The sequence below is a fragment of the Arctopsyche grandis genome, chromosome 3 (assembly GCF_051622035.1).
Source record: "Arctopsyche grandis isolate Sample6627 chromosome 3, ASM5162203v2, whole genome shotgun sequence".
Lineage (NCBI taxonomy): Eukaryota > Metazoa > Arthropoda > Insecta > Trichoptera > Hydropsychidae > Arctopsyche > Arctopsyche grandis.
This window is the reverse complement of record NC_135357.1, coordinates 13,387,558-13,531,736: the sequence shown is the minus strand read 5'-3', so window position 1 is coordinate 13,531,736 and position 144,179 is coordinate 13,387,558. Positions and strand designations below refer to the sequence as shown.

Genomic DNA, 144,179 nt, shown 5'->3' with positions numbered 1-144,179 from the left:
TGATAAAGTTACAATCAATAAAAAACTTTACTTTATTTACCTTTTGATAATTGTGACGGGTGTCTTCATACCCTGGTTGAAGTGCTGTTTTGGGAATAATCTCTTGCCAATGCTCTGATGACAGTTGACCGATTTCTATTAAGTCATTGCGGTTGCAACAAGATCCCATTTCTCCTTTTCGTAATGGAATTAGCTTTTCATCTGAAAATTTTATATAAAAGTTTTATAAGTAAGAAATGATTACAGCTACATTAAATGATGATAAGATTGAGGATATTAAAATATAATTTACCTTCTGGAGTGAGACAAGCAGCTTGAATGGAATACTTTGGAGTGAAGTTTCCAGTAAAGAACGCAGTATCGACATCGACACCTAAATTTTATAAAAATAAAACTAAGTTTTATTCTTTGTACTTAAAAATTATTATAAATATAAATATGCTGCATTTATAATTACATACCATGAATTATTGCTTTTGATCCCAGTTTGATTATACACCAATCATGTCCAATACATCTCTTTCTTCTGGTTTCCCATCCGTCCATCCATTTACCGAATTCTGTAAACTTTTCTTGTATGAAAACAGGTTCGTTGTCGAGAATCATATTTTCGGCGGGTGCAAAATAGTCATCTGTTGCAAATAAGACTTCTCCTCCAGCCTGTAATAACAATTTTTATAATAAATTATTAACAAATAAAATATTTATATAAGTGTGCTATCAAAACTTGAAAAAAAAACTAAGAAGAGATAAAGCACTAAATTGAAAAAATGGAGTATAAAAACGCGCATGTGTTAAGAAAATGATGTAAGATCGAGTATATTTTATATCGGTTAACAGGTCAAAAAGTTTCGAGCTGTGGTTTGATAATTCTTAGTGAAAAAAGTTATCATTAAGAAACACGTTTTTAATTAGTAAGTTTTATATTGATAAAATATTTCTTTTTAAATAAAATTACAAATAGATTAACGGCATCATCGTGCCTTTATGTACTCGGCTTTTTTAATTTTCACATAGAATGAAAATTTTAATTAATAATTATTAGGTAAATCTTATAAACTTGCAATGAAGGGAGTTTTAAATTTAGGTTGAAAAAAATGTATAATTTTTTGTGTAAAATCAGGAAATGAAATTGAAAGAATTGTAGTTCATAGTAAAATGATTGAAATGAATAGTTTAATTTTACTTAAGGGAAACTTACAGATTTACTGCAAAGCTCGTTCAGTTCAATAAATTTTGGCAAAGGTAGAATAGAACTCATCTTGAGTTTATACGATTAACAAATTAAGAAAACGAACAATAAGTGCTTAAAGTGGCAAAATGCTTGTGAAACTATGGAGATAGTTGACAAACTGAACTGTATGGATATGATGAATGCCTTATATAGCTAACGTTGATACTCAATACATAAACAGAACATGCTATCATATACGAATGAATTTATCTTACTTAACCAATACTATTATACATACCGAATATTCATAACTAGCATTAAAGAACTTGAAATTTTCATCTAAAATTTGATTTTAATTTGACAATCAAATTTATTGAATGTTAATGTTAAGAAACAAAAAAAAAAAATTCCAAATATTGTATTGTATTTTTAGATTACTCAAAACCAATTATAAATATCAAAAATTTATATACATCTGTAATTGTAAATTGAATTAGTTATTAAAGAAAGATATACTGCATATATAATAGGTATTATATATGCTATGGTTACCTGCAATATGCGTGTGTATGTAATGCTATATTATACGTATATTTAAATTATTCAATGTAAAATCTGATTCAAATTAATAAATACTTTTTGATCGGTTCTACAATTTTAGTCATTTGTGAAAGAAAAATGTATGTCTGATTTTCAATTATCTTTTTTTTTTATATAGAATGGCGATTGTTGAACATTTTTGGATGATATATTTTAATTTGAAATAATCTGAAGTCTGCTCTATAGCTGTAGGGATCAAACGTGGAAATATTTGGTAGTCTTATAAAATTTTTGTTACACATTCCATTATGATTCATTTTTCTAGAAAAATTTGGTTTCACCTTGTAATTTCAATTAAATACGAGATTTAAAGTACCTATAATGTAAATTTCCTATGTCTTTATTAATTTGAACATTTAAAATCAATATATTGATAAATTTCTTATGAAATAAATCGAGTTTCATCTGCATATTATACATGCTTTGTAAAATTGTACATGTCTGCTGATATGTGCAAATTATTGTTTTTAAAAATGTACATAAGCGTGCTCTTTTCCCACACGATCTTCATGTGTATGTCTGATAATATTCTGATCCAATAAAGCAGCCATAACCAGTTATACCCTTATCTAATTATGCTTCAGACCATAGTTCATCACGCCGTTGGTAAAGAATGTTTGATATTGTTTTTTCAGTTTTTATTATCTCAGAAAATATTATTATTTTTATGAATTATATTATATTATGTATAATGATAATAACATAAGTGATCTAAAAATTTTCCACGTTTTTATTGTATGTACATACATATGTATGTGACGTAAAATGTTCGAATAATTAAATAACATTATTTTTTTCATTCATAAAAATATACTACACACACATTTATATATATATATATATATATATATATATATATATATATATATATATATATATATATATATATATATATATATATATATATATATATATATATGTATATATATATATATATATATATATATATATATATATATATATATATATATATATATATATCCAATTTAAGGCATTACATATGTATGTAAGTACATATAATATATAAATTTTATAATAAACTCGTATAAGAAAGAATTTAAGCAATCAATGTCATCCTTATACATTGGTATATGTATACATTTGTATGTATGTATGTAGATATATGTATATGTACATAATTTAAAAGAACGTTTCATTAGTTATAGTTTTGAATGAAGCGTTCCTGTGAACTTAAGCCTGACATGATAGAATGTTTGAGCCTTAACTAAAGATAAATTTGAATTAAAAATAGAACATTTTGTTACCTTATGACATTTCTTATATTTAAGTAAGATAAATGTTTTTGTTATTTTTTGAGAAGTGAATAATATATGTGGAGCATGAAAAGCTAAACTGTTGCTATGTATTCAAATACTAAAATATAATATGATTAAGATGATTTTGGTCGGCTTATATATGTATTTAGATTCAGTTGAAATATACATTCATGTATGTGTACATATATGTATTTACGTATACATACATTAAGAAAAGGTAAAAAATTCTAATTGAATTATATAATTTCAAAGTGTTGACAATATTCGTAAACTGAAAAATACATATGTATTTTAAATTCAAATCTAGAATATTAAGTTTAAAAAAGTTATGATTATGTTATGTGTAGTTTGGCATTACCAGACAAATGTTATCAATATATATGTAGGTATACATAATATGATCTAATTTGTTTATTTGTTTATTTATATTAATATCTACATATGTAATTTGTATATGTTTGTATCTAGGTCATCATCAAATATTACTTTGACTATGTATGTACATACATATGTAGAATGTATGTAACATATGAAGGCAGGTCTTTCATTATTCTATTCAAAACACATTTTTTATTGGAATTTAACTTGTTTAAAATCTTATTAAATCGATTAGATTTCATTTAAATTTAAAAAATACAATATTATTCACATACTATGTATGTGTGTATATAATATATGTGCATATATATGTACCAATGAATATATGTACATATGTATGCACATTTGTACATATTCATATGTATGACATTTGAGGGGTTATCAAAAGCGGATATGTCTTATTTCTGAAATTTTACTAATTATGTAATTCGATTTTAGTGTAATGCCATATATATATATATATATATATATATATATATATATATATATATATATATATATATATATATATATATATATATATATATATGTATATATATATATATATATATACATATATATATACATTATATTTTATATTTAGTTTCACATAAAAATATTAACACTACCAAACTACATATTTATTTACTGTCAAAATTAATTTTTGGATCTCATCCTCACTTTCCTGGTGTATCACAGTGTGAAAATTTCAATATAATTGCATTTATGGGAATTTGTAGTGAATGGAAATGTTTATGAGATAGTTTTACAAATTTCAAACTACGGAAGAGATTTTACGTTTTGCTTCAAATTCATGAAGACAATTTGATATTATAAAATTCATGGGTATGATATTTTGAAAATAGCAAAAATGATGTCACATCTAATGTTTTTTCATACCTGAATACATCATATTTTTACTAAACACAATAAACAACATAAAAGTTTCAAACCAGTTCCAACTGGAACAGCAAATGTTATCTTTGTTGAAACTGGTTCAATGAAAATGATCGAATGTTTATTTATTATTTAGATGCAGATACAATCTAATACATAGATCAATGGTCAGTGGCACTTTCAATATGACGATAAACATACATAAAAGATGGCTCAATTTTTTTTATTATCAAATATAATACATAATATTGTATCTACATACAAACATTGCATTGCATTTTTACCCATTGTAGAATACAGAAAAAAAAATTTGATATTTTGTTCCAAATAGAAATTAAATTCTGATAAATTAAAAAATTTCTTAAGGTAGATATTTTAATTGTGATTATATATAGTATTCTCACTATTTTCAGATTATTTTGTAACAGCATTTAAAATGTTGGGTATTACAAATTACAAATTTGAAATCTCATAAAATTTTGTAATTAAAAATGGGCTGCCATTCGTCGCCGGTAGACCAAGTTTATAGATCTCAGATTTATAAACCGTAGATGTTTAGTCTTAATAATTTATGAGTTAAGAATATTTAAATACAAATAAAAATTTGTGGATTGTAGTTGAAATCACGAGTTGTTCAATTTTATGTACCTTTTATCATTAAATTCCTAAACCTGCCGGTCGGCATCTCAGCAATTATGGCAGTCCTAAATCACATACATATGCAGTGGCGGACTGGCCATACAAGCGTACATGCCCGATGGCATGTGGGCCCCACTATCCGTTAGAAAATATGGGCCCTCAGTAAAATTAAATAGCTTTTTAACTATTTCACGTGTGTAAAAATTTATAGCATATTGCACTTTGGGACCTAGAGTTTGGGTATTTCAACAAAACAAATTTCTTACGATATACACAAACAACTAATACCTGCTTTAACAGCCCAAGGATCGGTTACCTTTTTTTATTAGGCTCGAAATGTAAGTTTCAACATTTGCTTGGGCCCTTTTACCGGGACCATTTCCAACCTCAAGGTTATTTAATATTTCCAACCTATGTAACAACTACCTAATGAAATAAAAATGGGAATAAACAAATTTCCGTGAATAATATAAACTGAATTGCTTAAAACAATTTTGATAGGACGATTCATCATCAACCAGCGATTTAAATTTACTTCATACATACTTTCAAAATAACATTTGATTATACTTCGACGATATAGTAAAATTTAAATACACAATTTTAAACAGTTTCCGAATATAAAATCTATTCCTAATCTAGACACATCCATGTATATAGAAATAAGGATAGGGGCCCCTCCCCAAAATCTCGATTTTCGATTAACATTAATTGAAAATATTATGCATTTTTTGTTTTCAGGGACGTAATTTGGGGGGGGCACTCGCCCCCCTAAATTAAGAAATAGGTGAATTTAGAAAATATTATGAATTTAATGATTAATGAGATACTATGGATCTATGAATGCTGCGTTTATTTCTTATATTATGTTACTTTTGTGTAACTAATAAAATAATCGCTGCTATGTGCTTTGAAAAAAAAAGATTTTATTATTTTGAAGCAAATATATTTTGGTTTTTAAGTGGTATGCCTTGGGTAACATTCTTAGAAACTGTTCATCCCATTAAGCGAATCGTTAGAAAGGTCGCCTTTACTTTATTTTGTCTCAAAAACAGATGTGTATCGTTTATTTTTCCGAAAGTTTGTATATTTTTTTTATATAGTGATACATTTTGATGGTCGACTTTTGTTAACCATTTTGCGACCATGTGTAGATTTTTGGAAAAAAATTTTCGCCTGCGGCGCTTTTTTGGCTTTTTACATAAGATATTTTTATATATACATATATTTTCAAAAATAAGCTTATTTTTTTCATATTGTATATTTTCCATTTTTATTCCGATATAAAAAAGATTTTTTGAAAAAAAATTCAATTTGACCAATCTTTGCCTGCCCCCCCCCCTCCAAGAAAAAGCTGAAATGACGTCCCTGATTGTTTTCTACCGAAAGTAAAAGCCGCTTTTATGCCGCATTCTTTTACGATGCATTCTATTTACCTAGGACAAGGATTAAAACGAAATATACAATGTAATTTATGGATCTATTTTGCTTTTGCCATTTTTCTTGTACCTAAATTTTTTTATTCCCATTTTTGAAAATTTTATTTATTTTTTGCCCTTGATTTTTAGCGTGATGGAAAGAAGAAAATTTTGTTATATGGGGGGGGGGACAAATTTTTTTAACCCTGGGTGGGGCCCCCTTTGACTCCTGGCATGCACTGATTTCAGTCCCAGTCCGCCACTGTACATATGTACATTGATTCATATATAAGACTACCATATTTTATGGGATCTATCTAGGACAATTTTATGGAAATTAGGACAAAAAGATGTGTTTGTTAATACAGGAATAAAATGGGTATACAAAACTTCAAATAACTAAAATTTTAGTATCGAGAACTAAAAGATAATAATTTTTAAATAAATTGAATACGATTATTAAAATCACAATATATGAATTACCTTTTTTATTGACAATCACTTTTATCAAGTAATCGTAATAACTATGAAACTAGAGCAATACTATGTACATACATACTTAGATAATTATAATAACTTTTAATTGGATATATGCATGTATTTTTATGTGTACAATGTGTTGTTATTTAGATTATATATTTTAAAAAATATTTGTAATGATAAATTATCAACACTCGTATTGACCGGTGTGAATTAGTTACTTTAAAATCATTAACCAGTTTGATATTTGCAAATAATGCGTATTTTATCAGATAATTATATATCGTTTAAGATGTCAAGGGTGTTCACTAGGTCGATCATGATGGTCCAGTAGATTTCGTGTAAAAATGAGCATAATTAGACATAACCAATGTTTTGGTAACATTTTTGAAGAGACGGACCAAATTATAAAAAATATAAAATTACAATGATTATTTTAATAAAATCGAAAATTGTTTTTATCGGTATTTATTTAAATTAAATTAATTATTTAATTAGTTATTTAAATACCACTTAAATGAATATTGCAATAGCAAACGTCAACGTTATAGAAAATTACTAGCTACTGCAAGAAAATCTGGGAGAAGGGGTTTTCTATCTCATAAAATTGTAAATGTCAGAACTGGCATGTGTGTTCATATATGTATGTATAAATGTATGTACGTACATACATATATATTATGTAGAACGATTAGGTATAAGACGGTTAGATTTGTTTTTTGGTTGAGCTTCTTATTGACTTTTGTACAAGATATGCTCAATGTGAAATATATGTAGTTCCGGTCTGGTAACGGATATTGGTTTTCCGATAGCGTTTCGATTTATATTATTCACCGTTTTGGTGATAAATCTAGGCTGTTTTCCGTTTGTCCATCGTCAAAAGAAACAGTTATTTTACGTCATAAAAGACTCACTGTAAAAGCTTTGGACACATGAGGTACATATGTACGTACATAGTTACGATTGTCCCAACACGTGTGAAGAAAATTGAATTATTACACACTTAGCTGATTAAGGCACTGATCAACACACGTCTGCTTGCACGTGGAAAAACTCACGTACGAAAGTAATATTATCTTTTATTTTTCCTCGCCCTCTAATGGAATCGTAACGAAAGACAAGCGTAAAAGTTAATATTTTCTTATCCAAGTGTGTCGTTTTCGCCGAAAGCGTTATTCTTCGTACTATCAAATTATTCCATCGAAAATTATTTGTATGGCTGTTATATTTTTTCAAAATAGAATTTGTCACAGACATTGTAGGTATAATTTACGTGTGTTGTTCTTTAAATTATTCATTTCAGAACGTGAAAAATTCAATTTACGCCACTCGCTTCTTACATTACACTCCTTTGTGAAACGTCAAATTTTGTTCATAAATTTCCCAAGGGTATAAAAATGTGGATGAAAATTTTACAGTGATAAAATGGGTAAACAAAAATTCAATTGAAATCGATACCAACATCAAATTTAATTTAGATGTCCATACTATTTAGTAGTTGAAGTTGTATGTAGTTTCATTTAATGTGCAATATATGTATTATATATTAGTAAATATAATATTATTAATTATATATTAAAAATATATCTTTATTATTTTATAGAACATACTACATATCCATAAATAGTCTATTGAGTAATATAAAAACACAAATACCTGATGTTTTGGAAATTTTTTGAATATATTATATGTATGTGCATATGTATTTCCCGCAATCAAGACGATAAGTTGAAGATGACTTTATGTAGATGGTGTTAAAAATACAAATATGTACAAATGTGTAGTATATATATGTTACAGTCGAAGTGTATTTACCAGTTGTTATATATATTGACTAGTTGAAATATATTTCATTTTTCCTACGTAGTTATTTCATATGACAAATGGATTTACAATCTGACTGGTCAGAATCGGTCAATGTGTATTCCGTTTCTTTCATTCACATTTTGAATATGATTTACTATGATTACCAACAAAAATAAAATAAAATTGTAAAATAGAAAATGATCAGTAGATCAGTAGCTATTAAAATATATATAAGATGTGTAGTGAATATAATTTAGTAATAATAAAAAGCATTTAAAAATCAGAAAACAAATCAAGCTTTCAATGCGACCTGATACTGATTTTATTCACGGTACTGCTTTTCGTGAAAACATCATTTAACTAGTAATTTGAGTCGGGAAATCAAATTTTTGTTTTGAACACATTCCTAAGACTATCGTAATATGAGCCGCTATATTTGAAAGTGGCATAAGTTCACTTTTCTTCATTTCGAGAAATATTTCGCAAAACATTAAATATAATGTTTTGCGTTTAACAATATTTAAAAATACCGGTGGCCTGTAATACGTTTATTTTGCTTTTCCAAGATTCTGGACATATCTAATTAAAATAAACGATAACAATTTGTGAATTAAGTTAAACAGAAGTAGTTTTTTTTGGAACTGAAAACTGGACTTCCGCCACTTTCTGATATAACAACTCATATGAAACTGTTTTCCATAATCAGTATTAATAAGTAATATTAGCGTATTATTGAATCCTAAATCATTCTGTAAAAAAATTGAACTGTCAAAGCAAAATATATAATTACTAGCAAGCACCAAAAAAAACTGTGTATCCGCCTACAGAAACATATATCTACTAATTAGTTTTTTATTTGGATATGAATTATCTAAAAAACCAGATCAAATATATTTCAACTGTAAGTATACTTTGACGGTAGCATTTATACCGGTCTCTGTCACGGGCCCGAATGTGAAACGCTCGACAACGCAAATATCGGAAGGCAAAGATCGAAAATCGAACGATCTTAAGTCAAAAGATAAAAAAAGGGTGCATGGTAAACGGTACATACTCACGTACATATTCACTTAGTTTGTGCGAGCAGGATACAACAGAAACAAGAGGAACAGGCTTTTCCTCCCGTATTAATGTGCGCGCGCAGAATACGGGAGGAAAAGCCTGTTCCTCTTGTTCTTGTAGTATCATGCTCGCGCAAATTAAGTGAGTATGTACCGATTACCATGCACCCTTTTTTTGATCTTTCGACTTAAGATCTTTCGATTTTCGATCTTTGCGTTTTCGGGCGTTTCACATTCGGGCCCGTGACGGAGACCCCATTTATACATATATGTAAATATACATGGAAGGGTAGTAAATAACTAAGCGTGGTACGCCACTGACATTTTCATTTCTGGTCTTTTTTTGTGACGAGGAATTTTGTATGAAATGGAAGAACACGTAATATACATTGTATATGTATGTACATATGTAGTACATTCGAGGGGGGTAACCTTACCTTGTAAGTTATTTGAAGCAATATCGACGAAAATATTTCATAGTTTTATCCTACAACTATGTAAGTTATATAATTTAGTTTGTATTTCATTCGAATTTTCGGATCAATAGGTTTAAATAATTTGAAATACCTACTTAAGATGACACACTTTGAAGTTTTTTTTTCAATGGATTGGTTTTGTAGCGTGCTACTGGCTTTACATGGCCAATGCCAAACCGCTCTTCACACTGTCTACGCGATTGATTTTTCAACAAAAGCATGTATTCACATCGGAAATAGTTTCAGCTGGTCGTTGCAAGGTTGCTATATATCAATAATGCACGTTTCAATAATTTTCGATCGATAACTCGCCGTATTGATGCTAAAATAGTGCAAGCGTTTTAAAATAAACTTCTGGCTATTATTATGTTCCACCCACTCGAGATGGATTTCATCCAAATTGAATATATATATTTTTTCAATGAATCAAAACATTTTCAGCGTGGGAGTAGTGTAATATTCGAGTCAAGGATCGGGGTGTATGTAAGCAATTCGTATGTGGGTCTAGGTTTGCATTCGAGCATTATATACGACTGCCATTGAATAAAGGACGCCAACTTGGCTCCATTTTCAAATGTAAAATTTTCTTCATTTCACTGACAATTGATATTACCAAGGACGCGAAATTTTATATACATACATATATATCACCTCGAATGTGACATATTTAAAATAAACTTGTCAATTGTTAATTGATTTTGTCAGGAATTCAATATATAAATCACACACACATATTGTCATATTGATATTGCACTGTATTTAAATCAAAGAAAAAAAAAAAATTTAAACTTTGATGGCAAATTTAAAATGACGTATCACATTTCACGTTGTTTTTAGATTGGAGAGATTTTCGTTGGATTTGATTATTGAGGCAGCCTTTGAATCAAAGAAAATTTAGATGAAAATCTTGACCTTTAACTACATAGATACCTATGTACTTTATATATTCCGTCTAAAAGTAACTAAAAGCGATCGAGTATTCTTATATGAAGATAGCAGGCTCTTTATTCACATATGTACATATGTGTGTATGTACATAGCTGTAAGTGGCTCGTGAAGGCACTTGTATATCGAGAGCTCTTCTTATATGCAAGAGTTATACAAAACTATTCAGAATGATACTTTGTCGTATTACATGTTTGCTTTTAACATGTATATAAAACGCTACATTTTATCATAAGATATGAAATATATTGAATGTATTTTATTACTAATGGATTTATTTCGAAATGTATAAATTGTAAAGAAAATAATAAATAAAATTTATTAAGATTTTTATTTACATAGAATCGTAGTCCAGTCGGATAGTTTTAGTGATTTGATAGCCCTAGTAGTATGTAGTGTTGTATGTATTAATGGAAAACGCGAATTTTGGATTTTCATCGATGAACTAAGTGGAAAGTATTTGTCGTATCAAGAGAACGTTAAATAAAAAAAATCATTCATTTTAAAAAATGTCCTCCAATCAATCGATTTATCTCGACAATATTTCAGAAAAGTAGATTTTTTTCATATACCTCTTGTTTCTGAATAATTAAGATTTTTTTTACAATTTAAAAAATAGACGCTCAATTTTCACCTATTTGAGTTTAATTGGTTCCATTACGATAAGTTTAACACTAGTAATATCTAATATATAATGTAGAAAGAGATTATAAGTTTGTATCTTTGGTTCGTGAACAAAACAAAGTTTCTATGACGACAATTCAATTGGTTGAATATATATTTTTTTCGATTCAAATAAATTTAATAAAAAAACAAATGAATATTTATTATTTGATTTGCCATGTTTACGCTGTTTATATTACAAATACTGAGCGAAGCTGGGTAAAACAACTCGTATATATGATCTAAACGGCGTCTTTAATTCGTTACTGAATGGCCGTCGTCAAAGTCGTTTCTGATTGGCTAGATTGGTCAAAGACGTTTGTGATTGGTCGATCGTTAAATAATATAAACTTATTTCGATTCAAATAAATGAAATAAAAAAAAACAAATGAAGATTTTTTTCACGGTTCGACTGCATTTCCATTTCAAGTTATTTTTATTATATCCGTACTAAAACAGAAGAGATCATGAAAAGTGGAATCGAGTGAAGCCGGATAGCAAAATCATTAGTAACAAAAGAAACTACACCGGGGCGCAAAATGAATGATCACACAAAAACTGAGAATTATCTGGTTCATTTATTGGACTTTAGTAAGTTGAAACAATCTGTAATGATAATTTTTCAATAATAATATGGCATACAAGAACGTACAGAAGTATCGAGAGCAGAGAAATGTAATAATAATAGAAGGGCCCTTACGAATAAATAATTGTTGTCAATATTACGTGGTACGTCTCTATAAATACGCTACAATGGACGGAATACAATCAGATCAATTTACTTATAAAAATGTATCCCATGTTGATCATTGAGTTTTTTGAATGCATTGTGCTATTTTTAACGATGCTTGCCCATCTTGCGAGTAATATAAACAAACAGAGAAGTTTTTATCGGACATACGTCGAGCACCAAGCATCAAATACGACTGATGCTAAAATTATTTAGGAATGTCTGTGGACAATCGTCACTTGACAACAATATAACACCTAAAGTCACTTATATTATTATAAAATTTCTCTGTTATAAGAGGGGTACAATAAATAAATCAAAATCATTCGGGAAAATTTACATATCGAGCCCTGCATCGATAAAAATCCAAAATTCGCATTTTTCGTTTCATATTATTGTACATATTTTCGCTCCATATTAAATTGTACATATTATACAGACACAAATATATGAATTGAAAATAAAATATATAGTACAAAGAAAAAATTTGTATTACATTATTTTTTTAAAAGTGAATTGAAACCATGAAAAGAGTGGAAAACATGATTTATAAGTAAGGGTCACTGAGAAAACCGATAAAAATAAATATTGTCGAGAATAAAGCTTTTGAAACACGTTCCCCTTTTACGACATCGCATTCGTCGATACGCTTTTATAAAAAGAAAATGGCCGATCATTTTTCGACTGCCAAATAGTACCAAGGATTTTTGAAAGTGGAATCCTTGGTCCATTTCGATAGACAAAAATAAGATTTAATTCAACATCTGTAGGTCAACACACACTCTACACATATATGTACATATGTACTTAGATGCTCCAGTGAAAATATGGCATATTTGACTGATAACGGATGCGCTCGGAAACATAATACATACGTATTATTTAATACGGTGAACGCAATCTCGGTGTTTCTTTCACCTCGTTAACGAAGCCAGTTAAAAGTAACGAATGGCAGTTGAAATTTCATTCTAGCTTCAGCTTTTATGTTTTTCTCGCACGCGTAATTTTAAGTGAATTTTCATTTAAAGAGTTTTTCTCACGCAAAAAAAATATATCTAAGCGTGCACACTTTTATATCTAGATCGTCGAATTCAAAAGTAAATCAAGCTTACATGCAACTCTTTAAATAGATCTTTTTGATTATTTTTAACATTCTGACAATTACTGCACTGTAAAACGTTTGTTGCTGTTTAAAAATAAAACGTTATGAATCATCAACATTGCACATGTGTGCGCGAAGTTTTATAACAAGCATACAGGTTATCTTCAATGTCAATCCAATATCTAAATATTATATAAAGGTTGAATTTATGAATATTTTGTATTTTGATTGATTTGCAGAGTCAACCCAGCTCAAGGTAACCAGTTGAGTTGAACTCGGTCATACTTCCTTCATATTGATTTTCGAATTGCATTGAACTTCATGCCTTATCGAGTGTACTTGGATGTCCAATACAGTGAAAATGGCAAAGAAAATAACTAAATTTATTCTACAGCATTCATTTTAAATGTTTCTAATTGACTTTAATGAATTCTTTTCGTCGTTTTCGATAGCTTAATTACTTCTAGCGTTAGTTTTTATTTTTATACACATTTTGGTGGAGTTTTATTGTGGATTTTGTGGAGTCGAATTCACAAGTCATTGATCTCATCAAGCTGGCCCAACAACCCAATCCAATTATTTTGAAACCTCCCCAAACACCACGTAACCAACAAACAGAACAGGTAACGGCTTAATGAAATTTACCCGTCGTTTTCGAGCAACTATGCGTACTTAATTTAGTATAGCTGGTTGGCAAATAAAATTTTCTCAACATGACCATTCCATTTATAATTAAAATAAAATATTTGAAGCCTTCAAAACTATGCGGCTTTCGAGTTTGATTTATAAATTTTCAAATTGTATATTATTTACAGATTTTTTTACAATATTCGTTCCGTTGAACACATCTGTCAAATCAAACGTCAGATTAAAACCAAAAATTTCCTTAAAATATTGTTTCCGTCAATCATAAAACTTTTCCCAGTTTGAGTTTTCCAAGTTGGAGTAACCCTTTGGATGTTGAGTTGACTCGTTTAACATTCAAAATAACTTTTATCTCTGGCCGAATAAAAAACCTTTTTATTCGCTAACGACACATCATTAAGCCAAAAACGAAAAAGTTTTACTATCAAAGTCTGTACAACTCGATTAATGTTGATCTTACATTTGAATACGCAATGACCAGACGTTTGAATTACATATATGTATATGACGCAATACATGTACTATTTTTACAATTTCGTCATAATGACACTACAGAGTAGTTCTTATATGAATAAAATAAACATAAAATGTGAAACAAATACAACCATAGAACACATTTACGATCTCAAATTAAACGATAAGTTTAAATTAACTTAATTAATTTAGTTACCTAGATTAGTCTTCGATCTCAATTAGATCAGCATATTTTAGGTTACACAAATCCAAATTGACATATATCTGGTTGAGGAGCTTGATGCCCCTTGAAACAGGTGTTCAAAAAAATGGTACGTGCCACAGAAGAAGATAACAAACTGCGGCATCGAATGTATCCGAGTTGGCTGGGAACATTGAAGCTTAATTATTCTCAAAGAATTTGAGAATTGCTCACCAAACCAATCAGTAACTTATTATGTATTAAATGAACAGACAATTTACTGAAATCGTGTAAGTGGAAGAGTCTCGGAATATATAATATTTTATAAATAAATTAATCATATAACGCCTTAACGCATAGTTTTAGATAATGAACGAAAAAATTTCACATGAATAAAAAATATATCCATTTATTTGATTTAGTTTTAATATAATATGTACGTAACATCTAATCCAATACTTAGAACTGGCTTATAGAAACGATATAATAGAATGACGGATTTTGGTTTTTCCTCGTGTTATATACATGTGAATGTATATGTAATATGAATAAGCTTACATATGTATAATATGTAGGTTATGTTGTCAAAAATTGTGAATAATTTGTTTTTAATTCAAGTGCAAATGTACTGCGTATGGCTTTATGCTCATTTTTTTATCAGAAATTTGTTTTTATGTACGTATATTTACAATTTAAAATTCGCATGTATGTATATATGTATTTCATCACCTTTTTTAAATTGAAATCCGCCAAATTGAGATATTGTGTACGATAACTATGTACAGTATGAAGGTTTTTGAGAAACAGTTTGAGTAACTCGATATTGTATCTTGGGACGGGGTGTCATTCTCATTTTGGCATATTTAAAATGTTTTCCTTTTTATGGAAATTGTGGCAGGCGATGAAGCGTGACAGACTCCTCCTGTTTCGGATATACAATTTAAAAATAAACATACCGAAAATACACTGAAATTTCGATCGCGTTTCATCATCGTCAAATGTATGAAATATCATGGACTGCCCCCTCCCCCCCGCGACAAGAACGAACTGAAAATAAATAAATATATACATAAATATCTGTATATGAAAAAAATCGGTGATTCTCATACGATACTGAAATTATTTGCGCGAGACGAGGTCATTTACCGATTGATAGATTACCGATGATAGCCGTATCGCGTGCTCTAAGGTCAAACTTCTGGACCCCCAACGTATTGTTGTTCATGCTCATGTCGTGATCGCACTAAAAAGTTTTCCTTTTTTTCCGTTTATTGTCAAAATATCGTTGTACCTATATGTGTAATGGCAATTTCTTAAATGCGCATGTTTTTCCTTGGGGTTTTCCCCTTTCGGAAAAGGCTTTTGTGCGGCGTGGGCGCGTTACGGCTCAACAAACGACCGATAGTTTTCCTTTTGTCGTGGTGCGAGTAAGTGATGGACGCCATATGTCTCGTGGAAAAACTTCTAGCTAGCCAGAGTACTTTCTATATGCGAAAAATCTCATTAATCTTTATTTCAATTATTTTTTGAAAAATATCAAACCACATTTGCGCACTTACGGACTAAATTAAATAAACCTAGCGTCATCACTGGACTCAATAATAGATAGTGTAGTGCGTTTAAACTGTTTAAGTACGTAAATGAATAAAAAAAAAAAAATATGATTAGGTGTCTGAAACATTTAATTTGAATCGTCATCAGAAATGGAAAAAAAAGTATATGTTAATTAAAAAATCACTATATTTCATAAATGCTGGCAATTATATGTAGATATAAGAATATTATAGGCTTGCTTTATACATAATACTTTACTGTTGACACAAAAAAACTTTCGTTTTTCAAAAGCTTATTTCTTAAATTGAAATTAAAACTTGAGCAAAGTTCTTTCAATGTGTTTTATATATAGTGAATGGAGTAGGAGTAAAATATATATTATTATCAAATTGAATTCGTAATTATTATTTGAAAAATATATTCGAAACAATTTTTTTGTACGTTATATTACATTGAATGGATTTGTTTTATTTTTTACGTTACTTTATTACAGGGCTGTCTGTGGAGCTGGTTCAAAATTTACCGACTCTGACTTTATTTTATTATTCACTCCGACTCCGATTCCAACTCCAAATTCCGACTGTAAAATTGATAATAATAAAAATAATAGCGATTTTCAATTAATAAAATCACTAAAAATTGACGTGTGACCCAATTTATTGAATTTTTGGTAATTAAATAGGTATAAATAAAAAGTAAGAACATTAAGAGTATATTTGTATGAATTTCATAAACAAATAAATCAGTGAGAAAAATGAGGCAGAGAAAACAATTGGTTTTGGCCACAACACATTAAAATACGTGCATTCAATGATTTTGAATTTTAATTTGTTAGTGGATTTAAATTGCAGACAAGTTAACACATACCGTAATACAATTAATAAAAAAATATATATATAATAAGGACACCGAATCCGACTCCACAGCACTGCTTTATTATATTAATAACTAGTTGTTTCACCCGGCTTCGCTCGGTGTTTTTAATATAAACAGCTTAAATATGGCGAATGTAATAGTAAATATTCATTTGTTTTTTTATCAAATTTATTTGAATCGAAATAAAAAATAATATCTATACATATCGAATTTGTTTTTCGATTACCAAAAAACCTTAAACATACATATGTATGTATGTACATACAAAGTTTCTTTCGAAATTATATATTAGATTTAATATTTTCGTGTATAATACAATATTTAAAATTTTATTAATTTAATTCATAATATGTTTTTTTTGTGGTTTTAATATTTTTTACTAATTTTTATTTTATTTTTATTATTTTGATTTCCAGCTTCTACGTGGCAATACGTTATGCCCATTGTTGCTGGAACAATTTTTATGTCCTTAATAATTATGTGCGTGGTAGACATCATCATTAGATATGTAGTTGTACCTACTGCCCGCACAATACTTTATCGGATGACTCCAATTTCAAGAGCTATCCGACTTCGTAATTAAATCGTTGGAATATTTGTGTGCGTAAAAACATTTGAAAATCAATTTTTATTTTACATATGTAGTACATGAGTACCTATGTACATACATACTTAAAAAATAAGATTTTATAAATAAATAATTGTTATTAATGTTATTTATATTTAATTATGTACATTAGGAATTACATTCATACAGGATTTATTAGAATAATTACATGCATTTACCCTTTCTTGCTCATTGTATATACATAGAAATATGTAGTTGATGATTGAAATAGAATTTAAGAAAATTAATTTTCATAAATAAATTGAAATATTTTTTTCGAACATGGTTTCTGATTGTCATGTAATCCTCTTACGCTCTAGTGTGGGAAATAAAACAAGCGTTTTGCCACGTAAACATCTTACCATATATTGACTTGTCACGGTGGACAAGTTTTCAAAATGTTCCAAAGGAATATTCCCGAGAGATTTAAACTGCCAAACAAGGAAGTAATACATTTTCCGGGTCACATTTGTTGTATCCACAATCATTTTTCCATGTTACAAAATGATCAGGTGCAAAATGTTATTTCGGTAAAAAAAGTTCGGCTTAACTTTTCCCAGTACATATTTACATATTTATTCATACAACACATTTGCAACGTATTTTCTATTTAATTTCCCAAAATTGAATTTCGGTTTCAATTTAACGTTAATTAAAATTAAATGCACACGCTTCGTGATTGTGTGATACATTACGGTCGTAAGGTATTCAAGAGTATAATGGAAAACCGCACATAATTTTCATTGCTTCACACAAAAGGTTAAATCTGAAATCCGCTATGCATTTCGAAAACGCTGGAATTTAATTTTAATACAAATACATCCATAATAACTAAAAAAAATAGTACGAGGCAAAAATGTAACGAATTTTTGCATGTATGTTTTTATAACTACCGAGATAATATGTACATGTGTACATAAGGAGAAAATTGATTCAATATTAACATGCAATGTAATGCTTTTTGAAGAAGCTTACTTACTAGTAGTTGCCTCATTTAATGCTCAGTAATTAAATGTCACGGGTATGTAGCTTATTTCTCCAGGGATTCTCACTGCTCCATGAAAAGGATAGAAAGGAATCAAAGAACTGAATAGGAAAAACAATAAATACCTAGTATTATATATGTATGAAAACATTTCTATAGCAGTGGATAGTAGTGATGTAAAAGTGGGCATTTGCATAGAGATATATGCAGACAAGTTTATAATTTAAATCAAGACGCTAACTTAGATTCTTAGAATCTTTTGTCGAGCAAAAACTTTACGTGAATGATAACTTTAAGTTTAAGTACATACATATGATTCATAATCAAATTATAATCATACAATGTTTGCCAACAACCAACAAATGCAAACTTGTCACATACAAATGCAAATCATAATTAAATAGAAAAACACAATACACATCACAGATTTTCCGCGTAATGGCAATTATAGGAAATCTTGACAATTAACTAAGATTAACTGGCAAACTCTGATAGAAAAAAATCATCACTATCCAGACCAGTAAACGAATCACTTTATATGTATGTATGTATATCAGTCAGCAGTATAAAGCTCGGTGGTTGCGTTAATGCTAACCACCGAGAGCTTCCCGGGTTCAAGCTATGGGTTAACCTCGATTGAAAATAATTTATTTGGAAGTATTTCTGTAGTGCTGCTGGTCACGCTAGTGGTCAAGTCGATCGCTACCTGTCAGAGTTATCCAATTTATCTGATTTCATTGTTGAAACGGTTCCTCATCAAATTGGCAAAACCATCATACCCATTATAATCTATAAATTTTAAAAGTTTAATACCATAGGTGTCACTCAAGGCAAGCCGTAATGGCATCATGGGAAAATATACATATAAAATAAATAAATATGCATATGCCCATATATAATATATTTTTTACTATTTATTTTTGACAATATATCGACACTTTTGGCGGAACTTATATTTACACATTTATTATGTACTAACTACATATTAACACACGTAATATGTATATATACAAATTTATATATAAATACCGGAAATTAAAAAGGCCCAAGTGCCCAAAAAAAAGTTCCAAATCAGTTTTTATGCCAGAAATACGTTCTATTATATGTATATACCAGCCACAATGTTTTAAAATATGGTGCGAGTGCCGAAAATCGTTTTTTATAGTGTGTGTCAAAAGTTTGTATTGCTCATACAATTGTTGTATGTACAATGCATTGACAAAAACCGATGTATCTCAAAATCTTAAAAATGTCACTTGGATCCTTTTTATTATATTTATTAATCATATTATTATATTTAATTGGAAATTATTATATATTATACAGTGGTGAAAAATAGATGGTAAGTTTTGTGGAGCGATTTTGAGGAACTGTTTCAAAAATGAAATCAGATAATCGGATAACTGTAATAGGAAAAGATCGACTTGAGGTCACAAATATCCAAGTCTGACCAGCTGCAATGAAAAACCACTTCAAATCATACAACGTATGTATTTATTCGTAATTATGATTTTACCGACGCGAAAGTTTGAAGCGCCAGTGTGTAGTCAAGGAAATGAGTTCGTTGGTAACCACGTTACCAGATGGTTTATGACGACACGGCTTTGAAGAGACGTTAGTTGAGCTCCAACCATCACTTGAAACGGAAACGGTAACTGCATGCCGGGTTCAGCTAGTACGATATATGTATATTATATGTTAATCCGTGACGTTAAATTTTATAAAAACAAATAAATTTAAATAAAATAAAACAATTCAAATAAATTTAATAATATATTTACTATTAGATTCGTCATGTTTAAGCGGTTTATATTACAAACACCGAGCGAAGCCGGGTAAAACCACTAGTAGTATATAATTTTTCATATTAGGCCAGAATTTGAACAAGCAAATCCTCTATGGCTTATATTTCCATTCTGTTATACAGCTTGAATAAGCCAAATAGCGTCAAACTCCAAGCTCTATTCAACACTTTCAAGCTTCACAATTCTCATCGAACTTGACTTGGAGTCTACGACAAGTCCTTATGTAGCATATGGGTATATGCATGTGGTCAAAATTTGCAATGAGCCCTCGTGGTGGATAATTAGCTAACCGGGGTGGCGATGCATTAGACGGTCGTAGAGGCGCGGCGTAGAGGCGCATGCGCAGTTGTACGCGACCGCCATTCTGCTACGCGAAAGCTCTACGAAAGCTCAGTACTGGAGATGCTGTTGACCTCACCGTACCGTGGATTAACATCCAAGTACGAACGTCCGCGTTTCAGAAACACTCGCGTCAAGTTTTGCTAAGCCGGTGAACTTTGCCAAGATTAAGCACTGTCGAGATTAAGCTCCCGCGTAGAACTTTGCGCGTCCAGTCGTTGTGTATAGTATTTTTGAAACTTTCGGTGCACAGTGGTCGGTGGTAGTGCGGATTCATCCGAGCGTTCGTACTATTATGAAGACTTTTCCTCTGCGGTGAGTTCATTTCGATGAAGTTTTTGTTTGCGGGTTATAATTATTGCATTGTTTATTTATTTAGATAAGTTTGAAGATAGTAAAAGAATAAATTGCGCTACTTTAAAGCAAAATTGAAAAACTTTCTATTGTATTTGAGTGCATTTATATATGGTAGTACTAGGCGAACTGCCTGGCATTGCTCTTATACCGGGTTTTCCAAACTATGTTTCACGGAACCTGAATGGGAGTTCCGAGAAAATTTGAAATGGTTTTATACGCTGCAACACATTTAAACATCCTAAATGCAACACATTTAAAGGCGAGTGATCCATAGGTCCATCTCCACTTACATAGGTTTAAGAATTAAATTCACCATTATTGTGTCCGATATCAAGAAGATTTGCGATTCATTAAGAGCTTTATTTATTCATATTTTTATGCGATTTCTTTTAAAAATAATTATTAAATACATTATATGTGTTTTAATAACATATTATATTTTTAATTGTACTATTATGCATTACCCAACCTAAAAAACAGTTAAAATTTTAAAATTTCCGGAATTGCGAAGTGTTCCATTGCAGAAAAAGTTTGAGAAACTCTGCTCTAACAGATAAAAGTTGAAAAAAAATGTCTTTGTTAATTATCCAGTAATGGTAATTATAACAGGGTATTATTCTAAATTTTGATATTCAAAATTGAAAACTGACGATTTGCAATTTGGACGAAAAAGCAATCAATTTGTTATTAATATTAAACAAGTGGTACAGAAAAAAATATTTAAATAAAGGTACAATTGTAAATAATACGCTTAATTACCAAATTTTATATGATTTTTTATATTTGATACTTAATCAGGATATTTTTGACCTTGTCAATTCATTATATTTCCATAATTAACAGATATGTTGGTTAATTTTAATAAAAAAATAATATTTAGTTTAAGAATTATATAAACAGTTATTTTCGGAAAGATCCATAGGAATAATTTGCACTTAAATATGTACATATGTATGTAGTCTAATCTATAATTTGGAAAGAGACTTTGTATGTATGTATGTATCCTTGGTCGTCGTCGTCGTCTTCGTCGTCCGTAGATCGGTGACGTCATCGAACACGTGATTCGATTTTTTTTTTTTTTCGATCCATGGGCGCCGATTTTTTTTTTCGTTTCAATGGATTCACCCCCGCGGGGGCGCAAGGCGAGTAGCTTCATGGGGCCCCGCCAGGGGCGCCACAAGGGGCGCAGCCCCGAAGGGGGCCCGGGGGGCGCAGCCCCGTGGGGCCCCAGCCTCATGGGGCGCAGCCCCATGGGGCTCAAAAGGGGGCGCCACAAGGGGCGCAGCCCCGTGGGGCCCCGAAGGGGGCCCGGGAGGCCCAGCCTCATGGGGCGCAGCCCCATGGGGCTCAAAAGGGGGCGCCACAAGGGGCACAGCCCCGTGGGGCCCCAGCCTCATGGGGCGCAGCCCCATGGGGCTCAAAAGGGGGCGCCAACAGGGGCACAGCCCCGTGGGGCCCCGAAGGGGGCCCGGGGGGCCGAGCCTCATGGGGCGCAGCCCCATGGGGCTCAAAAGGGGGCGCCACAAGGGGCGCAGCCCCGTGGGGCCCCGAAGGGGGCCCGGGGGGCCCAGCCTCATGGGGCGCAGCCCCATGAGGCTCAAAAGGGGGCGCCACAAGGGGCGCAGCCCCGTGGGGCCCCGAAGGGGGCCCGGGGGGCCCAGCCTCATGGGGCGCAGCCCCATGGGGCTCAAAAGGGGGCGCCACAAGGGGCGCAGCCCCGTGGGGCCCCGAAGGGGGCCCGGGGGGCCCAGCCTCATGGGGCGCAAGCCCTAATAGGCATTAACTAAGGGGGGCGAAGCCCTAGACGGCAATTAATCATGGGGGCGCGGAGGGGCGAAGCCCTAAAAGGCAACTGATCATGGGGGCGAAGCCTTAGACGGCATTTAATCATGGGGGCGCGGAGGGGCGAAGCCCTAAAAGTTATTAACTAAGGGGGGCGAAGCCCTAAACGGCAATTAATCTTGGGGGCGCGGGGGGCGAAGCCCTAAAAGGCATTTACTTAGGGGGGCGAAGCCCTAGACGGCTTTTAATCATGGGGGCGCGGAGGGGCGAAGCCCTAAAAGGCAACTGATCATGGGGGCGAAGCCCTAAACGGCAATTGCTCATGGGGCGTGGAGGGGCGAAGCCCTAGAAGGCAAAGGCTCAGGGGGGCGCCGAGGGCGAAGCCCTAGAAGGCAAAAAAAAATTTTGATTTTTTTTTTTGATTTTTTTTAATTTTTTTTTTGATTTTTTTTTTGATTTTTTTTTTGATTTTTTTTTATTTTTTTTTTATTTTTTTTTAAATTTTTTTTTTAAATTTTTTTTTTTAATTTTTAATTTTTTTTTTTTTTTTTTAATTAAATTAGCTTAGTCATGTTTAAGCGGTTTATATTATAAACACTGAGCGAAGCCGGGTAATACAGCTAGTATATTATAAATATGGTAAATTATATGGAATAGATAGTAATTTCATTATGTGAATCGAAATGGTAACTTTATCAATGCTCGAAAGTGTTATAAAATCCAATAAACCTTTTTCACTTTAGGGTTTAAGCTAGAGATATCGTAGTAGAACGTTCTGTCATACTTTTTATCTTTTACCGTAGCTGTATATATGTACATACATATGTATATGTACTACATAATCATTGTTAACAGAATACGTATTGTGATTGCGTAAGCTCGTACCCGATTTTCTTACATATTAATAAACGTCTTTTAATGGTAAACGGGTACGAACTTATGCAATAATTTAATACATTTGCTAACTCAATATCGATCGTAAGTACAAAATGCTATATTTTTCATAAAACTATAAGTACATACAAATACCATCTACACAGCGTGTATTTTTAAATTCTTCAACTTCATAAAAAATAAATTATTTAAAAAAAATATTTTCAAACTTCAAACTTTCAAATTCATAGACAACCTTATCAGCATATCTTTATCCAAAATATCGACAAATAAATTAAAAAAATATATAGTTTATAACTCGACTTTATTCCAAGGAATTGATCGATAATATTCCAAAATAAAAGTATTCAGAAAATGTTTCAAATGCCCAGATATTGAAATTGATTGGGTTTTTCTCGCGTAGCATTCATATTTCTCAAATATAAGCTTTCATTCAAATCAAAAGCAAATCACAATGATCCATAAGATATATAACATTTATTGTTACGCAAACACCACAGTTTGAAAAATACTGATCTGATTATTCATACGGTCGAAGAAAACTTTAAAGAAGATGTATTTGTATTTTTAATTTAATTGATAAAAAGGTTTGTGAGTTATATTTAATTTACAAAACCTATAATATTATTTTTACAGCTACTTTGCGAAAATAGAGAGCTTTCGGAAAATGATAGTGGTCCACAACGATTCAATACAAGTCTTAATATGAGGGTATTAAGGATTCATATTTAATTATGAAAAATGTACAATGTATAAACAAACATTATAATCACGTATTTTTTGTAATAGTTCTGTATGAATGAGTAGTTAATAGCTCTTTTACAACGAAATAATAAATTTAGTAAAAATGTATTGTTTTTTATGAAAGTAAATACAAGCTATTTTATTTAAAATCGTCATTGATATATAAAATTTAATTACGATATAAAAATAATGATGTTTTATTATATCAAATTTAAAAATAAATTCAGCGAAATCACTCGAGTGTTTTATTTATATTGGCGAGAACGTACGTTTCGGGAAATGCGTTTTCCGTTGAAGAATAGGAAAATGTAACGCGATAAGACGCACGCTTCGTTAGCTCTCTTAAAGCGAATTATCCTACCTTCCGTTTCACTCGTCCTTTTTTAAATTTGTAAATTTTGAAATGTTTAATTCGTATTTATTCAAATCACAAAGCGAAATTGTCAAATGTCCTTCTTCTGTATGCTAATTAAATTAGGTACTCCATAAAAAAACTCTGACACTTCGTTAAATATAAATAACGAGGAAGTAAACTGGCATTTCTATGAGTGAAAAGGCTCCTTGAGATTTTTTTCCATAATAAATAATATCTGCAGTTAGTGAATAATAATAATATGTAATTAAATCACCCGCGCCGGTGTGAAATATAAAAGAGCACACAAACTAAGAAAAATCCAATTAAAATAAGTTCCATATTAATTTACGGCAGCTTGATTTTAAGTCATGCAATAAAGTTGACGGAGCTGTAATTTCAGTTGAGCGCCTCTGCATACAAAATAACTTTACGATGCTGTGCGCAAACTCTTAAGCTGCCATCGTTCAACGAGCTCTAAATACATATAATACTCAGCACATTTGATTATCTTATTGAGTGGTTACCGAGGAATTCGTCATGATTCCAGACAGGCTTTAAATATAATATACATATATACATACATATACATATTACAGTGAAATTATAGTTTCACTGACGTTTCAGTGAAATCATAACCAGTTACATTTTTACTGGGTAGAGTTTAGTGAAATCATATCCAATTACATTTAACTGTCCCCTATTAGTGAAATAATATTTTTTACAGTTTTATGATAGTGCGTCGCCGACACGAATTGCGCCATCCCAGGTCACAACCCCGCTCCTCTCCATCCCCACTCAGATCCATCCCCATTCACGCCCTCCTCGCTTTCGCACTCTCCTCATGGTCCACTATCTGTTTCGATTTTGCTTTTTTTGATGTCCCATGTGTGGAACTGAATGCGGAAGCAAACACATATCAAATAATATCTTAGCAGCCAACACTTATTTATTTAAGGTTAAGCTAGGTTACGTTAAGTTGGGGTTGGTTTTATTTATTTAAGGTTAGGTTAGGTTAGGGTTGGTTTTATTTATATAATGTTAGGCTGGGTTAGGTTAAGTTAGGGTTGTTTTTCATGTTTAAAATTAGGTTGGGAGGGTTGGTAGTGCGCTGTAATTTAAATTCGTACGTTGTAATGCAAAATTGGTACGTTGTAATTCGAATGCACACGTTGTAATTCGCATTCGTACGTTTAATTCGAATTAAAAATTCACTGACATTGAGAAGTAAATCTGTAATTCTATTATTATATCCGTATGAGTCAGTGAAATTATAATTTCTCTGTCAATAACAGTTTTACTGTAACATGTAACATTTCAAGTGTATATATGTATATATATATATATATATATATATATATATATATATATATATATATACATACATACTTTTATATATATTATAGCCAGCAGCGTGGCTCGGTCGTTAAGCTTCTGCTTAACACTGAGAGGCGCCAAGTTCGATCCCTTGAGCTGACCTCGATTGAAAAAGAATTTTTCTGAGTATATCTGTAATGCTGCTGGTCAGACCAGGATTTGTGACTCCTGGTTGATCGTTTCCTATCAGAGTTTGCCAATTTTCTCTGATTTCATTGTTGAAACGATTCCCGATTAAAAATTGGCTAAAAATCCTTCCTACCTACTATGTCACCACTATTTGAGTATGATTAATGTAAATATTACAATAAAAATGTATGTACAATTCATAGATGTCTCGTTAATTGTCGAGTTTGTCAGTGTCTCGTAATTAAGCGACTTATGTATATAATAAAAAAAAAGCTGTATTGTTTGTAATTTGGCCAGGAAGGCGCATTGGGGTTATATATATATATATATATATATATATATATATATATATATATATATATATATATATATATATATATATATATATATATATATATATATATATATATATATATATATATATATATATATAGTCATATTTTCAATATAAAATACGATGATCCAAGACGATGAACTGTAATATGTATTTTTCATTGTTCAAATGTAGTACATACATACATACATATATTGCGGCCCTCAAGGTAATATTGCTCGGGTATTTGTTAATACGTATTTATGACAAATCTTGAAATATAAATATAAAATCATTGAAGTACCTCAACACAATTAAATTATAGAATGAAATAAAGTATTTTTTAAATCAATCGCTTTTTAAAGTGCACGTCGAGAAAACTCGGTGCTTTATTAATTGAACAAAAGCAATGTGAAAGGTATTAATTGCACGTGAATTAAAAGGTTTTAATCATTTTGAGTGAATATTGAAAGTCACTATTAATCAATGTCTAGGTATTTTCATATGTATGTGTGTGCATATTTATTACTCAAAGTTGAATAAAATTAATCGAAATCAATGTATTTAGAATATTTTCATTAAAAAACGAACACAATTAGATCGATTCATAAATTCCTTTAAAGACACATATTATATCTACATATACATACATACATACATATATCCTATACCTATTACATATATTATAAAATAAAAAAATAGTCTCGACAGACACGTTTTTCGATTTGCGCTCGACATACGAACGAAATTTATATTCACCACGCGTTTTTCATTAAAACAGCGGAAAATGAGAAAATGCAACTCCTCCATTATATATGTGTGTTCGGAGGGTGGCATTATTGCCTTTGTTTTAAATTCAAGCTTGCTTAAATTTTACTGTTAATAAATATGTAAACTGCTTCAAATGGAGAAACTTTACAATCAAAACGGGGTATTTTATGTATATATGTATGTGTAATGGCTGTAATGTATAGGTATAATATGATATATAGGAAATTCGTTTTACCTTTGATACATACAAATATATTATTCTGAGAGTATATTGCATATTTATTTATACACAGGTAGATAAAATATACATATATAGTCACCCATTTCGAAGTTCACACCGTTCCAAACGATGTGTCATCGTGTATATTGCGAGAATATTTAGATTGAGAGTACTATTTGGTATATAATCGTATACTTATATTATAAGAATGGGAAATAAATAGCTTTCGCCATTATATATATTATTATATGTGTATATAGAAACGGAAATGTGTTGACTTATGACTTGAGTGCAGCGTGGTTCAAAATAACGTAGTTGCAGAATGCTTGAGTGACTTAAATACAAATATGTACATATGTATAACTGTACAGGTCTGCTCATACTCGCTAGCACAGATCGTAAATAGCAGTACGAAAAATATTCTTTAGTACATTTTATATGGACACATTAATATGTTCCGTAATATGTACGTGGCGTGGACGTAACAGTAGTAACCGACACTATATATTCATATTATGCAGCTGTCACCGAAACGTACCAAGCAGAACTGGTTTTCTGTAGAAATATTCACGCATGACGTGATGTCATACTGGCGAGTGCACTCGTACTAACGAAAGTGCGCATGCGCATATAAATATTTTTGGAAATGTTATATTGACGCAAGAAATATTGCACCGTGTCGTCGTGCTTTGTAATTTATATGCGGGCCGTTATAATTGAAAGTGGCATATGTCCACTATTCTTCATTTCCAGAAATAATATTTAGAATAGAAAAATACTTGTGGCCTGTAATACGTTTATTCTTCTTTTCCAAGAATCTGGATATACATATTGAATTAAAATAAGTGATGATAAATTGTGAATTAAGTCAAATAGAAATAGTGTTTTTGGAACTGAAAATTTGGACTTCCGCCATTTTCAAATATTACGGCTCATATACATACATATGTATGAAGATTTTGCCTTGCACTCGACCAAAATAAGTCTGAACGCGTCGAAACGTGCGCTGCTGTATAATATGAGTAGAAGTAGTATTTTCCGTGCATTGCTGTGACGGGCGGATGACGTGCAGTGCTATTTTATAAAAATATACCTTAAAGCGTACATGAATTTTTAAATAAATATTTAAATATCAAAGAATAACAATTTTGAATGTTGTTTCGAAGCTAATAAGTATATTTTTCTATATGTTATAGATTTTATAAATCATGTGGATACAAATAAATTGGACTCGGAATGTAGGGAATATTGAAACAATCAAAAATTCAAAATTTTAAGCAATCTATTTGGAAAATGTTTATTTTTTGTGGTGCAATATATAATACAGAAATAGTATCATCATCGTTCACACCCATTTGTCATCTACTAATGGATGAAGGCCTCTCCAACATGTTTCCATTCGTCTTTGTGCAACTCTCATCCAACTCATTCCACACACTTTACTGATTTCATCCATCCATTTTACCGTATTCCGTTTTATCTATCCTCGTTATGCCAAGAGTGTGAATAATGTATAGGTCTTATGCAATTATATTTTTTTAAATAAATTTAGAACGTCAATGAGGTTTCTTTTCACACATGCTGTGATAAAGTGTGAAAAATATAATGAAAATATTCGGAATCCGTGAGAAAAAGCTTATGAAACAGTTCGAACACATTATTTTCATTCCATTTCAGTGAAGCGAGATATTAGATTTTTAACACTCTTATGAGAAAATATTGGTTTCTTTCGGAAAAGAGCACGAGCACTAAATTTTTTTCGTAACATACGACTACATACGTCCTACCGAAACTATCTATGTACATACATACATACATAGTTATTCAATTCAATACAAGCTATATTTTATTTTAGCAATAAATACTGAATTTGTCGATAATTATGTTTTAGTACATTGTACCTAAATAATATTTTACAGTTAGTGGTCAAAGTTATCAGTATCACTAGGTCTATTAACTTTGATTAAATTTAATATCTTTAAGCTATAGCGTCGAAGTTTACGAGAACCCAACGTTGTATCATATCGAAATTAGCATAATATTGATTCAAGCCTAAAGGGACTTCTAAGTGATGTATAATACAAGACGTGGCTAACCTCTAACGGTGTTTCTTGCTAGTAAATATATAAGATGATATTGATTAATTTGATGCTGGGGAAAAGTTTCTCATCCACAAGGGACACTGAAAATTCACAGGACCCTAAAGAGACATTCATTGAACAGCACGAGATAGTCGCGGTAATTCGATTAATCAATTTAAGTAGGCAATTAGAAAGGGGACGAGTGAATGCTCTGAAAGTATAAGTGGACCGTTCCAATTGTTATAATAAAACTGTATAAGGGAAAACAGGGAGACTTATCCTCAAGTTATACGATTTGAATAAATCTAAATAGAATTAACGGCGGATATTTCATTCGTTGGGATGATATTGAATTTAACCCGGGAGGCCTAGGGGTGGGATCAATCAGCTCTGGACGGATTTAAATAACCGAAGACTGAATTTTAATAATGACAGGAACAAAAAGGAGCGAGATCAAAGTTTCTTAATGAGGTGAAATAAAATATCGGTATTGACATCGAACACAAGATTTCATTTCTTGGAGTTTTAATCAACAAAGCGATGCTAAAACAATATAGAAATTGTACAAAAGATGACTTATAATAACTTACATATACCTATCTATTTGCGAATTCTGTTGAAAAGAATAGGAGTTAAAATGAAATATTATTGATTTTATATGACCGTATATGATTCTATATAAACGTATATGTGTGTACATATGTATATAGTATACCACATACAGCTTGCCTCACAAGTAGCAAAAAACCAGACACTATTCGTAAAAATTTTGAATTTGCAATCAAAATAATGAGGGAACACTTCACTAAGTGGAAAATTCAAATTAAACCAAAACAGATGCCATATTCTTTAGTGTTAGAAAGCATAAGCCAAGTTCAGATCTGAAAATCCCTTCTGGAGAAAGTCTGAAATGGCAGTCAGTAATAAAATATTTAGGAGTAACGTTCGATAAAAAATTGAGATGGGCACCTCACATTGAGGCAGCGAAATGCAAGGCGTTGCGGGGTATATCCTCAATTTACCCAATATTTATTCGCCATAGTTCTTTATCAACTCGAAATAAAAGAAAAATGTATCGCATGCTCATATTACCATTATTAACCTATGCTTCACCTGTATGGAATAACGCCTCGAATACTAACCTTTACAAGCTTCAAATAATACAAAATAAATCCCTAAAAATAATTTATAATACACCCATATATGCATACTAATTTGAAAAAACTGCATGCCATAAATAATATTCCGTTAGTTACAGACATTGTTAACAAACTAACCAGTAGGAACAGTTTTATGACATAATCACTAATAACCATACTAACACACTGGTGATTACAACAAAATGTCTATACCCTTCAGGCATAAACACAGATTACCTAAACACAATCTGCTTTAGATCATCGAACTTTAATTAATATTATGTATTAGATTTTTTTTTTGATTTTTAAATGCTTTTTATTTTTACTAAATTATGTTCACAATACATCTTATATATATTTTAATAGCTACTGATCTACTGATCATTTTCTATTTTACAATTTAATTTAATTTAGTTAGTAATCATAGTATTATATTATTCTAATGTTAATCTACAGCATAATAGGAAAAAGAGCTCAAAAACCTATTTACAATCCTTATACGTATTAGATGTATTATGAGCATTTATAAGAATTGGAAATAGGTTTTTGAGCTTTTTTTCCTATTATACAATTGTAAAATAGAAAATGATCAGTGATCAGTAGCTATTAAAATAGATATAAGATGTATTGTGAACATAATTTAGTAATAATAAAAAGCATTTAAAAATCAAAAAATATAGTATACCGCCATCTCTTTTTGACTTAATGGTATTTTTTATAATTGATTCATCGACCTAAGAACGATAAGATAATGAAATAATACGGAAAATTAATTAGTTCACTTAATTTTATTTAAAAAATTCGGATGTCACCAACCCATGACTTTATCTATGTATTTGAGGAATATAATACATACATACATACACATATGTATGTATGTATGTACATATATATACTGGCATTGAGAACATTTTCGAAACAAGTTTGAGCTCTAATGTAGGAAAAATAACACAAGACAAAATTTCTATACTTCTGGTTGTCGGATTTTGTTCAAAATTTTTTTATTTCTTAATATCACCGTCAATATTATAAAAGTAAAATATCAAGAAGATAGAGATAATTTAAAAAGTCAAAATAAAATAATGAAATACGTTTTAAAAAAAAAATAATACTACTTCCGCCTTACGAATTCTACCCGAAACCATATCAACTATAAGATAGTACATAAAGAATACAAATATAAATTTCCAGCTTGATAAGTACAGTAGTGTAGAAAAAATCGTTTTTGACTTTTCTAAGAAGACAAAATCCCACTTCCGGTTTATAAAACTAGTTGATTTTCTTTTATTTACATGACATTGATTCTAGAATTTTATTGGAAATTTCTCGCGAAGAGCACACTTCCATATTTAAAGGGTCGAAAAAAATATTAGAACAAAAATCGAACAGGAGTCACTTGCCACTTTCATTTGACGGATCTTCACAAAATTTTATATACATACATTAATGAAGCTAAAACTTCTTGATATTAAATTTTAGTTTGATCTGTTAATTGTCTTAGGAGATAATTGAATCCAAAAAATAGAGGACAACTATAAGGCGAAATACTACATTCGGTCAAATTAAAAATTTGAAAAAAATTAACATCGTATTGATTAATATTTCAATAACTGAAACTAAGTTTGATTTCGATAGCACTTATGGTGTTCAAAAAATCTCCAAAATACACAGACACACATATTATTTAAAAAAACACACAGAGACACACACCCACATTTTTTCTCAACCATCAAATTTAATTTATTGTTACTACGTACATATGTATTGTATATTAGATAAGGTAAAAATAATTAATATCATTACATATGTACGATTAAACAAAAAAATACACTATTTTCCTTATTTTTCGTTTATAGTTTCCTTGAATATTAATATAAATACATATTTTGGGATTTTGGAATTTTTTTGGAATCTAAAATTGGGTTATCATTAAAATTAGACAGATTAATTAATTTAATTTAATTATAGTAGCATTTTATTTTATTTGAAATATATCTGCTTTTAAAAATCATTCAATATACGAGGATTTTTTTTAGTGAAAATTTTGCGATTGTTGCATACTTTTTTTGCAAGCGTTTTTCAATGACAAGGCAAATTTTCTTGGATGCTATTAGATACTTTGATATACCAAGTTGAATGGGTTTTGAATAAAGTTCCGTTTTACTTTGCTTAGAATAGTTTCCCCGAAAGAGAATTTAGCGCATATTATGCTGAATTGTACGAATAATTCCCGACACGCTTTTACACATACAATATCAAATATTTTGCTTCGAATTAAAAGTCATGAAATATTGCTCTTACGAATAAAATAATAAAACGGCGTGACGAACAAGTTTCGAGTGCCTAATAACCAATTCGGTTCCCAGAAGGGAGAAGTGCGAAATTCGCCTGTCGAAGAAAAAAGTTTCACCAAATTGGGGGAGTGCGGGTGGATGAGTGAAATGGGATTTTCCAGTTTCCCTGGGCGACGAATTGTCTTTTGAACGCCCAAGGAACGTTTTATGATAATGAAAATCTCCTTCAGTTGAAGCGTTTTAAGTGATGGCAGATAAAAAGTTTCCAGTAGAAATACATGGCCGGTCATAAATTTTTGGCACTTCACCTACAATACGCGAGCGAAGGTAAGCTGTAAGCCGGGGGGGCTACATTTTCCACTGCGAATACAAACGAATCCGAATCCTTAATCGCTATCATCTCGAATGCCACATCGGAATCTTCGAATCAAATTTGAAATTCTTTTCGGGGTCGAAAAATTTCGGTTTGAAAGTATTTTGTAATGGTACCAACCAGTTGATGCGGCGCATTTATCGATTTGCTAGAGCCCGTGACCCTAAAGCGAGCTGGCAATTTTAAACGTACAAAGCGCATAATATCGCGCTTTGTAAATTGTTATAGCGCATTACATACATATAATGCATACATATGTATTCATTGTAAAAGTTCAAATTTTCAGTTATTCATTAAACCTATATGTGTATAATACAATAATTAAGGATTACATAACCTTATTTGAATATCACTATACATTCAATTTCATTATGAATTAATCAAATATAAATATTTATCTGGTAAGCTGTGCTCATCATTATTTGAATGTGATGTATGAGAGGAATATTAATCTACTCTCTTCCATTTGGGCCTTGCAGGGATGTTTTGTATTTGTAGCTTGTTCTTATTTATCGGAACAGGCTGCCATTCCATTCTTTGTATTTTTACTACTTATTAAATTATCTTTGTATTTTATTACTCATTTATCCGCTATTTCATTACTTAACTGTTTTTTTATGATTGTGTTTAAATGTTGTTTTTTTATCTTATTTTTTTGCTTTTGCTTTTTGTTCTATCTATTTATTTTTTTGTTTTTCTCCCCCTCTTGTTTTATAATCTAGGCCATTGTGTTCTTCCTGTAATGCCACAATGGTACAAAACTTTAAAATAAATAAATAAATAATTTCGAAAGAGACTTTGTATGTATGTTTGTAAGTATTTTTGGATGCGAAACAACCACAGGTTTGTTTCTTCACCTTAGCCCTAAAAGTACTGATAGAGTTAGAGAATAAATAAGGGAAATCACCTGTATGTAAAGACGATATATCCGTGCAATTGTATTATTTTAAACGACGTATTATTATAAAAATTTGGTGGATAGAAAAAATTGAACATCTGGTGAATCGAGTATTGATGTTAAAATTAATGTCTGCCAAAACACCATTAAATCCAATAATAAATTGAAATTTAATAATTTTTTTTAAATCATTAATTTTGAAGCTTTGTGGCCAAAGCCGATTGTTTTCTCCGTCTCATTTTATTTTATTTTATTTTATATACGGCCGCAAGGACCATTGAACAATAATAATAACTTATTTTTTTATTAAATTGATTTGTTTCTTACATAAATTATAAATATACTTATATTTTATTTATACCTATTTCATTATTAATAATTCAATAAATTGGGTTACATGTCAATTTTTAGTATTTTTTTTAATTCCTTCAATTTTTTTATATTTTGAATATCGCTATTATTTTCATTATTAATTACTAGTAATTTTATACTTTGGAAAGAAAAATCGATGTTTCTAAAATCGTTAAAGTTGGAGTCAGAGTTAAAATATAACAAAAGGTCAGAGTTGGAGTTGGTAAATTTTGAACCGACTCACAGTTCTGCTGAAAATATAATCCGATTTGACATTAAATCATTTCTATATTATATCATATATGTACTTTACATGTAAATAGTTCACATATTTGATAATGAGGCAACGGGAAATATTGAGATGATGATTTTAATTATTAAATACGTAATTAGAGATACACTAGTAATCAAATACTTTACATAACAATGGAAACAATTCTATGACAATACTCAATATAATATTATATAATTGAGTATTATTTATTTTTATGACACCAATATTGTTGTAAATATTAAAATTATTCGGCAAATAGAAACCATTATGATATTAACCATATCATTCTATGCTTGAACGATCATAATATGTAGGATACTTTAGTTTAATAGGATAATTTTTCATCAAATAGCTACCATACGGATTTTTAAAATAGTTACATTATATTGAATAAATTTAATACGAGGAAAAAAGTGTCACTCATTTGTTTTTTGTTAATTTGAACATTTTATCCATTCTATCGTTGTTTGTTATGTGAGAATATTACTCTTTGTAAAGCTATAAAATATTTAAACTGCTTAAAATTTCAAATATCTAACTCTGGAACCTATTGTGTGTGCAAATAATGCAATTAAAGCTCGTTGAATATAATATAATAATAGTTTATTTGGGAGTTACATAGAATGTACTAGAGTAAAGTCAGTAATATCCTATTTATATGATAGCTGCCGCTTTTGAAGCTAAAAGTGCTGCATAAAATTCACGCTATGTAATTTTCCGACAAAGGAATACATTTTTAATTTGTTTCGGAGTGGAATTTCGTCTGGAGACACACAGAAGTGGGAATTGAGCGCTTTCGCCGCATACAGAGTGGATTTCGCGAAACGTTGAACAAACAGGTAAAGACAATAGGTACTTACTAGAGCATTGAGTGCATTGTCGCTAGAAAGATCCGCTTCGGCTAAATCTCTACACACTTAACATACACGTGTATTAACAAGTGGCGTGGGTACCACTAACGTGGGTTACTCAGGACCCATGTCACTTTTCGATTTCCTTTTCGAGTGCACTTGTAACACGCCCCACTTGCTATGGTCGAAAAATGCCAATGGGCGTATGTGCGAATGGGCTCGTATGTTTTAGGAGAGTTCTTTGTGCGTTGGATTCCGAGATTCGCAATTTCCCGTCTCGGGGTAAAAAAATCAACACCCTTCTTCATCATTTTTAGGGGTTGGTTTGCGTACGTCGAAACCGTAAATCATCGTAAATTTCGCTCTCGAGGTTCGCCTGTAAATCCTATTATCGGAGCAGCTACACTGTCGCGGGAAAATAATGCTGGAAAATCTTCACCGTAAATGAGACGCTCGCTTTGCTTTGAAGGAGCATTCTCTGCATCCGTTCTTTCTCTAAGGAAAAAAATTAGATCGCGTTTCAAACGAATTATTCATTCTTTAAGAAGTGACTGACTGGTCGTTATGAGTTTTGTGTCGGATTTGTAAATGAGAGTTGTTTCGTGAATTCCCTCAAAGAAATTTCCATCGCGTTTTGTATGAAATTAAACGAAATTTATAATATATTTATAGCTTTAGTCTAAAATTGAACAATACATTTAAAGTTTAAACGATACATAATTAATTAAAATTGAACATAAGCACATTTGTATGTAATATTTAATTTGATAACTTGACTTTATAGCAGGGCTGTGGAGTTGAAGTCAGAGTCGTGGAGTCGAAGCATTATAAGCGGAGTCGGAGTCGTAAAAAATCAACCAACTACGACTCCTTTTTATTATTATCTTTAATTAATAGTTTTGCGGTGAATTATGAATTCAAATTACATTATAAATAAAATCGTTGAATTGTACATATTTTGATGTATTGTGGTCAAAACCGATTGTTTCCTCCGTCTCATATTTTTAGATTTTTTCATTGATTTATTTGTGTATGAAATTCATATAAATATACTCTTAATGAACTTACTATAAATTGGGTTACTTGTCAATTTTTAGTGATTTTTTAATTCTTAAAATTTTTTTTATTTTAAAAATCGCTATTATTTATATTACTAACAATTCTATACGTTGGCAAGAAAAGTCGATCTTACTGAAATCGTTCAAGTTAGAGTCGGAGTTTTGAGTTGGAGTCGAATTATAAAATAAAGTCGAAGTCGGAGTTGTTAAATTCTGACTCCACAGCCCTGCTTTATACATATACTATTAAAATTTATAAAATTGGCTTATAGAAATAAAAAGTAGATAAGCATTAAAAATACAATATATTAAAAAAAAGGTTGGTTTGAATTAATATAAATGTTTTAACTAATTTAATGCTACCCCATCATAAAAAATATATAATTTTTAAAATAAAATAATAATATAATTTGTATATTTTGATCGAAAGAAATTTTTATTCAATAGATTTGTTGAAAATTTGAGTCAATGTCGTTTGTTATTGGCATGTTGATATTTATAGAAATTTATTTGGAAAAACCTTCGTAAACCTGAAGGGTCAGGTGGTTCAAGGTTATATCGTGCCGTTAAATTATCATCGTAAACTATCATAAATTACAATAATAGTTTGGGGGTAGGCTGTAAATATGGCTACGTTATAAATAATTGATTTATACTTGAAAATCTTCATCACACACGTCGCCTTCACGAGTAGGAGTGGCTCAAAATAAGGTTATTAAAGAGTAATGAAATTACCTATTTTTTCCTATTGGACCATTATTTTTATTTTTTGTATAATATATCATTGTATTTTAAGCGAGGAGTATGTTTACTTTTAAGCTATGATTTACTGAGCTTAATATTGGATGACTAGGTTTGATTGAAATTCTCATACATGTACATAGACGTTTGATAGTCAACACTGACAGCTTACACAAATAATGCATAACGGTCGATATGGCTTTCATACCGTGCTAAACTCAGTTTAAAACCGATTAATCAGTTTAATAACTCATAAATCATTTTCCTTTATTAGCACTTCTTTACAAAATGATTTTATTTTTTTTTAAATTAAAATCTAGTAGTTTAAAAATTATTGGAAAATAAGTATATTTTTGACTAAATACATTGTTCGACACGAAAATGGTTCAGAAACGAGATATGATATGTATAGATCTATGCCCAGTAAACACGAATCTGGTAATAAAAAATGTTGATTAGCTCGAGATTCGGAGATATGTATGTGTTTTTTAAATCGTGCTATTTTTCTATTTCTTGGTATCGTTCGGTCGATGTCTCAAAATCTGTCAATTTCCTGTTCAAAATGAATATTGGAATCTATAGTCGGGTATTTTATCTTTAATTTGTAGTACTTTTCAGCTTTCAAATCTCTCTAAGTAGTCGTCCAGTTCAAATCAAAAGTCAAAAGTACGTATTTTTATTTGGGATTTTTTCCCACTGAGTATTTTCTATTGAAATATATTTATTGGAATAGTGTTCTGGCCAAATTATTTTTTGTTTTTGTTTAAAATGGTTAATTGGAAGTGTGCTGAATTTTAAATCGGTAAAATTGCGAGTTAAAAGCTCGTACTAGTATTTACTCGCATTTACGAATCTGAATTGAATTAATAGGGATAATATATTAAATTATCTTTATATGAGAATTAAATGAAATTCCGGTAGGTAAGCCAGTTATCAATAGAATTGTTGAAATTGAAATACATATGTATGCACAAATTGTACATAGGTATGTATTTTAGGATAAATTTTTGATCATACATACACATACACATACATATATGCGTTTATTTAAAAACATTTATAATCACTGCTTTGTATAGATATTACTAAAGCAACTAAAATAACTTTTTGAATGGTTGTGTATTGGATTATATTTATAAGTATTGTATTGGTGGTTGCGTTAATGCTAATCATCGAGAGGTTCCCAGGTTCAAACCCTAGGTTGATCTTGATTGAAAATAATTTATTCGTATTTCTGTAGTACTGTCGTAATTTATTTATTTATTAATAGTTTTGGACCATTGTGGCATTACAGGAAGAACCTAATGCGCCACAATGGCCTACATTTGATAAAGAACAAGTAAAATTAGTAAAAAGCAGTTATGTAGCAGTTAAAAAGCAGTTAGTTATAAAAAGCAATTAGTAATGCTGGTCAGACTTGGATATTTGTCATTCCAAGTCAATCGTTTTCTGCCAGAGTGTGCCAATTTATCTGATTTAATTGTTGAAACGGTTCCTCATCAAATTGGCAAAATCATCCTACCCACTATGTCACCACTATTTGAATATGATCTCAAAATGTATAATCCATAAATGTATATAGGTTAAAAAGTTTAATACCATATGTAGTTGCTCAGGGGCAAACCATAATGGCTTAATGGGAAAATATTTATTTGAAAAAGTGTATTTACCAGTTGTAATTTATTTTTACTAGTTACGTAAAATACGTTTAATCTATCCTACGTAGTTATTGCATATGACACAATGGATTTACAATCTGACTAGTGAAAATCAGTATATTCTGTTCTTCGTTGTATTTCGTTTCTTTCATACACTTTTTAACAAATTTGATTTTATTTATTCAATTAATTATGTATACTTGTCTTATAGATCGCTCCAATGCGAAGAGTGTACTATACAGATCAAGAAACTAACCAAATTATATAGTAATACGTAATTATTATATATTTTTACATTACACATGACATCTATGGAGAGACATTTATGCAGCATATACAAGGCGATTGGGACGCTAAATAGCTCAAGGCTTGCGAGAGAATGCTGATTTTTGCAGGTACCGTTTCAATGAAAATGAAAAATATTGGCAAACTCTGGTAGGAAACGATCGACCTGGAGTCACAAATCAAGTTCTGGCCAGCAGTAACTAGTGGGACTCGAATCCGTAACCACACTGTTCATAGCAATATATGCTAACCACTATTCCATGCTGCTGGTTGAATATGATTGACAGAACCCAGTCTTTCAATACGACCTGATTTCGATGTATTTTATTCACAGTACTGCTTTTCGTGAAATCGTCACTTGACTAGTAATTAAAATTGGAAAGTCACATTTTTGTTTTAAATACATTACATATATGAAACCTTCTTTCCATAATTCGTAATAGTAAGAAGTATTAACGTAAATAGATGTATATACCAGAAAGGCTTGACAGGAAGACCCCAATGCGCCTTCCTGGACAATTAATTACAAACAATGCAGCATTTTTATTACATAAATCACTGTATTTCGAGAAGCCGAAGGCACGAAATTAAAAATTAATTAATTAATCCATTGAAACATCTATGGATTTTTAGACTTGTACATAAATTTTTACAAATTGTACATAATACAGAATATTTATGACAGTGGGTAGGATGATTTTTTTGCCAATTTTAAGGAACCGTTTCAACAATGATCAGATAAAATTGGCAAACTCTGATAAGAAACGATCGAGTTGGACTTACAAACATCCAAGTCTAACCAGCAGTATATTAAAAAAATTAGCCCGGGATTGAACCCAATAATCTCTTGGTAGTAAAGATAAACGAAACCACTGAACTATACTGCTGGCTAATCCTAAAGCATACTATAAAATAATCTATATAATAACTGTCAAAGCCAGTATATGTATGTACAATGTACATATATAGGTAATTACTGGCGAGCACCAGTGGAACTGTATTTTCGGCTATAGAAATAGTTTGTATTTGAATATGAATCATCTAAAACGCTAGACAAAAAAATATATGTACATACATACATACATAAGATATTCGTGATCACAAGTACGCTACAAATTAATCGCTGACGTAAGAAATTCCACATACATTTATAAATAATATATGTGGAATTTATAAATAATAAGTATTTCTTTAATTAAATTATTTACATGTGTGTGCTGTAGTATAATAAAACATATTTTTCTGCACGTGTCATAAATAAGAATATTCACGTGTCACCCTGCCGTTACTTTGGGAAATCCCCCGACGGAATGAGTGGCTGTAGAAATACGCGACATTTATCCTTTCGAGTGGGATATATAGGTATCTACATACATATGTATTTTACTGTAGAGTTGTGTGTTTGAAATTTCAAGAGTAACCCTTTTGGCGTGTAATGTTGCGATTTTTCGCGTGAACGCCTTTCTCTCTTTCTTATGTAAATTAGAACGTCGACACGTCAATCTACGCGCATCGTTCATTATCCTATCAAAGGGGGGAAATCTCGAGTAAATTGTACCATTAAAATAATCTAACGATGGAAAAACAGAAATAAAGTGTTTCACAGTCGGAATGAAAGGCGCGACGCGCTGCGATCGATTTTCTTTCAAATCTTTCAATGTAAAGGACAACTCTCTAAAGTGACGGAACAAAAGTGGATTCAACTTCGAATCAACTTCGTGGTCAACGTACTGTGTTCAAATGCAGAAAGAAAAACGTGCTTTTATTTTCTTTGAACGATTTTATCTTATCCTTCGTCTTTTCAACGATAGGTTCCCCTTTACGAAGATGGTTCAAACGAAAAACAATAAAGATTCGCTGGCACGTGAATCGTTCCTTTTGAATCTTTTATCATCGTTAATCGATCTAAGCCTATAATTTTATATACATACATACATAGTTAGATATTAACTAGTGCCTATTGTGTAATATAAATCCCAATAAAGACACATACATGTAGTATGTTATAACATATTATATATTCTATATGTAGGTACATATCCACGGATGTAGGAATATATGTAGGTACATATCTACGGCAACAAATTAAATGGTCAGTTTTTTCAATTTATAGTCAGTAACATTTACGAAAATTTTGTGATAATAGTGCAGTGGTAGATAATAGTGCATAATATATGGATTAAGATGAACCGTCAATAAACCTCCTATTTACAAGTATTTTTGACAAATTGAAAATAATATAGCAGTCAGGGATCGATAATATAGCTTACTGATCATCTATTTACTGACTGAATCAAATGAAGTTACTAACCAAATAAACACAGACACATATCTACTTATACGAAATATGTACATATGTACTTTTGAATTTCCTTGTTTACTAAAAAAAATACATAAATAATTCAATTAGAGTGCTTTTCATTGAAACCCGTAGTATTATGAATTGAAGCTTCGATAAAACAACAATAAATTTAATGGGTATACGAAAATTGGGTTCAATATTTACTGACATTCAATGATACGAATGTAGTTACATATGTAGGGTTAATGTCGATGTTTCGGATTTAACAAATTTCTGATCTGTGTGTGTACCATATTTTATTCTTAATTGTGGAGATATTTCAGCGATAGACAGGTTCTCAAGAGGGATTCTCAAATTAATGCGAAGGTTACCCGAAATGCGTTGGCTAAATGAATTTATTATATGTACATATGAACATATATGTTTGATATATATGTATATATATATATATATATATATATATATATATATATATATATATATATATATATATATATATATATATATATATATATATATATATATATATATATATATATATATATATATATATATATATATATATATATATATATATATATATATATATATATATATATATATATATATATATATATATATATATATATATATATATATATATATATATATATATATATATATATATATATATATATGTAAGTAATGGATAAAAACATATGGCTTATTTCATTAGCTAAGAGATTTCATGAAATTAAATAAAGGATCTCAAATAACATTTTTTATACTAATTATCACTAATTGTATGTAATTTACTCTTACATATATTAGACATATAAATAATTAAATTTTGTTACTACTCATGTCATTAAAGCATTTAATATCTAATACTACATAATTTCACAATCAATACATATTGAATACTTTTCAATGCTTAAAAGTCGATTTAAATTTTATATGGTAGTTGTGGGAGGTTTTGAAAAATGTTTTTTTCTCAAATATATGTACATATATATGTAAATTAAAAATTGTATATTTATATATGTACATATGTATGTAAATTAAAAAAGTCTCATGGGATTGACCGGTTTTTTGTTATTGGAGTTTCAATATTTTTGTTCAACTCATGAAAGGGGATGGTGTACAAATGTATGTTTGTCGATCCATAAAAACAAAATTGATGACTTTCCGTGATTCATAGGTACTATTATGGGATTGAATTGGGTGAAAATATGGCGATATTCAAAAATAATACAACGTTATTTATATTCACCTTATTTCACATGTATGTAAACTACATAAATATATGTACGATAGAATAGTTTCGGTCTAAAATCCCTTTTGTGACTCTAAAGAAGTACTTAAAGCCACCGTAGAAACGAAAAATCGTAAAAAAAGCTGTAGACTACCCGTGTGACACGCTCTTAACACCACAAAAGGGAACTGAGATTTCCCGACTAGAGGTTTTTGAAAGGTTTTTCCCAACGAGGAAATGTTAAAATACACGTACAAACTAAACCAGACACGAATTTAATCAACCGATTTCGAATAAATATTTATGAGAAAACGTTCAGCGAACTGTGACCAAGTGGAAGAACGCGTCAAACCGTGATTTTGGGACTTTGAAAATTCTAAATACAATGAAATCAAATACGATTGTGTTCCAGGGCCGTTGATTTGACAACATCGAAACTGTTTCAATTCAACAATGTGAAACTTTGCCGTCTCCATTTGCTTTGTCGTTCTTAATTTTGAATTCGAATTCAATCAATATTTACTTCGTAATTAAACGTAAGTACATACTTACATATGTATCTGCGAGTATTATGGCAATCGAAATTTGTAATTGGAATATTAACTTTTACATAGAAACGACATGAGTATGAAGTTTTCAGAAGTTTAAAAAATTTACGTATTAATTGACGTATTTAAAGAATTTTATATTATATTCTAATATGAACATTCATATTGGAGATTTTTCAATATCACATATCGAATGGTTGATGAGATAATTATTAATTTCAAAAAATGGTGTCCAGTTTAATTTTTAAATTAACTTAGAGTGTTAACGTGTTATAAAATTGGAGGCGAAAAGGAAATTCGTAAAATACGACTCACACCAGGAAAGGTGTGAGTCGTATTTTGGTTTATAAAGTAAATTTGTAAAAAGCGTGATCAGAACATAAATCAGCACACAAATTTCCGAAAAATTCTAAATTATATCTATACTTAACAATTTATATAATACACAGTGAGCGATACTCGAGCAATGTAATTTGTAATATTGAATATTTTTGGGATGTATAAGGCTAAGGAATGGTATAATTAATTTATTAATATGTGTGTGAGAATTCTAGGAATGACAGTCCGAATTTATATGCAAATTTTAAGGAAATTTTTGTGTATAATTTCTGAATTAAGCTTACTTTTCCCCTTGAAAATTTAAATTTTGCGATCTTTATTTGTGTATTTAGACCCTTGTCATCGGAGACCGCTTTCTATTATAGTACCTCACATATATATGTATGTACATATATATATATATATATATATATATATATATATATATATATATATATATATATATATATATATATATATATATATATATATATATATATATATATATATATATATATATATATATATATATATATATATATATATATACATATGTATGGGTAGTTGTAAATTGTTTGCGATATTTATATATTATACCTAGATATACCGATGTATGTATATCTATAAATATTCATTTTTTATAAAGGGTCTAATTTTTTTATATAAAATATTATACATGCAATATAAAAAAAATATTGTATTGAATATGAAAAGAATTCTTTAAAAACAAGGTCTTTTCAAAGTTTAATCGGATAAATTTAAAAATTTATTTCAGCGCGAAAAATTTAAGTAAACCCGTAAAAATGAGGCGAAATATATTTTTGAATTCCATTAAGAATAAGAAAAGAAATTAAACATGATAATATATAAGGCTTTGAATTTGAAATACTACGACGGGGCAATGTAAATCATCGAAGAAAACATTTTCCCGTGTACGTGCCCAAATACGATTTTGTAATGTTGTATTGCGGCCGATGTAAAAGTGCGGGAAAATTTCAAGGAAAATGAGATAACGCTCGATTTTCCTCGATTCAGAGCACGTAGAGAAATCCCTATACACATTTGTATCTTGCAAAGCAGATAAGCGTACGCTACTCCAAGAAGAACAAGCTGTTTGAAGCTGGAAATCAATTATAGTGAACTACGATAAATAGCAATGTTTTTTTCTCAATGGCGTAGAGTTTAAATATACCTCAACGTCAAACTAAAATACAATTACATAAATGTCTACTAGTATACGTAGTATATCTTTAGGAACAACTATAAATTGTTTGCGGAAATGATCATTTTTGTAGTTATTAATGACGCTAATTTATCCTGGCCTTTTCAATGGGATGTTTATACTTGATATTTTCTGAGAAATGATTTTGTTACATTTGAAAGAATATAATTTCATGGTCAAGTATTGTATTGCGCATGAATGAAAATGGATGCTAAAATTATACCAAATTTATAGCTCAATTTGATGTTGACGATAACGAATCGTTGGAAAAAACACTACATACATACAATATATGATTGTTTAATTCGTTATATTTATTATTTTAGTGATTTTGGAATGGCCGAGAAAATAAAGTATACAGATTCACTATTTCGATTAAAGAAAAATTTGTATCGAAGGAAGTTAGGGTACTTGAGAGTTGTTGTGGCGATTATTCCTTTAATACTTTGCTGTGAGAAAAGTTTTAAGTAGTTTTCCGAGTAAATGAAAAGGAAAAACGTGTACTTGCAAGAAAAGTCCAGTTTCGAATTGGATTACATCAACGAAAATTAAGAATAAGTTTATTTACTATAAGTACATACATATATGTACTTATATACATACATATGTATGTATGTATGTATATGTTAATATATTATACTATTACGTGTATGTAGTATAATTTGGTAATCATAAATTTTTGTTGAAGAATTTTATTTTAAAATTCAAAAATTTGTAATAGAGTCTCATGGAATTATAATATTATCAAATATTTAAATTGCTAACCTTGATCCCTGAAAATAATGTAATGTTCATATTATAATGTAATATTATACTTTCATATAGCGGTTGGTGGGCTAGTGATATAATTTATATAGTTACATGTTGATATGTAGACAGATAAACATACTATAAGTGTGGTAATTAACTATATTTAAATGTATTAATTATACATCTTATATCGAACTAGTGGTGTGCCCGATGAAATATCATCGCATGAGTTATGGAATATTAAGTCATTAAATCAAAAAATAAAATAAAAGAAATGTGTCTGTTCTTATTTCGATTCGCATCGCCGTTGTTTATTTTTTTTGAAATACCTTTAAAATATAATTAATTTAATATTTATATTTAATTGTATAATATGACAAAAATTGTTCAAAACCGCACTAAATCAAATTACCGTATATATTTATTTATTTATTTTTATAAATGTATTTTTTATATGGCGTGACGTAAGCAATTTCTAGCCTGTAAAAGACCTTTAATATAGTGATAGACCCGATGAAAATTTAATCGGGTGTATTATAAATAAAAACTGCCTACCTACCTATGTACATACATATATATATACAATATAAAATAGCAATAGAAAAATTAATTTTCAATAAATGGTGTTAAATGCTCTGACACTATTTTCCTAGAGGAATCGTTGGAAGCAAACAGTATATATATAAGTTTTTTCTTTCGATATTATATTACATTTTGTTGGCAGAATTTTACATATGTCAAATCTGTAACGTACATACATACGTCAAATCGAATCACCTATTATAGTACGGCGAGCGCTATCGCAGACAGACATATGTACATACACACAGAATAGCGCTATTATAAATATGATTTAAATATTGTAATGGAATGTAATTTTTGTATGTTTTATTAATCACACTTACACAATTATTTACCACTCGAATTAGTACATATTAAATACAAAAACCAATATTTAAAAAATAGTGGTATAAAAACAGGCTAAACACAACTTATAATTTGTAAGTAAATAAAAATGTGTAAAAAAGTTATATGTTTGACTTTTAAAATTATATGTTTGCTAATAAATTATAAGTATTTTAAAGCGAAATAAAAAAAAATCACAATCAATGGAAAAAACACCCAACCATTGATTTCAATATTAACTTTTAGCACATCAATAATAGATTTTAAAGTGAAGACGGCAAAATCCAAAAAAACTGTAAAATTGCGCATTTAAAAAAAATGGTTTATCTCATAATCGAGAGCGAATCAACAAAAAGTCATTATCATATTCGAATTCAGTGGATCTAACTTAATTTAGATCTGCTCTGGTATTTCTTTTATTGCTCAGTGTCATAATAATCAACTGCTAGATGAAGTCCTCTTCAATAAGCTTCCATTCCAATCTTACCCAACCATCTCTGCTACCATTTATTTGCAAAATATTTTTTTTACATTAAAAAAAAATAATTTAGCAATATTGTTAAGTTCACACCCCAATTTTTAAAATCTTGAATATAAAAAAATGTGGGCCGTTATATTTGAAAGAGGCGGAAGTCCAATTTTCAGTTCCAAAAACACTATTTCTCTTCAAAAGCACTTCTCTTTTTTTAATTCAATATGTCCAGAATATCGGAAAAGCAGAATAGACGTATTAAAGGTCACCATTGTTTTTAAATATTGTTAAATGCAAAACATTATATTTCATTTTTTTCAAAATATTTATCGAAGAAAACGGGACGTATCAAATATAACTGCTCATATGTATGTATGTATAAATGAAAATATTAAGAAAATATAGGTATTATATTCCAACATAAAATTAGCAATTTATTTATAGCTTACTTTTGTTTAGCAATTTATTTATGGAAAATTATTATCAATGTTACAATGTGGCATAGATTTTTTTATTTTGAAAATTATTATCACAGTTAGTTTTAGTTACCAAAAATTCACCGACTTACATATAATACTTTTGCGAAAATTCACTAACTACATATAAATGCCTACTTGAGTTAAACTCTTAAAAGAAATACAGAAAATGAAATAAAAAAAAATAAAAACGGGTAAGTTCTTCAGCGAACTTACGCTGAAATTACAATCACGGTTCGTCGAATAAATGACTAGGGTACGGAAAAAAATTGGCAAAGTCCTGCGAACGAGCGAAACGGGTTGCGTGTGAAAAACAATAGGCTTTTCCGAGCGGCCAGTTTTCCGTTCGACAATGTTTTCCAGCTGTGTTCACTTTCGTGTACGTGATTTCGCACACGTACACGTGCACGTTCACGTGTAATCGTTTCACCTTCATACATACATACGTTGGACACGCGACCATCACACTTCTACAATATTATGGCCATACCAATACCACCTAGTCGTATATTTATATTATATATATATATATGTATATAGGGATATATTGTGTATTATATAACGTGCCATCCTATTGCAAAAATCACTACCTATAATATATGAATGTCAATGAAACATTTATTTGCGGTATGAAAGCACTTTCGCTGACTCGTTAAAGCTTTTATATTAAACTATTTCTATACACTGTGTGAATATTTGATATATCATAACCAGCAACATCGCTCAGTGGATAGCGTATAATGGTAACAACTGCGGAGTCACGGATTCCATCACTGATCTAGTGTCGATGGTCAGACCTTTTAATATATATGTAGGTATATGACTCTATGTCGATGTTTTTCTACCAGAGTTTGCCAATTTATCTGATTTCATTTTGAAACTACTATATTAGGTATTGTATTATATTTAAAAATATTTTATTGGTGGTTTGTTGCGTTAATGCAAATCATCGAGAGGTTCCCGGGTTCAAATCCTGGGCTGACCTCGATTGAAAAGAATTTATTCGTGTTTCTGTAGTACTGCTAGTCAGACTTGTATAAGTGTTACTCCATTCTTATCAGAGTTTGGCAATTTATCTGATTTTATTTTTGAAACGGTTCCTCCATCGAATTGACAAAAACTATTCTATACCCAATATGTCACCACTATTTGAATATGATTTTAAAATTTATATTCTATACATTTATTTACATATTGGGGCAGTATCATGGGGGACATATACATTTATTATTAAAACGTATAATACTATATAGGTAGTTTCGATATTTTTTGTCGCATAGAAATAATACTTTGTATAATTGACTTGGATCTGAAGAGAAGGAATCCGCAGAAGAATATTGTAACTTAGAGATTGGGTGATCGGTGCTTGACAATCATTGGTTTACTAGCACTGATCACCTGATCTCGCGTTCACGCCAAAAAGGCCTCGTGAATAAGCTGTATACAACAACCAATAAGGTGTTGTGACCCATCGACCAATGATCTCTCGCGTTGAGAGAATACGCCATGTATAAATATTCGGTGAATCTGTTCCGTGCATTCATTCGGAGCTGAATCGTCGACGGAACAACAATAAACTACCTATACTATTACTCGCTGCGTCTTTCACTTTGATATTGGAAACCCCTTTAAACATCCTCTCTATAATATGAATGGCGAAAACATCGTTGATCGATTTGAAAAAGATATGGAAAAGTCTTTATATAGTGAGAAAACGAAAATCTGTCTGGTGATCAATATCTCATTATACGGAGTTGGGAAGTGGACGCTAAAAAAGAAAGGTTTTTTGGTTTGAAATTTGGTGCTTGAGGTGAATGTTAAGATATGGACCGCAAGATGCACAAACGTCGTCATCCTCAAAGAGTTGGTAGTTTCAGAGAGACTTTCCACAACATGTAGAAAAATTATTATTTTATATTTTGGCCATATTGCCAGGAACAATGTCGATAGTTTCAAGAATATGGTAATCACTTGAACACTAGAGGGAAGACGAGCCCGAGGACGGTCTCCCACAGGATGATTAGATCAAATCAAAGAACTAAAAGGATTTTCCCTAAACACTACCTTTAGCAAAATCGGGAGGAGTAGAAGCGGATCTTCCACCGGATTCCAGATGAAAGGAAATGAAACGACTCTCAGAATTGAACAGAACGTGAAAGATGACTTAAATTCAGTCGATGGTATTATAATAAAGTTATTCGTTAAAATTTATGAAATGCTTGTAATAAACGAACTTACTATAATTTTATTCCAATGATGCTCACAAAACACATGTACAACATAAACAACGATGAAATATAAAACACAGCGAGTGAATCTAATTTTTTTTATTATCTAAAAATAAAACAATGAAAATGTGTATACTGAATACAAATAATGGATACTGAATACAAATCAGTCAAAATATTGAGGTCGAACTTTCTCACGATCACAAAACTTCTGATTTTTTTCCCTATCATGATACTTCGTATATACATACATTGGTAGATAATGTAAAAAAATCTTATTAAAAACTTGCCATTGGTGGGGTTCTCTTTCAATGTCTTTCACATGTACCTATACAGGTACTTGTATTAATATAATATAAAGAAGGAACTGAATTATCTTAAAATAATATTTCTTTAAAAAAATATATAAAAGTCATCCTAGTTTGCGTTGAAATTTTGTCGTAGTCCTCTTTGACAGAAAGATCTTTATCGAAATATCGAATATGCGTTGAATTGTATCGGTGCTTTATAAAGAAAAGTGTGAGATCTCTAAGAAATGATACTTGGGGTGATCCAGCGTTTATTGGATGACGGAAAGAGCGATGATTTCAGATAGGATAAACATTTTTTATTGGGAAATGAACTCGAAAATCGATAAAGTTAATACAGATGTATGTATGCATGTAAAAAGTTAAACATATGTACATATATACTACATTTACAAATATAATAATGCTGCAAAGTCAATTTCAAAGTCATTGATGAAATCAAATAAATATGTGACTTTTCTGTCTACATATCCATCGCGAGATGTTGAGGCGTGACTTTATTTTTAAGAAAGTCAAACTAAATTAGATTAAACGAAAGTTTTAATCTAATTTGAAAATATATTACGAATTTATGAAAATACCAAAGTTTATTTTTGTTTGCCTTCTTTGATATCATGTATATAATATTAAATGACATCGCACATAAAGTATATTATATTTTTAGAACGAATATAAATTGAAGGTAACTTTAATGAAAGTTCACATGAGCCCGTGGCGTTCTTTTATAATTAAAAAAACAGGTTAATTTGTTGATTAAATTTTATTAAAAACGTCTATTTTTGGAACTAAAGGCCAAGAGGCGCCGATAAAACCATTGAATTCAAACTAAGCTGCGATACAAAACTTCTTATTGACGTTTTTATATGTGATTCGTGCGATTATAAAATTTTAATTTAATATTTCAAGGGTGTAAATTAAATTGTAGAGGTGGCGTTTTTCTCATCGGGTGCCAGAAGTTTTCCACGTCGACCACCATTATCAATCAAGTGTCTCAAATGAAAAGTCAAGCGATGAAAGCCGCAATATCCGTTTTCGCGATTTTCCGACGATAAAAACGGCGAAACGCTCTCCGAGTTTTTCTTTTGGGGGACGTTAAGGAAGCGAAAGAATTTTCGCTTTGAATATGAGATCCCTTCGGAAGCTCATTTTGTATCAATTTTTACATGTGACACGTTTGAGAAATGAACAAAAATACAATAAAACACACGCTCGTGCTCACATGAATATTTAAAGCGCAAAAATATAAATTTCAGAAGGCAAAAACCAAATTGATTTACAGTATAATGTTATACAGTATATAACTTTTATATGAAATCGATGAAATTTTTTTCCCCGTTATTTGAAAATATTATATGTATATTTCGTCAGGCATTTTACCCCATTTTACTTTGGAGATTGCCACTTCTGATAGTCCATTATTCATCATGTTCTGACCATTAAAATCTCTATCAATCAGTGTTATTGAAATTCAAATGAATTCAGCTGGAAAAAATGCGAGTGGAAACACTGATAATGAAATAAAAATTTAACATTCACCATAACTCATCGAGATAGTATCGAAAATAATTATTCAAAACATGTCTTATAACGAGTGCTATCGCGTTGATAAATATTCTTATTGTATAATACTAAAATATGTACATATGAACATAATATATGTATATATTTTGAAATAGAATCAACCTCAGATACGTCAACCGCAGTAAAACGAACCAAATCCAATTTTAAGGTCAAGTAAATTTCACAACGGACCAAGGTACATATCTCCCTTTTTCCTCCCAGTTATGTACTTGTGATAGTAACTTGGAGGAAAGCACCCTTCGTAATATTTTTCAAACAAGCCTCTGAATTTATTAGATTAACGTCCGAATCGAAGCTAGATTAAATGTCAACGAACATAACACGTGATAAGTAACATCAATTTACGTGATAATCACAAAATCGTCCCTTATTACCCAAGAGATAAGAAAATGTCAAAGTGGCACATCCCAACGTTCGGTTTACGAGATTAACCTAAGATATCAGAGTAAGTTACTTTATGATTTATACTATAATATGGTAAATATAAACAATATATGTGTATATATATATATATATATATATATATATATATATATATATATATATATATACATATATATATATATATATATATATATATATATATATATATATATATATATATATATATATATATATATCTATATATATATATATATATATATATATATATATATATATATATATATAATATATATATATATATATATATATATATATATATATATATATATATATATATCGTAGTTCAGGCTCTAAATATTTTATCTCATTTAATGGAAGACTATATGCATATATGAAACTTAAAATATTATTACATCATATAATATGTACGTTTTAAGCTTAGGCATTGAACGCCGGCATTCTAGATAGTCCAATGTACTCAAAGAAGTATGGAGCACTGTATTTTCAGCATAACGAGTAGAGATAGGAAATAGAAATCATGGGTGAGATGTACCACAAAGGTAATTGATATAATGGAGAGATGTGAATGGATGAATCACGTAGCTAGAAGAATAGACGATAGATGGACAAAATAAATGCTCGAACGCTACCAGAAATTGTGCATAGCTCTAGAGCGGGGTTGACACTGAATGTAAAAAAACCCAAATGGATGATATTCAGCAAGTCGACGCACAATACGGTTAACTCTAATTTAAAAATTAGCAACAATGTGGTGGAAAGAGTAGATAGTTTCATATATCTTGGATGCTATCTGGGTGAAACGTGTCAAAGTAAAGAGGAAATTCGCGTTAGAGTGGAGCAAGCAAGAGCTGTATTCTTAAAATTGAAAAATGTCCTAACCACACTTGATCTCAGTATAGTACTCCGACTTAGACTTCTACGATGCTACGTTTTCAATATCCTTCTGTATGGGACAGAAGCATGGACCCTGACACATGCCACGTGCAAAAAACTACAGGCCTTTGAGATGTGGACATACAGAAGGATGCTGAGAATCTCATGGATGGCGCGTCGTACCAATGCCGAGGTGCTAGCCCCGATGGGAAAGCATGTCGAAGTGCTCAAAAGTGTGAAAAGGTGGAAATTGGAGTACTTTGGACATGTGATGCGGAACGAGAAATACGATCTCCTGCGCCTAATAATCCAGGGGAAAATCGTAGGCTAACGCAGTCGGGGCAGGCGGAAAACATCTTGGCTAAAGAATCTTCGGCAGTGGTACGGGCTCAGCACCTGAGCACTATTCGAAGAAGAAGTACCAGAAAGGATGTAAAAGGGTGCAAGGAAAGTCACATGGGATATGGAGATGAAATTGAAGCACGTTGGAGAGACTTTCATTCAGCAGTAAACGGTGAATAGCAGTAGACGACGATGAGTTCTTAGTATGTACATACATATGTATGTACATAAAGGTGATGTAATTTTATTTGTTCATTTAGAAAAACTACAGTTTTCAATTCAGAACTAGCAAATATAATATACTATCTCACTTTTATGAAAGGGGTCGAAATCTGAGGTCAAGAGGCCCCCCCCATATAAAAACGTCTGATCAACGCCAAGCCATTCGACGATGTAAATTCAATTAAGACTTCTTAATCTTCAAATTCAATTATGTCTCCTTAATCTTCTATAATTGCATCTATCTAATCCCGTTATTACTAATGCCTTAAACTATTGAAATTATTTTGAATAAAATATAGTAAAAAAACAATGAAAATCGCTCAGTTAATTCAGAAATACAAAGTTTTATAGTATTATAATTTTTTTTCAATTGATTATAATATCATTAATAAATTTGAAATCGGCAATAATGATTGCATTCATATAAAAATAAATAATAATATTTAAATTTGTTTTTTATTACTTAAATTTAACTTAATTAGTTCGGGAGATAAAATATTTCAGATACGTTTTACTGTTTTTTCTCTCGAGTATATGTAAATCTGTTAATTTAGCATCGTCCTTTATTTTAATTAGAAACGTGTTACTCCAGAACAATTTGATGTGACCAAATATATATGTATAATATATATACATACGTATATAATATACAAATATATGCATTTCGAATAGTATGTCCGTGAACTACATATGAAATTTGATATTCATTCATTAATGCGCGTAATTTTGATTCAATATAGGGGCAATAAATAATTAACGTCACCTTTGAATAATTGCGCTTTGTCGAGTGCAAATGCCGAAATGTGTCGTTGATAATTCAGCCCGAATCATGCTCCCCAAATTTCGTATAACGTAAACTACGTGACTAAAATATTAGTCGTGACAATAATATACCCCCGTAAATAAATGTTGAGCAACGTGGAAATTTACGGCGTTAGCGATTTTCCTTTGGGAATCGTTATTTTTGAATTTATTCATAATTGTAGTATGAGAATGTCCTAATTGAAAAACATCACATATACCATATACATTATTACAGTTCTTACATTATATATGTATGTATGTACGTATGTGTGACCAAGGGAAAATTTTTATAATTATAAACTAAATTTGAACAAACCGCCTTATTAGACTGAGCAAGAAAAATCGTTGCTGACTTATCAATGAAATCGTTGCTGCTGAGCCTGAATGTGATATTTTACACTTTAGTGAGCGTAGATTATTATAATCTATCTGTCTGGTTGCCTGCGCTCATCCTTATTTTTATCATTGTATGTGATGTATGAGTGGAATTTCCATATTCTCTCTTTTCCATTTGGTTCTCGCAGGGATGTTTTGTCTGGCTGTAAATGAAAGACATTCCATACTACATTCTGTTTATTTGATATTTTTTTTCTACATACTATTATTAATGGTATTGTTTAAATGATTATTTTTTATGTATTTTTGTCTGTATTATGTAATTCTTTTTCCTCTTCTCAATTATATTTTCGACCATTGTGGTGAATGCGCCACAATGGTCTAAATTCGAAAAAAGGGATTCCTGTAATGCCACAATGGTCCAAAATTAACTAAATAAATATTAACTACCAATTAATTATCTATTATTATCGAATTTTTTTAGTCAAAAATATACTTTTTTTTACACATTTTTTTGCACAAAAACCAATCTTTATAAACGTGGTGAAGTGAAAAATTAGCCGGCTCATAATATTACGGAAAATTAATATAATTAATTGTAAGTATTTTAAAACAATAAAAAATCACAATCAATATAAAAAACATTCGACCATTGACTCCAATACTCACTTTTAGCACAGTATAACTATATTTTGAGTTAAAAAGAAAAGTATAACTATATTTTGAGTTATAAAGACTGTAAAATCCAAAAATCTGTAAAATTATACATGTTTTTGAAAATACTCGTATCTCATTAATGAGTACAAACCAACAAAAATCATTGTCATATTCAAATTCAGTGGGTCAAATTTACTAAAGATGAATAGTCTCCGCTCCGTTTTTTTTGTTGCTCAGTGTTATTGTACGTTTGATTCGACTGGTTAGTAACAGTTCTGTTATCAGATGTTGTTTCAACATTTTTAATAAAATAATCAAACCGTTCTAATTTTACATGGCGCCTGTCATTGCCTGACAATTTTTGGATATCTAATGTGAAATTGGTCATTGGCGAAGTGTCCAGGTCACACAGATTAGCACGCGTCAACCGAAAGGTGTCAGATGAATACTGAGCATAATTTGATGAAGGTTGACTATGATACGTTATACGGGATATGGCGTTTGACTCTTTGTAAATGTCATACATATATGTATATGTATGTTTATTTGTGCATAGGAATGAATTTATAAAATGAGGTTTCATTTTAAGGGCCCATAAACGTCAGACAATCAGTTGGAAAATGTGTCCTATCGACAAACTACACAAATTTTTAAATACAAATATTAAACAATTTATGCTAATTGTACATAAATCTTGTATCGATTGCAGTCTATCATTATTCAAAATTAAATTTCGCAAAAAATGGTACAATTCACAATTTATCCGAAACGAATTGCCAAGTCAAAGTTGAGCGATTTGTTGTACTAAAATCTACTATAAATGATATATATACATACATACATATGTAGTATGTATTTATATTGTATGCAGCGAACTGTACGACAGACAAGTCGAGCGACAAATTGCTTCGCCAAATTGTGGCATATTAGGCCATTTCAGAACAATACATATTAGATAAATCCGTCTAGGAGGTTCATCAACATTGAAAACTAATTTGAAATTACACTCAGTATTAATTTTTCAACAATTAAATCAGAAAAATTGGCAAACTCTGATTGAAAACGATCGACTTGGAGTCACAAATATCCAAGTCTGACCAGCAGCTTTATAATATACTCGGAATAAATTCTTTTCAATCGAGGTCAACTCACGGGATCTAACCCGGTGACCTCTCATTGCTAGGCAAAAGCCCAATCACCGACCCATGCTGCATCAAATATCGATAATTTTATATTATATGTGCCATTTATTTTGAATGTCAGATGTGTCTTTTGGGTGAAAGAATGGAATAGAAAAATTGTCTGAACGATGGAAGAATGTTCTGGAAAATGATTGAAGCTATCATAAAAAAGTATTTTGTTTCAAGTAAATGACTTATTCCACTTCATAATAACTAGCGCAAACATATTTCCATAAATATCGTATTGTAATTATTAAGGTTCGTTTATATCAATACAGCTCAAGTCGGCAACTGCACATAAATAGCAATACGAAAAATATTCTTTATTACATTCTACATGGATACATTCCTGTGCTTCCTAATGTGTCTGTGACATATCCAAAAATACAGTAATCGACACGATCTATTCATATTGCACAGAAATACATGTCACAACACGCATATGGTTTTCTTTGGCCACTGTAGAAATGTTCATGCATGACGTGACGTCATAGTAGCGAGTGCACCCATACTAACAAGAGTTATATTGTATATACATATATAACGTCAAATTGAAAAAAATATTGACTCGATTATACATCACATTCTTACATTCACTATACATATATAATGGTTGGAATTTTTGAACATTTTAACCTCGTGTCTTAATGTACATATGTATATGTAAGACAATTTTGCCTTGCACTCTATTGCACATTCTACATGGACCGTGTCCAGACATTTCATAACATGATCATTTCATCGCGGTGGCTTTTTATCGCGGGGAAAACTGACTGACAAATTTCATATAAATATCTTTTATCCACAATATTAATCTTTAATTTTTATGTTGACTGTACTTTTTGATATTTTGTATCATACATACATACATACATATGTAGTTTCTCTTTCTAAATAAAAGTAATTAAAAACTTCCTAGCTTTCTTTTATCAACAAAAAATATATTATTTATTTTGTTAAAATTTTTTGTATGAAATCTATCGGCGAGTTGTCCCTGTGATGAAATGTTCAAGAATCATTCATAACGTATAATCATATAGTATAATCATATAGTACAACATATAGTATAATCGTACCGAAAACGGGCGGTGCTGTATAGTATAAATAGAATTAGTTTTTTCCGTGCAGTGTTGTGCCGAGGTGTTGACGTTTTTGATTTTTAAATGCTTTTTATTATTACTAAATTATGTTCAAAATACATCTTATATCTATTGTAATAAGGTAGCTACTGATCTCCTGATCATTTTATATTTTGAAATTTTATTTCATTTTTGCTAGTAATTATAGTATTATATTATTTCAATGTTAATGTGCAGCACCCTTGGAAAAATAGTTCAAAAACCTACATACATATGTACAATTCATATAAATGTTCATACTACATTTTATACTAAAGTTGATGATCTAAAGCAGATGATGTTGAGGTAATCTGTGTTTATTTCCTGAAGGTGTACCCTTCAGGAAATAAACAGGACATTTTGTTGCAATTACCGAGACTCTTCATAAGTGTGTTGGATAATATAAACGGACCTTTATATACGATAACGAGCAATATTATTTTATATATTATATATATATTTGGCCTTAGAAACCTGTAGATGTATGTATAATTGATATCGCTTGAGCCCATGAACTTTCATTTGTAAACCACCATATCTGATTCACCATTGTTAATAAAACAAATCTATACCTTTTAAAGAATTTTTGGAAACAATTTTTAACTGGGGATACTACATATATGATGTATGTTTTTCTGAGTATGACAAAAAAGCAAAAGCGTCCTTTGTATTCAACTGTTGAAAAATTCAAAATTATAATTGAAATAGTGGAATACAATTGCTTTGAGGTTGATTTGCCGCGAAATTTCCAGCTGAATGCACAAAAGCAATTTGTAAACACGTCACGTGCATACAACGTTGACAAACCGAAGCGGATGTGCAAATTGGTACACGGATAACGTTTTGTTAATTTGTTTGCAGGCGCAGTCCTCGACTCGGCGCATCATCAATATTGTCAATTGGCATCATTGCGAATGAAGATCGAATCCATCATGACAATTTGCCCAGACCACAGCATGAAAATTGAATTGCGAGTGTGACGGACCACCGAACAACTAAAATGGTGCTTCACTTCAACATTAAGTTCACGCCACACAGATAAGCGCGTGTCGACATGTTGGTCAATCTGCTGACGCAGTTTCAGACGTCGGCAACCTTTCTGGCCGATCTTACAACGACACCGACCTCGAACTACGCCTATGGAAATTTCAGCACCCAGAACATTCTGAGTCCTTCGAGCGCTTACGAATTCCGCTCAACCAAGAACACAACTAATCCAGCCCACTTCGATCCACAGCATAGTCATAGCAATTCGCTATTGAACGCCACGAGCGTAGAAGCTCTGAACCCTAGCTGGACCGACTTCTTAGCTCTCGTCTTGAAGGGTTTCATCTTCGGTACGATTATAGTCGGCGCCGTCCTCGGCAACGCCTTAGTCATTATATCAGTGCAGAGGCATAGGAAGCTGAGAGTGATCACTAATTACTACGTGGTGAGCCTGGCTATGGCTGACATGCTCGTGGCACTCTGTGCCATGACTTTCAACGCCAGTGTTGAATTGACCGGAAAGTGGTTGTTCGGTTACTTTATGTGCGATGTGTGGAACTCACTTGACGTTTACTTCTCAACAGCGTCCATACTTCACTTGTGTTGTATATCCGTTGACAGGTACTACGCCATCGTGAGACCCTTAGAGTATCCTATAACCATGACGCACAAGACTGTCTGTTTCATGTTGGCTAACGTTTGGTTGTTGCCTGCTTTGATCAGCTTCACTCCTATATTCTTGGGCTGGTACACGACTGACGAGCATCAAGCGGCTAGAAGTGAGCACCCAGACATGTGCACATTCGAAGTCAACAAACTGTACGCCATTATATCATCGTCAGTGTCGTTTTGGATACCAGGAATAGTCATGATCACTATGTACTATAGGATTTATAAGGAAGCCATACGACAGAGGAAAGCATTGTCGCGCACGTCTTCGAATATACTGTTGAATGCGGTCCATCTGCAGCACACGTCCCATGCGATGCATCACTCTCACCACTACTTGCATCCGAGTGATGGAGATATCGGCTTGACGATCCAGCAAATAGGCAGGCACTCGAGTGTGGGAAACGTCAGTCCTAATTACAGCACTTTCACGGAGGCTATAGGAGAGGAGAGGGTTGAAGATGCCGTTGCTAGTGAGCCTGTTGTGAATTTCAGCGATAATCTCAACATCGTCGGCGAGAGCAACAAAGAGGCTAGTCCTCATAAAACGGTGAATATCAGTACGGATACGACTTCCAGTGGTTACTATTCGAGTGGGTCCAGCAATAAGAGGAATTCTAGCGTGGGAGTGGTCGGAGCTCATCGGAACAGCAGGCAGAGTACCAGCTCTGCTAGCACCACTGCAGGGGCTACTTTGCAGTACAGGGACTATTGCAAAGCAGCTACTGAGCTCAATACGAATGGTGAGTATACATACTTCTGTTCCATTTAAATAGATACGAACAACTTTTTATGTTCCATTTAAATAGATACGAACAAAATATACTCAAAATGGCATTCAAAGTATGACAGTACAAAGTACGCATCACGATAGAGATATGTTAACAATAGTCAATGAAGAATCCTTTCAGCGAATTGTATAAAATTGGAATGTAGGATCAAAATGTATTTTTTTTATTTCGTATGGTAGATTTTTTTCATTCACAAGCCTTAACAATACCCAGCTCTCATTCTACGTACTGAAGGCAATCCGAAATTTCAATTTAAGTTTCCAAAGCAACCGTTTTCCGTATTATCCATTTATATCTGTAAAATGTCGTTAAACATGGAAATATTCCCCACAAGTTATATATTTTGATGGTTTAAGGCATGTTTTTTATTATCCGGCACTGCGCGTGAACTGCTCGGAACAACACTGCACGGAATAGACCATTTCTATTCGTACTATACAGCGCCACCCATTATCGGCACGTGCATGCTTGTTTTGGACGAGTGCTATTGCAAAATCGGCTTATATACATATGTATACATTACAAAGATCAAAGATACGATGAAATATTGGTTGCGTCCTATCTTTGAGCCAATATTGTCAAAATATGACCTTTCCGAAAATATTCATATGCACCAATTTCATTAGTACGGGTTAACTATTATTCGTACTGCTGTTAACGTGGAGTTTCCGGCTTAAGCTGTACTGGAATAAACGAACATAACTAAACAGTAAATCAATAGACATCTATCCAACCTAATATATAGATGTTGTCATCTACATACATATGCATGTCATCAACAATGACCAATGGGTCTGCTCCTCCAACGCATTACTCACATGCAATTACTACTAGCAAAATATGTAGGTCATAATAAATATTATGTTTACGTGATTGAATGAATGTATATAGTTCGAGGCATGTATTTTTATTTTTAAATGGTCGTGTTTTTAATCATTTTTGTCATTGATCGATTCTTCATTACTGCATAATTGAAGGATGAGTTCTATGCATATATATATATATATATATATATATATATATATATATATATATATATATATATATATATATATATATATATATATGTACAAAGTACATATGTATGTATAATACAAGTGTGATAGAATAGCGTACCGTGTTACGTAAATCCCAGTAGAGGATTCTGTCAACTAATCACGCGGATAGGCTAAATTAAATTCATGTTCGAATGAACAAGGCGAACATGTGAAGTAGCTGCAAATAAAAAACCAAAAATGCAACGTAACCGTAGCCAGCTGGTGAGATTTTAATTAATTTTTGGGTTAATTAAATTCCATGTAATCTATTTTATCGGAACTATGTGAAAATATTTCGAAATTTTATATTTTTTCGGTAGTACGTCGGCAGGCTATAATTTTCTATCTGTAATATTGTACATAGTATGATAATCCAAAGTTTAAACTCGATGCCCCTATTTTTAAAAGCCGAGAGAAAAAAATCTAATCTATAATTTGGAAAGAGACTTTGTATGTATCCTTGGTCGTCGTTTTCGTCGTTTTCGTCGTCGTCGTCGTCGTCGTCCGTAGATCGGTGACGTCATCGAACACGTGATTCGATTTTTTTTTTTTCGATCCATGGGCGCCGATTTGTTTTTTTCGTTTCAATGGATTCACCCCCGCGGGGGCGCAAGGCGAGTAGCTTCATGGGGCCCCGCCAGGGGCGCCACAAGGGGCGCAGCCCCGTGGGGCCCCAGCCTCATGGGGCGCAGCCCCATGGGGCTCAAAAGGGGGCGCCACAAGGGGCGCAGCCCCGTGGGGCCCCGAAGGGGGCCCGGGGGGCCCAGCCTCATGGGGCGCAGCCCCATGGGGCTCAAAAGGGGGCGCCACAAGGGGCGCAGCCCCGTGGGGCCCCGTGGGGCCCCGAAGGGGGCCCGGGGGGCCCAGCCTCATGGGGCGCAGCCCCATGGGGCTCAAAAGGGGGCGCCACAAGGGGCGCAGCCCCTTGTGGGGCCCCGAAGGGGGCCCGGGGGGCCCAGCCTCATGGGGCGCAGCCCCATGGGGCTCAAAAGGGGGCGCCACAAGGGGCGCAGCCCCGTGGGGCCCCGGGGGGGCCCAGCCTCATGGGGCTCAAAAGGGGGCGCCACAAGGGGCGCAGCCCCGTGGGGGCCCGGGGGGCCCAGCCTCATGGGGCGCAGCCCCATGGGGCTCAAAAGGGGGCGCCACAAGGGGCGCAGCCCCGTGGGGCCCCGAAGGGGGCCCGGGGGGCCCAGCCTCATGGGGCGCAAGCCCTAATAGGCATTAACTAAGGGGGGCGAAGCCCTAGACGGCAATTAATCATGGGGGCGCGGAGGGGCGAAGCCCTAAAAGGCAACTGATCATGGGGGCGAAGCCTTAGACGGCATTTAATCATGGGGGCGCGGAGGGGCGAAGCCCTAAAAGGCATTAACTAAGGGGGGCGAAGCCCTAAACGGCAATTAATCTTGGGGGCGCGGGGGGCGAAGCCCTAAAAGGCATTAACTAGGGGGGGCGAAGCCCTAGACGGCATTTAATCATGGGGGTGCGGAGGGGCGAAGCCCTAAAAGGCATTAACTAAGGGGGGCGAAGCCCGAAACGGCAATTAATCTTGGGGGCGCGGGGGGCGAAGCCCTAAAAGGCATTAACTAAGGGGGGCGAAGCCCTAGACGGCTTTGAATCATGGGGGCGCGGAGGGGCGAAGCCCTAAAAGGCAACTGATCATGGGGGCGAAGCCCTAAACGGCAATTGCTCATGGGGCGTGGAGGGGCGAAGCCCTAGAAGGCAAAGGCTCAGGGGGGTGCCGAGGGCGAAGCCCTAGAAGGCAAAAAAAAAAATTTGATTTTTTTTTTTGATTTTTTTAAAATTTTTTTTTGATTTTTTTTTATTTTTTTTTTGATTTTTTTTTTTATTTTTTTTTAATTTTTTTTTAAATTTTTTTTTTAAATTTTTAAATTTTTTTTTTTTTTTAATTAAATTAGCTTAGTCATGTTTAAGCGGTTTATATTATAAACACTGAGCGAAGCCTAAATACAGCTAGTACTTTATATAAAGAAGGTTAAAAAATTCATCATATAAAAAGAAGGTAAAAAAAACAATCTAATTTGTTATTATAACGATATTGCGTGTCGTTACAAAATATTTCTATTATTATGGTAGCTTTAAGTTAACAAAACAATAAAATTGAGTAATTTCATTCATGAACATTCAACATTCAACATTCATATACAAAACCCTACAACGCTTTGTTAAATTATAATCAGCTTATTGTTAATGTATATTTACACAGTATTTGATCATATCTTACAGTGATATAAAAAAAACAAGGGGCGCAGCCCCGTGGGGCCCCGAAGGGGGCCCGGGGGGCCCAGCCTCATGGGGCGCAGCCCCATGGGGCTCAAAAGGGGGCGCCACAAGGGGCGCAGCCCCGTGGGGCCCCGTGGGGCCCCGAAGGGGGCCCGGGGGGCCCAGCCTCATGGGGCGCAGCCCCATGGGGCTCAAAAGGGGGCGCCACAAGGGGCGCAGCCCCTTGTGGGGCCCCGAAGGGGGCCCGGGGGGCCCAGCCTCATGGGGCGCAGCCCCATGGGGCTCAAAAGGGGGCGCCACAAGGGGCGCAGCCCCGTGGGGCCCCGGGGGGGCCCAGCCTCATGGGGCTCAAAAGGGGGCGCCACAAGGGGCGCAGCCCCGTGGGGGCCCGGGGGGCCCAGCCTCATGGGGCGCAGCCCCATGGGGCTCAAAAGGGGGCGCCACAAGGGGCGCAGCCCCGTGGGGCCCCGAAGGGGGCCCGGGGGGCCCAGCCTCATAAGGCGCAAGCCCTAATAGGCATTAACTAAGGGGGGCGAAGCCCTAGACGGCAATTAATCATGGGGGCGCGGAGGGGCGAAGCCCTAAAAGGCAACTGATCATGGGGGCGAAGCCTTAGACGGCATTTAATCATGGGGGCGCGGAGGGGCGAAGCCCTAAAAGGCATTAACTAAGGGGGGCGAAGCCCTAAACGGCAATTAATCATGGGGGCGCGGAGGGGCGAAGCCCTAAAAGGCAACTGATCATGGGGGCGAAGCCTTAGACGGCATTTAATCATGGGGGTGCGGAGGGGCGAAGCCCTAAAAGGCATTAACTAGGGGGGGCGAAGCCCTAGACGGCATTTAATCATGGGGGTGCGGAGGGGCGAAGCCCTAAAAGGCATTAACTAAGGGGGGCGAAGCCCGAAACGGCAATTAATCTTGGGGGCGCGGGGGGCGAAGCCCTAAAAGGCATTAACTAAGGGGGGCGAAGCCCTAGACGGCTTTGAATCATGGGGGCGCGGAGGGGCGAAGCCCTAAAAGGCAACTGATCATGGGGGCGAAGCCCTAAACGGCAATTGCTCATGGGGCGTGGAGGGGCGAAGCCCTAGAAGGCAAAGGCTCAGGGGGGTGCCGAGGGCGAAGCCCTAGAAGGCAAAAAAAAAAATTTGATTTTTTTTTTTGATTTTTTTAAAATTTTTTTTTGATTTTTTTTTATTTTTTTTTTGATTTTTTTTTTTATTTTTTTTTAATTTTTTTTTAAATTTTTTTTTTAAATTTTTAAATTTTTTTTTTTTTTTTAATTAAATTAGCTTAGTCATGTTTAAGCGGTTTATATTATAAACACTGAGCGAAGCCTAAATACAGCTAGTACTTTATATAAAGAAGGTTAAAAAATTCATCATATAAAAAGAAGGTAAAAAAAACAATCTAATTTGTTATTATAACGATATTGCGTGTCGTTACAAAATATTTCTATTATTATGGTAGCTTTAAGTTAACAAAACAATAAAATTGAGTAATTTCATTCATGAACATTCAACATTCAACATTCATATACAAAACCCTACAACGCTTTGTTAAATTATAATCAGCTTATTGTTAATGTATATTTACACAGTATTTGATCATATCTTACAGTGATATAAAAAAAACAACAACAATAACACTAAATAAAAATTAAATTTCGAAAGCGAAACCAAATACAACACGGAAAAGATTTTTTAAAATGTAAACGCTTAAAAGCTAACAATAATTTAATTGAACCGACCAAAAATGAAATTTTCCTCTTTCAAAAGTAAACAAGAAAAAAAAGCAACAATAAAGAGTAAATTAAATTTCTGTTCACGCATTGTAAAAGGGTTTACTGCATTTATTGTCTGCGATTAAAATGTTTCGTATCATTTATTCCGAATAATGGATTCAGTTCGATTAAATTGACGGATGGTATTGTAATCGCCATAATTTCTGCAAAGCTTTTCATCGTTCAAAAAATCCGAATTGGACTGTACAATTAATAACGAACCTAAGCTCTCGTAATGACGCTGACTCCAATGACAGAAAACAAGCGAGATACGAAAAGGTACATATGTATGTATGTACATACATATACAAGGGATGTAGTTGCCCAAAGGGTATTGCGTGATTCTCGTAGCCTGAGCGTGATCCGATCAATTGGATTCTACTATTTTTGGATACACTTGGGTACTTGTGGCTTTCTTAACGAGCCTATTCGTTTATTCGGCATCGTATATATGTATGTAAGTACTAAATATAGTTTGGAACTTGTTTCTAAATATTTCGAATCGAACCTGTTTCTAAATATTTCGAATGCAAATTTGTTATTCGGTGTTGCCACTTGGGTAATATTTAAATCTGTCTGTAAGCGTTTGCAAATTTTATGCGGACCATACTTTTGCTTTATTAGCCCGGTCATAAATATGCAAAGAGTTTATTCAAGAATGTATACCGTTTAAATCCAATTTAAATATTATGTAATGCTGGGCGAAAATAGACAGCACCTTCATATGTGAATAAACATTCATGTTAAATCAATAAAAGCCTCGGTGGTAGAGGTTGTGATTTCTCGACTTTTTTTGATTCTCGAGATACGAGAATCTCATTTTCTCGGAATATTTGAATCTCGAGATTTGAGAATCTTATTTTCTCAAAACATTGGAATCTCGAGAATTCGAGATTTTCTTGTTTGTTTTTCGAGATTCTCGAGAATTCTCGAAAGTATAATTTTTTTTTTAATATAGTGAATTGATTTTTTTAGCATATAAAATCGACAACATACAAAAATCAAAAGGACACAAACACTACATATTTATATTATATCTGGGGTTTATGACTTTATTAAAGACATGATGAAAGAAAGATATAGAGAGATACAATAGAACATTGAATAGAAAAAAAAAATATTTAAAAAAAATATAGATAAAAGAAGGCATGAAAAGAAAATAAAAATATACAAAAGTAATTTAAAATAGTAAAAATAATAATATGTAACAAAGAATCTTATAAAATTCCCAGTATTGCTATCCGGCTTTTCCCGTGTTTTTGTGACCGGAAAAATAATAAAAATACTGAACATTTACGCATATTAAAATACTGACTATAAATTGATTAATATATAAGGAGCAAATAGACGAATAAATAAATAATAAATCAAAAATATTTGTTTTATGTTTTACAGTGGGATATTATCAGTAAAAATATATTTTCACTAGCGTTTTAGTGATATCATAACCGAATACTTTCCCACTAGTGACTAGTACCTACATGCACATATATGTAATTTAAAAATGATGCGATTTCGTTGTAACATGTGTACATATATATGTACTTATATGATGACCGAATAATAACTTACCGGACAAATAATAAAAATACTGACCATCTATACATATTACAATACTTATTATTTACATACATACTAATTAATACAAAATTATTTACGAGTTAATAAGTATACAAATCAGTCAGTTTATTGAACAAAAACATGTAGTGATAAATAAAAAATATTCTCGATATTTTCGAGATTCTAATAAACGATTTCTCGAGAAACGAGAATCTCGAATTTTCATAATAAAATATTCTCGAGAAATGAGAATCTCGAAATTTCACAATAAAATTTTATTCGCAGTATTTTTGCAGACTTGAGTATTTATGACTCCAAGTCAATATGTTTCTATTAGAGTTTGTCAATTTATCCGATTTAATTATTGAAACGGTCACTACTATTTGAATATGATTTAAAATTTAAAATCTATGAATTTTTATACGTACAAGTTTAATACCATACATGTAGCTCAGAGGCAGCCCGTGATTGCATCATGGGAAAATATAATTTAAAAATCTTGGTAAGCACGTATAGTCTTTTTGAAATATATTTTATATAACATACCTATACATGGATTGTACTGAGATCTTTTCTTTTATAATTTTTGATTTACTTTTTTTTTATTTATTGTGTTTGTGACTTTTTCGTGGGCAAAGTTTACGATCGTTTTAAATTGAATTTGTTTCATTTATTCTTAAAAATGAATGGTGGATTTGCTTTGGGTTTTTTTTTTAATTTTACGTCTCTCAAGTTTCGCCCAGAAAGTTTAAGAACAAAAGTCTATCGAATGAAATTACCTTGCGGTCTTGGACGAGCATTTCTTTTTACCTCCAGTCGAGTTTCAAAACTCAAGTCAATTTTGGAAATACTTTGAGAGAATGCCCGATAGTTAAACGGCAGAGGTTTTTAGAAAGTTGAAGCGGTTTTGTGTCGCACAAAAACGGATTGCGAAATTTAATTCAATGAAAGACATCGTAGAATTTTCCTTTGCCGCTCAAAATCAATATTGTGTTTGGAAAATTTTCAATTTTGTCCAACAAGAGCTAGACTGAGGATAATGATCGAAATTTTAATTCGATTCCAAAGTGTTTAGATCCGTTGAAAGTTTCGATAATAATACGTAACGTTGGCGTAGCGAACCTTTCGCATTTTTCCCATTAATTTCGCGTCGGCGAATTTTGCACCTTCATAAATCATACATTGTTCGCTACTCATTCGCCACGTAGTATCAAAGGTTCAAATTTAACGAAATAACGGAAATAATGGATGCTGGTTGGAGGTAATGTAAGTTAAATTATAAATTATTCAATTAAACGTGAGAAGTTAACCTGCTACGCGGCCCGGCCCGGTTACCTTTCCCTAATTGACACAAGTTAAGCGAAGTGTCACATCTCGCATACAACTATTACACGCATGATACATACATTCAAAGTTTTAAATATCGATTACATGAGAAGGCTAAATTAAGGTCGGAATTACTTAAATAACTTTTTGTACCCATTTAAAAAAGTATTTATAAGAATATGTTTAGCATTACTTTATTTGATCCAATCGAGCCGGCGCTCTATGTATGTTCTATTTAATATAATCTATTACATTTAACTGCGTGATGAAGCTATACGGAAAACTTATTAAAACATCTCAACGGCAGTCGTTTTCGAATTCTTCCTTGAATAAATTGCTTCTCACGAGAATTTCCATTTACTCGGTACGTATAAAAGGGAGTCGCTCTCACGAATGCTCACGAAATGCTACTTCATTATGCAAATAAGTGCCAATATCAATTTTTACATGCACGTGTTCCTAATCTAGTGGTAAATTACGCTGCGAAAATGTAAATGTAAATATTAAAATAAAAATATATTTGCTCTAAATAAATTTAATACGCAATAAGGATGATAAAGCGAAAGCATGAAAACGATAAGGAGGAGAATATTCCGTTGAATGTACTCAACAATGTAAATGCGGGGAGAAATCCTTTTCTTAAATGCTAGTGAAATTATTTTCTCAATTTTCTAAAGGAAGGATATTTCGGAAAATCCGGAAAGCGAAAGGGTTCATTTTTCTGGAGGAAATGGAATTTTATGGATATTAATTGCGTCATTATAAAATTTTACTCTGTGCCACACAAAATTATATAATATTATTATGTAAACAATGTTTGCTATGGATTTGAAGGAGCATCAAAAATAATCTCTCAAATTAAATTACAAATAACACTGAATATATATTTTTTATAAAAAAATTTTCATCACGGTTAGTTACTTGTCTGATAAATTTTTTATAAGCTTTGTTTTTGTCTACAATGTTTTTTCTACAATATACTATGTATGTAATATTTTATCTATGAACGCACTAATGTTTTTGAGACGTCACTTAAACATATTTAAAATATGTACATACATATTTTAAATATGTTTATGATGTTAACTTTTCATATTAAATTAAAATTGTATATATAAGTATACATATGTTCATAAAAAAAAATATATATATATATATATATATATATATATATATATATATATATATATATATATATATATATATATATATATATATATATATATATATATATATATATATATATATATATATATATATATATATATATATATATATATATATATATATATGAAACAAAAATGAAAAGTATTTTAATAGAAATTACATCACAATTGACTTTTCTTTTAAAAATCATTTGAAACCACCTTGACCTACATGGGGAGAAGTCACGCAATTTCAGCGTTTTGTCGAAGCTTTGAAGGTTTACTATTTCATTGATTTTTTCCTCTCTGAAACTCAGGATGCTAGTTCATATTGCTATTCGGAAGAATACGATACAAAACAAACAATTTTAATTAAATCACAGACAAAATACCAAAAGAATTTAATCTTTTTTCAAGTACATACTACATATATACCCTCATTCAATATAAAAATATTTACTTTGAATAAAAATTCAATAAAATGTGAAGAACAAAGCATAGAGAATATCAAATTTTATGAAACTCTATATAATGATCTCGGATTGTACAAATATAAAGCACGTTCTTGGATAGGTTGAATATTATTTTAGAAAAGGCACGCAATTTCGTGCAAACATTTTTTTACGAGTCGCAATGTACCGATATAAAAGATTAAGAGCATCTCGTTCGAAATACACTTAAGCCTACTGACAGCGGTCATCTAATATATTGTCCATAAGATTTTCAGCCTGTTTTTCAGTGAATTCTTCTTGGACGTATGTAAGAAAACGCTGTAGCCTTCTCGAAACCGAAATATCTACTTATGTATATCTAATATATAATTTCGAAAGAGAATTTGTATGTATGTATGTTTGTCTGGTTCGTAGAGTCCGTGACGTTCAATTTAATAAAAAAAACAAATGAATATTCAAATAAATTTAAATAAAATAAAACTATACAAATAAATTTCATAAAATGTTTACTATTAGATTGGCCATTATTAAGCGGTTTATATTACAAATACCGATCGACGCTGGGTAAAACCACTAGTATTATTATACTCGTATTTATGAAAAAATTCGGATGTGACCAACCCATGACTTTATCTATGTATTTGAGCAATATAGTAATTATAAAAAACGAAATTCAACAATGACGCAATCATACAAATTCACACATACCGGGCATGAGTACATTTTGGATACAATTTTGAGTGTTAATGAAGGGAAACTCACACAAGACAATAGTTCTACTTCAAGTTGTCAGATTTTGTTTAAATGTATTACTTACCATCACTATAAATATTATATTATAAACATAAAATAACAAGAAGAAAGAAATAATTTAAATCACCTAAATCCTATCAACTCTTATTTAGTACATAAAGTATACATATATGTATGTATATGTTAATTTTTTAGCTTAATACGTTCGGTGACTTTTCTAAGAGGAAAAATCCCACTTACAGTTTATTATTACTACGTACTACTTAATTTATTATTAATACGTACATATGTACATATATTAAGTAAAAATCGTATAAACAAAACTGAGACGGCGTCTGTAATTCGTTTCTGATTTGCTCTCGTCAAAGTCGTAAGTCTTTTCTGATTGGCTGGATTGATCAAAGTCGTTTGTGATTTTTTTTCGATTCAAATAAAAAAACATAGATAGGATAAAAAAACAAATGAATATTTTTTCCATGGTTAGACGGTATTCTCACTACTAGACTGCATTTCCATTTCCAGTTACTTTTATTATATCCGTGCTAAAAAGGAAGAGATCGTCAAAAGTGGAACCGAGTGGAGCCGGTCAGCACTACTAGTATATGTATATGTACCCAAACCTAGCCAGCAGTTTGGCTTAATGGTAGCGTATATATTTAGCACCACTGAGGTCAAAGGTTTCAGTCCTCGTCAAACTGCTGGTTAGGTTTGGGGGTTTTGTGACTCCAAATCGATCGTTTCTCTATCAGAGTTTGCCAATTTTATCTGATAATTGTTGAAACGGTTCCTGAAAATTGGTATTAGATCATTTCCTGTTGTCACAAAATCTGTGGGTATAATTTGTAAAAATTATGCACAGTAATCTGAAATCTATAGATATCTCTATAATTTCATGTTGATAATATGTATAAAAATTGAAATAATAATTGTACACAAAAATCTAAAAATAATCCATAGATGTCTCTATGATTATTATTTCTGTACTGATTAATTGTTATATACTATGTATTCTGATTGTTTATGTATTTTTGTATTTCTGACCGTTATCGTACACTCGTCGCATTGGAGCGATCTGTAATGACGAGTGTATATTGATTGTAACAATAAAATAAAATAAAATAAAATATTTAATATAAACCATTCCCGATAAGATATGATTCTAGTCACACATACGAGTGTATATAAATCTTAAAAAATATATAATTCGCTTGTATATATGTATGTGACGTTCGCTCGGAACAAAGGACACTTTTGAAATTAAACTTATGTAATACATATGTACATATGTATGCAAGATGAATAGACCAGTGGCGCACTAGTTCAGTAGTGGTTCGTGGATCACATCCGTTTTACGATATTGTACAACAATCTTACAATGGAAATGATCAAACTTTGAGATAGTTGAGTGAGTTATCTGAACTTAGGATAATATTAGTCGCAAAATGTATACATAGATGGGTAGATAAGTATCATACTAGCGTGATGACTGCGAACAACATTGTTTTGTACATGTAATAAAGCATAACATGTACAATATGTTCATATGCATACATAGTGTGCATGTCGTAAATAATTAATTCGTCCGGTCAAAAACGATATAATACAATTTTAATTGTGACTTAATTGCTTGAAATCTGAGATAGAAAGTCATGCATAACATTTCGGAATTTTTAACACAGGGTCACGATAGTTAATGCTTAAAATAGCACTACTTTGATTTTATCTATTACTATTTTTGAAAAAAAGCTTTACGTAGCTTAAATAGCAGAACATTATATAGTTTTATTTTAGGATTGTTAAAATACGGCGTAGTAAGTCGTATGTAATATTTATTGATTTTTACAACTTATGAATAATTACGAGAATGATTTCGGTTGGATAATTTATTGGCTTTGAATATAGCTTGTTTCAGTATAATTATGATTAATGATATTCAATAAGTCAAAAAAAAATACTTTCATATTTATTGAGTAAAAGATCTTTTCGAGAATTAATTCGGGGATTATAAATAGTGCTGTTGATATTATTATTACTGCCTCCTCCCCTTGATGTACACTTATTAATCTCGAGATTGCCACTTATAAATTTTATAAGAAAAAAGTTATATTAGGTCCACAAGATTTATGCATATTTATATGAATTGATATTGTCAATATATATATATATATATATATATATATATATATATATATATATATATATATATATATATATATATATCGACAAAGCGTCGATCCAATGCTTTCCCATACTATGTACACACATAAACTAATAGTAGTGTAGTTCGGTCATATTTATTACTTATTGTAGACGTAATAAATATGGCCAAATCCTTTCATATATGGCTTGCCATATATTACATATTATGTATAAAAAGTGTAATATCAAAACCATTTAATATTTTTTTTCCATTCTAAGGAATATGCACGGATATTACATTATATTGAAAGTAACTATTTATTTAGATATATCACATGTATATTGTGTATTATGATTATTTATTATTGACGCAGTAATAAATAATCATTAATTTTATTAAAAATTACTTATTAGGCAGTGATACGTAATAAAGTAGCAAAAAATGCGAGGCATTCGGTGTATTAAGCTTCGCGTTTTGCTGTTTCTTTCAACCATAAATTTGCACCGAACGCAAAGCCAGTTTTACGACTATGCTCGCGCACAGTTTTATATATATTTTATTCGATGCGTGGAATTCAGATATCGTATATACATACATATTTATATTGCAATTTCACATAAAAGGACCCGAAGTATTTTTTTTTGATTTTTAAATGCTTTTTATTGTTCACAACTAAGGTCTACTATAATATATGTATATGTATGTACATAGTAGTCCGCTGATCTTTTAAGTATTTACATATACCTATATTTATATATATATATATATATATATATATATATATATATATATATACATATACATATATGTATATATATAATATTATTTTAATACTACTGTACATATACATACATATGTTACAGTTCAAGTGTTCACTCCGGTTCGTTCACGAACATACTAGTTTATTTATAGACGAACTATAGGTTTTAACTTGAGTGAAGTGAAAAAAAAGTATCTTCAAATACATGTACCTATAGACTCCCAACTGGTATCGTGTGGAAGTTTTAGATGTCAGAACACCAAGTATTTAAAATTGGAAATCCTGTGGAAACATTGGTATTATTCCCACTTCCGATAATTTTTAAAATATAAAAAATATAAAATCCATGGTACGTATACATTGAAGACAGAGAGTGGAAGGTGGAGCAAACGATTGAGAATATTTAAAATTATACATATAAGTTTGTACATAAACAAACTAGTTCGTTTGTCAATTTGTTCTTTTGTGTACATTTTAACTGGCTAGATTGGTTTGTTTATGAAGAAACTAGCATATTCATGAACGAACGAAATGCACACTTGGACTGTGACACATACAGAATAATAGGAAAAAAGCCAATAAAAAACCTATTAACAATTCTTATACATATGTAAATGTACTTAATATAAGTTATTTTTGACTATATCTCTTTAAAGTCAACGATCTAAATCAAATTGTGTTTAGATAATCTGTGTTAATACTTGAAGGGTATATACATCTTTAATAATAAATAAAAACATAAGTAGAGAATTTTCGAGCCATTATATTTGAAAGTGGCGAGGACTAGTGGTTAGCATATTATGCTTTTGAGCAGAGTGGTCACTGTTCGATTACCACTAGGCCAGACCTTGGTTTGTGAGTCGAAGTCGATCGTTTTCTATCAGAGTTTGCCAATTTCTGCCAAGTTTCTGTAAAATTGGCATCTCCTTTTCTATCTCTCTTGCAATTCTGAAGTTATTCACCGATTTGTATAATTAAATGCTGCAAAAATTTCTCCATAGATGTCTCTGGGGATGATATTTGTATGAATTCACATTGTATTGATTGTATTGACGTATTGTACATATCTGTATTAGCACACTCGTAAATTTGGAGCGATCTGTAAAGGCGAATGTACATGTTTGATTGAAATAAAATAAAAGTCTAATTTTCTGCATTTTGAGAAATATTTAGCAAATCATTAAACAATATTTAAAGTAAATATTGGTAGCCTGTAATACGTCCATCCGAGATTCTGGACATATCGAATTAAAAGAAGCGATAGCAATTTGTGAATTAAGTCAAACTTGGACTTAATAAAATTGGACTTCCGTCACTTACATAGGTACTATAACGGCTCATATGTACATAGATGTACGAGTACATGCAAATATTTCCAAGTATATACGTACATTAAAATTATGAAAATGTAAAATTTAAAATGACTTTTTTTGTGCAACCTTCCAAATAGTTACATAAATAATTTTCAAATATGCACAAAATTTGTACTAAATAATTCGTTTATGAATGATGGAAAAACTTGCTCAGGCGAACAATTGGGCGAATATGAATGGCGGACGTCTCTACGGTGTTTTTCACGTCGAAATATAAAACTTATCTGGCAAAGTGGTTAATAAATTTCATTGGTCGTTTTATAACCTTCAAAATTCTTATTCACCAACTGAAATCGATAAACGCCAAAGCAGCCGGAATGGTAAGATGTTGGCGTAGTTTCTCCCGTATTCAGCCAGACTAGACATGACAAATGTGGGTGTGGCGAGGCGCCCGCCGTATTGGCGACCAACTCTGTTTTGTTGGCCACGACCCTCAAAACCGTATTATCCGGCCTTCAAACCCGTATTATCCGGCCTTCAAAGCTCGGTTTGGGTTATGGGGATCCACCCCATTGTTGAGCCAAAAGTGCCACTTACATTTTCCACCAGTTTTCCCGCGCCGAATCGTTCTGGTCGCTGCCTCCGGAAGGTCACCGAGCTACATCGCATATTACTCTCGGCTATCTTCATTAATATAATATACAAATTAAACTATTTATCATATGTGGACGTTGGATGGTCGGATATATTATATATACATACATACATATGTATATTATATTCTCTCTCTCTCTCTCTCTCTCTCTCTCTCTCTCTCTCTCTCTCTCTCTCTTTTCCATCGACCTAAACAATTTCATTGCCGCTATAGTTTATTGTTTTCAGTTGTGATTAATTCGCGTCTGTATCGTTGCGAATGAATCCAAGGACTAGCTTGTAACTTCAAATAGGGAATATATTTTTTATCGAAAAATAAAAGAATATCTATAAATAGTATGAAAGAAAATAGGCAGTTTGATTCTGTGAAGGTGAATTTTCACATTTATTAAATTAAGAAAGCTGTGGTAGATTTGAATAAATAAATAACATATATAAACGATGCGGTTATTTATTTTATTTTAAAATTTTGATTTAATTACGGGATTGTCCCAAGGCAACACCATGGCCAATTTTGTACACATGTAATGTACATATATAAAATTATATTATTATTTAAAAAAATTAAATTAAATTAAAATAATGATGATAAATTGGTAGGAACCGTTTCAACACTGAAATCAGATCAATTGGCAAACTGATAGGAATTAATAGACCTTGAGTCACATTCATCCAAGGTCTGCCCAGCAATACTGGATCGGGGTTCGAATCCGCGACCCCGTTTTGCTGGTTATATGTTATTTCCCAAAATACTTCAGTTTTTTTTTTTAATAATAGAATTTGTGTTTATTTAAATGTCTTAATGATTTATTATCGTGAAAATAATTCGGACCAGTTGTTTTTATTCTTACGATAATTTTTCTGATTAATTGAAAAAAAAAGAAAAATCTCAGCTAATGTATAATATTTAAATCATAATTTAAATACAGTAACTAAAGTATGTCATTTTTGTTAACTGGATTTGTACTTTCAAAAAGAACTGTAATATAATAAATTATACGTGGAAACTCTTATATAATATAATACAATTAAAATGTATATTATATGTATGTATGTATATACATTTTTATAAATTAATCGATTAAGGCAAATTTTCAACTAATTTCATTTTATGGAAATGAAGTATTTATTTCGCATTTTTTAGCCTGAATGTTTTTTTCGCCGTGAAGATTTTCAGAGGCTTTGACGTGAGCTTGGCCGAAAAAAAAGAAAGGAAATTCGTGGCCTTAATTTCATTTTGGGTTAATTATTCTGCATTTTTCCTTGTCTGCATAAAAACCAACCGGAGCTTAAGCGTTGTTATAAATAAATTTAATGGAACGTAAAACAAGACTTTATTATTAATCGTTTACAATTGTTTCATATGTACGTATGTATGTATTATACATATGTACAAACATATATTTCATTTGTTGTATCATATTTTCTAGTGAAAAGAAAAAAGGAAAAACAAGACGCCTATAAATTATATCTCCTTTATTCAAGCTTACATAATCTGATTGCTCTACCTTGACTTGAATGGAGAAAAACTTTCAGTATAATTTATATCTGCTTTCACCTTTACATGCTGAATCTAAAAGTTTTTCGAAACCGTAATAAATAACAACAAAAAACTGATGATGACAATATGTAAAGTGACATGCATAAATTTTCACAACGAGTAGTCACTCTGTTTTACAATAAATATTATATAATTTTAAATTGAAACGCTGTAATTTTTTTTGCTTAGAATAATGAAGATAAATAAAGCGTTAAAGAGATATTGTAATAATATATTTCATAATTATTCATATCTGAAAAAAACACGGGGATGCGAATCCTGTTTTTTCATTTTGGGAATAATTACAATTTAAATTAACAAAAGTCGAAACGTTGTACAAATGCCGTCGCAGTATTTGTGCGTTCCAACTTAAAATCCAAACACTTTAACTGAACAAAAGCCCTTGATTTATAGGATTGTTAAGGCTTTCGTTGTTGATCCAGGGGACAATGGCTACATCGAAATGAACGTAGCTTTCCCGAGCGAAAGATAAAGTTTTTTCCCCCCCTTCTATACATCGGACATTAAAAAAGGCATACCCGGCAGGTTTCAATTCATTCACCTGAGGATAAGCAAGATAAACGTTATTAAATTCACGAATGTATATTTACTTTTATTTCAACGTATTCAATAAAAATAAGCCGATTACAGAAGGATTTATCGAGTCAAATGATGCCAACAAATAATCCGATTGAACGAAATGAAATAAATCAAATAGTATGATATTTTTTAATCGAATCATAACATTTGATTAGGTTGCTTATCTTCATATATATGTATGTACATACATATTATACATGAAATGTTTTATTTTTATCGTATTCATTTAGGCTATCTGTACAATACTACCTCGACTATTTTATATAGCACCAATGAAACTACAAACACGATTAAAAGCTTTGGTTTTCTATATTAAATTGTTTGCAACCAGATGCGATCATTTTGAATAATATAATCGTTTCAATGTATTTTATAACATTAACTTTAACCTCAATGCGTCTAAATATTATACATACATACATCTACAGTTAAAATGTGAACACCGAAATGAATGTATAGGTAATTTTAAAATTTAAATCAATTAGATTTTGAATTAATTTTCACCTCCATATAATTTATTCTATTTAATAAAATATATGTATAGCAATTCGACGATTAACTAAATTATTTATATCGTTATATTCGTATTTACATATATGTTAAGGTGACAAATTGACAAAATCTACCGATTTGACTTTCCTAATATCATTAAATAATGGAGTAGACAGCATACATATGTATGTATGTACGTATATAAGGGAGATCAAATATAATAGCTTGGTAAATTATTATAATTATAATAAATAAAACGGTAGACGAACTATTTCGCACATTGCGATCGCGCACACGACAATCGTTTCCACGAAAATTGCGAATACAGAATATCTGGTACTCGAGTATGTGCGTGTAACTCTCGATGGATGATAGTTTGCGTCTAGAATTCTCGATGGATGATAGTTTGCGCCTAGAACTCTCGATGGATGGAATTTTCCGGTGCCAGATGTTCCGTGATCGAGATTTTAGTGACGTGTGCTAGATTTTTTTTGCAGAATAATCATCGAACCAAACAAAGCACATATATATTTATATGTAGATACGTTGCGTTTTATTACATTATTCTTATTTATTTTCTCTTCTGACAACACTGGTCTAACCCAGTGCTACATCCAGGAAATCTATCTTTTATTAGAAATAAAACTGAATTTGGTTTGCCAAATGAACCCACTCAGAAGAATAGCAACAAATAAATTATGAGAAAGGAAAGATATATATTTTAAATGGCTCTTAATCAGAAAGAGCATTCTAAATTTCTGGGTGATTTTGCACAAAAATTAGATCACAACTATCGGATGAAAGTTTTAATACACTATCATACTTCGTCCTGATTTTCTTAAACGACCCAAAATATATTTTTTCCTTATTTTGCATTACCATTAGTACCTTATTTGTGCAATATACATATCTCAGGTACGAGATATACATACATATATCTTCTATCTAATATATCTCGTATGTATAGGTATAAAAAAAATAATGTTTATTAGCGTTTGGTTAAAAATGTATATGTATTTAATACAAAAAAGTTTAGCTTTGATTTTGAAAAATCCAGTGATATACCGGTAAACCAATATTGGCTAAAAAATTTCACATTAGTGGTAAACGGACTTAACACTAAATTTGAATTCCCTAATGTACACTAAATTTGAATTCCCTAATGTAATATAACCACTACAATATTTTATATTTGTGATATGAAAATGCATGTAACGACGAAGTTTAGTTTTGTAAGCATCATAAAATAGCATTTGTAATTTTTTTTTTAAACAGATTCTCAGAAATTAAGTCGAGAGATTTGTCTGTGTTTCTAAAAGAGTCTGTCCCTAGCTACGACAAATGTTGTGGCCGGAGATTTTACGGGGATTTGTTTGCAGACAAATATCTACATATAATATGTAAGTGGATGATCACCTTTATACAGACGTCCGTATGATAAAATTTAGTGAGCATTCTAAATGTAGTAGGCAATGGCGTGCCGTGACTTTAAAACAGAGGACTAGGTATGGTCAAAAATAAATATTTTTAATTTTTTGTTATTTATATTTTCATTTTGTGCTTACATTCTTTATGAAAGTTCCATAAATGCTTGAAGAGGCGAGTAAATTAAAAAATGTTTTGTCTTCGATGGAACGTCTATACATAAAAATTTGCCCCCTCCCCCAGGATGCCTAATAGTGAAAAATTATAATTTTTTTAAATACAAATATGAACACACTGTGATAAGGTGATAAGGTATTTTTGGATAGTGGACAATTCTTATCTTTATTGAATTTTTTTTAATGAAAATGAACACATCAAAACACAATAAAATTCTTACCTAAAATAATAAATTCTGTTAATGAGAGGGATGAACCTGATGCTCCGATATCAATTGGTCAATATTTGGGTTCAAATTCGTAAGGTACGGTCGTAAATCTCCACGTTCAGTGATTTGCAACTGATTTCTTTTTTTCGTAAGAAAATTGGTAACTGCATTAAAACCTCTTTCCACGAGGTACGAAGAAGGAAATGCTATCAAAAACTTCCTTGTCCACAATACAGGATAAGCAACAGGGATATATTTCTGCAGCCAGAACTGCTGGTAACCCTTTCTAAACTGTACCTTTCTTCGTTTGTGCTTAATCCAATCAATTCTTCTTGTACAATATATTTCGTCACATAAATTTAAGAGATAGTTTACTTTGACCTATTTTGATTAAATTTGATTCCGTTGATTCCGGTCCGTGGATCCCCATTTTTTTTCTTCCTGTCAGGGACCCCCTGGCAGTCCTCACGGACCACTTTAGGAACCTCTGCTCTAGGGCCTAGTCCAATGATGGCACGCCACTGGTACTACATAGGTACTATTTATTTTAATATACATATGTACATACATATATAAACAGCCAATATCACAAAAGACAGATGTTAATCTATGCTCATTTCAAGGTATCAAGAAATTAAACGCATTTGTAATTTAATTGTAGCTAGTAACCATTCCAGAAAATCAACACAAATAATCTTCGACTTGTGAACTGCAATATCTCGGCGTATTAACTACTCGTTAAATATAATCTTGAGGCAGCAATCGTCGTACGCGTCACGCGTAAGGACTCCCATCGCTGGGGAGTTATTATTGTAAATTCGAACAAAGGACTACGAGGATTATGAAAATGTTGTTGTTATACAAGGGAAGCGTACCGAGCGTCACTTTCTCAGGCACTTTCGCTCACGTAAAGCCATTACGAACCCCCCACAAAAGGCACAGGCGGCGAACGAAGCAACGATAACGGCCCCAACCGAATGCTCTCTCCCCAAAAGATAATATTGAATTGGTAAAAGTGACTGAAAATCTTCGAGGACAATATACCTAAATTGGTGCGCCAACCCTAGAAATTTCTCCGAGTTTGGATTGCTGTGGAAAAAAAAAATAATAATACAAACCCACCCCATTTCGATCGACGTGGCTGCTTATTAAAAATGTCGAGCGTTTAAACACACTCCAAATTTGCCCTGCCTCGATCCTTCGACGACTCTGTTGATTTTTCTGATCATTCGGTGAATTGATAATGCTCTCTCTCACTCGGTGCGAGATTCGGTTTTCTCTTATAATGAAAACGATATTTGACGTGAAATTGGTACTGCCGTGATTGAACGTCGATATAAATACGATTTTAGAACGAAAATTTGCGACACTTCGATATATAGATTATGATTTATATCGATGAGATAAATAATGTTAAATCATTTTCAGAAATCGTGTGAAACTTGTGGCGAAAATTATTCGCTTAGATCAGGGGTCTCCCCAATCGGTGGGGAATTTCAGAGTTATAGAGGGTGAATTTGCCGAGTTGCTTGGATTCTTTTTTTCTTCTCATAAAACTGTATATTTTTTATACGTCATGTGGAATGTTCTCAAAAAAGGCCGCTGGATTCAAGATTCAACAGTGAATTTTCAAGAAAAAGAAAACCAAAATTTTATTGAAGCATCTTATGTTTTATTTTATTTCATTTCATAGAATATCCACCTTTACAAATCGCTCCAAAGAAACGAGTGCACTTAGACAGTTACAATACAATCAATCAATACGATGTACATAAGAATTTTATACAATGCGAATTGATACAGATGTTTTTATTTTATTTTATTTCAATCGAACATGTACACTTGCCTTTACAGATCGCTCCAAAGCGACGAGTGTACTAATACAGATACAATACGATCAATACAATCAATACAATGCGAATTCATACAAACACCATCCACAGAGACATCTATGGAGAAGTTTTTGCAGCATTTTATGATCAAATTGGCGAACGGCAAGACGCTGAATAACTTGAGATTCGCAAGAGAGATAGGAAAGGATATGTCAATTTTTACAGGAACCGTTTCAATGAAAATCAGAAAAATTGGCAAACTTCAATCGACCTGGAGTCACAAACCAAGGTCTGGACAGCAGCGAGATTCTAGTGGGACTCAAATCCGTGACCACTGTGCTCGGCCGCGTAGTAGTTTCAAACCCCCGCGCACTCCCAAAATCAATAATTTTTTATTTTATTTTATTTAAAAATATTTTTTCTTATAAAAAATAAATATATCTGTGGCAGCTTTAAAGTAAGGCCGTCTCAGATGGTACTGTTGCGTAGGGGTGGGTGGAGGATCCAAGTAAAAGGCCAACAGTCGTTTCACAGCATTTATTGATGATTAAGGAGATACACGCAGTTTCACTGCTAAGTCCAGAATGAATTATATCGCCTACGTACCGCCTTATAAAGGGTAGATCTCTCAGGACGCCTAATCTGTTTACCTGTTGTATAGTCACGTATTCGGATATGTATTTCCCAGACATTGGGTCTTCCCGTACCGATTCTGAGAAATAACTAATAACGGTCATTGTTTAGCCTAAATGCACTTAGAGTCCAGATATAATATTTGGAAGTAAGTACATGCATTTAGTTATTCCGATAACAGATATCCGTTGGTCTAAGTGCAATTCACTCAATCCGCGGCGTACGTAACAGTACATTATGTGAAGAACAACGGACCACTTGACACGCAGAGTGCTGGAAATGGTTAAACATCCAAGAAGACGCGGTAGGATGAGGCTCGTAATGAAGGATGTCAAATACGCAAAAATACAACCTGAGACAACTCAAAACAGACGATTTTGGAGATGCGACACAAGGAGAGCCAACCCCAAATGAAATGGGATAAAGCTAAAAGTAGAGAGACGGAGAGATATACAAATATATTTTTAGTCAATTTGGCACCTAAATAGAATCTTATAGATTTGTTTCGAAATTGAATGTACGTTTTCGTATTTACTTTCTATAGTGAGAGAGATAAAAAAGTCTTATGGCAAAAATTACATAGAGATTTTCCAACATAAGAATTTTAAGTTATTTTGAATATAATAACAATATTATGTTTTGATAAATTATTGAACAGGGCAAGTAAAAGCATATAATAACTTAATTGAAATACCAAAAAGATTCATAATATCGAGTGGCCTGTGTGATTCTTTATGTATTTGGGGGGATTGCTAGCGTTAAACAAAATTTTGCAAAAAACAAATTTAACATCTTAAAAACTCCAATTTTAAGGTTCAGATCATTTTTGAAAATAAAAAAAATCTGCACATTGGCTATAATGCTACATATAACAAAGTAGAATAAACCACATGCAACTTAGAAAACTATGATAAAATCCTGTCTGTGCTCTCGAAATGGTGGAAATTGTATTGAGAAATGGATTGGAAAAAAAATATGGGAATTATATTCTAAATAATGGTGGAAATGGGAATGGAGTAAGAAAGGCTTAGAGCAATTGTACTTAGCTTAGATCATAATAGGGATTAAACAAATTGTGTATAGATTTTTCTTCCCTACAGTATTTGAAAGCCGTTGCTGTCTTCAATTTAATATCCATAATAAAATTCGATAGTTCATTTTTCAAGTAAAAAAAAAAAACAATATTTTTTCCTTACTCATATGATAAAATATGCACATATTATATTGCAAAGCATCGTAATTTTATTATAAGGGTGGCTTTCAAATTATGGAATAACAAAATAAATATCAAGAAAGTTATATGTACGTAATATATTGGATGCGAAGTGTGTGGAGTTATTTTCACAAGTTCAACATTTGAAAGTACACTGGTATTGGAACATTAGGTAAATAATATTGAATGCTTTAAATGGTAACGATCCATTAAATTTCCGCATGATGTACATACATATGTACGTACTATACATATATCACGAGTCATCCTTCTTTAATGTACATATGTATACTTATGTATGTATAATAATACTGTCGAAGAAAAAAAATCAGTTAATATGATAAATGAAATACACATATATGTATGTAGTACATATTATACATATATGCAATGTACTACATATTTTGTCATGCCTTTATTCTTTACTTTTTAATTTGTTTTCCTTATATTTATCTTTTTCATTTTTGTAAAAATCTATTATTGGACTCGGGTGTTACATATATTATTTATTTATTTTTTGTGTTTTTTATACCTATCTCTGTACATCCTGTCTGTTGATTTTTCAATTAATAAAATAAAATAAAATAAAATAAATAAAATATTATCGTTATTGTATTATACATATGAATTACTTATATAAATTTTTGTGTAAGGTCAAAAGCTGGAGATAAATTGGCGCCAGTGTGGCTAGCGTCTGGTTATGGGGATGCTTGAGGGGTGGTTTTCATCTCCCCCATTGGACCTTGCCACACGCCCCACCCACGCATCCCGGGTTCAAGAACACGTTTGTTATTTGCCAGAAAATTCGCGGTCACATTTGTTTCACCCTCTATCTACTCTCCCACCCACCCCCTTGGCGATGTGGGCTTATTTTTTGAGCCCGCAATGACAGCAAGATTTATCGCTTTATAGATTAGTTATTGTGCTTGAACACGTAGGCTGTGGTTAGTTTACCATTCATCTACCATGTTCGAACGACCTCCCGATTTATGCTTTTTCGGTACGTGAGGTATTATTATGTTGTTGATAATACGATGCGGCCGTATCTATCTGAAAATTATGACTTATGAAACTGATACAATATTAAGTTTACTTCCTATTGATGAAAAATACATTTACACTCATTTATATTGTTACGTATACTAAAATAAGAGGTTAGTAAAGAGCCGCCGGTTAAGTGTAATCGGATTAAGCCGAGGCGCATACCTGACACCGTCGCCAAAAACTTGCACAAACGCTTCTGTTATACGCATACGGGAACTGAACGAGTTTTCTTACGCAAAAACCGCGTACATTTAGATAAAAAAAAAATATTGGAATAGAAAATCAATCCTTATCAACGTGATGAAATAAAAAAGTGGGCTAATAAACGCAAAATAGCACGGAGAAAAAATCCGTAAAAAAAAATATATTTTTGACTTTTAAAATTCGCTAGACAATTAATTATAAGTTTTTTAAAACAATCAATAGAGAAAACATCCGACTATTGATTCCAACTTTGAGCACAACTATACTAGATTTTGAGTTAAAAACCGCAAAAGCCAAAAAAAGTGTAAAAACCGCGCATTTTTTTAAACGCTCTGTTATATCTACATAAGTCTTTATTTGTTTTATGTTAGCTGTATTCTACTCCCACGACCTTTAAATCAATCTGCGAGACGAATTATGTTTCCCCCAAAAATATCAAAGCCCTTCTTAAGCCTGCACAACAAATTGCGTGCATCTACTCATCCATTTCTCGATACATTCAAGACACATATGTTAACACTAAAAATATCGTTTTTCAATTAACTTTATCGCTTTTCTGCATTATTCTCACGACTCTTAATCCGCACAACGAATTGCGTGAAATCTACCCTCAAGGGATACATATGCAAACACTAAAAATATTATCTTTAATTAGTTTACCAGCATTTTTCACACGACTCGACTCGAATCGTATTCCCTCAAAAACCCTTTTAAAGCTGCGTAACTAATTGTGTGAAAACCATTTCTCGATACACTCAAGGGTCAAAGTATTAAAGTCTTAAGATATTGTTTTACTTAACTCGAGTTCCCCCCTATTTTATCACGAACTATGATTGGTCCAAATTGTTACGTCTATTAAATATATACTGATGTTAAACATATGGAAGGCCACTTGCGATCGAACCGTCTGACTTACAACCGAACCGTCTCTTACTAATCACTGACTTACAATTGAACCGTCTAACTAGTGACTCGCGATTAGACGACTTAACTAGTAAACTACTAACTAGTAACGTGTAATACTAACTAATCTCGTGTATACTTACTACTATTAAAGAAGATAATCATCTTATAAAATAAAGTGAGTTTTATTTACGGAGTAGCGTTCCGCAAAAACGCTTGGTGGCAGCGGAAATATTAATAACAACAAAATACACATCACCCACGAATGTAACAGCTCATATCTCGTAAACAATCATCAACCAACAAATATCATTAACATATTCGAATTTAGTGGGTCAAACTTAGTAAAGATTGGTTAGTATCCGCTCGGGTAACTCAAAAACGTGATTTTTTGTTGCTCAGTGTTATTAATATGTGTTAATTGTTATGACTCACAAGAGAGGAGCGCCAAAAGATAAGTTAAGTTCAAACGTTGTTTCTGGATTGCGTCTTCGTCTGACTGAATCAGTTAACCTTCTTAGCTTTAGGTACATACACTGATTTCTTAGGAATTTGAACAAAAGCCAATTATGGGTCATATTTAATGATATACATATATTATATAGCTGCACCAGACAAATTTCGCGGTAGCTGCACGTTCAAAATTCGCGGTACAGAAAGCTGTATATATATAGAAATTCCAATGAGGCGTGCAGCCGCTCGAGGACCGTCATACAGGAATATGTCGAATTATCATTTTTCAATTTGAATAATTTGGTGTCACCCCAAAAATGGTTACCCGCATACCGCACTCCCCGCACGGGCCTAGCGAAAATACTGGCTGTATTGGAAAGAAAAGCCAGTTCAAACAAATTTAATAATATTTAACCAAAAGTTTTGTTACAAAATATTATATATATTTTTTTCAAAGTTTTGTTTCAAAATAATTTCAAAAAATTCACCGAATTCATATTCAAAATCAAAATATTCATGCATACACACTAAAAGTATTTCAGCAAAAACACACCATCATTATTATTTTTTTCCACATAAAATGTTTTAAATCATGAGACCTTCCGATTGTTGATTTTATCACGGATGTTTTAAATTTCACATGTTTTGTGATTGAAGGTATTATACATATACTGCGTATGTAATACGAAAAGCTAACGATAATAATAATTGACAATTTAATGCGATCGCGTACTTTTAATCGCAGTTAAAATAAACCGAGACGATAATTCACAGAGTTTATCTTCCTTCCTAAAATCATATATCAATTTTGCAATATATTCGTGGGCGTAGCGACCGAGGACGAACGAACAATAAATCATCATGTTTGCTCCCTTTGCCTAAAGTCTACTTACATATACATACATACATACATACATACATACACGTAAATTATATTCAATATACATACATACATCCATCGTTAAAAGCCAACTAGATTTTAAAATCGTCCTCGACAGAATAGCCCCATAGCTAACCAAATCAGTTGTATTAATAGTTGAACTTGAAGTCAGAAGTGTGTTATATTATTCGTGTACATATTTAAAAATATGAATTCCTTTAAAATATGTACATCTAATAACATAAAAACAGTAATAGACTATATGTATGTTAATATTTTCATAAAAGTGTAATATTGGTGTTTTGATAATATTTTTGTGTGCTCAATATACATATGTACACTAAATATATGTGCATACGTACGTACATATGTATATATGTACATATAAACATTTACCTTGAAAACGAGTGGAATGCCTATTATTTGACGTATGAAGGGAATATAAATTTTGACGTAAAGTAAACAAAAATGTGACATCGTTTATTTTCTTTTCAAATATAAATCGGAAACGTCAACGTCTCAAAGAAAGAATGATTCAAATATTAGGAAAACAACAGTGTAAAGATGAAACAATGCCGCGGCGAAACCGACACTCGGAAAATATGAAAATCCCTGAAAAAAGTATATCTACACTCTAGTAGAACGACACTCGTGGGATGATTTTCGTATAGTGGTTTTCGCGAATAAGCTGAAAAAACTTCAGCGTCAGGACCATACACAAACGCCTAATAAAATTCATCGTTTTATATAAGATAAAAAAATGCCGATCTCTGACTACTGTTCCAAATATACATATATTATATCTTGAAAATTTTCCATGTAAACGACCTGCATTTGTACAAACTCATACAACCTCGAATATACAAATTATTCCACTCTTCAATCCAATTCAAAATTAAAAAAAGGATTTTTCTTTCATAAAAGCCACATGTATACAAACATATATTGAAAATATAATTTGATCGTGTCTGTCGTGTTTGCATGATGTGGGGTGCTTTGATGTTGCTATATTGGTATGATGTGATCTTGCGGAATATCTCATTCGAGCTTAATTCGCTAAAACAAATGCTTAATCTGCCATTTCAGACGGAGAGATCGGAGCAAATACAAATTGTATCCTACTTCAGTGATTAGCAAAAACGAGTCACACGAACCGGTTAATTTAAAATAAAGCAAATCGGAAACGAGTCAAAGTGAGGCAAATATTAGCATAGCGTACATGAATGGTTTTAACGTACGAATTTGCCAAAGTGCATAACAATTTTTTATTTGTTTTACTTGGTTAGTTATGTACGTGAAATTTCTAACCTTCTGAAATTTGTGAGCTGATTTGAAACCGCTTTCACAATTTCGATTGTTTTGCCATTATACTGACCTTTCATTAAAATATACGAATGTCTCCGATATGAAGCTAGAGAAATTTAATTATCAAATAAATAATTAAAAATTACACCGGAATCAACTGTTAGATCGACGTGATGACAGCTAGTTATCCACTCGCGTCTTTCTACCATCTCCGTGTAACTTGGCTGAATACTATTGGTCGAATGGACATTTGGCCGATGGACACTATGCCGATGGACGCTTGGCCGAACGGACATTTGACCAACGGAAATTTGGCCAAACGGATACCTTATAACCGTTTTAACAGTTACAATGGTTAATTTTTTCACTCATATAAACTTAATATTGTAGCTTAGACGCGAATAGCGGTTTCCGAGATCGGAGTGAAAGACGCAGTGAGTGAGTTGTCGATTCGTCGAGCAGCCAGCTCCGAATGAATTACGGAACAAATCCGCCGAATATTTATACACGGCGAAAACTCTCAACACAGAGAGATGTGAAAAGCACATTGGCCGATGGGTCGCGAGACCTTATTGGCTATTGTATGTACGTATAAACATAATATATGTTACAGTCGAAATGTATTTTTAATTGTAATATATTCCAACTGGCGTTTTAGGTCATTCATATTCGAATACAATTCAAATAGTTAAGTATAACTCTACCAGTGCAAATGCACTTTTGACAATGTGTGCTAGTTGTAATATAACAGTTGAGTTTTGATAGCTCTGATGTTTTTACGAATGCATTAGAATTCAATAATACGTTAATATTTGCTAGGTATTACGAATAAAGAAGTACCGTATTACGATAGCTCTAAGAATGTGTTCAAAACAAAAATATGACTTTCCAACTCAATTTACTAGTCGAGTGACGTTTTCACGAAAACCTAACCTAACGATTTAGCCTGGTACCAACTTATACATAGTTAACCGTCTTTTCAGTTGTAATATATTTAGACCAGTTGGAATTTAATTCGCCATATGAATTAACTTACGTGTGTTAACTAATATCTACATTACAAAACTATTATTTATAAATCTTTACTTATTTAAATGAAAACACATGCACGAAATAAACAATATTTTAAATTTATTTTTAAGCAATGAAGGACTTTGTTTTTAACTATGCCAGTATCCCTATATATGTATGTATATACATATGTATATCCGGTCTGGAATTTGACAACGTCTGACTTTGATGTAAAATTAAAATGACCATCAAAGAAACTAATTTTAAATTGTTTCCGGACGATAAAGTCGGCGATTGATTTATAATTGCCTGCCCAAATAAGGACATAAAGCACGAATAGATAAAGAACGTACAAAACTAATTCCAGAATAGCGTTTTGTTATTTCTATTTGAACAGAAGTAACTTCACGTTACAACTTTTTATTCAAATAAACCAAATCGATACGAAAGTATGGAAATAATGATGTAACTCCCGGAAAGAAAAACATCTGAACGCCCTCAAGCATCTAGCTATTTATATTATTCATGGATTACTTTTGAAAGTGTCTCAGATAAGTTTGACTCCAATTAAAATGGATTGTTACCTGGCCAATTTTTGTTAAAGCACCATTCTTACTCTACATAAATTGGATTCATAGCTATTTTTAACGTTCGCTTTGCTACTATTGCTAATATGTACATACATATGTATGGATCCTCATGAATAGACACAATTTAACATATATGTATTTCGATATCATATATCAGACAATTTCAGAGATAAACTGATAATATTCGTAATTGAAATACGTAATATAATATACATATATTTTACAATATACATACATACATACATATATATGTTTCAGACAAAACGTTGACTGAATCAGATAGCTTGAAATGTTGGGAAATTCAGAATATTCATATGGTGTGTGGGTACCGTCGTACATTGGAGGTTCACGTGGGTGATTTGACGCAAACTTCTCAGATATTTTCCGATGATAATATTCCTAGGATTCGGCGAAACGTGAGTTTCGATAATAAAGTTCTGATTAGACGAATGTCGCAGTGTCCTCACATACATATGTATGTACCTTTATATGTACATATATTCAGAAGTCCGTCGTATTCGGTGGTCGAAATTTTATTACTTTATTTACGCATCCCTTGTTGTTGTGTATCAGAATAAAAGAGCACCGCGTTATTAAATTCCCGTTCCAAAATTACAAAAAAAAGGGTCCACATTATGATAAAAAAAACCCCGGCAAACAAGCATATCACTGAAAATGAATCTTCATTCATACGTGTGTCCACCGTTCGTACGTACTTCTAATGATGGGTGTGTGAGTTTGGCAATCATGTATACAAATCAGGTTATGTTTTAGGTTTATTTGAATTTTTCACGTTTTCCTGGCTCGACTACGTTTTCCTGGAAAATTATATTCGGTGACAGTAGTGTAGTACACTTGGCACTTTTCCAATATCCCGTTCCAAATCCAGACTACCTTTAACATTGAACTGCACACGTGCATTGGCACTGCGAAATCAGTTTATACTGGAATAAGTTCACGGCCAACGCTGTTTGAAACTGTGCTAAATTTACAAGCGCAAACACCAAAGTTTGCCTTAAGTGTTGGATGAGTTATATAATAAATAAAACAAAGATGAGTAAATTCCATTAACATAGTAAGCTATTGCAATATACAGGTGTATATTCAAGTAACGAGAGTGTGTGTTCGAAGGCTTTTACAGTTTTGAGATGTTTGGGATATTCCACGCCATGAGAAGTACCAATTTATCGTTTGTAATTATAATATAATATGAAACGTATTATGATACCTACGTAGGTTTCGTATTTAAACTCGTGAAATTTAATTGAAAATTTTCCTACGGCTTTCCTGATGTTAAAAAGAAGTATGTTTGACTTTATATAATACTTACGAATTCGTGTGCGCGATAAAATTTGTTTTTCACGGATCGTTTGCTCTGATTTCTTACTTGTTTGTATTCTCAAGGATTTGCTTCAAAACATTGAAGAATTTATGTGTTTGCATAAACGACCAGAAGGGCATTGAAAAAGTTTGCGAAACAGTCGCCATGATTGCTGTCCTTGCACCGCGTCGCAAATATATATGTACATATACTACATACATATATACATATATAATATGTTTTTACAAAATATTTATTTATGTAAATGTACTTCTATTAAAATGTGTCACATAAATCGGTCCATATTACTATTATTATAGATAATAAGTTTAACACTGTTCAATTAATAATTCATGGGCGTGGCTCAATTTTTCTGTTTTGACATTTTTTCCTAAAGTAATAAAGTAGCACTCAGTACGTAAATAGTGTGCGATTAGTTTGATTAATGTCTAATTTTAAATATCCATTTTTTTATCTTATCGGCAATCAAATTCTCCATATGTGGTGAATTTGAATCTATCAAATTTTCATATATTTTTTTAAATAACATATTTAAAAGCTACTCTGTACATACATATAGTGTTTCTTTTAATTTTAATGAAAATTTATTCTATTTTGTAAATAGCTTTCAAATTATTTCTTATACATTTAAATGTATGTATGTACATACATATACATATTGTCCGCTATACAAATTTACAGATTTAACGTAAGACCGCCAAACTTAGGGTAAGTACTATCCCTTGGTACTCTAGCTTAGAGCCTTGACGGGCTTAGGCAGGGTATCTAAACCAAATCTGGGGATCGAAGGATTCGCATTCAAAAATTTCCAGGCAACGCCGTCAAATGTTTATATGAAATATCTACTAAACGGCATCGCTCGGGCGCTCGAATAATTTTTTTTAATTTCATATGTATGACAATTTGTTGAAAAGTTGAAGCGGGAAAATAAACACAATAAAATTATTAATTAATATACATAAAAATACAATTATTATCATCATAATTTACAGCTATTTGTCTGCTGGGTGAAGGTCTTTCCTTTCGCCTATAGACGCTTCCGTTCGCCTATATTCTCGGCAACTCTCATCCATAAAATCTCAGTCATTTTTTGAATTTCATCCATCCATCTTCCATGTGGTCCACTTCCACGATTACATGATTCACCCACTTCCATTTAAATCTCTATTATATATCAATTTACCTACATACTATATGTATATGAGTAGTATACACATATTTAGGTATATGTATACCTACATCTGTATATACTACTCATATGTATACATATAGTAAATAATAGACATGTCCGTAGTAAAAAAGAAGGAATAAAGAGATGCATGAAATTACGATGGAGTGATTTTGGACGAATGAATGCCATTTTAAAATTAAAAATACCACTTTTCCCGGAAAAAAAGATCTTGTTTTGCTAGTGATGACGTACATACATATGTATGTATTTGAAACTAGGACATTGTACGCCAATATGCTATATAGAGTACAATGCATTTAAAAAAGTATGTAACGTTGCATATTTGGCATAACGGGAAACAGAATACGTGGGTGAGAAGTATGACAAGGGTAGTGGATATAGTGGATAGAGTGGAGAGATTGAAATGGCAATGGGCGGGCCACGTGGCTAGAAGAATGGACGAAAGGTGGACAAAAGAAGTGCTAGAATGGTATTCGAGAAAATTCAAAAGGGTGAAAAGAAGACCGCAGGGAAGATATGTGGAAAATGTGTGGTATGGGATGGATGAGAGTTGCCCAATACAGCGACGAGTGAAAGCATGTTGGAGAGGCCTTCACCCAGTTGGGTGAAGGGTAAGATGGTTAATGGCTGCAGATGATGAAGATGATGATGAGTATATACTGCTTATAGTTTTTTGTAGAAAAAAAGAGTGTTACTTTTGATTTTTTGGAATTTAAGGTAGTAATTAAGAAAAAAAATCTTTGAGCTACATATGTACAACCAGAGTGCTCCATATTAAAAAAAAAAAAAACTTTAGATGTATGTTCGAAATCTGTAAAAAATGTCGCTTACGTAAATTTTCGCAGAGCCGGGGGTCTTGCGTTTTCCATACAAGAAAACACTTTTAGTGGAAGAGATGTAAATCGACGTAACGCATATATGGAGCGACGCCAAACGAAAACTTTTCCTTCAGGGGTGGCAACTGAGAAGGGTGTAAGAAAAATCTTATGAAACGTGACATATTTATCGAGCAGTATATGTGCGAACGAAACGACATTTAACCCGGTAATGGGCGAGAAGGGTCCGCATTTTACGTGGCACCGAAACAAATAAAAAACCGGATCTGTCGGCCAGAGCCGTAAAGCGGGGAAATTTCGCCTTATTTCAGGGGCGAGTAACCTTTTTATAGACTAGCGAGGATCGCACACACATCGAGTTATACGGGTAATTTGAATACGATTCGTTCCCCCGGAGGATCCCGACGGGGGTAGGCGGCTGAGAAAACCCTCCCCGCCGTTCGCTATGTGCGTGCGTAATGTTAATTTTTACAAGTCCTGCGAGAAAATTGTTTATTTTTTCCCCGAGGTTAAATAAAGGATGCGATTTCGGTTCGGATGTTGTGATTTTTATCTCACACGGAGGGTGAGCTTTGTTCGAGCTTTCGGGTGTGGCTGGGGGAGTCCCTTCTGCATACTTTGCGTCTCTCATCACACGTTTAAATGAAAAAAGGGTGGATGGGGGATGGCATTTCGGTTTGAACAACCACTCGTTTGCGGTTGGTTTTAATTCACGTGGAAACACATTTCCCCATTTTGAGGGTATGGCGTTTGATATTTCGATGTTTTTTAATTAAAATATTTTTTGATAATAAAAAGCGGAGATTTTTTTATATTATACCTTTACATATGTACGTATACATAAAATGAAAGGAAAAATGAAAAAGCAACCGATGATGAGTCTTGGATGTAATGAAGGGCTATGTACTGTACCATAAAGCGTTAGGGCACCCTAGCTAGTAGTTAAATATTATAATTTGCCAGGACACATCCGTTAAATCACGCCAGCGAGAACTATAACGGGAAGTCTATAGGGCAGAGTCAAAGAGGAGGATATTAGAAATTCGTTGAATATTTCAGAAGGATAGTTTACATATGGTATTCTCAAGATATTTACATATATGTTGCATATCATGCATTTATAAATTTGAAATTGTATTTATATGTATGTAAGTATGTATAATCAGCAGTGTGGACTAGTGGTAGGCATATACATACATACATATGCTTTCGAACATTATGGTCACGGGTTTGAGTCCCACTGGTTGCTGCTGGCCTGGCCTTGGTTTATGATTTCAGATCTTTCGTTTCCTACCAGAGTTTGCCAATTTATCTAATTTTCATTGAAACGGTTCCAAAAAATTGGCAACTTTTACCCATTTCTTGCAATTTTCGAGTTTTTAGCATTTCGAATTTCGCTGATTCGTATAATATGCTGCAAATTTGTCCATACATTTCAGATCTCGGAATTTATATAATAAATGCTCTGAAAAGATTAGTTTATCAAAAATTTATCCATAGATTTATGTATGTTGCTCTGCTAAAATTATTCTAAAAATTGTATATCGACGTTTGTAATTGACCAGGAATGCGCATTGGGGTTTACCTGCTAGGCCTTCCTGGTATATATGTATGTATATAGTATTAGCTCAAATTACTATCGAATGACAAAAGTCGTATAATATTTTAAGATAGCTTCTTTTCCCGATTGTAATGAAAATATGCTATTTATAGTTTATGCCAATACGTTGAAATATGTTGAAGAATTTAAATTCGTTCCGATGTTATTATTATAAATAATATCGAAATACATGTCTCATATTTACACACAGTAGCATTTGACTCAATATTATTAGAACTTAATATAAAGTTAAACCATATATTTTACGCTTGAATGGGTATTAAGTGAAGTGAAAGCAAAAATGAAAAAAAGGTTCTAACATAATAATAAAACACATGCACGCGCACAAATTTACCTTTGATTTTCATAATATTTCGTATAAAATCAGCTTCTGTAACTAACACTGAATATGACTGATCGAACCTTTTGTAAGCTAAATTGAACAATTTCATCAAATGAATAAAAGCAGATCGACTAATTATTTTTGAAAAACTTTCATAGTGACTCAGTCACAATCATGTGTTCAAACTGGAACGCATTCATGTATGTATATTATTTAAATAATGATAAAACTACAAATACTAGAATATACTATTTCCGGGGTTATAATTACAACCAATCAACAATCAATTATTCATTCTACCATCAAATCAACCTTCTTTCATTTGATTATTATCCACTCCAGCACAGGCAGAGCTGGATACTCAACTGTTCTCAATAAACTCGATGTTCCATTTCCAAGAAACTTCCATTTCACGATATACAATGGTATCCCTCAAAATCTAGTGGTCCTACCAGACAGATTTTCCAGATTTTCTCAACACCATCAAGAATTTAAGAATTTGAATGTTATCAATGCAAAATAGGTCTCTTATGTGACATTAAAGCGACTTTATTTTGCCTGACCCAAAAAAATTTAATTCTTTTATTTTATGTATTTTTTAGCACAATGAAAAGAGTTTTGGTGTCATTCGAATTTCGTAACAATGGATTTACAATAAAAAAATCTTTCAAAATAGATTTTTTTCATTTTCGCACCGGTCATGAAATTAACTTATTTTGACGAATGTAACCTGAACATATTTGGCACACCATTGTAGTATTCGTTGTGCCGATGTATCAGATAAATGTTTGATGTATCAGATAGATATAGAAAAACACGACACTAAAATTTACGTCATGTTTTGGCTCTACGTATTTGGCTGAATCCGCATTTTCTGACATGAACATTCGAATATACGAAATTCTTTGATTGATATTCTTTATTATATTATTTATATATTATTTGGCGAAAATCTTGACCAATATTCATGATTATCTTTTTAATCGTAGATACATACATATAATCCCAACTCCAAATATTTCCAAATTTGACAAATAACTAATTGATAATATTTTATCTAATAGAGTATTTACTATTTTCCTATTTTTATTTTATCTATGTATGTTGTAACAATAGATTAAGTTTTGTGACCATGCGAAAATTCAAATTCGAGATTTTTGACTGATTCGAACTCTGGATGGATCACTAATGCGTTTTCATGATCTAAAAAAAATGTGTGTCTATGTATTAGTATGTGTCTATGTAATTTGGGGATTTTTTCCACACTACTAAACTAAACAATCTGACAATTTATTTATATTTAAATTTTTTTATATTCTTTATATACTAACTTAGAGTTGATAAGGTTTTGTTTAGAATTCGTAAATTGGAAGTAGTGATATCTTTTGAAACAATATCCAATTACTTTATTTTCACCTTTTTAATCTTGTTGATATTTTATGCTTATAATACTCATGTTGATATTAAGTAATGAAAAAATTTGAACAAAATCTGACAAAAGGGAGTAGAACTTTTGTCTTGTGTATTTTTCCCTACATTTGCCATTAATCCATAGAGACATCTATGGATTTATACTAATACATACATTTTTACATATTCTACACAAATCAAATTCAGATATTTGTGACATAGGGGGTAGGATGGTTTTTTGCCAATTTCATGGAGGAACAGTTTCAACAATGAAATCAGATTAACTGGCCCAAGTCCAAAATCCAAGTCTAACCAGCAGCATTAAAGATAATCACTGGATCGAACCCGGTAACCTCTCGGTGCTAAACATAAACGCAACCACCGAGCCATATTGCTGGCTACATACATATGTATGTATGTTTCATTATCGAATTTTGATTTTTGTACTTCTTATATTCCTTAAATACATAAATATGGTCGTAGGTTGATCAAATCCACATTATTTTGTATGATTTTATATATTTCAAATTGTATTTTTTTCACTGAAATATTTAATAGCCGTTATATAGTGGTAAAATTTTTATCCAATAATTAAAAAGCACTACATCGATAAGCGAAAGTTTATTAATTTTAGTTTGTAACACCAGGTATTTGGAAATTTAAATTTCAAATAAATTGTTTCTGAAAACCCTCAGAAACATATTGGATGACAGCATTGAATATGATAAATTTTCTACGCATTGAAATAATCACTACGCCGATACAAAAGTGGTTCACGCACATACATACAATAGTATGGATTGAATTGTATACGCGTCAACAATTACACAAATTCTGACCGATTTAACACGCGATTTTCCATGTCCATTGAAAGCACATACAATAGCTTAGCTGGAGATATAAATAGTTGTACCTACATACATACATACATATAATACAAACTGTTGTCGACCAGTGTGCTACGACGTCGTAGCGCATACGACGTGCACGAGAGGCTTGTCTGAGCAAACGGCACCTGCCCTAATGGCGTAGGCACATCTCCCACGTTTAATGTAGCTTGTCGAGCACTCCTGAAAACCATTCAGGTTTCAGGCATTATAAATAATTAGGCCATCCCCGGAGGAAACGGGGGGAAAAAATTTCCCTCGTCTCGGCGCCGCTGAAGCAAACGTTAATTATGCACACAGATTATGGTGGAACTGTAGCTCGCATCTTCCTTCCGCCTACGATCCAATTCAGACCAAATCTGGTTTCAGGCCAAACCAGAACCCCCTCTCCACAACCGCTAAAATTCCTCCGGTTATAATTAAATTAAGCTATTATTATACATATCTACGGCACTATCATTATTCGGAATATTTCAGGCATAGCTATGTACGTAGACTAGTGGATTAATTTGATTCATATCATGTCTATGTACATACAAACATACGTCCAACTTAATGGTTTTTGATATTTTGAGAGTCGAATTAAAAGTAACAGTTGCATGAAAATACGATAAAATGTAAGTATTAAATATAGATCACAGATTCGTAGTATCAGTTTGAAATGTGTTTCAAATGATGAATGTTTCATTTCAACGTAGAATTTTTGCATATGTATATTAATGAACAGGGATATTTTTTATAAGATTACGAAATAATTTTGCCAAATAATATAAAGTTTACTTGAGATAGTGTGAAAAAAGAACATGTTATATGTTACTGTGTAGCTTGTGAAGTAAAATGGGAGTGGTGAGAAGGCGCATCTCTCGAGCTAGCTGTCATCACGTCGATCTGACAGTCGACTCCGATGATTTTGTAAACGATTACATTCCTCTAGTGTTAAGTCGAAGATATTTGCTTACTTTAATGACAGCTAGCCCCCTTATGTCGGTAAAATTTATTTAATATAAAAATAAACCACTGTGGCATTACAGGAATAACCTACTACGCCACAATGGTCTACATTTGATAAAGAAAAAATAAGATAAAACAAGTAAAATATAAAATAAAAAGAAAAAAGCAAAAGCAGAAAAACATGATACAATAAAATAAAAAAAAGTAACAAAAGAAAAATAATACACCAGAAAAATAAATGAACAAAAGTGTATAAATCAAAAATAAAATCCATAAATCCCATTCTTAGTTTCACATTGAACAAAATTAAAATAGTACATAGAAATGTACATAAGGAGAAAGAAAAAGAAAAAGTAAAATAAAATAAAACAAAATGTAATTATAAAAATAAAATCACAGTGAGACCCGAATGGAAGAGAGTAGATTAAGATTCCACTCATACATCACATTCAAATTGAAAATAATGATGAGCGCAGCTTACCAGATAAATTAGATATGTTAACACAATATCCGATAATTTACGCTCACCTAGGTGGAAAATATCGCATTCAGACACAGCAGCAACGATTTCATTGAGAAGTCGAATAGCTCTTGATATGGGAGCCATTCGAAAAAGAACTACCACGCACATAGTTATTAGGGACATAAATTCCCAACTGTTCCAGCAACAACGGGCATGACGTATTACCACTTAGTATCTGGAGAACGAAACGAATTAATGAGAAGTTTCTCCGAAGTTCAAGGGAATTATACCCAAGCATGCCCAAAAGGAAATGCTTATTGCATTTTTTCGATAATAAGAGAGTAGTTTGCTTCATGCGGATTCCACACAATCACATTATACTCTAACTTACTTCTAATAAGCGAGTTGAAAAGCAAGCGAGAAGACAAGGGGTTGGAGAATAACCTAGCATATCTCAAGACAAATCCAAGTCGACGAAAGGAAACATCTGCGTCTGTCTTGATGTGGTTGTGAAAGGTAAATTGAGGATCAAAAGTGATACCCAAGTCGACCACACGCTTCAACAACACGGATCCAATGGAATATCCATGACAATAGAGCTATGTAATTCGCACGTCCATAACTCATAATAAATATAAAAGTGATCGGAAGAGTGGAAGTGGTTCAAAATCGGGTCACAAATTTTGTACCACGAACATACAGTTAGGGCGAAAACACACTGAGTGGTACGTGGTACGTGTTTTTTTTAGATACTTTTAAACATGCGAAAAAAACGTAGCACCCCTAGCTCATGTACATGGTACACAGTCCAAAAATCACCACCTTGAGTGTTTTCGGTGATACTTTATCCTTGTATTTATCCTTGCTTGACAGTGATCGATAACGGTGAATCCAATATTTGAAGAAGTGTAGGAGATACTTGTCGGTTGCATATGGGTATGCATACACGTGCGACCTCCCAAGCATATGCATTCTGCACGTGCAACTACACCCGAATTCGGTTTGGGGAACACCCACCGTTTACGATCAGGAAAAATAACGTCCCATACCACTCAGTGTGCTTTCGCCATTAGTGAAACTAATAAAAAGCTTGTAAAAATAAATAAAATCTAAAATGAAATGAATAATATCCACACAAGTTGTAATTGCAGTTTAGTATTAATATGTGTAGGAATAATTCTTTATATTACAAAAAGTAGTGTATACATATGTAATTAAGTATGTATAGTATTGTTTCCTAAAGCCTTCCTACTTAGCGCCATGTTCTTACTTTTTTCGTTATCCGTTTACTTTGACCGAAGCCTTTTCCGTTTTCCCTAATTGCTATAAATTGATGTCAACATAATTCCTAGTCTGACTTCGCGTCTTAATAAAATTTGTTGGCGTGGTAATTAATTATTTACTATAATATATTTAGGATTGAAAATTTAATCCGATTAATTTAAGTTTACACCGCAGGGCTAACTTTTATTTAATTTATAATCAATCATAGCAATTTTGATACAGATTAAATTAAAAATAATTACACTTTAATAAATTATAATTTATGAATTAAATACAAGATGGATACGAGAGAGAGAGAGAATTTCGTTTAGGAATTAAACTTTCAAGGGATTTTTTGTTAAGATTGAAACATAAATCGTAATTTATTCACATCCACACAGCGGTAGATTGATTGTGAGCACATTCGAAGAAAATGTACGCAACATCATTCAGAAATAAATTATAAATCCCGGGTCTGGCTTCGGTGCTTTTTTTTGTGCAGTTTTAATGGAAAATATTTTCACAGGAGCTCGAAGAAAAATAAAGTAAAAAAAATCGATACAGGCACATTTACAGTTCGGTAATGGAAAATTTGCCAAAAATTCATTATGTGTCAACATTTTATCAACTTCGAGCGTTTCGCGTAAACGCGTTGAATAATTTTGTATTTTGTTAAGGCGCTTGTAATTGAATTTCGATAGCCGAGTTCGAGAAATTGGATATTTGAAAGAAGTTTTCGGAAACTCGTCTGAGAAAACATATTGATGGTTTATAACAACTTCGGGTGGTCCACTTCCATACAAATTTGAAAAAATATTTCACTTCAGTAAATGAATACTATATTCATACTTTGTTTACCCTTAATATAAAAAAATAATATTTACACATGTACTCACAATATTTTTTATATAAGTTTTATTTCAATCATATTATTTTAAGTTCTTATGATTTTTTTTTAAATCTTGAAAAGATATTTAAATATTTGAAAATATTGAATTAGATATTTCCTTATAATATGTAATTTTTATTGGAAACACAACATTAATATATGTACAGTATGTTTTAAATTATTAATTAAACAAATTAAATTATTTAAATATTTGGTATGGTTTTATAAGTCTCTATAATTACTTTAATTAAATATAATGTTCGTATTTACAATTGAATTTTAACTTTAATCAATCTAATCGTGCCCAATGTGTGATAAGTTAACCACCAATTAGAGGAGATTTTCAAAAGAAGATTAATATATTAAATTAATTAAAACAATTAAGTATTTAATGACAAAGTAGACAAATACATGAATTTAATATATAAATACTGTGATATTATATTCATAATTGAAAAACAAAAACGTCTACAAATAATAGCAGGCTTTGGAAAATTTTTCAATTTTGCTATACTTTTTATTCCGAAACTTTGTGATTTGGAATAATAATGAAATGATTTTTTTTGTTATTATATATAAAGTAAATGAACCTCTTTCATTTAAGTGTGTATGTACATCTAAATGATGTACAATTTCGGACAATGAAGAGAGGTTGCGTATTTATTCCCCAGACTCTCACTGAATAGATGTGGGCAATTTTAATAACAATACATTTTGTGTAAAATGTTCACCATGATGCTCCCTTAGGAGTGAGTAGGAACAAATATTAGTGAGCTAAGGTCAAAATTTTGCTAACAGCTTTAGGTCTTCACACCTGTTAAAGTAAAAAGCTTTTATCGCCGTAGGCTTGATTCGCGCGTAGCAAATTGCTGCCCAAGTACTGTGTATATTAAAATGGAAAATATAAAGAGCACTGAAATATATTTTAAAATTAAGCAAATTAATTAAAAAAAGACACCGCGAAATCACTTTAAAGATACGCTGAATTCTAAAATAGAATAACGGAAATTATATGTAGTGATTATACATACATATGTACATATATTTGTAAATATGTATATGTATTATATAAATATATTATTGCATACAACCGCTATAAAGTAAATTATGCCATTTGTAATGAATAATATGTACCTATATGTATGTATTTATGTAATACAACAATTTTCAATTAAAACACATATGAATGTATTAAAATCAGTAGGAACTATTTTAAATCGATTCAATACACGTACATACGTATTATATATGTACGTTGTATAATATATTCGATCGTTTCACGACCCTTATATCCTTTCTATAACGAGGTGTCAGAAGGTTGTATTGAAGACAAAGAAGTTCTTGTTTAAAGGCCCCCCACGAAAGGGTCACTGGAAGATTATTAGGAGCGGGCGAAAGAAAGCCTTTGAAAGCTCTTTTGAGCTTTTTATCCTCGTTAAATATTCAAATTTCACCTTTTATGTGCATACATTGATAAAATTATATTAACGGACAATCAAAATTCCGCCAACCGCTAATTTACTAATTTGCGAATAGCTTTTTACATAAAATTTCCACTCGACGACGTCGATTAAATTAACCCGTTTTAAACTTAACTCGTACACCGATGGCAACATTAGTCGATAGCAATACTGGAATAGGGGCAAACCTTGACCTTACCCCGTTCGTGAAAAATAGAATTGAAGTCTCGGTATCTTTCTGAGCTCGACAGACGTGGCGTTCGCGAGAAAATTGCCCGGAAAAGTGCAGTTTAAGTAATCGACATCGCCGTGGAGAGACAATAGAAAGCACTTCGTATAAGCTTTCACGAGGATGTGCTTTTAAGGAAGAAAGCTTCTTGAAAATGTTTATCATTATATTAAAAAAGATTTCGCAATGATGTGCTCACCACCCTGATATAAGAACAAAATTGACACTACGTATTTATTTATTAAAAAATAAAAATAAAAACAAAGAAGAAAAGCATTGAATAATGGTATGAATGTAGATATAGGATATATGTATGTACATATGTACAAATATTCCATATCTACCAGCAGCGTGGACTAGTGGTTAGCATATTAAGCTTTCGAGCAGAATGGTCACGGGTTGGATGTTTGTGTATGAATTCGCATTGTATAAAAAAATGCTTATCTAATATACATATAATTTCAAAAGACACTTTTTATGTATGTAAATATGTAAGATTTGGTTCTTAGAATCCGTGACGTTAAATGTATTAATTAAGAAAAATGATCAATAGAAATTCAAAACAAGAAAAGGAACAGCAAAAAGGATGAATACGAGGGGAATATTGTTAAAATAAAAGCAAGATCTATGTATATAAAAAAGAATTACAGGAATAGTTGGTAGAATAGAGATAGTTATGAAATAATGATGAAATGTGAAATATGTTACATACATATGTATATGTAATCGTAAAATGTCAAAAATATCACTGCGTTCGAATTCTAAATTCATTTATATGTAATTGAAAAACTCTTCATACGAATCGTTCATCAAAAATACATATTACAAAGCTTTAACGTTAGAAGTTGAATACATTAATGCCAATGAACAAGAATATCTTTTATTTTTCGTACGACTCGAATCAAGCATTAGATGAATAATTTCAAATTCAAATTTAACGAGGACGAAATACACAAGTATTGATTCGCATAAAATTCTTTTGCACACGAATCTTATGAAAAATTCCCCGAAAGCGACTGACAAAGGAAACTTTTTCTTAGATTTATGCTTTGGGTATGGCAATTTGTACGAAATTCAAAAACGAAACTGCGTCATCAACAATAATGTGAGCGAAGTTCAATATTTTAAAAATAACACGTGGCTATAATATTTTCCATCGAGTAACATAATTTAAATTCGAATGAGTGTCGCTCTAGTGGGCGAAAATTTTAGAACGCTATCGTCAGGATGCAATCGGGGCAACAATTATGAACCCTTGGCATTTATTTACGGAAATTTCGTTGCCTTGACGTGTTGGCGGTTCCAGTGTTGAATGAATGGCACTTGACCTACGTTTGTGGGTACAAAAAATAGCGTGACCAAACGTGGAATGAGGGCCTGGACTCAGGTCAATGGCGAGATTATGAATGACCTCAAAGTGGTCAATGTCAATCGAATTATTCGAAGCTGCTCCAGAAGCCAAGGGGCTGAAAAAGAAACATACAAATCGCGGGGGAGTGAGTTGTTTACTTAATTCTTTCACCAGAAATAAACACCGAGTGACGTTTGACGTGTACTTTGTGAACGAAAGTCCTCGAATGAACGATCGTCGTTTTGTTTGCGGAATCAATCAACGTAATACATAAAACTCTTTATTTATTAATCCAAAAATTTACGAATGTTTCTCCTCTGTAGCGAAATAGAATAAGCTGAAAGGTCAAGTGGAAAAGTCAATGCAAGGTCCATTTGCCCATTATTTGACAAAGTTAATGCTTCTGGGCGAACGATAAAACTTTGAAAAGGAAATTGCTAAAATATCATATCTCTCATCCTAGATCTTCCGATCTCGAGACTTTACCTACACACACATAATATCATATTATATAATATAACTGATTCACATTTTTCAACTTTTCTCTATATATACATTCGTAATATACATACATTCGTTTATTATATTTATTCTGAGTTTAAATCTGTCAATATGCCGAAGTTGAATTTTCCCATTACAAAACTTCATCTATGCACATATTGTTACTACATAAATACATAGATATAGTGAAAATAGATATAGATATAGGGTAAAATTTTTCAAATCATCAATATATACAGCCATTCACCAGCCACTTTTGGATGAAGGTCTCTCCATCACTTTTCCACTCGTCTCTGTTTTGTGCAACTCTCATCCATCTCACCCAACACATTTTCCTAATTTCGTCAACCCATCTTACCTGCGGTCTTACTCTTTTACATACTCTCGGGTACCATTCTAGCAATTATACTGTCCATCTTTCGTCCATTCTTCTAGCCACGTGGCCCGCACATTATAATTTCTATCTCTTCATTCTATTCTATATATTCACTACCCTTGTTATACTTCTGACTCACGTATTCCATGTCCTGTCTTTCCTAGCCTATGCCAAGCATACAATGTTCCATGCTTTTGAGTGCATTGGATTTTGGGTAGCAACTTGGCGTTCAATATCCAAGTTTCACATCCATTAGCCATCACTGGTAAAACACATTGATCGAAGGTCTTTTTCTTCAGGAAAAATGGCATTTTTTATTTAAAAACAGCATTTATTCGTCCAAATGCAATGTATCCTAATTTTATAAATAAACAAACATAAAGATAAAATACGAAACAAGTAATCAATATATAAAAGTTCAAAAATAGACCACATTAACGACCTCAACCAGATAAAATATTTTAGATTAAAAATTTCAAGTTAACAGAAATCTGGTTGAGGAGCTTGATGCCCCTCGCAAGAAGCGGCGAAACCATCAAATTGGTACGTGCCACAAGAAAATAGAACAAACCACGACATCTAATGTACCTGAGTTGGCTGGAAACATTGAAGCTGGTTTTGAAGATTGCTCACCAAACCAACCAGGAACTTATAGAAATGGTTCCCTAAATATACTCTACGTCGTGACTCGAGTAAATTATAACCTAGTGCTCCCATCAGGCACTGAATAGTGCCAAAGATAGCGACCGTAAGCCATCATGTAATTATATGTATGTATACATATCTGAGAAACTTCCTCTGCACTCTCTCAATTTTCAAGCAATAGACTCTAACACTAGGGCTCCATATAATATTTAGAAGAAAACTCAAGAATGCTTCGCACTAGCGAATCATATATGATTCGAAGTAATAACGCACTCCGGAAAGGTTTACACGCAGTATGAAATCTAAAATTTTGTAGCCTTGAGCAAGTATGTGGATAAGTTTGTTATTATGAACAAACATACATACATACGTACATACATATATACATTTTACGTGAATGGAATGATAACGTTTATACGTAGATGGTTAAAGTTAACGTAAATATATATGTATATACATACATACATATGTATAATACTTTGTAAGAATTCATTTTTTAATCTCGCATGTTGTGTAAATGTACACTTTAATATTACAAAATCAGCTGATAAGTAAAAATAAAACTATCACTGTTTGATCTGTGTACATATGTACATATGTAACTTGTATCGGTTAGAAAGTTTGTTTTGGAGGATTAAACAATTAAATTTGAGGTTATGAGTTGCAGCCGGAAATACAGATGTATACTCATTTATGTAGTTAAGAATAGGTTATTAATACTAAGATTGCTTTAATGATTTGATTTAAGAATAGATTATCAATGAGTGATTGTCCATAAATGAGTTTATGTATTTACAGAAATGAACTTTTCAATCATCAGATAAATTAAATCAGCTGATAACTAAAAATAATGAAAAATAATAACATGAAGCTAGACGCCAAATTTGAAATTTATATATACATATGAGAGTTAAAACTATAAATATTTAAATATTAGAGATAACGAGAACCTATACAGCAAATTTTATAAAATATAGAGTGAATTATAGGCGTTTAAACAATTAAAATCTGAAATAGCATATCAAGGCGATAAGGTTGAAGATAGATTATGGTAGCCTTACGTACCGTCATAAACGTCACCGTATCCGAGATTCTGGATATTTGTTACGCATTGTATACGATATTTTATCCTCAACGTAATGGCAGACGATACATTTACGTATATTGATGACCGAAATAAGCAATATGGCAAAGTATGAAAACGATCGGATAAGAGATAAAAATGACCACTGACACGAAAGCCATGTGAAACGTAAAGGAGGTATGTAAAAATGCATATAATTTATGTATATATTTAGTTATATTCGTGACGGAAAATTAATCCAAAGGTTTAATTTTTCCACTTCAGTGCAAGCGAATAAAAGTATTTATTCCAGAGCGAGGAGCAGGAAAATAGTTTGAAAATGGAAAACGTTTGAAAACCACCACTTCAGCTTATTCAAATAATCTTGGCGAGGAAATAGACTACAAAGCCTCCAGTAATTGATTCGAAACGACGAAAAAATGATGTTAAAAAACCCATCTCCAATGCAATGACTGCACACTTGAACGTTTCGAATATTGATCACTTTTTATATTGAATAAAAAAAATGCAGCATGCGCTTGCGCTGTATGAATTATTCACGCTTAAAATATATTTAAAATGTATTATTAAGAGCAGGCTAACACACTTTTAATCCATATTGTACTTCACAACGGGCGAGATCGTGTATTCGAGAATGGCACCATTCAAATACATACACGTCGCGTGGCGTTGTACGCATAAAAGCAATGAAATATTCGCGCATTTCAAAACCGCGACACTTCGTTCGAAACTTTCTTTGATTTTGTGAATATTTAACTAGATAAATGTTTTGAACGCCAACTTTGAATAACAAATCGAATAAGATGCTCCGCCGTGACTATTATTTTATACATACATATTTGTCAGTCAAAAATACTACATATGTATGTGAGATATTTTACTATTAGTTTTTTGAATAACGCTGTGATCGTTTGCAATCAATCTGAAAATAATATTGAATATGTGAAACTAGCGATATATTCAAATCATTTAGGGAAGCGAATGAAACGATAACACGTTAAGGTTTTTCTTGGGTCTATCGGGTACACTGTGAGATTGCGCCGATAAATTCAATAAAAAACCTATTTTTGTTTAGCGAAAGAAATCATTCTAGCCCGATAGAGACATCCTCGAGCTCACATTTCTCTTGTGGAATTTTTTTTTTTTTTTTTTGGTTCGTCCCCTCTTCCTTTTCGGCGGAAAGAACAAATAACAAAGAAAGTTTATCTTAGCTACATACACTGTACGGGTGACTTTCACAATAGTAGACCAATAACTTGTTCTCATCCAGAAGAGTGCTTGCCCTATCCCAGAGATTTCATTCTATACACACTACCTAGAATTAACGTCTTCGGCAAATAAAAATGACGATCGCAACTACTAAAACTTGATCCGCGACCTTTGGCGACTTTTGTTTTAATGAACAATTTAAGCGAGGATAAGACTTTTCTTTTCTTTTTCTTTTCGAAATACCTTTCATTCATTTAATATCCAGATAAATAAAAAGTTATAAAATAAATACATATATATGAAGAGTTAAATTTAATGAATACCGCTATGTAATTCCTATCATGAACATTGATATACACATATTTTTTTATTTTAATTTACATTATCTATCGGAATTTCAACGTGAGCGGACTTAATCGAGTTTGGCTGTTCTTACTTAGTTCAATCAATATCAGCTGCAATTACGTTAGTCTTCTGATTAACTACAAGTCCCCGTTGAGATAGTTACCTAATACAGTTAAACTAACCACCGCAACGCTAAATTGAAAGATTTGAAATTACCAGGCGTGCTTAAATTTCAATCACAAGTAACAAATTGATTTTTTATTTACGTTTAAGTATATCAAGTTTCAAATTTCACGAATAATAGATTAATATGTAACATGCAAATGCAATATCAGCGTGTTTAATACTATCCGCGGTTAAAGCCGGGCTAAAATCATTTTAACGATTAACAGCAACTGTTTTAACCAGCTCATGAAACATTAAACCTAACTGTCGAACTTGAGACCGCGCATTAAGTTTTACATTAGGCTCTCCGTTAGACTTGAGAAGGTACTCGAGCATTATGACAACATTCCTAATATGAAACTACATACACTATAGCATTCTCGATATATGGGTATATTAATGAAAGTACGAGAATATCCACTCTCAAAACACGACGCCGGTCTTGAATATTACAAGTTGCTAATTTTAAAACGTGTAATCGTAACAATTTCGAATCAATCCGGTGCGATATATGACTCCTGTTTTACACGGTGGGCGAACAATAATTTAAATCTCCATATTTATTTTCGTCGGTGGTGTTCTTTTGTGTGCAGATTGGGGTCTCTTGCGGTAGACACGGAGATACGGAAACGGTCCAAATTAATGTCTGAATAAATGGAGATTCCAGAGGGTGGGTTTCGCAACCCCTGAGCAAGACGAATGGCCCATATTAGTGACGACTGACTCTCTCCACCCACATCTCCAAATGGATTGGTGAATTTTGGAATTATTCTGAAAGAACAACTTTTTATTACGCGCTCGGTCAATGTTATCAAATTCAAACACAATGGAAATTTAAATAAAAATTAAAAGCGGAAAATTTAATCAAAATCGACAGATTGCCTTTTTATGATTTATTAGTTCATTAAATGCGATTAATTTTATTTTGAAATGATTTGGGGCAAATCGATTTAATTTTTCACCGAAACGCCTACACGAAAGTACGTATGTACATACATATGTATTCGATGAAATTTTCCTCTCAAATTAAAACTTGAGAGTGGTTTTTCGTAATGTAAATCAATATTGAATGATTTGAATAAATTGTGTATGAAATCCTAACGCCCTAATGGCTTTTAAATTTGCGGTTATATTTGATTATATATGTATATATATATATATATATATATATATATATATATATATATATATATATATATATATATATATATTTCCAGTGGGAAAACCGAAAGTATTTCACTTTTGATGACTTGTAGCCGAGCCATTGTAATTAAATAAAGACGAAGTGACGTTAACCCTTTTGTCACTCCCAATTAAAATTGATATAGCAAATAGATTTATTTATTTTAAACAGACCATTGTGGCATAACAGGAATTCCTAAAGCGCCACAATGGTCAAAAAATATAACACAAAAAAGAAAAAAAACAAAATAACAATTAAACATAAACATAAATACATCCATACATACATAAAAAATAGCATTTAATAATAACAGATAAAGTAAAAATATCAAATAAAATATAGCATAAGGAATGCCTTGCACCTACAGCCAGTTTCAATAAATATGTAAGAAACAACTACAAATACAAAACATCCCTGTAAGGCCCAAATGGAAGAGAGTTAATCAAAATTTCACTCATAAATCACAATCAATCATGAAAACAATGATGAGCGCAGACTACCAGATAAATGGGTTAGAGTAATTTCCGACAATTTACGCTCACTAAGGTGGAAAATATCACATTCAGTCTCGGCAGCAACGATTTCATTAAGAAGTCGGATAGCTCTTGGAATAGGAGCCATTCGAAAAAGGACTGTGCGGGCAGGAGGTACAGCCAGCAAATGATGATGTCTACCACGCACATAGTGATTAGGGACATAAAGCCCCAACTGCTCCAGCAACAACGGGCATGACGTATTACCACGTAAGAGCAGGAGAACGAAACGAATTAATGAGAAGTTTCTCCGAAGTTCAAGGGAATTATACCCAAGCATGCCCAAAAGGAAAGGAGTGGGGTAGAGATATGGGTAATACCCATATTCTTTCCTATATAGGAAACGAAGAAATGCTTTTTGCACTTTCTCAATCATCAGAGAGTAATTTGCTTCATGCGTATATATTCAACGAAAAACTTCAAGTGTGGGTAGTAAAAAATTAGAGATTAAGTATGGCCTTACATTAATGAAACGTAAACATTATGTACAAAGTGAACCACTTTACTGTCACAAATTTATTTCAAAAGTTAATGAATGTTTTTGTACATATTGTTAACATAAAAAAATCCAATAAGATTTTATTAATTTTCATATTTTATTTTTATTTTACATATATACCAGGAAGGCCTTACAGGTAAATCCCAATGCGCCTTCCTGGCCAATTACAAATACAAATGCAGCATTTTTTTATTATAAGTCGTTGAATTGCGAGACACTGAAAAAACTCGCAAATTAACGAGACATCTATGAATTGTACATAATTTTTTATTGTACATCCATCAAATTTCAAATAGTGGTGACATAGTAGGTAGGAAGGATTTTCAGCCAATTTTTTTTTCCGGGAACCGTTTCAACAATGAAATCAGAGAAAATTGGCAAACTCTGATAGGAAACGATCAACCTGGAGTCACAAATCCAGGTCTGACCGACAGCATACTCTGAAAAATTCATTTTCATTCAGGGATAGAACCCGGCACCTTCTTGACGGTAAGCAGAAGCTTAACGTCCGAGCTATGCTGCTGGCTATATTTCTTTTCTTTAGTTTATATTTCCCCATGAAGCTTTCACGGGTTGCCCCTGAGCAACAACTATGGTATTTAACTTGTACATATATACATTTATCTAATATATAATTTCGAAAGAGACTTTTTATGTAAGGTTTGTTGGGAGCATCGAAAACAAATGAAAGTTTCTATGACGATGATATCGACATCGTTGAATGTTATTTTTTTTCGATTCAAATAAATTTAATAAAAAAACAAATGAATGTTTACCATTAGATTGTTTTGCCATGTTTATATTACAAATACAAGTATCAGTATATAAATACTTACTAGTACAGTAATGCAGTACTATGTAGTATATAAATACTTACGAATAAATTATTTTCAATTGAGTTCAACTCAGGGCTTGAACCCGAAAACCTTTAGGTGGTTAGTATTAACGCAACCACCGAGCCCTACCGCTAACTTAGAAGATGGAAAGCCATAGAAATATAATTAAAATATAGTTGGATGATCGTCAAAGGGTTTTGAATTCAATTATTATAAATGTGTCATGTACAGTATATGTATGTAGTAGATCATAAGCAAGCCTAACCAACTATTATTAATATGTACATACACGCAGTTAACAAAGTTCGTTACCGTACATATTTGAAAAGGTGGTACGTATCTTCTTAATTAGTTCGTACAAATTTCAAAATAATTCTAAAATAATAGGGCTAGCCGGTTCGGTCCGTAAACGCGCTACAGGATAAATAAATAAAGTCTGTAACTAAATTTCTCTCTGAACAACCCTAACGGCTCTTGGCAAACATGGCGTGTGTTAGCGCTCAGGTCACTCTTTACGGCTGAATTTCGATTTATAAATTCATAGAAATTTATTCCCTGCGAGACAAAGCCCAGAATTAAATTAAAGTGAACAAGTTTGTGCATATTGCGGAAAACGAACGCAGAAAAAGTAAATGAAAAATTCGCATTACAAATGAAGTCGTAAAAACGCCATAGAGAGTTTTTAAAGGAACGAGAAGCTATTATTTTATGTTCACAATTTGTTTTACAAGTATTATTGTACAATATTATATACTTCTTCATAATGATGTCTTAGTATTCATAATTTTTTTGGAGAATATAATTCGTTTTGCTATCCAGCTTCTAAGTGATAATATATCATAGCTTTCATTCTTTTCCTTTTCATTTGTTTATTTTGTATTTACCTTTTTCCTTTTTTTTTTTTTTTGTAAATTTCAATTTCTTCTTATATTCTATTTTATAACCTTTTCCAAATATTTTAATACTATAGTTTAATTATGCATTGTTCTACATATTTTGTCATGCCTTTATTATTTACTTTTTAATTTGTTTTCCTTATATTTATCTTTTTCATTTATGTAAAAATCTATTATTGGACTCGGATGTTACATATATTATTTATTTACTATTTGTTTTTTTATACATATCTATGTTTTTTTATACATATCCTGTCTGTTGATTTTTCAATTAATAAAATAAAAAAAAATAAAATATCATGCCCGTCGTTGCTGGAACAGTTGGGACTTTGTATCCCTAATATTTAAGGGCGTGGTAGACATCATCATTTGATGGTTGTACCTGCTGTTCGCACAGTTCTTTATCGAATGGCTCCTATTTCAAGAGCTATCCAACTTCTCAATGAAATCGTTGCTGCTGAGCCTGAATGTGATGTTTTCCACCTCAGTGAGCGTAGATTGTCATAGATTATTTTAACCCATCTTTCTGGTAGCCTGCGATCACCCTCATGTTCATAATTGAATGTGATGTATGAGTGGAATTTTGATCTTTTATCTTCCATTTGGGCCTCGCAGGGATGTTTTGTATTTGCGGCTGATTTTTATATATTGATGCTGGCTGCCTATTTTGTATTTTATTATTTGATATTTTTACTTTATCTGCTATTATTATAATGTTTTTTATGATTATGTATAAGTGTATTTTTTGTCTGTGTATATATATATGTATGCACATATATACTTTTATTTTTCTCATCTCTCTGTATTTTTTCGACCTATGTGACGCATTAGGAACTCCAGTAAAGCCACAATGGTCCAAATTTAAAATTAAATAAATAATAAAAAAATATATAAAAAACAACTATTACGGCAACTATTCAAGTTGATTTGCATTGTATTTGTTTATACGTAGTTTTATACAATTTTATTGCTCAAGGGGATTCAAACGCGTATATACTATACAATTTAATGATACACTGTATCGTTGATAAATGTATGACGATTTGATTACAATTGACGATTGTGTCATAAAATCTATTAGTGGTGATAATGGAAATTGACGGCAGGCGAACGCCTACGCCCGTTCGCCTAGGCCCTAACGATCCGAGTTCGATTTGACGAAATAGGCTTCATTAGGTTAAAGAAAAGCTTAGTGCAAAAGCTGCCTACGCCAGAACGAGCATGCCATATTTGACTAATTATAAATGTTTGGTCGGAGCGTTGCAGCATCTGTATCCGAAGTGAGGTTTATTGATTTTGGTAGGTTCTCTGTTCCGTACTGCGGGTTGCGCAGAGCTGGTCACACTACACAGGTAGAGAGATGGAAAAAAATGTTTCTGCTTACAATGCTAAGTCTAGATATTCCGGAAAATGTATCGTAAGGTAACGAGGCGTGCTTTCTATTTTTGTACGGTGAGCTACGGATAAAGTTAAGGGATGTACGAAATATGTGATAGGTACAACGAGGCATTTGTTATTTTTCACGTATCGATTTTCAATGTCTCGGTGGAGTCAAAATACGAACATGCTAATCTATTTATATTGTATTGCACATATACATACATACTTACGAATATAAAAGGTATTGTCAAGCTGTTCCATATATGTACACTTCCACGCCGTTAGACTAATCGGAGCAGAAGTCTGCAATCTCTATCATCCATCGGGTGCATGTATCAAACCATAACATTACATAATCTCTTAATATATACTCGTATTTTACAGCCAACCTGTAGTACTACTAGTATAGATATACATATATTTTTATCTTGGCGATTCCTCTTATTCATTTGTGAGGGGTAATTTAAATTTAATAAGGGTATATATTACAGCTGAGCGAATTTAAAGTATCGTGTGGTATATTAAGTATGGATTCAGGTAGAGTTTCATTGATATAATAAAGCACAAGTAAGACTGAAAAAGAAAATGAGTATTAAGAGGTCTCAATTGACCTCATAAAACCAGATAGTAACGATTTAGAAATGCTGAACATTCAACTGGTTCATATTTTAGAGGTATATTAGACAAGTTTTCTAAGTTTTCTTGAAAGTAAGATAAGGAGAAGTATGAAACATAATGGACGAAATTACTATGAAAGAAGAGAAGAAAATATAAGACGCTTTCGAATCAGAGCTTGGTGATTCATTCACATATGTATATGTATGTATAGGTACATACATACATACATATGTATGTGTGTTGTGAACAAATTTTGCAACACTGAGCAACAAAAATATCGAAAAAAAAAATTATTTACCGGAGCGGAAACTAAGCAAAATTTTCTAATTTTGATCCACTAAATTCTAATATGATAATATTTTTTGTTGGCTTGCTTTTATTTATTTTTTAGAAGGATTTAAAAATTGTGCAATTTTTGGCTTTTGCTGTCGAAATCCAGTATTGCTGTGCCAAAAGTATGTAAGTATTGGAATCAATAGTTGAATGTTTATTCTGTTGATTGTAATTTTTTATTGCTTTAAATACTTTTAAAAGTCCAAAGGATATACATATATTTTTTTAACACATTTTTTTCCGTTTGAGAAAATTTCGATTATTTTTCACTGTACCACGTTTATAAAGGTTGGTTTTCAATCACAGTTAGTATGTTTAGATAGTAAATAAGTATTGAAATAAATTTATAAATATTTCGAAGCAATAAAAAATGAGAATAAATATTTAAAAAAATCTGACTATTGATTTCAATACTCAATTTTGGCACAGTAATACTAGTTTTTTTTAATTAAAGACTGCAGAAGTTGATTTGTGAAAATTGCACATTTTTTTAAACACTCATATCTCTTAAACGAGAGCAAGTCAACAAAAATCATTATTATATTCGAATTTAGTGAGTCAAACTTAATAACGATTGATTAGTCTCCACTCTGGTAATATTTTTTGTTGCCGATTGTAATTTATTTGTTTTTTAAAATTAAATAAAAAAGTTCCAACATATTATGAATACAATGAATTCTTAACCAAACGATCTTACTTTGAATGAATTCTGGTAGCCTTGAATTTGCGTCTAACCTCTCATCCTTCAAGGTTTGCATTGAAGACTGTTGACAATATTTCTTCAATGTTGATTTTGCACTCAATATTAATTTTTCACGACACAATCACGGGCACTAATTAAATGTTTTATACACCGAATGATCAAATGAAACGAAAATTAAAACAAAATGTAATATGCACAAGAAAAACAAAGGAAAATTATTTATAAAAAATTGTAGTGGAAATTCCGTTATTAATTTTGGGTACTAATTTACAACACTGAACATGTTATACACTGAAGTAAAATATATGTGTGTGTATTGTAATATAAAACTCAAAATTTTGTAGTAAATTTAGACACTTTTAGACGAATAGAATATCGAAAATTAAACGAAAGTCTTTTATATCAACTAGCTTGTATCGACTGACGTAGCAACTTCTACAATAATGAAAAACAAAATCACGATTGAATATCGATTAATTATTTTTAGATAATATCATCATCGAAAGTCAAATATGTACTTGATTGTGTTTATACAAATAGGAGTGTATTGAATATTGTCGTAATTGATATAAATAAGGAGATTGTAAGCTTTGAATTTAAATTTAAAACTTGACTTGACGAAAAAAAACAAATGACTTTTATTTATTTGAATAAAAAAATTATACAATTTTCTTTATATATGTATAATACGTATGAAGTCGAGTGGGACGTAAAATTGTAAACGGTCCTCCTCGTTTTAATGTCAATTAAGGTTCGTCCGCCGCTTTTCCTCGTGAGCGAAATATGGAAATTATCATCTGATTCAGACGCGGATAATTAACACAAATGACACTTAAGCTTTCCAATTATTTTTGTATAAACAAATTGGAACTTCAAAAACGCCGATGAAACGTTTCGCTTTGCAAATGTAACGAGGTTAGCCTCGCTCGAATTTTCTTTGTAATTCAATTTTCGAACGTATAATATGAAATGTATGTGTGTATAATCACAAGTATGAACTATTTAGGTTTTTATATTTCGAATTAAATAAATTCAGAGGAATATATTATTCATAAATGTAACTCCTAAGTACACACTCGTAAATAAATGGTTTTGCGAACGAACTTTAATAGACTTTTATCGATTAAAATAATGGCCCTAGTATTTTAATAAAACACATTAAATTTATAAAGCTATGAGTATGTATTTACGTTTAACGATGAATAGCTGAACATGCTTCGAAAAATTTTTTCAACTATAAATTTGAAAATGGAAATGTTTTTCTTGTGCATACATTTTGTAATAAAAAATTCCATTGACAATAGAAATTTCTTAAGGGAAGTTTCGTGGGCTAGGCACTAAAAATATATATTATAATATTATAAATTGCGAGACACATGGCGAAGGAGAGAGGCTGTATTTTCATATCCGTCATGATAAATGATACGGTTTAGTTGTTTTTCGTATACGCAGCATCCGAAAGGAATGTGGGCGTTATGATATTTTGTTACCGTTACTTACAATAGCCATCTTCGTGACAGGGCAGGATAGTTTTTGGATTTTTTACGACGTATCGTATAGCACTCGCAACGGGACTCTATATTATCGTTTTAAAAAGTGTGTCAGAAAAATTACGCATTTCCGGAAACCCTTTCCGCTTACGTTTATGTCGAAGTTGGGAAATTCAACTATTTTGGCTTATTCCCAAGATACAATGTTCTTCACTTTTTACTGTCCACCCACGTGAATGTTTCCAGGTCGATGTAGCAAATCGTCACAATTTGACTTAATTTCACGTTGAAAAATATAAGAAAATGAAATTGTAGTGAATGTTTCCGCGTCGCAAAACACCGGTTCACTTTGTGAAAATATTCATCATATATTACAAACTCTTGGAAAAAAATGGAGACTAGGCGAAACTGGAAATTCGAAATTTTCATACAAATGTGACTCGGTGTATGATAAAGAATTATATTATTCGGACGATAAAAAATAATACATTCGTACAAATGGCTTTATAAATATTAAACGAAACTGGTATTTCAGTGAGTGTTTTCACTTTTTCCCCCTAAATTTACAATATTACTACTCGACCATGTAAAAATCTTTTTATTTTGCATTTTCAAACTAAATGAAATAATTTTTTATTCACGATCAAAGCGTATATACATACCTACTGAAAACGATTTTATAAATAAATAATGAAAAAGAACCGAAAGCACCATAAAGCGTTTTCCAATAATCAACGTCAAAAAATGACTCAAAATGAAGACTCTCAATTACAAAAAGGTCAATTACGAGATGAATTATGTCAGTAACTGAAAAATAATTTGTGCAATATATATTCTTTAAAAAAATATATTTCCTATTTTACACGCGATTCAATCAAGATCGAGGAGCTAATTGAGTTTTGTATAATTATTTTTGAAAAAGAGTTATTATACGACAATTGACAGTTATATACCACTGTACAAAGTTGAGAGAGTATAATATTAACCAACAGAACCTTGAAAACTTTAAGCGGTTGATTGATTGAAAATTTACTAATAAATTATGTAAGGATATAGGAAAAACAAACTTCTTAGTCAACACAATAATTATATTAGGCAGGACTTGTTAATTGAATTAAATATATTATAATCGATGTATAATCTTCGAATTTTTTTTTATTTAAATCTAAGAAATAGATCAAGATTGAAACATTTCTATTGTACAAAAGTAATGTAAATTTGTTTATAAATGTGTTTTTTTAAACAATATAAAAAAGGTTTGCTAGTGATTTTAAATTTCAACCTAAATTCAAGTGAATAAAAATTACATAAAATATGAATTGAAATAATATATTGCATATTTACATATGAGCCGTTATATACACATTCTTCAATTAGAAAAATATTTCACAAACTATTAAATATATGTAATATTTTGCGTTTAACACTATTTAAAATACTGGTTACCTGTTAATTTAATACGTTTATTCTGCTTTTCCGAGATTCTGGACATATCGAATGAATTTAAGTCATGACAATTTATGTATAAAGTCAAATAGAAATGTGTTTTTGTAACTGAAATTTTACTTCCGCCACTTTCAAATATAATGATATAAAATATGATAAAATGTTTGTACGAATTTTTTTATAACATTTTTATAAGTGGAAATGTCGGGATTCGAAAATAAACTCATATGGGATTCAGAAAATTTATGAGATCGGTGTATGTATGTAGTTTAAAAACGCTGCTTTTTGCCAAGCTTAAACTTTTCACATAAAGTCTCCACATTGTTTTATATGGAAGTTATTTAATCGCACCATACATACATATGTACGTAAGTATGTATATGTATCTTTCAGCAAGCCGTGCGAGGCTTAAATTGTCCCTTTATTTTAGATAAAGCCGTAACGTCAAAGATAAACTTTCTAAGTAAGTTGTCGTGTAAATTCAAATGGCATATCCTCCTATACATCTATACATACATACGTGCATCCGCATATAAAGTACATGATGAATTAATCCAATTAAGTGATTCGATATCGTGCAAGCGTTTGTAGCTTTTACGGCCACAATAAATAACCGCGGTGACCGTTAAAGCTCCATTTGTCATACGACTCCAGTGGCCACTTTTAATTTATCTGTTTAATGATAAATATGGCGTTTTTATTTGCGATTTGGAATTTAAATCGGTCGATTTTACAAAAGTATATGCAAGCTATGTCCAGTCAATTTATGTCAGGTGAAATAACGACCGAATGTCGATTTAGAAATTTCACGCTCTTCAGCGTTTGAAAGCTTTGCGCTGGTATTTTTTACGCGCGGTAAAATTCGAATACTTTTCATGTACAATAAATTGTATATAGACGAAAAAGAGGAATGGACTGTGTTTCTATTTATTTCACATTTATAAATTTGTACTTATATTGTTTGTTTGTTTGTTACAGGTACCAGTATAAGACAACAAGCGAAAAGTTGGCGTGCTGAACACAAGGCGGCCAGAACCTTAGGGATAATCATGGGGGTCTTTCTTATATGTTGGCTTCCTTTCTTCTTATGGTAATTCGAAATATAATAATTTTTTGTAAAAATATAAGATATGAGATTTGTCGGATGGTAAGTTTTTCATAGGAATAGATCCTATTATGTATACCGTAGGTAAGATATATCGAAAAAAAGTTTTCAAACTAATCTTTTTTACATACCTCCTTTACGTTTCACATGGCTTTTTCAAATTGAAAATATTGACATCATATTGAAAAAATACTAAAAATCGTTGCTTCAAACTAAACCTATTATATATTTAAAAAATCATTGTGATTATAATGATCATAAAGACAACACAAACAGTATCATTCGATTGATTAAGGTGACCAGACATCCTCCTTTGAGGATGATTGTTTTTATTGTTGTTGGAGGGTTGTCTTCAAAAACCTTGTTCCCCTCAAAAATTGCATCTTCTTTTGTCTTAGTCTAGGGAAATTTATCCTCCTTTATTCTTCTTTGGTTAAATTTGGTAAAATGTAGAGTACACCTTTGACATAACACCTTTGCTATTTGATGAAGTTCACAGAATTAAAAAGTGACTGGACTGAGGATGTTATTGATTAGAAATTAATGACTACTTTTGATTTTTTGAAAAGACAAAATACTCTATGATACTATAAAATTTTTGATTAAAATGGCAATGTGTTTAGCGTACGTTTTTTTAAATAAAAAATCCAAACTAGCGGTTGAAAAATTAGCACTAATCATTCTATTTACTAAATTACATGTAGTTCCTGAATGTGATGAATAAAAATAAGGATTTACTAAAAAAAGAAAAAAAATTATGAAAAGACGATAAATATCATTTGGAATTTTAATTAGTTAGTTACATTAAGTAATTAAATAAAATTTCAGTAGTTTTCAGTAGTAATTTAAGGTTTTTGAATGTGTTTTTTTTTTGGAAAAGTAAAATCATTTACGTAATGTGTTTTTGTGATAAATCGATGATATGATCTCCATTTTGACAAAATATTAAAAATCTGGACACCCTAAATTGATCGTGTTGTTCAAAAAAGCCTTATCTACTGGCAGATAAGTTTTTGATTTCAATAAACAGCTATGATAGAATATTTTCTAGATATTTGTTAGTGGATAAAATTCTGAATGGCTACCCTATTAGCTCGAAAGTTGCCCGAGGCAACTTTCGCTGTACTTTTTTAGCGAATTTGTAAGTCGAGTTTCAACCATAAATATATATTGTAAGATTTATTGAAGTGACCAAATATGTCAATAAGTATTTTGTTTACAGTGTGAGTTACGGAATTCTCGCTACTTTCATTTTACGCATGACTTATATAGCGTTCATCCACGGGCAATAGGTTAAAAAAAATGTTGATCAACTATAACACATTCTTATTTAAAATTCAGCATTGTCTACTGGAGGAATTTTAATTTAAATATACATTAAAGTGTCTATTATATAAAAATAATTTAAATGTGAGGCTTAATTTTGATATTTTATGAGTAAATTATATGAGCAAGGGTGCAAAAAGGAGAGGCGTTCGCTTATTTACGAGAGTTTGTTCATCGGCTTTCCCTTTTTTTTCCCCCGTGAAAACCCGTAAAATAACGAGGTTGTTTCTGCGTAATTTGAACGGAGGCCGGTCTTTTGACGGATTTTTAGGCTTAACTTTTGCGGTTTAACAAGACTAGTGAGAAAATTGATCGGTTTGTTTTTGACACGTTCGCGTGAGAAAAATTGGCAAATGTAAAAAAAATATAAACACCGCTTCTCAACTTTCAGATATATGTATGTATATTCAGCTATTTTTAACAAGAGCTTTTAAAGTGTGTTGTGTTTGAATTTGACATGTCATTTGAAATTTCAGGTACGTCATAACATCGCTGTGCGGCAGTGCCTGTTGGTGTCCTGACACTGTGGTTGGTGTTGTATTTTGGATTGGATACTTTAATTCAGCACTGAATCCCTTGATCTACGCTTATTTCAATAGAGATTTTAGAGAAGCCTTCAAGAATACGTTGCAATGTGCTTTTCCCTGTTTTCCGTGTTGGAAGAATACGAGCACGTCCCAATATGTCTAATATAATATTATTATTTTACCTGTCCAAAAAAAAAGTTTAAGTATACTCTTTGCAATAAAAAGCTTCACTTCTTAAATATGTACATATAAAAACTTTATTCTTCGAATCCTTATTTAGACTTTTCGTCTATAATCTAGCCATTGCTCAATGTAAAGACTATATTGTATATCTATAATATGATATTATACATGTTGAATTTTCAAATTTAATCAAAAACAAGACGTAATAATTGTTAGAGATTAACATTATTAAGTTATATTTTCGTATAAACTGATTTGTTTCTTTTGATGGCTTAGTATTACATACATATTATAGAAGCATTCGACGATAAAATTTTCACGTAACTTAAGCTTGTATGACGCATTAAATTTGATCAAATCAAAATAATATATAATTTTTCGGGTGAATTTGAATAAAGCTGATATTACCACTCAGAAAACTGTGTTCCAGAAATGATAATATGAAATTTGCATATTTTGATTAAACGTTGTAATTAATGCAAGGACGTCAAATCTAAATATAAGTATAGGCTTTAAATTGATTTTTCTACATTGCGTCCTATACAAATATATTTCTTTTTTAATCTCTAAAAATTTGATCCCTTTTGGTAAAAGACGTATACCTACGATGAATTTCGTGTAATTAAAATGATAATAATTTAATAATCAGCTTTATTGCCATACTATCTTTTAAAGGTGCTACATTTGTACGTCACAATTCTTTATAACTAAAAAAAATAATTGGAATATAAATAACACTAAGCAATACTCATTGAGACTTTGTATTTATGTAAAAATTTGTGTATTAAAATAAAAAAGGTTTTATTAATGTATGTATGTATGTATGTAAAAAGTGTATAAAATAAAACATATGTAAATACTAAATTTTATCTATACATACTTCATTTAAATATTATATATAGTATTTTGACAAAAGTAAGAATATATAATATATGTATATATATATATATATATATATATATATATATATATATATATATATATATATATATATATATATATATATATATATATATATATATATATATATATATATATGTATATATATATATATATATATATATATATATATATATATATATATATATATATATATATATATATATATATATATATATATATATATATATTATGTAGATCAAATATGTACAAACGTTCATACAATGAATAAATTTGGTAGCACTCTGTTGTAATAAAAGTATGCTGTATATTTATTATGTAATATCTTTATTATTGCCTACATATTGGCCTATTACTTAATCGAATGTATACATATTTTCGCATATTGTATAATATTGACATGAAGTTTCCTACCGTTTATGTTAAGTATAAGCTAAAATTAATGTGCATTTAACTGTGATGATTGTTGGAATTTATTTGTAAATGTAATTATTATATAATAGTAATGCGATTATAATAAATGGCTTTGTATATTATACGTTTTACTTTATGTTTTGATTACTGTACATGGACGGATTTTATTATTCATTGTTAAAACAAATACGTAATGAAACATTCACAAATGTTAAATAATTATCTGTAAATAGCAATAATAGAATAAGATGAAAATTCGTACGACGACTTGAGCTTGAAATTATACCAGAGTTCAGCGATTTATATTGGGCTTTTATGAATATTTATTTTTAATCAAATACAAAAGATTTATTTACATACAAAGCTGATTAAAATAATAATTGAAATCAAAATTTGAAGCTCGAGTAGGTAAGGTGTGACTGTTGTATAGAGAAAAATAAACTGTGACATTATATAAATAAATCTATTATTTTTAAATCACACGCATGACTTTTATTCTACTATAAGAAATGTTTTTGAAATATAAACATATTGATAGTTTTGCACATGTAAAAAAACCCTCGCATGCCTAATCTGTACTGTCGCGATCTAGAAAAAACCCGGAAGAGGGTTTTCGGTGATATTTTATCATTTTATTGACATACAATGGTTTGTAATCAATCGTAATCAACCTGCTGCTAAATTTATTCCATAATTCTATCCATAAGTTTTTGATAATAAAACTCACTATTAGATGAATGGAATAAATTGATGATCGAATATCTTTGGTTATACAATATTATCGTTTATTTTATCCCAAAGATCTGGAATAGTAATAATTTTGTATTTTTTTCCTCATTTACATTTACTATTAGTGTCATGAAATTTAATAAAATGAATTAGAAGTTTGAAACTGCATAATCTTAACAAACAGCCTTGGTGGGTTCAATGGACCCTAGTATCCGGATACGTTGCAAAAAATTATTTTATTTTTTCTGACGAACAAGTCTTGAAATGTTGTTTTTCGTAATAAAGAAATAAGCCAATGAATAAAGTAGAAGGCTATTAGCCTATTTTTTATAATTAAGTCATTGAAATATTAAGAGGCGAGCGGGTTGGCCTTTTTGAGATGAGATGATATTATTTTTTAATAAAATTCAAATAAAGTTTCATGGAAAAAAATATGTACATAAATATATAAAATGCTTGGAAAAAACAAACGAAAGAAATTTTTTTTTCATATTAATATTTGAATTTCATACTATAAGATGGTTAAAACACCTAATTTGATTGAAAATTGCAAATTCACATTTAAATCACTTTCGATTAAACAAACAATCATGTTTATATAGCATGTACATATATGTCTGTACATATTACATATATGTATGTATATGTATAATAGATACCTAAAGTGACTGTGATTCAAATGAACTTGATATTGAAGGGAGGCTTGACGTTGAAAGGTATGTACATATGTACATGTATATGTACATATATGTATGTATGTTTATTTTTATGTACACATGTTTGATCTTAAATAATGAAAAAAATAAGAATAAAGATTTTTATGAAAAATAGTACACAAAGCTACAGGTTTGTGTATGTTGGAGATATGAACTGGTCAAGTATTGATGAATCATCAACGCATCATGATGCTTAAGATATTAGTATTGCTTACAGAAATGGACTAAGCGGAAGTTACAAGATCGATAGGCGTATGTGGGTCATATTGACCTATTTATATACCTTCCCGGGAAGTAGGTTGTTGAAGCCGAATGAAAGGACGAATGCAACTGCACTGTACACTAAAATAAGTGCATATCACATAATACATCAACTAAGATTTTTTTAATGAATTTTAATCCGAAGATCAACGTGATGAAATACCACCATACAAATAATTGTATTCAGATGCAATGTTGTACTACTATCAGTAAACAATTATACGTTAAGTGATATTATCCTTCGTTTTGACAGCTTTGAAAAATTTAATTTCGCTCAAGTTTCAGGTTTCATTAAAATTAATTTCGTATTCTGTCAAGAGCAAAAAGTGTATCTTGTGTTTATCTTAATGCTTTATAAATATTCGGCTAAAAATAATCATTGGAGACAATATTTTGTTGAATATTATATATGTAAGATGATATTGATGTGAAAAATATTATATAAGATAATTCTCAAATGTAACAATAGGCAGTAAAAATTCAGCTATCATAAGACCACCGTCTGTTCTTAATACACATATTATTATAGTTTCATTCGGATAAAAAAAAAGTTTTTTAAAAACATACCTCTTCTATAATTTGTATATAAAATTATTATTTTGAGTAAAAATAATAATTTTATTTTACTACCGCCATCTATGTTTAAAACTAATAAACAAACGATGGATAAACGTCAACGACTATCTCGCCGGGCAGATATCAAACGCGTCTTACACGATATTTTTGCACCATCGTAATGGCGGAGGATCCATTTACTTATATTGATGACCAAAATGAGCAATATGGAAAAGTATGAAAACGATTGGATAAGAGGCAAACTTTTTCCTGAATTTTAATCGTAAGTGAAACGTAAAGGAGGTATGTAAAAAAGGATAATAATGCATTATACAGTACGCGGTAGAAAGGAGAGAGATCACGTTTTAGCTTCCGAATAGAAATAGAGAATCTAAACTCAAGCATCTCATTATACTAAAAGCTAGAGTGAATGCTGAGTACATAAGCTCTTACCTTATTTATTGAATAAAGCTGAAGAATTGATGTTTGAATGAAATTAATTTTTAATTGGATCTTGCGACGAAAAAATTATGAAAGAAATCTACATTTATAGTTATGTATACATATGTTTATTTTATATAAATCAGTCATTATAATATTATGCATATACAAAAAAATAGTGAAGGCATATTTTACCGAATGTACATTTAAAAAAAAAAAAAACTACGTAGGGGAGAGATTTTCAACAACAATATTTTAATCTTCAATAAAAATAATAACACACTGATCCTACAGAAATAGATTTAAATACATCAGTGTCACTGAAAATAATATACATACTTTAGATATTTTACTTATGAAGAGAAATACTTTTTCAACAAGGTGGAAAGGTACGTACGTTTTGTCAAAAAATATTTATTATTATTGACATGAAAAGCGTCAATGTGTGTGAAAAATATCAATCATTCACCTTTTTCTAGACGTCTTATATTATAGAGGTTTATTTGAGCATAATGGATTGGGAAAAAATTGACAGCAAAGTGCCAAATCTAATCCCAATATACATACATACATATGTGTATACATATACGTAATATAATGAAAACTATGTAGATGTATGATATGTAATAATTTCGGTCGATGTTATCTGTGACTGCTAACTACACAACTCGGGAAATGGCTGTATTTATTAGCGGACGTCAAATCAAAATTCCGAATATATTAAATTGTACAAGAGCGTGTTTAAATCTAAAGATTTCGTATACAACGACCGCAGGGCTAGATTTGATCAACCCTAATTTATGCAGGCGTTAAGGTCCACGTAGGGGATGCGACGCTTATTTCATTTACGTACAGTACTTCTAAGGTTTTGAATATTCCACGCGGAAAATTCTATCATGAAATTTATAGTATCCATTTTTTTTTATAAATTTATGGTAATGAATAAGGTCAATTCGATTAAAATCACTGTCATTTACATTATAAATTTATGTTCTCGACCTTAATTTTTGATGCTTTTGGGAACTGGTATGTAAATGGGCGGTCTCCGTCACGGGCCCGAATGTGAAACGCTCGAAAACGCAAATATCAGAAGGCAAAGATCGAAAATCGAAAGATCTTAATTCGAAAGATCAAAAAAAAGGGTGCATGGTAAACGGTACATATAAAAGAACCGGAACTGAAAAAATAATCCTGATCCGGAACTGAAAAAGGAATCGTGATCCGGAACTGAAACAGGAATCTGGATCTGGAACTGAGTAAAGAATTGGAATCCGGAAATGAAAAAAGAATCCGGAACTGGAACATAATAAAGAATCCGGAATAGGAAATGAAAAAGGAATCGTGATCTGGAACAGAATAAAGAGTCCGGAATAGGAAATGAAAAAGGAATCGGGATCTGGAACTGCAACGGAATCACACCTTTTTGATGAACTTATGAAGTACAGTTATATGATGTTATTTTTACTTTATCTTTACTTGATCATGTGAAAATTTGAACTCGAAATTTTGACTGATTGAATCTATCACTGATCACGTTTTCATGATCTAGAAAAAATGTGTGTGTGTGGGTGCCTGTGTGTCTGCTAGTATGTTACTGTGAATTTTGGGGATTTTTCGAACACCGCTAGTCTTATAAAACTGAAAGTATCCGTTTTAATTTTTTTCAAATTTTCAAGTTGACTGGAAATGGTACCTTCCTTTAACTTTCTCCCAAACCTCTCTACAGTCAGACTAATTTTTTCACAAGTAATAGATTATATACTATATATACTAAAAATATTTTTACCTTAACCGGAAGTTATACTTTTACTAGGTTTTTTATTCTCAGAAATCTTTTAGTGTATTGAACTGAAATTTCATATGTAGAAGTTTAAACTTAATATCAAGTTATATATAAAATTTGGTGAACACCCATCAACCGAAAGTGGCAGTTTACTCTTGTTCGATTTTTTTACAATGTAATATTATTTATATGAAATTATTGTATTTATTAGTGCATTGAGTAGTTGAATTCCAGTCTGATGGCTTTGTTTCTTCTGAATTACATTGAATCCAAATGGATGCCTTTTAAGATTGTTTTGATTCAATTAAAAAGTGTTTTCGTTGAAATATTTATCTTACAAATCAAAGGATTATACAATCCTTTATTCCAAACCAATCCCATAAAGTTGACGCCAGAGACCGGCTGGAAAAATTATCCATTTTGGAAATGCTTTTAGGAAAGTGCTAAAAAACGGGATGTTACAGATTGCATGGCCATATTTTCATATTAGTGAATCTATTTTTACCCAGTGATATTTCTTTCGGAACGCATCTGACACCGCAGATTCAGAATCCGTTGTATTGTTATGAATTTCTCATCGCCGTGTAGCAGTAAAGTGGATTTTCCACCCGCACGTGTACGGTTAACCCCCCACCCCCACCCTACAGCCGCCTATCCGGTCATAAATCTCTCGCGAAAGTTAATCTTTCGAAATTGCGGACGAGACCGTTTGAAACTTTCTCAGATTTACGTACCAGATTAATTTTACAAGGAATCGCCACACGGATCTGAGGATGATAAACGCCGAGCCATTCGAAACGCCAGAAGCCTCACATTAACGCCTTGCGGTCCGATGACGAAAACGCAGAATTGCCCCGCGAGACATTAGTCCACTTCACTTTTGGTCATTTGTTATCGGGAGATGTTTGAGGCTACGATCAAAGTTGAAGAAGAAACTATCCAGGCGACATTGAACTTGTGGCTTAACGATCGCGCCAGAATAACCGTTGAAATAATATTCGGCGAACACAATTAAGGCACGGCCAAGTTCTATAATTCATTCGATACGAATAACACGGCCCATATTGAAAGCGGTTCACCTCCCTTCATATCTTTATTATTCCAAGAATGTAACCCCGTCGAAGATTATGAGAGTGTTATTTGGAACCCCAATTTTACCCTAGGATTATCGGATTAAAACTTGCGAGTTACGACACGCGTCGTGAAACCATTATATTTGGAAGAAAAAAATACAATATAATACATCTAATATTTTTATTAGAATCTTCATTTAGATTATACTCAGACTTCAACTTTTGCGATTTTATACATACATATGTATATTATATTCAGCTTGCTTTTGTATGGGTCATCAGCAAGGACCCTGACAGATGCCACGTGTAAAAAAAGCTGTGTGCCTTTGAGATGTGGACATTTTATATGGACATTTATGTATTTTTGTATAATAATAAATTTTTTTCAAACGCAACAGTACATATAGTACAATAAAGACATCTATGGACAATCAACTTGTTTTGATACACAAAAAATTTGCGAGAAATACGCAATGTAGGTATACCTACATAGGTACCATTTTATAAGATTCAACAAATTCGAGATGCCAATAATTTGAATTTTCAGGAAACTGAGGGGATACTGATTTATTGGATCCGTCACAACAATTAAACAAGAAAAATCAGAAAATTCTAATTGGAGAAGGTTTAAATTGTACATATGTAATATAGATAGTAAGTAGCCTATTTGGTGAAGAACAGTTTCAACAATGGAATCAGATGAATTTACAAACGATTGACCTCAAGTAACGTACATTGATTTATTTATACAGGTATACACCCATTTTATTTACAAGACATCTATTGTCAACATTGTATGTACATTCAAGTATCATTCAAGGCCAATTGCAAACATTGAGCATCATAGAAACATCTATTGACAATTTTTTGCATCATTTTAAATATCAACAAATCATGAGATGCTATGAACTCAAATTTTGTGAGATATAAGAAAGGATTGCCAATTTGTTGGAACCGTTTCCAATGAAATCAGATGAATTGGCAAACTCTGAAAGAAAACAAGCGACCTTGGAGTCACATATCCAAGGTCTGGCCTGCAACAAAGCCAGGGATAGAACCCGTGATCACACAATCGAAAGCATTACACGCTAACCACTGATCTACATATGTATGTTGCTGGTTGAAGACATCATGGTTGATGAATATTCAACAGTGGTGTGTTCTCAGCATCCAAGTACTATTTAGAGCAGCCGTCAATAAAATACGGTTGGTGTTTTTTTTTTGATATTTGAAAATGCTTTTTATTATTACTAAATTATGTTCATAAAACATCCGATAGTGATCATTTTCTATTTGATTTTTATTTTTTTTACTATTAATATTATATTATTTCAATGTTTAATGTTCAGCATAAAAGGAAAAAGAGCTCAACGTATTTACAAGTTTTATAAATGCTAAAATATAAAACTAAAGCAGGTTGTGTTTAGGTAATTAAGCAGATTGTGTTTGGGAATATATGTACATACATAATTGCCAATGTTCTTGGAGTACATGACAAGATTTTTTTTTTAAAATATCCTAGATATTATATTAAGATTAAAATCTGTTGATATGTACATAAATACGGATAAATGTGAAATAAAATACATACATACATATATAACAGAGTTGACTCAACAAGTCGACTACATTGATTGAGACATCGCTGGATAACTTGAATGGAAGTTAATTAATGAAAACCTTTTGCAAATTTAATTGGATCCCAATTTCGCAAGCTGACAACTAATATTCGATGAATTTTTATTTTATTTATGTTTAAAAATAAGCTCGATGAAAACAATATTTTTTTTGATTGAATAGTTATTCATTGGTATTTTACGTATCTACCTCACGGGACCGAAAGTGAAAAGGTCGAAAAAGCAAATATCGGAAGGCAAAGATCGAAAATCGAAAGATCTTAAGTTGAAAGATCAAAAAAAAAAGGGTGCATGGTAAACGGTACTATGTATATATGTATATTTATTTATTTATTTATTTTAATATACAAGTATACCACAGAGTCTTTACAGGTCACCCCAATATGACACTGTGGCCAGACAATACATAAAAGATCAAATACATAAGAAAAAATAAAACAACAATAATAGAAAAACAAATAAAATAAAACATTTAAAAAATTGTACATAAAAATTAAAAATTGAAAAATTGAGAATTAATAAATTGAAAAATCAAAAATTAAAAAAAAAAAAAAATGAAAAATGAAAAATTGAAAATAATACACAAAAAAAAACACATATATAAATAGTTTAAATTGAATTAAAAGTAAAAAACAGTAAAAATACGGATAGATTATCTGGTGAAATATTGAAAATATCAATGTGATTGCTGACCAAATTCAAGCAGCGTAAGACTCGAGCGATTGGTGAAAAAGCAAGAACATTAGTTCTTGCTTTAATAGTTTGGAACAATGGACGCAATCGATAATCAATGAGGCGAGATGGAACCCAAAATTTCATTTCTTCCAATATAGTTGGGTTGTAAATATCACCTCTTAATAATTTGAAGAAATGACACACAAGATGCATATCCCGCCGATGAGATAGGGAACTATAGCCAACAGAACCTTGTACAAAAGCACTAGGAAACAGTTGAGGGTAGTATCCAAACTCCCTTATATATAGATAGCGGAGGAACTTCCTTTGAACTCTTTCAATTTTTAGAGAGTGAGTTAATTCACTGGGACTACATATAATGGCATCAGATTCCAAAATGCTTCGGACCAATGCGTTATAAAGAAGACGCAAAACTCTTAAATTATTGACATTGTGAGCATTGCGTAAAACGAAACCCAGCATCTTTGAAGCTTTATTGCACATATTGGAAATATGGATACCAAACTTCCATCTGCTCTCAAACGTAACGCCAAGGTCTTTTTTGGATAATGTTCTACACAGTGGAGTTCCACCAAGATTATACTGATATAAGGTGGGGTTAGAAGACCGAGAAAAAGACATAATATTGCATTTACTAACGCTAAGAGGTAAATGATTATTAGTCGCCCAGCACCATAAAGAGTTCAAATTACTCTGAAGGACCTCACAGTCAGAAACACTATCAATTTTCATGAATAACTTGAGGTCATCAGCATATAGTAAAAAATTTGAATCTGAAAGTACCGAGCCAATATCATTCACATATATTAGAAACAGTAAAGGTCCCAAATTAGAGCCTTGGGGCACGCCAGAAGATGTGAGGTATACTTCAGAGAAATGGCCATCAAAACAAACAAACTGACGACGATTACTTAAATAAGAAGTAAAAAAATCAGTAAGATTATCCGATAGACCAAAATTGGCCAATTTCTTAATAAGTATTGAATGATCAACCTTATCAAAAGCTTTAGCAAAATCGGTATAGATCACATCAACTTGATGCTCTGCATCTAGCGATTTAGTAATGAAGTTTGAGAAAGACAAAAGATTAGTAGTCGTAGAGCGTGCTGAACGAAAACCATGCTGTTGGTCTATGATAAACCGACTGCAATGGTTATAAAGTAATCTCTGCAAAATTATTTCGAATAATTTGGCTGGAGCCGAAACAATGGCTATTGGTCTGTAATTATTAATAAAAGATTTATCGTCATTTTTGTGAATTGGAGTGACTTTGGTGCATTTCCAAGAGTCAGGGAACAGAGAAGATTTCAGTGATAAATTATAGATATGAAGCAAAGGATATAACAAACTGGACTTGCATCCCTTTAAAACAAAATCGGGAATAAAGTCAGGACCAAAAGATCTATATATATATATATATATATATATATATATATATATATATATATATATATATATATATACATATATACATCAGTGGCATGCGGTGAAATTATCTCTCTTTTTTTCATACAGCCTTGTTTAATGTATTTTACGTATCACTGACAGAGTTTTACGACCGTATTTTCCTTTATCATGCTTTCTATTGAGAGGCGATGTATTGCAACTGCTATTATTATTGACTTTGATAGTTTGTTTAGCTCGTTTTATGAACGAATTCACATATCGGAGATATGACAAGTCTGCAAATATTCTCAGTATATAATGTTGAACGTGAATACCAGTGTATAAATATATTATTTTTCTTGTTTATTATATTTGCATGTCTGTATCGATTTAAATACAAACATGAAAATCGATATAGCATGAAATTGTTTATTTTTATTTGAAAATTGCGTGTGTCTTTTGTTTAGTTTGCTATGAAAAATCGTTGTAAGCATTGCTGAAATTGAATTCAAAGAAAAAACAATTGAATCCAATAAATTATTTTATTCAGTAAATAACAATCTGTCTTTTTTCGGAGTCCATTTGAGTGGCTTTAAACGATCTCATTTATTAACCTCTAAAATTTAAAGGTTAAAAATGATGTATCGTTAGCGTTAAGTGGTCCATACACATACATAAACGCCGACATTTTTTAAATTGTCAGTTAGTCTCACGGTTGCCAGCGCGTGGTTGTCAATTTTCAAATGTTGTTAATCACCAATCAGTGTCAGTGTTAAATTAATATTTGTGATCAGCATTTGATGAAATTCAAATCAGCAACACCGGAGCATATATCATCAGCTGTCAGATGGAAGCCACTTAGCACACGTTAAACAGGTATGTAAGCATGATTAGTGTATTCCGTATTTTGTGATATAACTTGGGTTAAAATATCTGTACTCTATTGGTCGCCACGCGGGCTTTTTTGGGCCTAGTTCATTTTTCCATTGGGCTATTTTTTTCTATATATGTAGTTGATAGGGGTTTTCGTAATAATTTCGTAATAATAGTGAGCGTAGATTATCGGAGATTATTTTAACCTATCTTTCTGGTAGCCTGCGATCATCCTTATTTTCATAATTGAATGTGGACGTATGAGTGTAATTTTGATCTTCTCTCTTCCATTTGGGCCTCGCAGGGATGTTTTGTATTTGCAGCTGGTTCTTATGTATTGGTATTGACTGTAGGTGCAAGACATTCCCTACTTTGTATTTTATTACTTGAAATTTTTATTTTATCTGCTACGTTTATAATTGTTTAGTTTTTTTTAGCAGGTATAAATTTATTTTTGTTTGGGTATATTTATATATTTTTATTTTTCTCATTTCTCTGTATTTTTTTTTCGACCATTTTGGTGCATTAGGGATTCATGTACTGCCACAATGGTTCAAATTTAAATAAATAAATGGTATTTTATTTATAAAATACCATTAATTTATTTAACCATTTATTATTTATTTAAAAAAAGGTATTTAAATAAAATAAATAACAATAAAATAAATAAACAAGTACTATGTATTGTAATAAAATAAATCAATAACAATGTTAATATTTTCGTGTTAATTATTTTAGATAAGATCATTCGTTTCCTTTTTATCTTTGTCGGGGAGGTTTTTATATCTAATTTTGTATTTAGGCGTGCACTTAAATTTAACGACATCGGTCCGTCTGTCCATAATAAACATTATTTCCTGTTTTAACTATTAGGTTCCTTTGAGAGTATTACATTAAAATAAAATGTCTTGCTTAGAAAATAAAGTATTTAGTTAACCCTTTGAATGCTGATTTTTTTCATCGTATTAGCTGTGTACTACTTGTATGCCGAAATCGTAGGGTTATCGATGAAAATCCGTGGGAACGATATCAATCAAATGCTGACTGAAAGTATGTATGGAATATGAATAGGCACTCCATTTTCTCCGGAAAATTTCTATTCAGACGAGAAAAGCCTAACAACGCACACGCCCAAACCGAAATATAATTTTGGTATATTAAAAAAAAGCTTTCCCGTACCGAGTGTGTGTATATGTATTTCTTATCGAGAATCGAAGGTCGAGAAAATTAGTTTTCCGTATTTGTATTCATTTCGAAGATGAGTTTTTTTGTCTGTAATGTATTTTTTTAATTATATAAATTCGACGACTTAATAATCTAATGTAAATTTATGTACGATTTAAGGTCTATTTATATTATCCAGCACTGCGCGTCAACAGTTTGGCACAACAATGCACGGAAAAGACAACTTCTATTCATACCATACAGCACTGCTCGTTTTAAGCACGTTCATGCTTGTTTTGAACGATTGCAAGGCAAAATTGGCTTTCGTATACATTACAGAGTGCGACAATACGGCGCAATTTGCTATTGTCGAGTAAATATTGTCACAAAGTTTCTGAAAATATTCATATTATATGGCAGCATAACCGGTTCTGTTTGATACATTTTGGTGACATCTACTGCTGTTATAGTATGAATAGGTCGTGCTGGTTGCTGTTGGTACATATACATACACGTTACGGAACATATGAATGGGTAGGTCCATATTGAATGAATCTGAGTACGACTCGAGAGTTCATATTAAATAATATTTCCACTTCAAATAATGACAATCGAGTTAAAATTTAATAAATTCTCAATTTGGCGAAAAACTGAGATCGCTCTTTCATATAAAAGGACAATAAAGTAAATTAATGGGCGCCATACATCTTTATAATACATTTTCTAATAGTGTGGAACGTTCTTTTTTTATTAGTATTCCGCTTAAGGATTTAAACCTTTTCGACTTTACCCTTCCACCCCACGTCGGAATTTACGATCGTCTTGTAAAAGTGAACCTTTTGAAAGACCCAATGGGCCACACCATTCACTTGGCCTTGGCAAGATATGAATGAGCCACTGCCTGAAGTTATTATTGCTGAGAAAAAAAGGATTTGGAACATTTTCACGAGGGTTTCGGCACGCATATACGCGAAAACGGTGTCTATGCTAACAGCGTAGGCGGAAAATTAAACATTATTAATGTTCAGCGAAAATTAGACACGTACTAATTAGCTTGTACAAGTTGATCTTAACTTTTGTTAAAAAATTTCCTTGGGCGTAGCGTGAAATGTATACAATTTATTTTTACTTTGCTACAAGGCGTTTGTTGCAATTAAAAATTTAAGTCCAACCTGATTATTTGAAATTTATACGAGTTGTAAAAGTTCAGTTTAAATTAATGATATAATTTTTACGCCAAAGCTCCCTTCAGTTGAAAATAAAGCTCTTCCGGCCATGTCGCTAATTTCCTTCAATGAAACCGGCTTTATTCGAATTTTCAGGTTTATAACTTTTGGATTCGGTTGGCAGATGGTCTCTTACAGCTTTTTTTAATATTTATTTTATCAAAATCAGAGTAAGTTCAAAATTTAAAGGACAATTAAAATACAATTATATTTGATTTAATTTGACTTATTTAATAGAAAATACTGTAAACTGAATTAACAGTTGAGACATCTATTGATAAAAATTAAAAGCTTTTTGCATGTAAAATCGACAACAGATGTCGTTAAATTTTTATATCCATAAATTAAAACAAATTATTATTATTGTTGGACTAAATTACGATGCCTTTTGTTTGATTCAAATTATTATATGTCATATTTATTTATTTATTTACATATTACATATGTATGTATGTACTTATTATATTAAGTTGAAGAATCCTAGAATGGAAATTTAAGATTTTCATTTTATTCACTATGGATTTCTTTATCAATTTTTTACGTGTAATCAATCTTTACAACGCGAAAAGGGTGTATCGAAACCCAGTGCCCTTTACACGGGGATAAGCATGAAACGCACTTAATAGAGGCTATTTTACGTCTTTGAATGTGTCATCATCCATCAATTTTAATGAAAATTTATAGAAATATTTTTAGCGGCTTAATTCAATATTGTGATATTGATATTGATATTCAATACGCGAAAGATTTGTTTGCTCATTTTATTTACCATATATGTACATTTGTAATTCGAACATGTTATATTTTAACTGATGCTATACTCCTCTCTGTCAATGTGGGGATTTTTTAGGCACAATATATGTTAAGAGCGGTAAAATCTCTTAATGTTTCGTTTACTTTTATAAATTAATTTCTTATGTACGCTTTCGTATTGTAATCTCTTTACTTGAATATTGTTTTCGCTTTTTCTTTTATTTTCTGGAAACACTTCTTAGGCAAAATGTGTGAATTTGAAATTCATTAACGTGTCAAGTGCCCATTTGACAAGGGTTGAAAGGGGATTTTCAGTGGCACAAAACTATAATAATGTATTCTATAATAACAATGCGAGCTTTTCGCTCGTATCACACACTTCTTAGACAAGGCAAGCGCATTTTTATAAATTGAATGGAACGATTGCTTACGTCAATGTTGAGAATTTGATGAAAATATTAATACATAATAAAAAGGAGGCGAAGTGAAGTGCAAAATAATACGAAGTTTAATTAAAATGTTGCTTAAAAAAGCCACGCAAAGTATTGCAAATTTACGCCTGCGAATTTTATCATTAATTTTATCAGTGGACATTGTTTTAAAACACTTCAACAGAAAGTGGACTTTCACGTTTCTTTAATTGTACAATTAGACAAAGGGCCTTTGTATTTGAATATACAATTATGTTTTCGTATCAAGGAATTTTATTTTATTTTGAAATCAAAGAGAACCTTTTCCCGATTTTACAACTCTTAAGTAATGAAACTTCGTCAAAAAATAATTATTCAACAAACAAATTTATTAAATCTTAAGACCAATTCATTCTGTCGAATTTAAGCGGAGGGATTTTACAATATCATCGTGAAAGATCTGTAATTATTTATGACAAAAAAGGTTTTTTAATCTTTCTTTTATAACACTCAATGAAATTGGACAATTTTTAGATCAATCATTTATACTTCGTATTTATTTATAGGCGTAATATAAGATTTTTGAATCAAAATTTGTATGATAAAGGCGAGTGAATGTACATGGAACCTCATCTCATGCATATCGTGCGAAGATTCCAATATGTGAAATTGAATAGTATAAAGCGAGGGTAGTAAAAAGGAATAAAAAGCGATAAGGGAAGTGGATGTTGCGTAAATGAAATATATACCGGTCGTAAAACGTGCATTGCACAATATGGGGTTACGAGTGCGTCGGTTTTCGCGAACCGAAACCCCATCGAGGTCGAATGACAGTGGATTCTCAACGACCAGGACCAATGCCAGGTTCGGCATTTACTTTTCCGTGAAATTTCCACTCACCGATTTTTCCATTTGCCCGTTTTATTTATACGTAGCAAACTTTTCTCATTATGTGTCTGTCCTCTGGCCACGGAATTTGCGCCAGAGCGCTCAAAATATATAAAATTCGGATGAAAGGGATTTTAAATTTGGCCCAGGATAAGAATCGCAACAAGTTAAAAATGTTAATTTCATCCTCTCAAATTGTCTCCGCTACCAAAAGAATATTAACGTCATTAACAGAATGTTATTTTTTTTCGACAAACTCATTTTCGTTCTCGGTACACATTTTTCATTAAAATGTATATAATATTTTATGAAAATATTTTTTTATAATTTAATTTTTACAATATACAGTTTGTGCAGATAATAATTAAACTATTTTGAATAAAAAAAAATTCTTACATAATTTTATTAGTATTCCTATTATAGTACATTATACATATGTGCCATGACAGGAATTAGCCAACACATATGGTTTGATTATTTTTGTACATCAGTATTAACAATTTTTCAAATATAACAGTATATATGTACATAGAATACAATAGCGTCATCTATAAACAATCACATTTTTTTTAATACATAGCAAATATACGAGAAATACATTATGTCGGTAGCATTTTATAAGATTTAACAAATTCGTGATGCTAATAACTCGAATTTGCGAGAAACAGAGGGGGAGGATTCCGATTTCCGTCAATAATTTAACTAGAAAAATCGTAAAATCCTAACAGGAGATGGTCGATTTGTGTTTTGGTAACCATAAGATTTCGCCAGCAGTGTATTTGGTGGGGACTTGAACTCACGACCCCTCTACTGGTATGCAATAGCTCTACCAGTGCACTAGGCTGTGGTTATTTTATCGTATATGTATGTACATATAAGATTAAGAAATGTGGTGAAATTATGTATGAAGATAAAACAATGTAAAGTATGTAACTTATGTATAGGTAGTATGTACATATATGTAGTTCTAATGATTATTTTCTATAAATAGCCCCCGTGTGGTAAAAAAAACTAAAAAACTTTTTAACTTTCTTTCAAATAATATTTTTATTTTTGTGCACTTAAATATTTTTAAAATTTTATTTCCAGTTTAAAGAACATCTGTAGAATTAAACTACATTTCTGTAGCGTTAATCTTAAGATTCACGAAAAATTTAATCTTATCCTTCACTGCTGCTTATTTTTAAGACGCAAAACGTGTCTTTAGAAAATCTTCTTTATAATCTACTTATGGCACTTCACATTCACTGTATTTGCTATTTATAATATGTGAATTTTGAATATTGTAAAAAAAAAAAAGATTATTTTTTATCGTTAATATATTTGGATTTTTATTTCAACAATGTATGTACATATATGTATATCATTCTTCTTAATAATTTTTAAAATATGCAAAAGCTTTAAAAATGTTTTGAACGGAAAATCGAATGATTTTTTTTTATCGAAATCACTGATCGAAATATTTAAACGAATTCTTATAATTCACACATAATACATAAATAACCGAGTTGTAAATTATACAATTGTTTAAAAAAACATATCGGAATGTAAATAAATGTGTCTCCGCCATAATTTAGCTATTTGTACAACGCGAGTATAAACGGCTTTTAAAATATGCGTCTATAAAAATAAACACGCATAAAAATGTATATTTTTACGAGTTTCTTATCGCATTTATCGAAACAGGTTCAACAATAGCACAATAACCTTTTCACTAGGCGAATCAAATATGCGCACACAACTCTTTTTTCGTTGAGATTTGAATTTCAAAACGACTACGTGTATGTAATTCGCGTGCAAACATTTTGAGCCGATTTCAAAAGTTGTATATAAACACAGTGAAAAGAATGCTTCTGCATTGTACGGAATACCGAAATAAAGGCGCCATGTGAAAGAAAACAGAGGAAAATCTCCTCGTGATGCTGTTATACCTTGTCATAAGGGGGAAAAAAGAAATAGACTTCTCACGTGTTCCTTTTGTGCAGTCTCCTTCACACATTCCGTTTAAATGCTAATATGTATATAAATATAACACAGTCAGAATATGTGTATTTGTGAGGAAGTCTTCAATTATCGATTTTAAACTAATGATTATAATGATTGTATGTACAGTTTTGAAGCTAGGCAAGTGCACTTGAACAAGGCTCAGAATAGATGGATTAAAAAAAATGATAAACAGAAAAAATGTGATAAAATTTAAACGAAGAATCACTCAATTTTCAATTAATTGTCTCAATTATGTAGATAAATAGTTCTGTGAGAATTTTTTGAGCTATTTATCTGTGGCTCGTCTTTTGAACGTATGTACATATGAGCTAGGGGTTCCTACAAACCCCCCAAAAGAAAAAGCCGGGTTTCGGTTTTTTATAAATAAAAAGGCGGTTGACCGGCTTTCACCGGTTTCAGAAAATTAAGATTTTTTATAAGTTTTAAATTTTTATATCGAAAAAAAAATTGTAAAAATACATATTATATCATGCAAAAAAAATAATTGCTTATAAATTAAATTGAGTTATAAACATTATGAACTTTCATAAGATCATAATTATATATTTAATTATTTAATTACAAATAATAAAATTTTGTATTAAATATAAAAGCCGTAAAATGGTTTAATAATTAAATGGTTTATATAATCAAGAATATAATAAAAAAAATAATGTCTTGCATTGTAGAAAAACTGTAATCGTGGAATCGTGAATAAGAACACTGCTGGGATGAATTTGTGTTCGAAAACGTAATGAACTATGAATTATTTCCGTCTTTTTTTCAAGTTATTTTACACCTCTGTTTTAGCTTAAAACAACAACGAATTCTTACTTGCGATAACGTTTTCTATTTTTTTTATATCTTAACACGCAAAAACTACAAACTATGGAAATTTTGAAAGCCCTTGTGTGGGTTATTGAAACTGCTTTCAATAATATTTTATTGGTTTATGACCTGGTCTTCAACCATTACTAAATTCACCGCTAAGTGCTGTATCTTTTTTTGTTGTTCAAAGAAATATACGCCTATTCCCGAAGAAAGTTTGGATATACATTTATTTTGATCTTTAATGGAAATTTGAAATTCATAATTGTTAGTTTTGAGGAAAAAAACAGCAATTAAAAGAAAACCTTAAAAATGCGGTTGATTGAGGCACAAAGACGGTTTCCGGTTTTTTGAAAAATTATTAAAAAGCCGGCTTTTCGGTACATTTGAGCGTTATTGATTTACAAAACATAAATATGTACAAATTTCATTTGCGTTATTAAAACAAGAAGCTTGGAGGGTTTGTCCCCCCTCAATTTTATTAATTATTAATAGAAAATTATATTGTTACAAAAAAATTGTTATTAATGCAAATTTTTGTTTTACATTACGGTTTTATATCATTATTAAAAAAATTTTTTTTTTAAATATATGTCATTACGTATGAATTTTTCATTGGTTCGATCTTTCCAAAATTTCGATGAATAATTTTTTATTTATTTATTTTTTTAATTTATACCAGGAAGGCATAACAGTTAACCGAAACATTGCTCATTTGATACGAGTATTTTTAGTATTATACAAAGTAAATATATATCAATTAACACCCACACATACAATTATATGGACAAACGAATCCAAATAGACGTCGTTTATACGGATTTCTCTAAAGCTTTTGATAAAATCAATCACAACCTTTTACTCAATAAACTTTGGTCCCTTGGAATCCGAGGAAATTTATTTCGTTGGATCTCTTCGTATATACTAAATCGTCACCAAATCATAATTCTCAATGGTTTTAGATCATCACTTAGACATATTCCTTCCGGTGTCCCACAAGGGTCGCATTTAGGTCCCTTATTCTTTTTACTCTATATTAATGATATCTCATACATCTTCAAACATTCCTTTATACTTCTTTACGCTGATGATTTAAAAATTTACAAACCTATATACACCATAGACGATTGTCATAAGATACAAGAAGATCTAGATAGATTCTCTATATATTGTTTAAATAATGATCTTTTTATTAATCTAGAAAAATGCTCTATTTTAAATTTCACTAGAAATAAGTCAATTATTACTAATCAATATCAATTAAATCATTCAATCCTTAACACGTCATCTTCTATTAAGGATCTTGGTGTAATACTCAATAATAAACTAGATTTCTCTGAACATATTTCTTTTATTACCAACAAAGCATTTAAATCTCTTGGATTCCTACTCCGCTCAACAAAACCCTTTAATGATCCTTATGTACTAAAATTACTTTATTTTTCCTTTGTAAGGTCTCACCTTGAATTTGCCTCAATTATCTGGTCACCTTTTTATTTATCCCATATTAATTGTATTGAGAAAGTTCAACTTAAATTTATTAAATCCTTACGCTACCTTTTTCCTACCTATACCCATTCTACTGTTTCCGACATTTTAAAAATCCTTTCTTTTAACAATCTTTCTGTCAGGCGACGACATTCTGATGCTATATTCTTCTTTAAGCTCATAAATGGTTTCCTTGATTGTTCTGATTTACTGAATAAGGTTAATTTCAGAATCCCAGTTCGATACCGTAGACGCGTTACACTCTTTTCACTTGATCCTTTCAATACTAATTCCCAAAAATATTTTTATCTGCAGCGCGTTTATCGTATGTTTAACGGAGAGCTGAATGAGGTTGATCTGTTTGGTATTTCCCTACATCAATTCAGGTCTAACATCAAGAGAATCTTGACCGATTGATTCATTTTTTCTTCTATTCTATTTTTCCAATATTTCCATTATTTTTATACTTTAGTTTAGTTATGTAATGTGCTATTTAATCATATTATAGCTTTCATTCCTTTCCATTTCATTTGTTTATTTTGTATTTACCTTTTTCATTTGTTTTTTATATTTGTAAATTTCAATTTCTTCTTATATTCTATCTTATAACCTTTTCCAAATATTTTAATACTATAGTTTAATTATGCAATGTACTACATATTTTGTCATGCCTTTATTCTTTACTTTTTAATTTGTTTTCCTTATATTTATCTTTTTCATTTTTGTAAAAATCTATTATTGGACTCGGGTGTTACATATATTATTTATTTACTTTTTGTGTTTTTTATACCTATCTCTGTACATCCTGTCTGTTGATTTTTCAATTAATAAAATAAATAAATAAATAAATACATCTATGGTAAAATTTGTAAATTCTGCAGCATTTTTAAACAATTCAGCAAAATTCAGTAAATACATATCAATTAGAGTCAATTTTTAAATTTACAGCATTTTGTACAATTCAGCGTAATTTGAGATTGCTAAAAACTCGAGGTTTGCGAGAAAATGAAGGTTGCCAATTTGTTGGAACATTTAACGGTTAATTGCAATCCCGAATTAGAATTTAACTGTTAGGCCTTCCTGGTATAAATATGTATGTATATGCCATCGTCAGTGAAAATATATTTTCACTGACGTTTCAGTGAAATCATAACCAGTTACATTTTCATGGTTGGTTTTATTCATTTAAGATTAGATTGTTAGGGTTGGTATTATTTAAGGGTTAGAATAGGTTATGTTAAGTAAGGGGTTGGCCCTATTCATTTAAGATTGGGTAGTAAATTCATTGTTTGATACATTTTCACTGCTTGAATTGGTGAAAATATATTTTCACTTTAAATATGCTTTTACTGTAACATATACATATGTATATATGTATATATATATATATATATATATATATATATATATATATATATATATATATATATATATTTTTTTTTATATATATATATATATATATATATATATATATATATATATATATATATATATATATATATATATATATATATATGTGTATGTGTATGTATGTAAATAAATATATGGTTTCCTTTAAAAAAACGATGGGGGTGGAGGGAGATCAAACAGCAATATTTTACAGTGCTAATGAAAAACCAGTTTCAGCACTCAGTTATACGTTTTGTATACGTAGTAAAGTACGGACTTTCTAGAATCTACATAGATTATGATATAGGTCTGTGATAAATGGGGAAAATTTGCAGTAAGCTGATATAAATCTATTTCCAAGTAGAGTTTATCCATTCCGTTGAGGTGTCAGGTTCTATCCTCGAAAACCTTCATCCCCTCCCTTCGGAAACTGTGAAGTCAGTGGCACTCACCGTGGAGTCTGTAGGGTCAGTGTGCAGGCCGCTTCGGACCGGTGAACATCCAATCACGCGGCGTTCTTGGCGATTTTCACCAATTTTCCGGAAAAACTT

The 144,179-nt window shown here is 31.5% G+C and overlaps 1 protein-coding gene and 1 pseudogene across 1 annotated transcript in view; one reads left to right on the top strand and one right to left on the bottom strand.

Annotated features, from left to right (window-relative positions):
* Positions 1-1,360, bottom strand: part of LOC143909072 (allantoicase-like) — a 2,379-nt gene extending 1,019 nt beyond the window's left edge. Inside the window, exons 1-4 of the mRNA XM_077426969.1 lie at positions 1,202-1,360; positions 462-660; positions 293-373; positions 41-201 (exon numbers count right to left, since the gene is read on the bottom strand). Coding sequence (XP_077283095.1) covers positions 41-201; positions 293-373; positions 462-660; positions 1,202-1,261 — 501 coding nt within the window. The 5' untranslated portion in view covers positions 1,262-1,360. The remainder of the gene's footprint in view (positions 1-40; positions 202-292; positions 374-461; positions 661-1,201) is intronic.
* Positions 1,361-59,370: 58,010 nt separating this feature from the next.
* On the top strand, positions 59,371-122,012 carry LOC143909119 (octopamine receptor beta-2R pseudogene; annotated as a pseudogene).
* The last annotated feature ends 22,167 nt before the right edge of the window (positions 122,013-144,179 follow it).